At 39.1% G+C, this 144,179-nt stretch overlaps 2 protein-coding genes and 1 pseudogene across 14 annotated transcripts; 1 reads left to right on the top strand and 2 right to left on the bottom strand.

Annotated features, from left to right (window-relative positions):
• The first annotated feature begins 29,658 nt into the window (after nt 1-29,658).
• On the top strand, nt 29,659-86,488 carry CREB1 (cAMP responsive element binding protein 1). 10 transcript variants are annotated; one of them, XR_004350747.1, is made up of 10 exons: nt 29,848-30,061; nt 48,336-48,457; nt 54,349-54,495; nt 55,204-55,245; nt 61,665-61,765; nt 65,898-66,040; nt 70,034-70,216; nt 72,119-72,269; nt 80,253-80,822; nt 82,134-86,488. XR_004350747.1 is itself a non-coding variant. In XM_032637620.1 (9 exons), exons 2-9 carry the CDS (start codon nt 48,344-48,346, stop codon nt 80,395-80,397), a joined length of 1,026 nt encoding a protein of 341 aa, XP_032493511.1. In that variant the 5' UTR covers nt 29,829-29,945; nt 48,336-48,343; the 3' UTR covers nt 80,398-86,488. The 10 variants fall into 10 exon arrangements, 8 of the variants coding, with proteins under 8 accessions (XP_032493512.1, XP_032493511.1, XP_032493513.1 ...); XM_032637620.1 differs by having other exon boundaries at nt 29,829-29,945; nt 80,253-86,488; XR_004350748.1 differs by lacking the exon at nt 55,204-55,245.
• METTL21A (methyltransferase like 21A) lies at nt 61,774-104,623 on the bottom strand. Of its 4 annotated transcripts, XM_032637631.1 has the most exons (5): nt 104,381-104,517; nt 103,534-103,713; nt 101,856-101,967; nt 93,608-93,684; nt 93,371-93,511 (listed from the first exon to the last, which is right to left on the bottom strand). In XM_032637631.1, exons 2-5 carry the CDS (start codon nt 103,678-103,680, stop codon nt 93,500-93,502), a joined length of 348 nt encoding a protein of 115 aa, XP_032493522.1. In that variant the 5' UTR covers nt 103,681-103,713; nt 104,381-104,517; the 3' UTR covers nt 93,371-93,499. The 4 variants fall into 4 exon arrangements, with proteins under 4 accessions (XP_032493521.1, XP_032493520.1, XP_032493519.1 ...); XM_032637630.1 differs by lacking the exons at nt 93,371-93,511; nt 93,608-93,684 and adding an exon at nt 61,774-62,031; XM_032637629.1 differs by lacking the exon at nt 93,608-93,684 and having other exon boundaries at nt 92,821-93,511; nt 104,510-104,623.
• A 22,275-nt stretch (nt 104,624-126,898) lies between these two features.
• LOC116757087 lies at nt 126,899-127,674 on the bottom strand (annotated as a pseudogene).
• Nucleotides 127,675-144,179: the final 16,505 nt, after the last annotated feature.

The raw sequence follows: 144,179 nt of genomic DNA, 5'->3' as shown, positions 1-144,179 counted from the left end.
CTTCTCCCTATGTACAGTGTTGAGCATATAATAAACGATTCATAAATACATCTTAAATGTAATGTATGAGCATGTGTATTAGTTTCATATTGCCACTGGAGCAAATTACCACAGACTTACTGACCTAAAACAACACAAATTTATTATCTTAAGAGTTCTAGAAGTCAGAAGTTCAAAATGGGTCTCACTGGGCTAACCAAGGTTTTGGAAGGGCTGCATTCCTTTCTGGAGGCTCTAGGAGAGAATCTATTTTCTTGCCTTTTCCAGCTTCTAGAGGCTGCCACCTTCCTTAGCTTGTGACTCCCTTCCATTTTCAAAGCCATCAACAGCAGGTCTCTCTCACAATGCCATTTCTCTTTTTCTAAATTTTTGGCCTCTGCCTTGCCCATTTAAGGATTCTTGTGATTACTTTTGGCCTACCAGATAATCCAGGATAATCTCCTTAAAGTCAGCTGATTAGCAACTTTAATTCCACCTACAACCTTAATTCCCCTTGCCATGTAACATAACATATTCATAGGTTCTGTGAATTCAGACATGCACTTCTTTTGGTGCGGGGGCAGGGGGGGCATTATTCTCTCTAACAAAGCATGTAAGACCCAAAAAACAGAAAAAGGAAGAATAGAGAAAGAAATGACAAGGAATAAACAAAATGGAGTGGTAACATTAAGAACAGTAATAAGATTACAAATATATAAGAATTAGTGCATTAAACTATAAGAATCTGGAACAAAGCAAAAAAACAATCTCTATTCAATACTATTAGTTAATTCCAAGCATGCACGCGCGCGCGCGCGCACACACACACACACACACACACACACACACACACACACACAGAGTAATGGCTTGGTTGGCTGATGCCACAGCTAGGATATTACTGTTTACTAATTACACAAACTGAACAAGAAATAAATGACATGTTTGCTAGTTATTTAACTTTTGTAGAAAAAGTTCCCAAATGCCTTTTTTCCTGGTAAAGGATTCTTTTCTTGCCCCCTCCATTCCAGCTCACCTCTAACATTTCTGGAAAAGTTCTAGGAGGATGGATAAAACTCTTTTAATATTTGCCTACCCAGCTTAATCCGTCACAGTGCCAGGATGGATGGTGACCGTGCAAGTGCACTCGAGACAAGAGCACCGCTGGCCTGAATTAGAGGCAAAGGCTGGTGCACATCGCCCCCTTGTGCAGAGAGGTGGAGATATCATTTCCTCTGGCTGCCCAATTGGTTTGCTGGAAGAAATTTCTTGGCTAAAACTCCATGGAAAATGGTTGTTTGGAGAGTAAAATTCCCCCAGAGGTTTTATTTTAGTTTTTTTTAACATCTTTATTGGAGTATAATTGCTTTACAATGGTGTGTTAGTTTCTGCTGTATAACAAAGTGAATCAGTTATGCATATACATATATCCCCATATCTCTTCCCTCTTGCATCTCCCTCCCTCCCACCCTCCCTATCCCACCCCTCTAGGTAGTCACAAAGCACCGAGCTGATCTCCCTGTGCTATGCGGCTGCTTCCCACTAGCTATCTATTTTACATTTGGTAATGTATATATGTCCATGCCACTCTCTCACTTTGTCACAGCTTACCCTCCCCACTCCCCATGCCCTCAAGTCCATTCTCTACGTCTGCATCTTTATTCCTGTCCTGCCTCTAGGTACTTCATGACCATTTTGTTTGTTTTTTAGATTAAATATATATGCGTTAGCATACGGTATTAATTTTTCTCTTTCTGACTTACTTCACTCTGTATGGCAGACTCTATGTCCATCCACCTCACTACAAATAACTCAATTTAGTTTCTTTTTATGGCTGAGTAATATTCCATGGTATATATGTGCCACATCTTCATTATCCATTCATCTGTTGATGGACACTTAAGTTGCTTCCATGTCCTGGCTATTGTAAATAGAGCTGCAATGAACATTTTGGTACATGACTCTTTCTGAATTATGGTTTTCTCAGGGTTTATGCCCAGTACTGGGATAGCTGGGTCATATGGTAGTTCTATTTTTAGTTTTTTGAGGAAGCTCCATACTGTTCTCCATAGTGGCTGTATCGATTTACATTCCCACCAACAGTGCAAGAGGGTTCCCTTTTCTCCATACCCTCTCCCCAGAGGTTTTAGAATCAACTTTTTTTCATCACTTTAAACCTTATTGGGAAATCTCTCTAAAATATATTACACATAAAGAATAATCATACTGAGTCAATACTGTGTGAAAGAATATAACAGCATAAAATAAATTATTCATTCCCTTGCCTTGTAAAGAGCACTCTGAATGCAATTTTAACAATTCTTTTTGGCCGTGAACCTCAGTCCATTTACTGTCCCATAGAGTAGATAGAACACAATATTCTTTTGCATGTTTATGACATTTTTTAAAGGTTTTTTTTCCTTATTGTTATTTGTGGGTTTTTTGCCTCCTCTGTTGCTTGTCAGTGGTCACTTTTTGATTTTGTCAGTGTGGCTTCCTTAGCAGCTTCCTTCCCTTTCTCGTTTGCTGTGGAAATAGTAACTAGGATACCACACTGGTTAGAATTGTAAGTAAAACGTTAAATAGGCTCCCAGTAAAGCCCTCTCTTACAAGTGAAATGTGTGAGATTTAAGACAAAACCAGAGTGACACTACACACAGCACTGCTCCCTCCACTGGATTTTGTGACTGTTTGACATCTATTTGGCTACTTAGAAGCTATTTTTACCTCTTTTCTATTTTTATTCTGAATAGGTTAGTCTGAAATAGTTGTGTTTTGGCAAGATGAAATATTGCTATATTTTTCAAGGTGCCAAAACCTTGAAATGGGATAAAATTTCCTCAGTCCTGGGATTGGAAAAAAGAAAAAAAAAAAAAGAGGAAAAGCCATGCCCCTTTCAGTGCTTATGTCAACTTGATAAAAAAGCAGGGCTGCAACTTAAATGTGCATTAATAGGAGAAAATGCAAAGGGTGACTCATCTGTATAGCAAAATACTATGAGCTATGAACTGTGTATACCACATATACATACACTGATTGGAAAATATGCTCGTTGACGTACTGTTTCGTTTCCACACCAATAGGAAAATGCTTCTCTTTGGTCCCCCAGTCCTGAGATATATTTTGTAAGGCCAGCAGGATCTAGCACTAGCTCACTCGCAGCACTGCCCCACTCAGTAGGGCGCCCTTACATTAGCTGCCCCTCCGTCCCTGCTTCACCCCCCGTCCTTTCTCCTGCTCCCCGCAAGCAACGCCCAAGTTCCTGCACACAGCCTTCGTCTCTCAGGCTTTGCTTCTGAGAGAAGTCAGGTTAAAAAAAAGACATTGTCAAGGGAAACAATGATGCATTGAGCTGCTGCACCCATTTTGCAACCATGAGGGGAAGACCAAGAGAATGCGAGAAACTGACCCAGAACCATGGCACCATTGGGCTACAGAACCATCTACCTCCAGACATCTTGTTCCATGAAAAGAATAAGCCCCTATTAAGTTGCTGATAGTTTGGTTTTCTGTTATTTACAGCCAAAGTACTTCTTGGGAGTATTTTACTTAGAGGCGAAGGCAGAGGGATGAGCTCTCTGTGTGGAGCTCTCTGTGTGGAGCTCTCTGTGGGGAGGTTGGTAATGAGAGCTCCAGCTAGTAGAGAATTCCGGTCTGAGAGAAGCAGAGACAAAGACAGAAGGAGTGAGTGTGTCCTGTGGTTTAGAGTCTTCTGCCAGTGAATTCCTCTTTTTGCCTAAAATATTTGATGTAGAGTTTCCATCACTTGCAAACAAAAGTCCTGCCTAATTTAAGTGTGAGCTTACTCTTGTTTTACAAAAAATGTGCGTATGTGTGTATGAGTGTACGTTCATCTAAGCATGGAAAAATATGAATGCATGTACTGAATGGCTACCAGCAATTATTTCTGGGGAGAAGTGGAATAGAGGGGAGTCAGAAGGACATATGTATCATTTTTACTTTATAAACTTCTTAATGTTTAAACTTGTTATAACCAGCTTGTATCATTTTTGTACTTTTAAAAAACTAAAAACTGCAGAAACTCTGAGAGAATGTGTTGTCTGATGCTGTTGAGTTTGAGGTGTGTGGCAGCTGAAAACTAATACACGAGTCATCGCAAACCTGAGAACCACTGCTTACAAACCACCCAACAAACCTCAGTCAGACAACCACAAATCCCAAGGCCCGAATAAAAGCAGTAATAAGTGCTGAGTGAAGAACTAATGCTGGGAAGTTGTATCCAGTCGGCCTGTGACCATGGCCCCTACCCTCCTAAACATATAGCTTCCATTCTTTTTCCTAAAATCCAACCCAATAAGCCCACAATCTAAGTTACAAACAAACAAACATAAAGGTGTGCTTGCTATGCAAACGCAGCTTCAAAGCAAGCTCATCCATTTACCCTGCCCAATGCATTTCTAGACAGAAAAATCTAGAGCAGCCACAGCTTCAAGAGTCAATGTAAATAGCCTGGAGCGCTAAGGAAGATGGGAAGTGTGCTGGGCCAACCTAAGCACACAGGCTGACGGGATGGAGCCAGGACCAGAGGGGATGCGGTCGTGGGAAACGGATACAGCTGGCTCAGCCATACGAGCCACTTGGTAGATGGACCAAAGCAGAAAAGCACAGGGACACGACATTCTCAGAGTGGAGATGGTGTCAGCAAGTGGAGCACTGACAGCAAAGAGAAACGCAGGTGAATGATGCCAGCAGGACCCCAAGTGGTGGCTGAAGGATGCCAGCAGCAGAACACAGGGAGAGGACCAGCAAGACCCCGTGTAGGCTAGGGGGGTGGGAGGCAGCAGCTGATGACAGATGAGACCTGGAATTCCAGGGAGGGATACTGAGGCAGTAATTCAGGGGTATGAACAGTAAGAGCTACATACGCATACTTACTGCATGCTAAGTGCTTTAAACTCTTATTTCACTTAATTCTTCCAAATACCTTGTGAAGGAGAACTTTTACCATCTCCATTTTTGAGATGAAGAAATTAAGGTTGACAGAAGATTTGTGATTTGCTCAAAGTTGCACAGCTAGTGTATTAGTCAGCTCGGGCTGTTGTAACAGAATACCACAGATTGGGTGATGTTAAGAACAGAAATTTATTTTCTCAGCCTTCTGGAGTCTCACAGTCCAAGATCAAGGTGCTGGCAAGGTTGATTTCTGGTGAAGCCTCTTTTCCTGGCTTGCAGATTGCTGCCTTCCAGCTGTGTCCTCACATGGCCTTTAATTCGGTACACACGCAGAGAGAGAGATCTCTGGTTTATCTTCCTCATCTTATGAAGACACAGTCCTATCAGGTGAGGGCCCCACCCTATGACTTCATTTAACCTTAATTACCTTCTTAGAGGCCCCATATCCAAATGCAGTCACACTGACAGTTAGGGCCTCAACAAGGAATTTGGGGGTGGGGGGAGAGTGGGGGGAGGACACAATTCAGTCCATAAGAGCTAGTTAGTAGCAAATACAGACAGCATGGCTCCAGAGCCTAATAGTCTTTCTGTATTTTTATATTTTATTGAGGTATAACTTAAAGATTATAGTTCAATGAGTTTTGAAAAAATGCATACATTCATATGCCCCACATTCCTAGCAAGAACTCTACTGTACATCTTAACCATTACACTCTACCAGACTATTTTACGACAGGAGGTGCTGCTACTGGTAGATTTCATGGCAGCCAGGAGTCATCCCTGGCACTGAAGACACAAGGTCCACACGCAGCAAGACTTGATTCTGAACTCCCTTCCACACACATCCACATGGGACTCCCTGCCCGGGCTAGCCCTCACCCTCTGCTGCTCTGCTCTGGATTCCAGGAGATTGACCCTTGGCGAGCCATGTTTCTCAGGGTATTTCTCCCCCTCCCTCTCTGCATAGGGCAGTGTCTCTGGCATCTCCTCTGTGGCTCCAACTCCCACCAGACAGTCCCACAGTGGTTTTCTACCAGGTGACCCTCGTGCCTCCTGCACTTTGGTAAAAGAGCACTTCTTCCCTGTTGAGTTCCAGTTCGGAAGTATCAGTGGTTTCCTGCTGTTGCTATTCTTTGAGTTATCTCGCCATCCATTGTTCGGCTTCTCAGCTCTGCCATCTCCTGTGTAAACAGTTACCTGCATTACATTCCCCCAATTCAAATACTCAGCATGGTTTCTATTTTCCTGGTAACACTTTTATAGTACACTGCTATAGTTCCTACTTGTCAGGACTGGCTCAGAAACTGGGGCAGTTCTAGGCATTGGATGGAGCCCATGCACAGAGGCTGGAAGGTGGAGGACGCATCAGCAGGGATTTCTCCAAGAGGATACCAGATTGTATTTTTGTTCTCTACTTGTTGACATCTTGTTGGTCTATCTTCTTAGCAAATTAGCACTTCCCTCCAATACATTTCTTGCCCATGGCTCACCTGTTTTTCAGGTGGACCTCTGCAAGCTGTCAAGACTAGAGATGCTTTTATCACATGGTTCTTCAGCTACTGTCATGACACTAAGCTACTAATTGGATGTGTCAAACTGTCACATATTTTCCAAAAAAAAAAGTGCTTGTCTCTATGAAGTGGTTGGGGAAACAGTGACTTCGGAGTGCAAAATGGGATACTCCAACATCGGGAAGCCTTCAACAGCCTGTGGGTATCCCCTGGGATCCTGCCAACCAGCTGGGGTGTGGGGAAGGAAGCCTTTACAGAGGCTTAAGAGAGGAAAAATGCCTGGTCAGCTCTGGTTCCAGTTTACAACAGGCTCTGGCTAACTGTAAAATCCATGTTGAGTAGATCCCCAGGACTACCACAGAAGGACACCCATCTCTAGTTTGGCTGACAAACTAAGTCTTGGCTTTCAAGAGCCTTTGGCTTTAGGAGGGAAAACCAGGAGGCAGACTGCACCCACTGGCTCACTGCCCTGCATCCAGGGACTTCTCCAGAGCTGCAATAGCTCTGAGTCACGTCTCCTTTCCTCAGCTCACACCACCTCCCTGGCAGGCTGATGGCCTGCCCTGATGGCAGGAGTAGAAGCCCCGCTGTCAGGGGGTGAAAGGCAACCAGACAGTTCCCACTTCTCCTTCACTCTCTCTACGTGATAAATCACTTCAGCCAGCACTGTCGCAAAAGGACCTGGCAGCTAATGGGAGAAATGTAACCCAAAAAAAGAAGAAAAGGAAGAAAGAATCCTGTTAGTCACAGAGCTTTTCATCTGAACCACAGAACAGGCTCTTGCTTTCTGTGGGAATAATCAAATCACAGTCCCGCACTATATTAGCTCCTCAAACAAAAGCAGCTCCCTAGAATGTAACTCATCAGGGCTTCTGAGCTGGATTTAGTTTTCACTGGGTAAAGGCAAAGGTTAAAATGAAAGACCCTTAAGAAAATCAGAGGTAAATAAGCTTGCTATCCAAACAAGGAAAACACAGGCTGCAGGGCAGCTCCGCCCTGCGGTCAGTTCAACACCTGGCAAACAAACAGCATGGTCTCCGCCCAAGCTGGACTTTTCCCACAGTGGACTGGCAGCTTCAGAGGTCCAACAGAATGCCAGGCTGTCTCTCCGACCTGGGAAAATAGGGTGAGAAGGAAGGGCTGGAACAGATACCTCGTTCCGAAGAAAAAGCACAACAGCTAAAAGTTATTATTAGAGAAGGACCTCAGAGCAGGCGGCTGGAGTTATTTTCAGGGCAAAGAAATATTCTTTGTGGAGAAATGTTTAGGGAAAAAACACAAATAGTGCGTGAATATCACATTATAGGAACAAAATACTCTCTCTAAAATAAAGAGCTGGTATGGAATCAGTTGTTTTAACATCACATAAGCCCAGTGCATGCCACCGCAGCAGCAGGCTCAGTACCCCATCTTACCATTCTTCATCCTTCCCTTCCCCATGCCACCTAGCTCCTGCTTCAGCAACCCCTTCCTCCAAAGGCATCCAGGACTCGCAGAATTCTCTGAGAAGAGTGTTCCTCTCCATTACTCATAGTACAGCGCTACTGACTTCCTATCCTCCCCTTCCCAGAAGTATCTGCTATGTAAGAATCCAGTGAAAATGAGCAATGCTTGGAACAAATAATGAATCACTCCTTGGAAAATTTCAGGAACTTGTAGAGATTTCACAGGGGGATGAATGTCTCTTACCCATGTCCTAAATGATACTACGTATATACTATAAACTTGACCTCTTTTAGAGTATGAATTCCTGTTATACGGGTATGAGAACATTATTTTTAAGATACTGACTTTCAAAAGTTGAGATCACTACTTTCAATCAAAATAGCCATGGACCCAGCAATCCCACTACTGGGCATATACCCAGAGAAAACCATAATTCAAAAAGACACAGGCACCCCAATGTTCATTGCAGCACTATTTACAATAGCCAGGTCACGGAAGCAACCTAAACGCCCATCGACAGACGAATGGATAAAGAAGATGTGGTACATGTATACAATGGAATAGTACTCAGCCATTAAAAGGAACGAAACTGGGTCATTTGTAGAGACGTGGATGGACATAGAGACTGTCATACAGAGTGAAGTAAGTCAGAAAGAGAAAAACAAATATCGTATTAACGCATATATGTGGAACCTAGAAAAATGGTACAGATGAACCGGTTTGCAGGGCAGAAATAGAGACACAGATGTAGAGAACAAATGTATGGATACTGAGGGGGGAAAGTGTGGGGGGGGTGATGATTGGGATTGACATATATACACTAATATGTATAAAATAGATAACTAATAAGAACCTGCTGTATAAATTCAAAACTTAAGAAAAAATTTTTTAAAAAAGAGCCATGGGTCTAAAGGCCAGCAGAAAAATATTTGTGAATTTATTTACAACTTGTGTTCTCTTCCTCGGGTGTGAACTTTTAGACCAATAAAGGTATGGTAAAGTGTTTTCAATAACCAAAAAATCCTTTCTAAACTCCTGTTTAATCTTGTCATACTTCTTTTCTACCAGTGCACAAAAATATTTTGGAAATGTTTTATCCACATTATGCTCTGGTCCTGGTAGGGGTAAAACACAATGGTTGACAGGTCTATGTCCATATTTACAATTGTGAGGGGTTCCTGCTGTAATATCGACATTCTCAGCCCTGACTACAGTAGACTATTGCTAGAGACAGACACAATAATTCCCCTCAACTGCATGCTCTTTTTCAATGTGACTCCGCTACTCCTTCCATCAATAAGTGGAGTCTATTTCCTCTCCCTTTGAATCTGGGCTGGCTTTGTGACTTGCTTGACTCACAGAATTTGGCAGAAGGGACTCAGTGTGATTTCTAGGCATCCTCGTGGAGCCCCAAGCCTCCATGTAAGGAAGTCCAAGCTGTACTGCTAGACAGAGTCTCTTAGAGGAGCCCCATGGTGCCCAGCTGACAGCCATCCCCCGACACGTGAGTGAGGCCATGTTGCATCCTCCAGCCCGAGTCATGACCAGCCAACATGTGTAGAGCAGAGGCAAGCCTTTTCCACTGAGTCCTGCTCAAATTGCAGGTCTATAGAATCATAAGCAAATTTCTGCTTTAACCTACTGTGTTTTGGGGTAATTTGTTACCTACCAGTAGATTACCAAAATACTGACCTTATACAAAAATGACTGAATTGTGTACAGCTACCCAGATTTGGTACACCAGAGATGAAATACTTGGCCTCAGAAAGCATAATCTGTCTCAATACAAAAATGTAAATGATCAAAGTCCAAATTATGCTCCTAATCAGAGACCACTCTCCCAATACCCGTGCTCCGCTTCTTCTACAGCAGTGGCCCTCAAAGTGTGGTCCTGGACCAGCAGTATCAACAACACATGAGAACTTGTTAGAAATGCAGATTCTTGGCCTCCTTCTGAAAGAGAAACTCTGGGGGTGGGGCCCAGCAAGCTGTATTTCAACAAGTCTTACAGGTTGAGCCTGACGCACGCTGAAGTTTGAGAACCACTGTTCTATGGCAATAACACTTCTGATGCTTAACTGGTATACCTGGCCACCTGGATAAAGACTAGGTAAGGAGGCTAGGTAAGGCCACGACTAAGTTCTGACCAGCAAAAAGTAAGCAGAAATGGGAAAGTGGGTGTTCCCTTCTCTGCCTCTTTCACCTTCATGCTAGTTGGAATTCAGATATGATGGCTGCAGCCCTGGAAAATGTCTTAGATCATGAGGTGATCCTGGGAAATGAATCCATGCACAGCAGAGAAACAATATGGAAGGAGCCCAGGACCCTGATACTATGCAGCTGCCACATTAGTTCTAGACTGATTTCCTGACTTCCTGAACATGAGAGAGAAATTCCTATCTTAAGCTTCTGTTTTTAAAGTTTTCTGCCCCTCACAGTTAAATCTGCTCCTAATATATAATTCGAATAAAGTAGTCCCCCTTCCCCTCACCAGCTGAGATGTTCTTTAATATAAGAATAATTTTTCTTCCCTTGTCACAAGTTATTCTTTAGATTGTTCAATTTTTTTAGTTGCCTATTAGCTGTCTCCTTATTTGACTAGAAGCTCCGTGAGGGCAGTTTTGCTTTGTTCATCATTGAATCCCCAGCATCCAACACACTTCAACCCTCACAACAGGGACTTGGTGAATATTTACTGAATCAAATGGACAGATGAAAGGATGGATGTAGGAAAACCACATTTTTTCCAGAGAGTCTTTAAGCACTGATAAAATGACCAAGCCTCAAATAATCTTTCTTTTACGTCCAGCAAAACTATCTCCCCATCACATCCTACCTCTGTCCCACAACATACTCTAAATATGAAGCAATGATAATAATAACTAACACTTTTACATACCTTAAAATGCACCAAGGACAAATTCCAATACAGGAGCATCCTACAATATAATACCTGAAGTACCTGAATATACTAAAGTACCTCTAGTACTCCTAAAACCTGTCAAACTCATCAAAAATAGGAAAGTCTGAGAAACTGTCACAGGGAACGTAAGAAGACCCAACCAGTAAATGTGACCTAGTATCCTGGATGGGATCCTGGAACAGAAAAGGACATTAGGTAAATGAGACTAAGGAAATCTGAATAAACTACAGACTTTAATTAATAATAAGATGTCAGTATTGGCTCGATAATTGTAACAAATATACCACACTGATGTAAGATGTTAATAATAGGGAAACCAGGCTTGGGATGGGGTGAGGGGAGGAGATGTAGGTATATATTCTCTGTACTATCTGCTCACTTCTGTAAATCTAAACTGTTGTAAAAAATAAAGTCTATTAATAAAAGAAATATGCCAAAGACTTACATATATTAACTCTTATTACGTATATTGGTTCTCATGAAGACTCAGACGGGAAGTATGATGAGCCCTATTTTACAGATACAAAAGAGTACATTAAGTTCAGTTTCCCCAAGTCCCTAAGGCTTAGAGTATATGTTTCTTCTGGATCAAAATATATTTGATTCAGTCATTCAAATAATGCATATTGATTACTGTGTGCCACCCAGAGACTGAGCTTAGGTGATTCTATGAAAAGAGTCAAAATTAGGAAGGGAGAAAGAACTTTGTATCTGTCTACTGAAACTTAAAGGGCACAAGCAAACATTTTAAAGCATGCACAACTCTAAAATGTGTTATATTTACATGTTGACAGCACATATACTCCTCCAACAGCTAGAAACAACTGAGCTTGACATCTAATTATCAAGAATAATTATTTAAATATGAAGCCACTAGCTGGCATAAATTTTTAAGAACACATAAGTCATACATCAGAAATTACAGGGCTTCCCTGGTGGTGCAGTGGTTGAGAGCCTGCCTGCTGATGCAGGGGACACGGGATCGTGCCCCGGTCTGGGAAGATCCCACATGCCGCGGAGCGGCTGAGCTTGCGCGTCCGGAGCCTGTGCTCCGCAACAGTGAGAGGCCCGCGTACCGCAAAAAAAAAAAAAAAAAAAAAAAAAGAAATTACAAAGCTGATTGAGAGTGAATTTGTATCTTACCCCATGTACCAAAATAGATAAGGCTCTATCTCTGAGGACAATCCCTGGTCTATGCTGAAAGAACACCTCAAAGGAGAAAAATCTCTATGTCACTGCATTCCTTTCTAAAGACTGTAAACTTCCTTAACTACTATTTTGGTTAGCAGAACCCTAACATTTTCATTACTGATTACTCTGTTGATCAAAACAAAGATTTGGCACCTTGATTGATCTAATTCCTGACCCATGCAGTCTGACCATGAAATGTTACCCATGCTCACTATGATAACGTGGTACACCGAGATGAAAATAAGCTTTGTTGAAATTTTTTTGCAAAATGTATTACCTATGGGGATTGACTTTCATGCCCGGAACTGTAATCAACAGGTAGAGTCCAATCTAAATATCCACCTGAAACAATACCTAAAGGAGTATTTTGCATCTGTAACTTCATTGTTTCTCATGATTCCTTTAGCTGCCTCACTGTATTTATCCTTAAAAGTTCAGCTGAGGCATTAGGTCCTTCACAAAGTTTCAGCCTGCTCACTGTGGGCCATGGCACCTTGCATGGACCTCAGTAATGGGATTTAACACCATTCAGTAAAATTCAACAAGCACTGAATGAATGCAGATGAGGTACCATTCTGAGCACCTGGGAAACATCAGTGAACAAATCAAAGTTGCCTACCCTTGTGAGGAAAAATAGATGATACATAAACTATAATATGTAAGTAAATTTTATAGTATGTTATAATGATAAGTGCTATGGAAAAAGAAAACATGGAGTGGGTTAAGGGGTCTGGGGTGGACTACGGTACAGAGGAAGGTTCAGGTTATAGTATTAATTAGGGTGGCAAGGTAGGCTTCTGTGAGAACAGGAGATTTGAGCGAAGACTCAAAGGAAGTGAGGGAATTATCTCTGTAGATCCCAAAAGAGGAGGCTTCCAGGTAGGGGAAAGAATTAGAGCAAAAACCCTCAGGCAGCTATATGCTTGGTGAGTTTGAGAAAAAGCCTGGAGGCCAGTGAGTCTGGAGCAAAATGCCCCAGAAAGGAGTAGAGGGGGAAGAGAGAAGTGAAGCAGGGAGCATCAATCATGGGGGTTTTGGGGGCCATTACAAACACTGGCTTTTACTCTATGTGAAATGGTGAGCTATTGCTGGGTTTTGAGTAGTGGAGAGACATGATCTGACTTATTTTGCAAGATTCATTCAGGCCATTATGTGGAGAATAAAATTGTAATGGAGCCAAGACAGAAGCAGAAAAACCTATTAGGAGGTAATTATAAGTGAGAGAGGATGATGCCCCAGGCCAGAGAAGTAATGTAGAGAGGGGTAGATGAGACCCAGAGTTTGGATTTAGCGTCATGGTAAAACAGATGTGGAGCATAACAAACAGAGGAGAGCCAAAGATGACTCCAGGGATTTTGTCCTGAGCAACTACTACAATGGAGGTGTGTCATGAACTAACGTGGGAAGACCATGCTTCCATGGAATTCACGAAAGAATAGGAATTTGGTTGTTATCTGAAAATGTGCTGTTGATACTTTCTGGTAAGATGGAATAAGCACAAGAAGAGTGGGTGTCAGTGGTTTGAAAGAAAATCTGGGATTCAGCAGAGGGGCACATTTTAGAAGTGCTCCATTTCAAATTCCCAATACTTGCTATCACAGACAACATTGTGAGGAAAAACACAGAAATTAATGTCTCTGAGTCTTAAAGTGATTCTGAAGAATTAGACTCTGAACATGAAAAAGTTCTAGAAATACCTCAAATAATTTATTTACATTTACCTTTTCATGTATGACCTGAGAATAAAATATTATTTTAAAAATCCATCTAGATAGACCTAAATTTTCAAGAAACAGAAAATAATTTTGGTGATAAGAAATCACCATGTAACAGTTTAACGGGGAGTGTTTTTCTTAGTGACACAAAAAATATATTTTAATTGGATACAATGAAATATTATGATAAAAATAACTAATATTTACTAGCCACAATGAGCCAGCGACAGTGCTAAGTGCTATATATGGAAATTTTTATTTCACTTCTCACAACAACCCTATGAAGTAGCTACCAATTTCACCCCGTTTAAGAGAAAGCTCAAAACAGTGAAGAAAACTTACGTGTCTTCTGTGTGTCCCATATGATCTTCGTGCTTTGCTGTTTTTTTCCCCTTGGAAAAAATATTATCAGCCTCTTATTTAATAATTCCTCACCTTTAAGAATTTTAAGAATGAAATCTTTAGCATGGGTCTTCCACACATGCTCTACATGTTACCCCAAGCATGGCTGCTCTCTCTGCTACACATAGACCTCTAATTCCAGTCTTTTCTGTCCTGGGTTTTGTGTTTTGGGTTGTTTGGTTCCCTCTGATCAGGTCAAAAAACAGGCATAGAAGGAGGCGCAGGGCTAAAGGGATGAGTAAAATTTTGTCCCTGGGCTTGAGGCACTTACAGTCTAAAGGGTGACAATACATGAATGGGTGATTTACTTCCTTTCACATGCCAGGTGCTCTGCCTCTGTGTGTGCAGCAAGCTCTGACAGTGAAGCTACAACTTAGGGCAAGCCCTAACAGAAGGAAAGAGAGGGTGTTTTCTCAACTCCTTCAGCTTCATGCTGTATTACGGGTAATTCCAATAAACATTCCTGGGCTGCAGTGAGCCACTCAGGGAGTGTTTTGATTATAGCTCTCTCATACCTTGTATCACGTAGGCCACAAGAGCATACGCTGTTTGTTTAACCTTGGACTAAAGATGACACACTAGGTTATACAAAAGTCCTGAAAATGATTCAGTTCCGGCTTCCCAGAAAAAATACGAGAAACTCTGACACACAACTACAAAAGCATTCTACCGGTTGGGCTCAAAATCCACAGTTACAAAAACCATTTAGCAATGTACCATAGAACAGATGTTAGTGACATTTACAGAGTATTAGACAATAATATATTAAACAGTAACATTTGCAGATTCATTATATGAATCTACGCAGGGTAACTGTACTGGAGGGTAGGGAGTGGGGGGAAAAGGGATGTAGTCCATCCTGGAAAAGGATCAGTCTAGTTAGGGAGACTCTGTGAACCTAGAATAAGAACCAGGGCTGTAAGCACACCAAATTCTAGTAAATTCAATTCCATTTCACTGATGTTTATAACCCTCATTCATAGTTTGAGAATACATGTACTAAGGGATCTCTTAAGAGGATCTCAGAACTGTGACAGTATCTGCTCAAACCAATGGATTACGATGAAACAAAGTTTTTCTTCCTGATCTACAAATACAAGACCCTAATGATATAAAATCTGCTTGTGCAAGGAGGCACGAGCAAGTGCATCCTCTAAATTCTGTTGGCAAGAAGGTATTTCCTGGGAAGAAGTAACACTGTCGTTAATGCAGTTTACAGAAACAGAGACCAAATCACTGTCATTTTTGACAGGTCCCTTGAAAAAAAGTGTGTCAAATACTAAAATATAAGAATTTAGCTGACAGGACTAGATTCTTTGCTAAGAACTGTCTACACAAAGAAGGGACACTGGCAATCGTGACACTGAGATTTTTAAGGGTTCTTATTCTCATCTGCAGCCTTGGGATGTATACAGATGAAAAGATTTATTCTCTCCTTCCCTACCATCCTTACATATTCAAACAAGTAACTTCTTTCTAAATTCCTTGTAGAAGGAGGGGGGTAAAAGTCTAGCTGGGAGGAACTTTTGAAAATAGACAGTGTCCCTTCCCCCACTCCATCTTTGGATGCTGATGGAAATGTACTGCGTGTGAAAAAGATAGAAAACTTGAGAACCACTCATTAAGTATCTGAACAGACAAATCAGATACCTTGATGCAGTCTTAGGAGATACAGTAACTCCTACCTCACAAGCTAACCTCCAATAGCCTTTCACTATGCAGAGATGGGATGCTTCTTAGAGTGCGGTTTGAACCCCTGTATCCTGTACCTGAGTTAGGAGTAGCAATTCCTGTTAGGGTATGAATCAGCTGTGTTGTTTTCCAGTGTCACCAAGGCAACATACATGACTGAACCACAACTAATACAGAGATCAGAAAAGTTTTATCAAGGTGAACATCAGCATTAAGATTGACAGAATTAATGACCACTTCATTCTTTTTATCCATGTATTGAAAGAAATGTTACTCTTCTGGAGAAGAAATGGGCTCTGGTACTTCTGAAGTACATCCTATGATAAATTATATTTTACTTCAGCACAGTAAGCATCAGTTTTTAAGCCACAAAAGACATTTAGTGTGGATGTTTTCCTTGCTTTCTTCGAATAAGCATCAGGCAGCAAAGGCATAAAGCCTGAAGGGAAAGGACCTAAGAACCTAGTAAGACAGTTAAAAAGGCAAGAGAAACCCTATCTTGTTATGTTATTATTACTAATGCCTTAGATATTTGACTATTAACACTAGTATGAGAGTACTGCAGTCAAAACTGCAGAATTTGGATAGGACTGCAAAAAAGAAAGCAGTTATCCTTAGAAAGTCAAATGTCTCCACCTTCTCGGGGTTACTAATGCTGTTTCCCATGGCTTCTTGGAAAATACCACTGTTTTATCTGGTCTCTTTCCAGGTGCTTTATTGAGAGAGTAAGATGAAGGAAGAGGAAATATCATAAACAACTTTATTGTGGAAGGACAGCAAATGCTGACCTCAATATGCTTCTGTTCTTTCTATATAACATTCTCACATTTATAATTGTGGAGGAAGAAGGATGGTCAGAAAATGTGGCATTGGTCATTTGCGGATTGTTCTAGCACAATAATTCTCAAATATATTCATCCTCAATCCTTCCCTTTATACTCTAAATCAGTGCTTCTAAAACTATCTGTGGTGAAGGACCAAATTTAAAAAATTCCAATCTACTGCAAACTTTTGTAAATTACAATAGAAATGAGTTACTAGAAAAGTAAATTAAAAAAACCCAAAATATACAAAACATAAACCCCCAAATTTTGTATGATTGATTTCAACAGACACAAAATACTCTGCCGAACTGCTATTAAAGTTTATAAATGCTTATTCTCAACTTCTATACTCACCTTGTGGCAGATGGGTAACAAACTATTCCCAACTACAGTCTGAAAAGGACCATCCTAATCACACACATATCCACAAACACAGGACACATATACATCCCAGAAGCACACACAAACACATCAAAGTAAAGCTAAATTTCTATCCATTTAAAAAATAATTCAAATTTATATTAAATTATTATATTACATATTTCTTTAGATCTCACTTCATACAAAAAAAGCCGACAAGAAAACAGTAGTTTCCTACCCCAACTCTGTCTTCCAGTGCCTTCTCAGAGTGGCAGCTATCTAACAATCAAACCTGTCAGAAAAGCTGTTAATGCCAATCTCCCCTCCCCCCAGTCTGACCTTCCCCCTGGGGCTCTCTTCTCCTCACAGCTGCTGACCTGGGTATTCCCTCTGCCTCCTTCTATGCAGGGGTTCCCTTTGAGAAAGACTGTACTACTGTTTGAAATATTTGCAGCTCCTGCCTTGGGGTCGATTATATCAATATATGCCCCATGGATGTCAGGCTTGGTTATGACTTGTGAGGTTCCATCCTATGGAAGGATTTTACATTTTTGCCTTGTTAAACTCAGAAGTGACCATGTGACTTGTTTGGCCAATGACATGTGGCATTCCAAGGTGGAAGCTTAAGAGATCTATCATCTCTTTTCCCTCTACCACAAGACTAGCATTTTCCCAGATAAAGGATGCTCCATCAGGCTGGGTCCCATTATGAAGGTGACAAGGAGCAGAACTACATGATGGACACATTAGGTGAAAAGAAATAAACCTGTATTGTAAGCCATGGAGAGTTCGGTATTGTTTGTTACTGCATCATAGCCTAAGCTGACAGATAACACTCTTGATTCCTAGATCTTCTTTTTTTGGTTTTACCACCTCATTTTGGTAATGCATATCTTCTAGTAGTTTCCTGAGAAAGTGTTCATGACAAGAAAGATCTAATATGTCTGAAAATAATAGAATACTGAATTTGAAATAATTTTCCCACAGAATCACAAAGCATTAAGACACTGTCTTCTAGTTTCCAATGATGCTGTTGAGAAGACCACTGTTGTTTTTATTTCTAGTCCTTTGTATGTACCTTCATCCCCTGCCAGAGGCTTTTAATAGGTTGTGGTCGTGTGCTCTGATATGGGCCTTTTTCAAGAGATTTGAATATCTTTTTCAATCTTAATTCTCATGTTTTTCAAATCTAGGAAAGAATCTTCAATATTTATTCCCCTTAAGATCATCTTTTAAATAAGAATTTAGTTGTATCAAAGTTATACATGCTCAAAGTTTGCAGAGTCAAAGCTCTCTCAATGAATATTTACCCTTCCCCAGAGATAACCACTGTGAATTTTTTTAGCTAATTCTTTGGAATTGACCTCCACGTCTCTACACACATGTTTTAATTGTGGTAACTTGATATTTCTGTTGTAGGCATTACTTAACTGATTTTCACTATGGAAATGAGGATTTACTCTCCTCCTTCTTTGCATGCCCACCACATACGTGCTCCTTTCCCTATATATCATAAATTTAATTAGATTAATAATGAGTATTTACATTATTGGGACCTTGTATTCTAGTTAGATTTGAGCCATATGATAACTGTGAATACTTTTCCTCTCCTGCCTAACCTTTTGTTTTCCCTGGAGTTAATAATTGTATTGTTCTCTTCGTTTACTTAGTTTCCTAAGCGCATATCACCAATTCAAAATTCTCTACTACTTGTTTAAATCTCATCTCAATACACTCATACATATCAGACTTTCTGTTTGGTGGTTAGTTGGTTTCTCTCTTTCATGCAGAACAATTTCCTTAAATTCACAGGAGTACCCCCAAACGGAGGTCCTTTCTCCGCATTTCTCAAGATAGAAGGATTGAATATATTTTAGTTAGCGGTTTGTTCGCTGGATTTATAACTTTTAAATATTTGGACAAATGTTCTGTAGGCCTCTCTTGGTACTCTTTTCCCAGGCTCTGCAAATGGGATAAAGCAGGCATGGCCTCTAATTCCTGAACCCTTCTGGATTTCTGTCAGGCAAATTGGCTTCCTTCTCACCGGTCTCTCCTCTGCAGACACTTAGGTACCAGCTTCTCCCACTCTGCCAAGTCAGCTACCCTTCCTCCATCTATCCTGTCTTCTAAGCGTGTGCTGAATTCTCTCAACTGCTATTGTCTGCTTTTCTGTTCTTTTTGTCCTTGAGGGCTTGTACAAGTACCTTATTGCTACTGTAACAAATTGCCACAAACCTACTGTCTTAAAAAGACACAAATTTATTATCTTATAGCTCTGGAGATCTGAAGCCCAAAATCAGTCTCAGTGGGCTAAAATCAAGGTGTTGGCCAGGCTGCATTCCTCGAGGAAACTCTAAGAGAGAATCTGTTTCTTTGTCTTTTCTAGTTCCTACAAGATGTCTGCATTTCTTGGCTAGTGATCCCATCCTCTATCATCAAAGCCAGCAGCTGAGCATCTTCCAATTTCTCTCTCTCTGACTCTAACTCTCCTGTCTCCCTCTTTCCTTTATAAGCAGCTTTGTGATTACATTGGGCCCACTCACATAATCCAGGATAATCTTCGCAGCTCAAAATCCTTAACTTAATTACGCCTGCAAAGTCCTTTTTTTCAAGTAAGATAACACATTCATAGGTTCCAGGAACTAATACATGAGTATTTATGAGAGGACCATTTTTCTATCTATCATGAAGGGTTTATACTTTCCTTCCTCCTTTACTGCGGGGTGCCAGGAATTAGCAAAGCAAAAAGTATGTGTTCAATCACCTTGTTTGATCAGGAGCCCAAGTAGTATGTGTCCTGTTTCCAATTCCTGGGATTCTTCTCATATCTTTTTCTCAAATAGATAATAATAATAGTATAGGAATATAATAGAAATAACCAAATATCACTAAAGCCCTTAATCCTATACATGAGATTAGGACAGGCCCCAGAAATGTTTTCATAAACCCTGAGTGCCACTGTTTGGAGAGAATTTGGCAGAGTGGAAATGGGAAGAAAATAAATAAAATTGGAAACAGAACAAAGGAGTGGGGAAAAATTTTTTGAAGGAGGTGCTTTATAAGATTATCAAATATGCTTGTCGCTCAGTAATATGGGTGCTAACCAAAGACTAGTAGACAAGAATCAGAGATAGGAACAGAAAGGCAACATCACATATGAAAAAAGAAAGCTAAATTTAGAATTGGAAAGTTCTACATTCAAACCCCAATTCTCAAACTTACAGTCTGATCTTGCACAAGTCAATCAGGTATCTTGGCTGTGTAGCTGAAGAAGCTGAAACCCAAAGCAATTGTCTTAATTTAAATTAGCAGACATATATGAAAGACCTCAGAGAGACATCTGCTACATTACAGTTGAACGTTAGTTGAATCTGAAGCAGAAACAGTCACTAATTGAAAACTAGCATTATGGCATAAGAAATGCTAACATAAAAACCCAACAGCTGGAAGGCAGACTGAAAGAAAATTATCTTTCGCATTTCTAAAAAGATGGACTAGTCTGGCCATAAGAAAATTCACCTTAATGCATGGGTATGATTGCACATATTCTATAGAAATATCACTTTTATTCATTAAAAAAACATTTTATTGAACTCCTCCAACGTGCCAAACGCCATGCTAGGTATTAAGGATATAGCAGTGAATAAGGCAGATGCAACCTCTGCCCTCACCGAAGTTACAGTCTAGCACAGAACTAGACATTTAAACAAATAATGACAAGTAGTGTGATAGGTACGTTTTAAAAATTTTTTTCCTCCACATTTGTTACTTCTTTTTTTTTTTTTTTTTTGGCCATGTCATGTGGCATGCAGGATCTTAGTTCCCTGACCAGGTATTGAACCCTTGCCCCCTACATTGGGAGCATGGAGTCCTAACCACTGGACTAGCCAGGGAAGTGCCAACATTTTTATTTTTTAATTTATTTTTTTGGCTGCGCTGCACAGCATGTGGGATCTTAGCTCCCCGACCAGCGATCGAACCCTTGCCCCGTGCAGTGGAAGCATGGAGTCTTAACCACTGGACTGCCAGGGAAGTCCCAAGTGTGATGGGTGCTTTGACAGAAACAAAAATATGGAATTCAGGCACCTAAATCAGACTAGAGTGTTGGTTTGGGGTAGGGAGTTAGGTAGGGTACTCAGAGTTCATGACACATCCTTCAGAGCTCAGCTAAAGACTAGGAATTTGTGAAGCAAAAATGAAAGGGGGTGGCTAGGCAGAGTGTTTCAAGGAGCCTACTCATTCGCCTAGGAAGAGTGACAAGGTATCGTGGAAGCTTTTTAGCCTAATTCTTGTGTCATGCATGAAAATGGCGATAGAACTGACATGAGAAGAAAGTGCTTGCGTTACAATGATGCTTTCAGAATGACAGACTCACATCGATGGAATTATAATTTGCTTTCTTCTCAAAGCAAATTCCCTCTGCCACTTTTCATTCTACAACCAGGCAGTTGAGCACAGTGGCTAAGAGCACAGGCTCTGGAGCCAGGCTGCCTGTCTGGGTTCACATTCTGACTCTGCCACTTGCTAGCTCTAAGACCTTGGAGACGTTTATCTCATCACCCCTCCACGTTTCAGCTTACTCATCTATAAAATGTTCCTAATGTTAATATTTTCCTCATTGAGTTATTACGGGGATTAAGTTAGTTAATAAATCAAAAGTGTTTAAAACAGTGCCTGGCACAAAGTAAGAGCTCAAAAAATCTTCACCTGTTGCTGCTACCAGTTTTTATGTGCCAACCACTGGCCTTTTGTAAATTTCCAGGGAGGATAAGAGGCCATCTGACTTTGTTTACATGGCACTGCTTTCAGTCACAAGGAAGACAAGAATGCAGCAGTACTAGTAGCTAACCACCTGGTCCTCAGAATAGAAATAAGAAGCAACCAGAATCTTCCTGACCAGTTCTGACTCTGAGACAGGGGAAGATCAGAAAGCTTCAAAGAGGTCTTCATCTCTTTCAAGTTCTATGGAACTGAGACAGAGATGGCAGAGAGCATGGCCATGATGAAATCAGGCCCCACAAGAAGGCAAAACTTTGGTGGACCCACCATGATTCAGGCTGCAATACAGAAACAATATTTATAGATGCATACAGAGATGATCAAACTGAGAGAGACCTGTTTACACAAACCAAAGCCGGGAGATTAAGTCCAGAATTTCAACTTCGTTCACGCAACAAACATTTGAGTGCCAGCTATGTACAAGACACTGTTCTAGATGTTAAGAATATAGCAGTGAAAAACGAGACAAAAGTACCTGCAAACACAATAAATGAGCTAAGTAGATAACATACCAGAAAGTGACAGGTGCTGTGGAGAAAAACTAAGTAGCAAAAGGAGATACGCAGAGCAAAAGATCAGAGAGAGGTGGGGTGTAGGGTGAACAGTTTTCATCAGGGTAGTAAGGGAAGGCCTCACAGAAATGAGGACGTTTGAGCAAAGACCTGAGGAGATGAAGAGGACATGGAAACGTCTGGAAAGAGCATCCCGAGCAGAGAGAAGAGCAGATGCAAAGTCCCTCAAGGGAGTGGGTCCAAAGTGTTTGAGGAACAGCAAGATGGTCAACAGGCCTCTGAGCAGAGAACGGTAGGGTAGGAAGAGCAGAAAGTAAAATCAGAGAGGAAACGGGGTCTTGTAGGCCTAACTGTAAGAATCACAGCTTTTTCTGAGTGAGATGGGGAGCTACTGGATAGCTTTGAACAGAATCATGGTGTGGTCAGCTTTAAAGTTTAAAAGGATCACTCTGGCTGCTGGGCTAAGAAAGGAATGAAGGTTAAGGGTGGCTGATGTAGAATCCTAATCAAAGGTAACAGCGGCTTGGACCAAGGTGGTATCAGTGGAGACTGGAAGAGCGGTCACATATTTTGAAGAGATAACAACAAGATTTGATGACAGATTGGATGTGGGGTGTAAAAGAGCTGCTGAGTCGCCCTCAGCAATGGGAATGATGGAGGTGCCATTAACTGAGATAGAGAAGGTTGTAGGCAGAGAAGGTTTCTGAGGGGAGGCGAGATCTGGAGTTTGGTTTTGGGTTTAATAAAATGGAGAGGTCTATTAAATACCCAAGTAGAGATGCGGAGTTTCTTGGATACACAAGGCTGAATCTGAGACTAGGGAGCTGTGAGCATATTTATCATATCCAATGCCGTAAGAACGAATGAGACACTGAGGGAGAGAGTATAGTAACAGAAGAGGTCCAAGGACAGAGACCTGGGACACTCCAATATAGAGAGGTCAGTGAGCAAAGGAGATTGAGAACAATGACCAGGAGTGCACGATGAAAATCAGGAGAGTGAAGTGCCCTGTAACACTGAAGAAACAAGTGTAACAAGTGAAGAAAGTGTTACAGGGAGGAAGTTGCGATCAACTGTGTCAAGTGCTGCTAAGTGAGACCGCTGAGAACAGGCCATTGGATTAAGAAATGTGGAGAGCAGTTTCGGTGGAATGCTGAGGCAAGAGCTAGCTGGAGTGGACTTAACAGAAAATGAGAGAAAAGGAATTGGGACAGTAAATATATAACTCTTTCAGAGATACTTACTGTAAAAAGAGCAAAAAAATGGGACAGTAGCTAGAGGAGAAAGTAGAAATGGAGAGTTTTGTTGTTGCTGTTGTTGAAGATTAATTTTAAGAAGCAACATATTAATTTACATAGGGAACTATAACTGGTAAACAGAACAGAAATAGATGTAACAGATCAGTGCTTTCTCCTCTCTGTTGGAAAACTATTGGGAAAGTACAATTAAAGTCACAGGATTACTTCATGCGTGCTGACAACAGCTCCACCTTGTGCTCTTTCCAATTATGAAGACTCTCAAGCATCCATCTACACTGCAGGGGAAGAACTGCTAAGTAGATCAATGTTTGAATCACTTGGGCAGGGTACCGCTCCCTTGACCAGTGCTGGAAAAACTCTAACCATTCATTCTTTCTTTCATTCAAGAAACATTACTGAGCACCTATTATATGTCAGTTACTAGGGATGCAAGTTCAACAAAACACAACTTTGCCTTTAGGGGAGCTCATGGTTCAATAAAGGATGCAGACAAACAAATGAATAGTTCCCATGTAATGTTAAAAGAGGTATGAGTACATATAAGGGACAAAAGTTGAATTAAATAGTTAACTGTTTAGTATGGGGACATTTGGGTCATTCCTTTTTTTTTTTTTTTTTTGCTGTTATAGATAGGGGGGTATTTGGGATTTCAATTGTTTCCAGGAATTCTTATTGATAACTGTTACATCAAGATTATAGGAAATCTTACCAAATAAGAAGGAAAACTATTATATTCCTGCTCATTACAAAAGCAACCAAGAAAATAAATCTGAACAGTATGAACCACCTGAACACAGGCAAGTTGGGAATTCATTCAACAAACATATATTGAGCACCTATTATATGTCAGGGCATGGTTCCAAGTGTTTGAGATACAGCAGTGAACAAAAGAAAGATAATGCTTTTTAGAACGTGTATTTTAGCAAGGGAGCCAGTCAACAATAAACATAAATAGTAGTAAAACAGGGCTTCCCTGGTGGCTCAGTGGTTAAGAATCCGCCTGCCAATGCAGGGGACACAGGTTCGAGGCCTGGTCCAGGAAGATCCCACATGCCACGGAGCAACTAAGCCTGTGCGCCACAACTACTGAGCCTGCGCTCTAGAGCCCATGAGCCACAACTACTGAGCCCGTGAGCCACAACTACTGAGCCCACGTGCCACAACTACTGAGCCCACGTGCCACAACTACTGAAGCCTGCACACTTAGAGCCCATGCTCCACAACAAAAGAAGCCACTGCAATGAGAAGCCTGCGCACCACAACGAAGAGTAGCCCCTGCTCACCGCAACTAGAGAAAGCCTGCGTGCAGCAACGAAGACCCATCGTAGCCAAAAAAATAAATAAATTTATAAAAAAAAAAAGTAGTAAAACAGTATATTTGAAGGTAATAAGTGCCATAAGAAAAAATAGGGGTGATTGAGGTGGGTGTCAAATTGTAATTTTAAGTACTATTGTCAAGGCCTCAGTGAGAAAGTGACATTTCAGCAAAGACCTGAAGGAGGTGAGGGAGTTAGCTCTCTTGCTATTTGGAAAAAGAGCATTTTAAGCACTGAAACAGCCCCCAGGTGCTAAGGCAGAAGAGTGGCTGGTGTACGGCAACGGAAGCAGGGGGAAGTTCTTAAGAAGCAATTGCAGTAATCTAGGTAAGAGATGAAAGTATTATACATCCAGCTCACTTGCAGTGGAGGTGATAAGTAGTCAGTTTTTGGATATATTTTGAAGGTACAGCCAATAAAATTTCCTACGGGAATAGATGTGGGATGTGAGAGAAAGGAAGGTATTAAGAGTCATTCCAAGATTTCTAACCTCAGCAATTAAGATGGGAAAGACTGCAGGTGCAGATGTGAGGGGGAAAATCAGTTCAGTTTTGGACATACTGAGTTTGAGTTGTCTATTAGACACCTCTGTATCACCTAGGATCCTCTTGGCCTCCTTGCCTGTAGGGTCTTCTACCATTTATTTTGTCTTCATTGCCATGGCCAACCAACCTCAGGCAGTAACCACCCAATAGTGCTTTGCCTCATGCTCAGGCCACACATCTCACACAGGGGTCTGTTTGGTGCCCACATGAAACAGAAGTATGTGTATGTTGCAGAGGAGGGTAGTGTTAGCATCCCCTGACTGAATCTTAACCTCCTGTCCTGACTCACTACTCTTCCCTACCCTCACTTCCCCAAGATTGTACTCCCTAATAAAATAAGAGCACAGAAGACTGCCTCAGATCCTGCTTTCTGGGAGAACCAAGGCTAAGACAACATCCAAGTGGAGGTGTGAGTAGGCAGTTGTTTAAATGAGTCTAAAGTTTGGGAGAGTGATTTGGGAAGATATAATTTTGAGGGTTGTCAGCATGGGCATTGTATTTACAACCATGACGCTAGATGAGGGCACAAAGGAGTGAACAAAAAAGAGAAATGTCAGAAAGAGGAGAAGTTGAAGATTTTATGCTAGTACCTTTGAGAGCAGAAACAATGTTTTATTTACTGCGATAGCACCAATTTTGTAGTACATAGCACAAAATAGGTGCTCAACAGGTATTTTTAGAATAAACAAAATAGGTCACCATGGCCTTGGGGTTAGGTAGAAAAACAAATTAAGTCCTGAGAGGTGATGAACTAGAATAGGCAAGTGTTCATGGAACTTGAGTTCACAGTGAGGGTGAAAATTAGGTTCAACAGCGGAAGAGAGAAAAATAACAGGAAAAGGAAGCCGTGGTTAGAAAAAAGCTCTCAGATACCACTTTCTCCTTGAAGCCTTTTCTAATCATCTCTTGAGACCTTCCCCCTTTGCCATCTTATCTATCTTATACTATGTCAACTTACATCCATGTGTTCTTCCCTACTTTCATCTCCCCAATATTGACCCTGTTTTCCAATTGAAAAATTGAGTCAAAAGTGGGAGTAGTTTTCAAGTCCCAGAGATAAAAACGGATGCTAAAGTCTGACATTTCTAGTTCATTTCTATGGTTTATGGAGATGCCAGAGCACATATATGAAACTGGGAGACTACATTTCAAATCTCAAGTATATCCAAAGCATTTAGTAAAATAACTTGCACTTGAATGACTGGATGATTGAATGAGTGAATGAACAAAATTAGGTGAAAACAGAGGCCAGGAGAGCATAAGTCAAGGAGAAAGTATGACTTAATAACTGTTTGAGGCTCACTGGTCTGAGAGTAGGGCACAAGTGAATAGGAGAAGTGGGCCTGCAGTCCCACTAGCACCTAGGAAGCACCCAGGAAGTCAGCAAAGTAACTAAGGCATGAAGAGGTAGGCCCTAAATGAAGATCGGTGTGAACAGAAAGGAAGAATATACGGAAATTTTTAATAAAAAATTACCATATTTGGTGAGTGAGAAGCATTGGTTATGAGCAAATAATTCTAATATTTTGATATCATGTATAGGGCCAGGGTAAGAGGAGCAGGAAGATGATAAGCTCAATTTTGCAAATGTATTTGACACAAGGGTGAGATATACAAATAAAGCTAGTAATAGGCAACATTTAAATCGACACTTATTACATGTCACTGTGCCAAGTACACTTTCCATGAATGATCTCATTTAATTACCACAGTAACATTATGATATAGGTGCTATTATCATCTTCTCATTTCACAGATGGGAAAACTGAGGCGCAAGAATGAAAAATATGCCCAAGTCACACAGCTAGTAAGTGGCTGAACCAGGATTTGAACCCCAAAATATTAAGGATTTTTTCCCAGGACCATAGAGATATTCATCATTTGTTCAATATTTACTGAGCACCACTACATTCTAGACATTGTGCTGGGGATGGGAGGAGAGAAATTCTGGTGGTGAACAAGACAGACATGGTCCCTACCTGCACAGACCACACATGGACATTAAACAAATAATTACAAGTATGATGAATCAGAAAAGAATCTCAGGGGAAGGGAATAGCATGTATAAATTCCTTGAGGTGAGAGGTTACAGTAGGGAATAAGAGAAAAGAGCCTGGAAAAAATAAGAAGACTAACATGGCTGGAGTGCAGAGAGCTAGAGGGACTGCTGGGGAGGCTGGGAAGAAGACGAGCCCAGATAATGGAGGGCCTGGCCTTAATGACAAGGACTTAAGATTGTGTTCAGTAAGCAAAGGGAAGGACTGAAGGAATTCAAGCAGGGTAGTGACTTGATCAGATTCGTATTTGTAAAAATTTGCTCTGGCTGCAGTATGGCAAATGGATTGGAATGAGCCAAGAGCAGTTTTGTAGGACCTCGATGGTAGTTAGTGCAGAACTTCAAGCAAGAGATGAAGGTAGCTTAGACTAGAGTGGGATGAGAAGCCACAAATCCTATTTTTTTAAGGCAGGTCTAGGTGATTCTGATGTGTGTCGGAGGTGTCTTAGGTTTCTGAACTGAGTAGATGGACAGGCTGTACTTTACTGATCCGAGGTCTACGGGAAGAGGCTTTTGGAGGGAAGAGGTTGAGTTTGACATCAAGTCATCCAGATGAAAGTGTAGCACAGGGAGTTAGAAATATGAATCTAGAGTTCAAGAGCAAGATCTAGGCTTGAGTTTTGAGCTGGACAGTCTTTGGCAAAGGGTATTTGAAGCTACCGGAAAGAGGATGAGACCACCTAGGAAAATGTACATGGTGGGACTCGAGAAGAGGATGAAGCTCGACAGTATTCCAATATTTAACAGTTGGCTAAAAGAGAAGCTGGTTGTTAAAGAACAACCAGAAAGGTAAAAGAAAACAAGAGCAGAGGGCAGAGAATATTTGGATGAGGCTGTGGGCAATGGTGTAAAATGCCAGAATGAGGTCTTGTAAATGAGGCCTGAAGCTTGTCTGTGACAATTCAGAGCTGATTCAGGTGTGTGGTAAGAACAGAAGCTAGACTGGAGAGGGCTGAGGAGACTGGGACATGAACGTCCACGGGGTAAGAGACAATCGCGGTTGGAGAGGGATTTAAAGAGAAAAATGTTTTCCAAAAAATGAGAGACTTAAGGATGTTCAAATACCGGACAGAAACGCCGGTTGAGAAGGAAAGGTTGAAAATAACAGAAGGATAGGGGGATATTCTTCAGCCCAAAGAGAAAGGACGAGGGGATCTACAGGACCAGGCTAGGGAACTCTTTCTTTTTCAACAGTAAGTCAATAAGGGACGGAGCTCTGTTTTGGACCCTCTCGGCTTCCTAAAACATGTTTGCTTTAAGGGACTGAAAGTGAATTACAATAGACATGAAAGCCCGGGAGAGGACTGTAGAGTTCAATAAAAAGGATAATGGTAAAGTCGGTATCGTGTCTCGGGTGACCTCTGAAAGGGCAGTTACAGCAGCTTCGAGGCAACGGAAGTCACACTGCAGGTTCACAGGGGGAGTGGGTGGTGAAGAAAAGGGTGCAGCCGCTGCAACCCTGTGCTGCAGAAAACGGGCTGTGAAAAGAAACCGACACAGGATGGTGCAAAAAAAAAAAAAAAAAAAAAAAGGCGGGCAGGTGGAAGAGGAAGGTAAGACATTTCGAAACTGTAGAAGAGCAACCTCGGATAGGGCAGGTCACAGCTCGGAGGCCCAAGATGTGCCCCCCAGGCCTGGCCGTCCTCGCTGTTGTACTGAACCCCGCCAAGGTGACCGGAGTCCCAGAGCCTCCGTCCCCCGAAACAGAACGGGCGCCAGGTTTCTCAGCGGATTCTCGAAGCAGAGCCCCCCGGCCCGCCCAGAGGGGCGGAAGACCCTCCCCACAGGGGCCAACGACGCCCCCGGGCCGCGCCGGCGCAGCGCCGCGGCCTACCGTCCCAGAGTCCAGCCCAGGCCCCAGACCTCGGGAGCGACCGCAGAGCCGCTCCGCTGCAGGCCTTCCTCCCCAGCTCGCAGTACTCTCGCACTCAGGCGCGGCCCCGACCCAGTGGCGCGTCTCCCCCGTCCCGGCAGCGTTTGAAACTTCCCGGGGCTGGCGGCGCTCGGGGACCCAGACCCGGCACGCCGCAGCCGCCCTAGAGCCCGCCGCTTACCGCCGCAAGGGCAGCCCGCGCGGGGGTTTCCATCGAGCAGTCGACACCCCTCGGGAATTCCCCACCCCGCCACACACAAACCCTAACTCTTCCTGCAAATTTCCGCCGCCGGTTTTATCCGTCGATAAGCGGCAGGGCGGGGGAGGGAGGAGGGGAGGGGGAGGGGAGGGGGAGGGGGGGCTTAGATCATTCCTCCCCACCCCTGGCCCCAGACCACCTCCACCTTCCCTCTCCCCGCGGAAGCCCTCCGCCGTGCCCGAAGGAACTCGAAGGTCTTCGGCAAGTTCCGCCTCCAGCGCTGAGGGCGGGGCCGCTCGAGCTCCTCCGGGCCGAGCTCGGCTGTTTCCGTGCGCGGCCGCTGCGCACTCGGCACTGGGCGGCGCTGGCTGGCTCCCTGGCTGCGAGTCCTCAGTCGGCGGCGGCTGCTGCTGCCTGTGGCCCGGGCGGCTGGGAGAAGCGGAGTGTTGGTGAGTGACGCGGCGGAGGTGTAGTTTGACGCGGTGTGTTACGTGGGGGAGAGAATAAAACTCCAGCGAGATCCGGGCCGCGAACGAAAGCAGTGACGGAGGAGCTTGTACCACCGGTAAGAGGAGCAGGAGGAGGAGGCAGGAGCCGGAGAGAGCCGGGGGGACGGAGGGGGGACGGGGAGGCGCCGGACACCAGCGCTCGGGGCCTTCCCCTCGCAGGAGGGGCCGTGGTAAAGATGGAGCCTCCGCCCGAGCCCCACACCATCGCCGCCGCTCGCAGCGAACAAAGAATAATGGCGGCGGACTGGAGCCAGCGGCGGCCGGGGCGGCAGCGACTCTGCCTGCAGCCAGCGGCGGCGCTCATGGCGGGGGGCGGCGGGCGGGGTGGGAGCCGGCGGCCGGGGGTGTGTGCGGGCGGCCGGCCGCGGCGAGCTGGCGCCCGCGTTCCCGCCGCCGCCGGGCCGAACGGGGCCCGGCGCGGAGCCGGGAGCCCAGAGCCCGAAGCCACCCCGGGAGAGGCCGCCCGCCGGCCTGGCCCTGCCGGGCGCTGCCCCCCGCTCCGCCCGCCCGGCCCCCGCCGCCCGCCTCGCCCCCGACCCGGCCCGCCGTCCGCCCGGGCAGCGCCGCCGGGGTGCCCGCGGGGGGTGGAGGAGGAAGAAGGCGACAGCTGAGGGCAGAGGAGGTGAAGGTGCCTGCCTTCCCGGTAGCCTCCTTGTCTGCATGCCCGCTTCGCGAGGGGAAGCGCTGCTCCGGCTGACCTACTCTCCTCTCCACTCTCTCTTTGTGCAATAAAGTTCGAAACCCAAGGTTTCCTTTCGTACTGTATTTTATTCACGCCCTTTTCCCCTGCTCCCACCCCATTGGAAAGATGTTTTCTGTGTTTTTCTGCTTACATGAAGGAATGAGAACTCAAGCTTTTTAAAATAATTTTTGACTCTTATCCTCACCCTCTTTTTTTTAAATCAGTAGTCATGGAAATGCATTCTTTCGGGAAGGAAGGGGGTGCTAAGAAAAACATATTGGTAGTAACTTTTTAAAAACTGTTGGGATCTTGTAAAAGGGAAGCTGATGTTTGAAAACAGTTTCGGTTTTAACCCTTTTCAATAAGGGAATAATCACTTGAGAGATTCTGAAACACTTCGTTGAAACAAATATTAGCCGACGTACTTTTGTTTTACATCACCTTTTTTGCGGGGGGGGGGGCGGGCAGCCGTGGTGTTGGGTCTTCTGGATCTCCCCATGTACCCCCTGCCATGTTTCGCACATCTTTCTGTCTAAATGTAAACAAGAGATTGGTTAATACTAATTCTAAAAATAGGCATTTAAAAGTATCCATTATTAGTCTAGCATGCGGTAGGTAACCCCAGCCCCAGAGCGACAATAATTTAAGCCGCAAGGTTTATTTTTTCTTTCCCTGTTGGGGAGGAGGGACAGCAGAAAAGTCATTGACACATCAAAGATTAAAAGACAATTTTTAAAGGACCTGGGATATGACCTATTTAAGTTTGTCTTGCCTTCTTCAGAAGTTAGAATTTCATGCTAGCCTTAGCTTGCAACAGTTTTGCCTTCTAAAGGTTTAGTCAGTATAAAAGATACTTTTGGTTGCCAGCTATTGAAATCTTTTACACTCATTTCCTGATTTAAAAAATAAAGCCAAAATGGTTATTTTAAGTGATGCAAAAGATGAACAGGTTATTTGTTTTTAAAATACTTACCTGTCTCAGGGTGTGATAGAATTGTGATTGATACAGGGTTTCTTGTTAGGAATAAATATTGTTAGTAGAAGCACTGTCTTCTGATTTTCTGTTTGCAAGTCACTTTTCCAAAACCTACTTTGCTGTATTGCAAGTCTTTAAAAAACCACCTTAGCAATTTGTCATTACCAAGAAACAATTAAGAAGATGTAATAAAGAGTTTTTCCATAAGAATTGGGAAGATGATTTTATTTCCAAACACTGAGGAAATTATGGTCTTGATGATACTATAGATTACTGGTTTTCCTTAAGGATTTTCTGCAAACCAGCGTAAGTTGAGTAGAATTTTTTTGCCTTACAGACTATATGACAATGACTCTTCCTTTGTTGAATTAGAAAAGAAAAGTTTTCTGATAAGTTTTTTCTTCAGTCTTATCCAAAATATTTTTTAAAAATTTTATTTATAAATTCATAATCTAATTCTTTTAGTAATCTCAGGTGAAACTTCTTGAACTTTTATATTCATTAATATTTGAATATTCATTTAGAGCTTGTTACTAAATTATACTTCTGCTCCCTCCCAGGGATCAGCAGAAATTACAGTTAAATCTGCTTGAACCTTTTTTTTAATGGACATGTATTCAGAAAGCCAATGAGTTTTTGACACAAATTGACTGAAGAATATTAAAAGGACACTTTTTATGGAATTTAAGACTTTAGTGTTACACTTTTCGAATGATTTTTTTTTTTCCCACATAAGAGCCTAAGGAAACTTAGAAACCTGATTCGTAAAATGGCACCTTCCTTTTTCTGCTTTCTGAAATTCATTTTCATGATTCGATCTGATTAATAGACTTTTTGTTTCTTCATAGAGAAGTAGCTTTATTTTGTTTTTCATTTTAAGACATTGGGTTTTGTTTTGGGGGGTATAATATGGTTGCAGTAAAACCAAGTATATATTTCCCACTTCACCTCATTTTAAAAATCTTTTTCCTTTTTTTACACAGTAGAAAAAAATTATGCTTACAATGTATCACTGAAATTTATAATTTCAGTATCTTATCAGGAATGGTTATGTAGACTTGTTTATAGCCAGCCTGTGACATAATCTTGTAAGCATATCTTTCTTCATGTTACAGTGTCACCTCCAGTGATGGCTTCTTTATTGAATAGTTAGAGCTCAAATCTGAATTTAAGGATATAGGGAATGGAAAAAATGAAAAGATTGGTTTTTTTCTTACTCATGTATGAACTCATCTCTACATTATCACTTGAGACACAATTTGTGGTACTTCAAATATTTAGCATTTACTGTGACAGAGAATGTAGTTAATGGAAAGAGCACGGGGTTTGGGAATCACATGCCAGTTTGAATCCTTCTTTTGCCACTACTATCATGTGCCTACCCTCAAGGAATTTTGTGACCTACAAGAAGTTTCTTGATCTTTCTCAGCCTTAGTTTCCTTATCTGATAAAGCTACTTTATAGCATTGTGAGATAATTATAAAGTACTTCCTTAAGGATTCAATTAATGACAGCTATTTATTTTTAAGGTTTATTTTAACTTCCTAGCTTGGAACCTTGGGCAAGTTTCTTCTCCATACCTCAATTTCCTTGGTCATAAGTGTACAATATCTAGCTCATACAAATGTGGGAATTAAATAAGTTAATGCATATTAAACGTGAGGCATGTCACAAGTGTTCAACAAGTGTTTCCTATTATGTTTTAAATTATTCATCATAATTGTTACTGTGTTTTAATACACTGGGCCAAAAGCTGCAGTGAATCCAAAGATGAATTACATTGTCATATCTCTGTCCTCAAGGAACTTTTGGGGACATGATGACTAATAATGCAGAGTATATGTCATCAGAAAGCAGTCAAAGGAAAGAGAGATCACACCTGAAGATGGAAGAAAGGATTATATTTTGTATTTCCAGTTTTATCTTTTTAATAAATAATTCATTCAGATAGTCCGTAATTCAAAACACATAGGATGTAATACAGCAGGGAGTCATGTGTTTTGCCCTCCAGTCACCCAAGTGTCACCAATTTCTTGTTTGTCCTTTCAGAGGTGTTCTGTCCATACACAAGCAAATATGTATGTACTCTCCTCCCCGCACATCCCTTTTGTACAAATGATAGTATACTATGTACACTCATATATCTTGCTATTTTCACTTAACATGGTTTAGCAGTTGGTTTGTGTCAGGACATAAAGAGCTTCATTCTTTTAATTATGAGGCACCTCCTCATCTGGATATACCTGTGTTTGTTAACCGTTTGGTGAGCTGATTTTATTTTCAGCTCTTTTGTGACCTTTTAAAGTAAGGAATGCTGTCAGTATGCCTTTATTTCTTTAAATGAAAGATTTCGTTTGAATGAGAGATGCCAATTTGGAAATTATTTGAACTGCCTTAATTACCTTTTTAGTTTCAGGGTTTTTTTTTTAAGTTTTATTAAAATGATCGCGATGTACATGAAGAGGAAAGCAAGCTGTAGAAGATTTAAGTCTCAAAGTGAATTTAATCTGAATTTAACTCTTTTGTTGTGGTTCTTATAGCCCTGAACAAACTACTTCCTTCTGTTATTTCAACCAAAAATAGTCTATAGTTTTCTCTCTGAATGAGAAAGAACATCTCATGTAGTCCAGACCTTTGATTAAACAGACTATTCTCATGGACTATTACTACCCAGTAATCCTGATTAGTGTGCTAGCTTTCTCCCTGAGTTAATTTTTTATATACTCATTAACTTATTTTTTGATGATTTTCTAATGTTTCTTAGTGTCATTATCAGTGAGTTTTATATTTGATATCTAAATAAATGGTGAGTTTCTTCTATATGATTGTCTACTGAGACTTTACTGCTGAGATAATTTTTTTTTTCTTTTTTTTTTACTGTGAAAGTCCTTGGTCAACCAGTTGACCCAAGTAATACTCATTTCAACTAGAAAACAAAACAAGTTTCAGTACCTCTCTTTTTTGGACCTTCTAAGCAGCATTTAACTATAGTTCATTTTAAATATACATGCTGTTAGTGTATTTATCTTTAAAATACACATGCTGTAAGTTTTTTAAGTTGATTAAGCTTAGAAAATGATAACTAATACTCTAGCAGCAGGGACACAAAAAAGTCCCTTATCTTTCAAAAAAATCATTAAATGAAGCTGTTACGGTGTATCTCATTCTTTGTATGCTTACGTTGACAGTTACATATGTTAAAGCTTTTAATGAAAGAATATTGTCTTACTATTATTTTGAGGATTTACTAGTATTTTTATATAAAATACTAATACATGCTATTTTTGCCCACTCAGTGACTAAAATGTTTACAAAGCACTTATCTTTCTAGATTTGGTTGGGGGCGGAGGGGGGGGAGTGGATAATTGAAATCTGTAAAGGCAGAAAAGTTTTCTTCTGGAACATATCTGGAGGCTACCAGGGAATTAAATGATTTCTCACAGTGTCATTGTATCAGTGAATTGCCTTTTGGGGTAGAGGTAAAGATCATGAACTAGAACAATGGCTACTTGTTTTCCTCTGCCAATTTAATACATATGCTAACTCAGTCATTATATGTGGTTAGTCTGGTTAAACTTTTTGGAGTTGTAAGAAGAAAGTATGGTTTTAAATTTATTTTGTACTATCAATCTGTAAATGTAGGTTTTTGAGACATATTTGAAACACAGATAAGAGTAGCCATTTGTTTCTCTTCTCACCCAGCATGCCCCTCTTTCCTTAGTATATACAAAGTCTTGTCTTGTGTCCTGTTATTTTACTTTGTTTTGCATTCTTCTCTTAGCTCTGCCAGTCCTGGCCCTGGAAAGATATGTTTTGTTATTTTACCTAGTTTTGTTCACCTGTCTCCTAGGTTACCAGTAAGAAGGGGGGGGAGGGGAAGATTTATCATTCATACTTTGGTGTTAATTCCAGCAGATAAGTAGAAGACAGTATTTTACATATCCAGTGATGAAAAATTTACCTTTATGTATTTAATCAGTTGTTGAGGCTAGTTACATGAATCTCAACTTAACAATAGTACCCCTTGTTAAACTTTTAAATGCCTGAGTTGCTTTTTCTCAGGGTTGAGGTAAAGTAATAAAAGTTTACCATAAATGAGATGGACTGTCTGAACAAATTCTTCCTGGCTGGATTAATCTAGACTCTGAATAGTCTATCAACAGTCAAGGTTTGGAGAGTAAGAGGTCTGAGGGATCGATGGTAAGTTTTTTCCTAAAGGAGAGAAGTAATGACTGACATTTGGTTGGAGAAGAGAGAATTAAGTGAGAAGTTAAAATAACTAATGACCTTGGTGTCAGAGTAGAGGGTATGTCTGAGAATTTATTTATACCAATGGTAATAGAAAATGTCTTTCCCAAAGATTAGTGAATCTTCTTGGAAACTAAGATTTCTTTCTTCAATTTTTTTTTTTTTTTTGGTGGTACGCGGGCCTCTCACTGTTGTGGCCTCTCCCGTTGTGGAGCCCAGGCTCTGGACGCGCAGGCTCAGCGGCTGTGGCTCACGGGCCCAGCCGCTCCGCGGCATGTGGGATCTTCACGGACCGGGGCACGAACCCGTGTCCCCTGCATCGGAAGGCGGACTCTTAACCACTGCGCCACCGGTGAAGCCCTCTTTCTTCAATTTTAACTCTTTTCCTAATGAGCTGGTTATCTGCATGTGAGTTTCTGGTTATAATTATATGACAGCATAGATGTAACTAAAAGTGTTTGTTATCTAAACAAAGCTGAATAACAATTTTTAGAGTTATCCCTATTTGTGTAAGCGATTAGCAGGAGGAGACTCAGAAATCTCTTGTTTTTCATCACTGAAGTGAAAATTATTGCTTGTTCTGAATTCTGTACTCTTAAAGGGGTATCATTTCCTTAAAAGTGTCAGTAGCAGCTTTATTGTTTGCTGTTACGGTTTTACTTCCTGCCATTTATCAGTCTAGTCATTTATTCAGTGAATGTTTATTGACCATTAGCTTTTTTGTAGTTGGTGGAATAATCACAAGAAAATTTATTCATTTAGGTACTTTTATAGATATTAAATGAAGTTCTAGTTGCTATAAACAGTAAAGCCTGAGTATGTGGCTTTACTGCCCTCATGGAACTCACAGTATAGTGGAGGTGACAAAAGTATAAGAAAGAATGATTTATATGTGGCAGAGTATCAGTTTTCCCTATCTTGAAGGACCGTTGAGTTTAGAAGAGAAGGCGTTCAGTGAGGAAATGTTTTGTGAGAAAGATAGTATTCAAATTGCATATGGAAGAACTTGGAAGGTAGAAGTAAAGGGGATTATATTGTGAGCAGTGGCATGGACAACAAAAATGAAGACATGGAAGTAGAGTGAACTTGATATGTTCACAAGTTGATGAGGTGAAGAAAGTGTCACATTAACTATAAATCCACACTACGAGAAACCCTGAGTGTGAGGCAGGAAGCTTTAAGTTATTCATGTAAGAGGAGGAATGACATAAACAGGAATGGTGTGATATTTTGGGCTAAAATATAGATATCCTGATTCTTAATCCTTTCTCCTTCATGATAGATTATATTGCAGTTTAAAAATTGGACATCATTGATTCATTTGTAGCAGCACTGTTGAACTACAATTGACGTACCATACAGTCTACCTATTTCCAGTGTACAGTTCTATAGTTATTTAGCATGTTCACAAGGTTGTGCACCTATCACCACAGTCAGTTTTAGGACATTTTTGTTAATCAAAAAAGAAACTCCACATCCCTGAACCATCATGCCTCAATCTCTCCGTACCCCGAGCCCTAGGCAACTACTAATGCACTTTCTGTCTCTAGATTTGCCTATTCTGAACATTGCATATCAAAGGACTCTATTGTGATGAGCTTCTTTTACTTAGCATAATAATACTTTCAGGGTTCATCCGTGTTGAATCTGTCAGGACTTCATTCCTTTTTATTGCTAAATAATACTCCATTTTATGGATATGCAGTATTTTATTCATGAATTCATGTATATTTGGACTTTGGGGCTGTTGTGAATAATGCTGCCATGAACATTCATTTACTGCACATGTTTTCGTTTCTCTTAGGTTTATACCTAGGAGTGGAATTGCCGGATTATATAGTGACTACTTTTAACTATTTGAGGAACTGCCAGACTGTTTGCCAGACCCATGGTGGTATCTTTTTACATTCTCACCAGCAATATATAAGGGTTCTGATTTCTCTCTATCCTCACCAACACTTGTTTTTATTTTTCATTGTAGCCATTTAGTGGGTGTGAAGTGGTATCTCATTGTGATTTAGATTTGCATTTGCCTGATGACTAATGCTGTCTGGCATCTTATTGTGTACTTACTGGCCATTTATATATCTTGGAAGAAATGTCTGTTCAGATCCTTTGCTCATTTTTAAATTGGGTTTTTTGTCTTATTGAGTTGTAATAGTTCTTTATTATTCTAGATACAAACTTCTTAGCAGATATATATGATTTATAAAAATTTCTTTCATTCTGTGGATTGTCTTCACTTTCTTGGCACGAAAGTTTTTAATTTTGACAATTTCCAGTTCTGTTTTTTTCTTTCGTTGCTTGTGCTTTTTGGTGTCATATCTTGGACATCATAAATTCTTATTTAATTATAACAGACATTTTCTAAATATCTCTGAAAGCCCAGGCAAACAGGACACCACTATTTAACTAAAAACTAAAATCTAGTTTTAGTTTTTAGGTAGAAAAATAACTAAATCTACTAATGCATATTTGGAGTTACCCCCCACCTGCTCTGGTCTTCTCTTTTATCCTGTGTCCAGATCCCTTAGTTGAGTGACCAAAAGAAGCAAAGATAAAAATCAAGAAATAACAACTTTGAGTGAAACATTTTAATTCAATATACTATATTTTACAAATTATTTGTTATGAGAGAATTTATTATGTTTGTGTGGGTGTAGTATATTACTCATAAATTCTGATATTTGAAAGGGAATTCACACTTAGCAAGCTTTTACCCTGAAGGCAGTAGTAACTCCTTCATTTTTTGCAGATGACGAAACTGAGCTCTGGAGAATTTAAATTTACATACTGGTAGACCCTTTTCCCTGGGCAAGAAATAACAGTGAAGCATAGTCTTCATCACTCTGAATATTAACAGCATTATCTCTTTGTGGAGAAAGTTTCCAAGGTTCTAGCTTTATTGATGATTACTAGAAATTTTTGTTCCTCAACAATAGTTAAGTTTTGGTTTATAAAAGTTCACTTGAAGGAAGTAGCCACGGTCTTGAAAAAATATATTGATTTCATTATCTTATTAATTAGGTCAGCATCAACAGAAAGATTACCATAAATAGCCAGCTCTTGCTTTCCTTTTTTCCATAATTCATTGTTTTCCTATCATTTCAAAGTAGAAGTTTATGGTTTGAAGTCATTGTTAACTAAATACTTGTTTGGAGGGACTTTATAGGTAAACTGATGGTAGTTTATACTTGCCTAGCTCTTTTATATGTATATAATACATTTTTCATCTCTTACTATTAGTTTGTGAGCTCTTTGAGAGAAAGGTTCTTGCCTGCTTTAAACTATAATCCTCATAGTTTTTGGCAGAACACTTATGTAATGTGCACAGAAAACTTACTTGCAATGAATGAGTCCCTCTTGGAGGGTCACAGATTTAAAAGGCAAGATTAAAACCAATCCCCCTTTAGATTTGCACAGGTTAAAGGAAGCAGACATAAATGCTTATTAGACAATTAAAACACTGAAATTACAGATTTGTTTTTTAAAAGCCAAGGAAATTAGGTTCGTTTTTCATAGCTTAGAAAGTTTTCTCCTTTGAGTTTTAGTTAATTCTGATGCTTTACTTCCCACCTCTGAAACATGAAAAATAGCATGAGATTGTATTAATCAGTGATTACCAGAAATCACTGCCTGATTGGTAAAGAAGTACATTTACCTGGAATGTTGGACTTGATTCAGCATTGATTCTTTCAGGATTAGAGATTAAGATACCTAAACCTGAAGTGAGTCTTTATCAAAACTGTACGTAAAGTCTTTGCTCATCTGCATGTCATTTTTCAACTTTGTAGATTAACCATGGCTAATTTTTAAGATATAGTTCAATATACCCTTGGTGCTTTGAGTGCTTGGGATTTTTCTGGTAAGCAAGACATAATTAAAATGATTAGCATGTTGCTTAACAGTTCATGCAGTTCTGCTGGTCAAATATTTCTTCACTTTTTATATAATATTTGAGGCTAGGTGGTATAGCCCTGAACAGTCTTGTGAAGTTCTTACAAATCTCTTAACATCTTTAATTCTCCATCTGTGAAGTCACAGCTAAAACCAGAATTCCTGTCTTATGACTCCCACCATATAACATGTGCTGTCTCACTTCAGGAAAACTGATTTTCACTCTTTGATGTCTAATTTGTAAATAATTCACCAAGAATAGCATTTTAAAATTTAGCTCAAAACAGAACTGTTAAAATGATAAACGATAACTTTATAAACTTATTTTTGAAAACACTTGGACATTCATTTTCCATTTCAATGTAAGTTATTTTCACATAGTCCCTGGGGTTTTATTGAGTAAATGGAATAGTAGGCTATAAATTTTAACTTCGAGGCATAACTTTTGTAGGTCCTTACAGTATTAACCTTGAGCTAGTTTATGAAGCAGAACTTAAAATTTGAAGACAGTTTCACTCTTTAGACAACACGGAAATTGCTCTTCTAAAAGTAACTGTATGTAGGAGGTGCATAATGCCTTTTTCCTTAAAAAAAAAAATCAGCTTCAAAAATCTATTTAGTAGAACTTCATATATAGAAATTTATATAGGGTCACTTCTTTGAAAGGCTCAAGGTGTGAAAATGGTATCAGATGTGTGTTTGCAAAGAAAGGAGAATAGGAAGGGTTGGGATAAAATGTTATTATCTAAAATAATGCATAGTCATAGTTGCTGCTTTGCTAAGCAACACTGTTTGTCTCTTGGTGACCAGATACGTGAAGGCTCGTTTCAGAGCCATGAGTAGTCTTACCTGAAGGAAAACAAGGCAAATACATTTTGCCAGTACTTGAAAAAATAATAGTAACTTTGATTTGAGAAATCACTAAAGCTTTCTTACTGAAAGATACTATAGAATTAGTCGCACTAGGATATGAGGATGGCTGTATCATAAATCATGCAATACATTTCTATAAATCCTAATTCACTTCTGTTAAGTACTTCCTTTGAGGACAGTATCTTTCTTATAGAGCATGCTACACATTTTTAAATAACTTTACTTATTAAAAATAGCATTTAAATGCTCTGGTAATCACAAAACTGCAATAAATCATAACATACAAATCTTGAACTTAATTAAAGCAGTTTCTCTGAGTTCAGTCCAATAAACAAATCAGGGAAATAGTCTTATTAAATAACATTGAAAAGATTCCCCATTGTTGTATGCCTTCTTTTTAGGTAGTGGTAGTTGAGTACTGGCATTTACTATTAATACAAAGAATTTATTAAAACATACAAATTTTCAAGCTTTTATTTTTGTCTCATAAATGATTAAATCTCACCAAATTCAGATCACACAGAATTATTCATATACAACTTATCTTGCCTTCCTCTAATATCTAGACTGTAGGCTAAAGTATGGATTTGTATTCTAGTTAAGGGAGAAAGACCTTAGTAGGAGCATAGAGGAAACTTTCTGAAAATTATGTCAGAATTTACTTAGCTTGATAAAGATACCAGTTTATTTTAGTTTATCACATTGGCTGTTCTCTTTCCCTAAAAATGTATGTATATAACCTTATTTTGCTAGGGTGTGATCAGTCTAATAAGGTTCTTACAGTTGAAGTTGATATGTGTGTTGAGAGGGGAGTGTGAATGTGTACATATATACGTACCTACACACATGTATATGTACACATGCAGCATTTGAATGTGCTATTTTCCTAGCTGGTTTCAGTGAAAGTATGGTGTATTTAATAGCAAAAGACTATTATTAGCATCAGAAACCTGGACCATTAAATTTCCAGTATTGATTGCATACATCTCAGTTCTGCTAGATAGGACATACGAGATAAAGATAAATGAAGTATTTCAAGGTTAACAACCAAAAAACATACAGGGGAAAAAAAAGTAGAGGAAAAGAGGCAGTGCAACATAGTCATTGAGTCCTGGAAAGCTAGAATCCTTTATGTAGCAGCTGAACATTTTGCCACTCTCTTTAGTAAAGTAATCATAACACTTATAGAATATTAATCAAGACATGTTGAAGGTGCGAGAATGTGCTAGCAAGGCTTTCAAGCAGTTGTAAAATACTAAAAACAGGTAGAAAATAACTGTAGAAAGTATTGTACATCACCCCTAGATGTTTTTAGGTATACTTCTGCAAAATGTTTTTAGTAGTATATCTGCGTATGACAACATACTAGTCATTTAGTTTTAAAATCATGTGCCCAAATGTGACTTTTGCTGTGATCACCCTGGAGACCTTAGACTTCTGCTTATGTGATTTCCTTAAATCCCTGGACTTCCAGATTGACGAGAGAGTTCAGGAGGAGTCGCCCACTTGCTAGGTGCAGGGGAAGTTTTTCTTCTCACTTATAATTAAGGTCATTTGCATTTTAAAAACCACAGCATATGTTCTATTAATTATGAATATATTATTTCTTCTTCACAGTGCATTTCTCTGAATACTTACCTCTCATCCTAGACCGGATTAAATTTGTCATAGATTTAAGGGATTAAAAAGTAAACTAAGTTGTAAGGGAGATGGATTTATTTTTCATAAACTTGAACTAGAATGTTTAGGACCATAAGAACTTGGGCACTTCTTAAAGGTCAAAATATTTTAGGAAAAAGAACAAAGTGAAGATTTACAGCATTCTCTCCTTTTGCTTAATGGTTGTTAGCAAAAGTGATGATATGGGCTTGCTTTCTTTTTTGATGACCTTTAGTTGACTTGACTTGGTAGAGGCAGAAAATACAGAATTAGTGCTGCCAGCAATTTATCCCCGATTTGGTATAGTTCTATACAGGTGCTGGGTAAGTGAATTTAAATGCTACCTTATCAATGAGGGCTTTACTGGTCTCCTTTTATAATACTGAAAATCCCTCCAATATCCTTCCCAGCTTTATTTTTTACCCAACACATCTTAACCTTCTGATTTGTTACACATTTTACTGGTTTACTTTCTCTCTGCTATTTCCACACATTAGAATATAAATTCCACAATGACAAAGTTCTTTAAAAATTTATTTCTTGGGCTTCCCTGGTGGCGCAGTGGTTGAGAGTCCGCCTGCCGATGCAGGGGGCATGGGTTCGTGCCCCGGTCCAGGAAGATCCCACATGCCGCGGAGCAGCTGGGCCCGTGAGCCATGGCCGCTGAGCCTGCGCCTCCGGAGCCTGTGCTCCACAACGGGAGAGGCCCCAACAGTGAGAAGCCCGCGTACCGCAAAAAAAAAAAAAAAAAAAAAAAAAAAAATTTATTTCTTCATCCCCAGTAACTTGAACAGTTCCTGACATATAAATGCTCAGATATGATACTGTAATACAAGTATAATGTATATAATATAAATTGTTAAAATTGAAGATAGTGTTGGTTTTGGAAAAGTGAGTTATTCACTTGTGGTGAATTACCTCAGGATATATTGCTATGCAAAGTAGAAGTAAAATACATTGCAACATAAAAATTCTAAACCCAATGACTTACTTTAAGAGACATCATTCTCATATTCTCATTTTGCCCTAGTAGTTGCTGATTGGCTTGGAATGACCATTTTTTCTTTATCTTTTATCCTTGCTTCTATGCAAGGCCAGGCACCAGGCACTGACTCACACATTTCTCTAAAGGCCTACTATAATTTAAGCCTTTGCTTATACCATTTTTCTTATCAGAAAATAAATCCCCAAATTTGTCAATACTGTATTTGTCTCTAGTGTTTCTTTGGCGTTCCAGCACTCTTGACTGTTGCAGCATACTCTCCTCTTAAATATCATGGAAGCAGTCATTTGACACTTTATTGGGATGTTTATCTAAACTATATTTTAAACTTTTAAATATCTACTGTCTTTATGAAGGTACAAAAGTGATACAGTCTTAGATAAATTTCTTGAAGCTTTCTAGGATGGAAATAAAAAGCTGCTTTATCCTCTTTGAAAATTAAGAAAAGGGACTATTAAACTGTTTGATAAATTTTATATATTGTACTATATGTGAATGGTAATATTTTTATATTTGCCCAAGATTGAGAGGCTAGGTGACCTATTCTTAGTCTGTTTTCTTTACTATGAACTGTGTACTAAAAGGAAATAATATATAATTTTATTAAGTGGTCTGCATAATTATGTGTGTGTGTGCATACATCTTGTGTTGTCAGTTCCTAAGATCAGAGCACTTAAAAATTGAGAGAGATCCTTTAATTCATCTCTCTTGTTTTCAGATGAGGAAACGAACACAAAAAGCTTAATTTCTCCAACGACCACTTGGTGACAGATCCAGCTTTCCACCTAATGTTAGGGTCTTTCCCAACTACTTAGAACAGCATTCTTTGTTTTGCTCAAGATTGGGTGCATAATACTGCAGGATCACTCCCTTTTTATTTTTCATGTTAGGAGTTAGAACTCTGAAGACCATTGTAGCAAAATGGCATGTATCTTTTGTTTTGGCTGCGTTGGGTCTTCGTTGCTGCGCAGGCTTTCTCTAGTTTCAGCGAGCAGGGGCTCCTCTTCGTTGCGTTGCAGAGCATGGGCTCTAGGTGCACAGGCTTCAGTAGTTGTGACACATGGGCTCAGTAGTTATGGCTCGCGCGCTCTAGAGCGCAGGCTCAGTAGTTGTGACGCATGGGCTTAGCTGCTCCACAGCATGATCTTCCCGGACCAGGGCTCAAACCCATGTCACCTGCATTGGCAGGCGGATTCTTAACCACTGTACCACCAGGGAAGTCCCAAAATGGCATGTATCTTTGTGAATTTATTTTTTAAAATTTGTTTTTTTTAGGAGTGACACTTTTGAAATTTGCTTCAAGTTCATAGTTTTCAAAGAATTATGTAAATTTTTAGGGATAAATTCATAAAAATACCTAAATCTTAAATATCAATCCCAAATAAATTTTGGAATTCACAATTATTGGAAGAACTCTTAAGAATTCTTCACAAAACTGTCAAGACTAGATCTTTCATGATTTCTAAGATTCATTGTTTCTAATATTCCAGGTCCAATATTTGTGCAACATTCCCTCTGAGTTCATATGTACCTGATTTCTTTTAATTTTACAGTAGTATTCAGTTTTTGTTTTCGCACTCTCAGAAAGCATTCATTTGTGTAATGAATTAGGAATCTCTTTTCTTGAGTAATTTTGGAAACCTACATATTGGGTCTAGTAACTGATCCTGTGTCTGAAGTACTGCTCTGCTGGCTAAGACTGCTCCTGGGTTAATAGAAAAATTGAAGACTGTACACATTATACCATAGCATCTCTTCTCTCACCACCTGAAGATACAAACAAAAAAAGAGTAAAAGCTTTCAAAGTCATAATTAAGGTGCTCGTGTTAAATGCTAGTTTAGTTGGAGACTGCTATTTCAGTACCCTCAAGGTGAAAACCAAAAGAATAGTTTCTGTTTTAGTTGAGTCCTTTGAATTTCTTATCTAAAACAAATTGTTTTTCTGTAAGTAATTCTCACCTGTACTTTGAGGAAGGCCTGAATTATCTGATGAGAGACAGTAATTCTACTGTTGCCCAAGTGGTTGATATCTACTCAAACTAATTAAGAAGGCCGTCCCCCACCTTGAAAAAGGATTGGTAGTCTGCCTGAATGAAATGATAATAAAACACTGGCAGTTTATTCACATGGGGGATGCTAACCATTGGAAATACCACACTTTGTTTTTAGAAGAAAGTAAAAAAATAAGTAAAAAGAATATTATCTAGTTGGGGAGGGAAGAAGGATGCAAATCACATTCCTATTTCGAATGTGTCCTTGTAGCTGTAATTACTTATGTTAGCTAATGGTTTTATTCTTTTATTATTATAGAGTCATAAATATTTTATTTTTTGAAACAAAAAGTTGTAATGATACCCTATACCTTAAATGTCAAAAAAAACCAATTAAGTAGCCCTGACATACTGAAAAGTAAACAAAAACAAAAGAAATATGATCTGTGCTTTGGATTACTTTAATCAAATGGTGGAGTGAAACTATATGGATGACAGCATAGGTTAAAAAAAAATGTGGCTTCGACTAAAGTCTTTCAAAAATGGTTGCATATTCTCTCTACAAATGAAGTATTATGATGATAAATTTATATTTATCTTCTCATTCTCATTAAATTGATGACTTAGGGGAGAAGATAGAGAAGAGTTTGCGGGTTTCTGCTCTTATTTAGCTTGACTCAGTACTGTCCTCAAATGGATTCATTTACTTATTTTATTGTTACTAGGATTAGATTTTTTGCTTTCATGTGCCATTTTCTTCCAGAGCAAAAGTATGGACAGTATTTAGTATACATAAACTATTTTGCTATTGATGTTGCTTTCTGTTATTTTTGATGTCTTTCTTAAATTTTTTAGTTTAAAAGAGCACAGGTTTTAAGTGTACAATTCAGTGAATTATCACAGAGGGTAATAAAGTTATTTGATAATTTTTTTTAAGTAGTTATTTTTACTCTTTGGAAATGTAGGGTAAACAGTTTAGGTGAATCTTAAACAAAAATACTAATTTCATATAAAAAGTATCAGATTTAAAAAATTTTAGCAGATATCTCAAAATCATGACTGAAGTAAAGCTTTTGGTTCAGAGTTTCAAAATGTTATCCGTCATTTCTGGTATTAAAATTTCTTTAATCGTGCAAGTAATCCTGAATCCATGCTTATGGAAAGAAAGATAAATAAAAGTAAAGTACTAAAATATGTAAAAAGTAAAGGGTGAAAATCATCCTATACAGTTCTATCAAATCTTTCTCTCTTCAGAGCCACCACTTATTACGATTCAGTTATAACTTCCCATACCTCTTTTCATGCATACACCTTAACAACAATTTGTTTTACTTGTTTTTAACATAAATGGGCTTCTACTTTATAGTATATTCATAACTTGCCATTTCACTCAGTCTGTCTTGGAAAGCTTTATGTGTCTTTACATTATAGATAGACTTCATTATTTTTTATTGCTTTAATTTTTTAATGGTCCTCCTTAATGATGGATACTTGTTTCCAGTTTTCTGCTATTATAAAAAAAATTCCATCCTTGAAACATATATCTTTGTGAACTAGCCAATAAGAGTTTCTTACTGAATTAGTAGTTTCTCTGTATTCTAGATGTTATTGTGTTGATTTTATGTAGCAGATATTTTCTCCTTGTGTACTTGTCTTGGTGGCTTTTGTCATATTAATGTTTTAAATAATTATGTAGTCAAGTCTGTTGATCTTTTCCTTTGTCATCTGTTTGGTGGCTTCTGTATTTCTACATTATTTATATTCATTTCTACAGAGATATTTTCATTTTTAACTGTCACTTGTAAAAACACTTTCTTTTTATAGAATCCTGTGAATGATGGCAAAATGTTAGCATGTGATACATTCTGATGGCATGTAATAATCACATAAGGATCAGTGACTATTTTGATGTCGGAGTTATGAAATAAATGTAATAAATTCTGGAAAAGCATTGGAGTTCTTGTGTTGTTTATGGAATCACCATAGGTAGTCCTCACTATTAAATTTATTTTTGACAGGTAATATGCTAGGTACTGAATGGTAACAGTAGTACACAAATAAGAAGTAATCCCTTTTATTGTGACTCCTTTAGACACAGTTGCTTTCCCAGTTATATCTGCTATATATAATCAATTTCCCTAACCTCAAGGTAGCAGCTACTGCTGCTAGGAATTTCTCTTCACTTTTGCTGTCATCCAGTGCCAGATCTAAGAAATATAGTAAACTCTTAGCAAAGCAGGTTCCAAAAAGTAAGAAAGATCAGCCTTGATTAACTTATCCAGAATTTTGCAGTTAAAATTTTAAAAGGTGTTTTATTGTGTGTGTGTGTGTGTGTGCACACATATGTGTAATGTTGCACACTATATATAGGGTAAGGAGTCAGAACACAAAGTAACCTTTTCAGTTGTTTGAGGTCTGACTCTGTGTCTATTAATCCCACCTTTCTACCTTGATACCCAATAACTTGGGCTGTTGAAACCTGGGCTATTTTGTCCTACCACCAATAACTTCCCAAGGAAGTAGCTTATAATTCTTCTGTTTCTTCCCTGTAATAGAAGGGAATACCCATATAGGCGGTACCTTGAAGCCAGTATCTCATAGACCCTGTCATCAACTCACTTCTACTCTCTACCCTCCCTCCTTACCTGATTGATACATTTTTGAAAAAATTATAATTATGCTGCTGCCCTTCCTCCCCTTGTTAGTTGGGAAGATTCATGGAAGAGAGGAATCCCGTCTTCTATAATAGATGGAGTAATATCCCATTGGGAAGAAATGGCAAAGGAAAAAGTTCTTTCTTTTTTGAAAAGACTAGAACTTTTTAGCTCAGCATAATTGGACAAGTCTGACAATAATTCAACTACATTATAGTTTAACTAGATTTCTGAGTGCATCTGCTAACCTAACCACCACATACTTATTTACAACTTGAAAATTGCCTTTAAAACCACAAAAGCACAAAGCACTGTAGTGCTTGTAACACTCTTCCATATTATTGTAGGTAACTAAATGACCATGGAATCTGGAGCAGAGAACCAGCAGAGTGGAGATGCAGCTGTAACAGAAGCTGAAAGCCAGCAAATGACAGTTCAAGCCCAGCCACAGATTGCCACATTAGCCCAGGTATAAAATACATGGAGAGATTCCAAGTTGTCTCTTCTAAGAGGAATATGTTTTAAACAAGAGAACTTAGTTTTTATTACAGAGATATACATAAAACGAGCAGAAACATTCTTAGAATATCAAAATTCCTATTAGTATTAGCCTAATTTTAGAAATGATAGTATTAATTCAGTAACATAATAGAAAAATGTATTGTTAAACACTAACACACTATTTGTAGTGACATGATTCAGAAATAACATTTAAACTGATGGGTAGATTGTCTCTTAAAGGAAGAAAACCTAGTATGATAACTGCTTTTTTCATGTCATACAGATTTATTTGGGAGCATGGGAATGCAGATAATCTGAAAGGCTAAATTTACATATGCTTAAACTAAAAAATAGGATAAGCAAATAAATTGACACACAAGTAAATTTCAAGGATGATAGTTTTTGTCCCTGTATATTTTAAATATGATTCATGATTCTTTCATTTTGTCTTTGTCTTAAGCATTCTAAGGTTATATTCTCATTTTTGTTCTTGTGTATTTTTTCTCAGATGTTTTATTTTATTAATAATTGTTGGCATATATATGAGTGAGAAAGGTGGTTAATATAAAAACCAAGTAGCAAACAATAACCTGCTAGGTAAGAAAATGTGACATTGCCTCTTTCAGATGAAAGCTCCCAAAAGAAAATAATCCTAGCCAAGGCTCTGGTATGTTGAGCTTCAGCTTCACAAAGAGTTTAAAAGCTCTCAGAGGAGTCATGAGCAACAGTGGGTCTTGGGATATAGAGGGCTAGCCACAGGTGGTTACCACACTGAGCTAAAATATGGGCCAAATACTAGACCTCCAGCAGGAATGTAGTCAGAAGCGGTGGGCTGCTTTGTGTTTTCTCCTAAGATCACCTGGACCCACCTCCAGCCCTCAGGTGTAAGGCAAACAGAATACATTTAGGGATGAAGTAAAAGTACTCAAGATGAAGCAGGTGTGGGAACGAAGGTAAGAGCATCAGGACTTCATTAGCACATGGTCAAGGCAAATGTGCACAGATAAGAATATGGGCTCATCCAAACATTCAGCCCTGTGGTAAAAAGAAGATATAATACCAGCAGGGATCTTGGTGGTGACAACCTTCAACATATCTATCTCTTGGGACATCATTTTCTGTCTGGTTGTCCTCCACGTCCACTAAATAATGTCATCCTGGAAATTCCTTTCTTCCTACTCTCTTTCTCTTGTGGAGTTTTTGTTTCCAGTGGTCCCTTGAGCAAGTTTGACTGGGTAAAGAAATCATTTTTCTTTCAAATTTTGAAGGCATTGATCCACAGTCAACTTCTAGTGTTGCTGTTTGAAAAGACTAAATCCATTTCTTACTTTGTATCTCTGTTATCTCGTAAAAATCTCTCTGTTAGCAGTGCTTCACTATTTCATCATCAAGGCCTTGGTTTGTATCAGTTTTCATCCATTGTGCAGTTGTATTCAGTGGGCTTTTTTTTTTTTAGTGGAATCTCGGGTCTTCAATTCTGGGCAGTTTCTTTATTTGGTTGATGATTTTTTTTTCTTTCTCCTTTCTCTCTGGGATTCTTGTGATCCAGATATTTTACCTATAGGACTGTTTCTCTGATTTTCTCATCTTTTCTCTCCTGTTTTCTGTCTCTGTCTTTCTGGGAGATTTTCTCAACTTCACATTTCAACCCATCTGTCAGATTTTTTAAATTTCTGCTGTCATGTTTCCAAGAGTTCCCTTTGTTTCTGAATAGTCCTTTTGTGTTTTAATAGCATACTCTTTATGTTTCACAAAGGCAGTATTTTCTCTTACCTCTGATAATATTAAGTTTTAAGTTTTCTTTCCACATAGATTTTCTTCTATGTACCTTTTCTCCCTTCTATCTGTTTTGGTCACCATCTTTCCTATCAGAAGATTTCCTTGAGTATTTCATAACTCGAGGTTTTCTGCCTACATTTAAAAGTAGGGAACCAAAAACCTGTATTGGCTCTTTTTGGGGCCTAACATCTGAGTTGTGAGCTTCACGGTAGGATGATTGTGGCATCCCACTGTCATTATCTCTCTTTTTTTTTTTTTTTTTTACATCTTTATTGTGTCATTATGTCTTAAGTCTTTCTTCTCCCTTTAGTGTTGGTCACGTTTGCAGAGAAAAGCTTTACTAATCTTCTGCTTATAGGTAAAGACCTTTGAGCCAGACGAGGGAAGAGGACTGGGACTTAGTACCAACCTCAGCAGTGCCTGGTGTTAGGCAGTCAAGAAACCTTCTATCCAGAAAATAAACCTCCATTTTTCTGTCAGCATAGGGTATAGATTAGTTATTCTTCCACAGAGAGTTGAAGAGGGGATCCAATTGCTTTTCAAACGATCACCCTTCCTTATTTTCAGCCTTTCCTTTCACTCTGCCTTCTGGGGTGCCTTAGATCCTGAGCCTCTTAAGGACTTTGTGGCAGAAATCAGTCTGTCCCTGCCTCCGCCTCATGAGTTGGCCTTCTGAGGTTTTCCAAGTTCATTACCAGTCATCCATTTCCAGCCTCCAAAACTCTTACTGTTATCTCCTTCCCATTCTTCTCTGCTGGTGTGATTATGCCTATAAAAACAAAATCAGTGTCATGAAGCTTAATTGGAAATTGAAGAAAGAACAAAATTATATGCACATGTTCAATTTGCATATAATCACTGATAAGTGGAATGACATGATATTTGAGTTTTAGGAAAGCTAGTGTCTGTTCCCATTTATATTTTTTGTTGTTGTTCTTTTTAATACCTAATTACAGAGGTTTTTTTACTTGCTCATCCAAGTTCTTAACACATATATTATACATTTTTGACATTATTTCTCTCAATTCTGATGCCAGTTATTTTTTGGTTGTCAGTCTTTAATACTAGAAATATATAATAAAATTGTCAAGTCCAAGACCATTCGTGATTTGATCAATGAACAGTAAAAACACAAATTCAGCCTAACTAGTAAAGGGAGAAAGTCGATCTAAAACAATAATGAAATACCTTATTTTACTTTTAGAATTTACAGAGATTTTTTTTTTAAGTGGAAAAAAAAAAACAATATTGGTTTTGAGTATGGGAATGTTAATTTTTATGGATGGTTTTAAGTAAAGAGTTGGGTAAAAGGATGATCGTTGCAATTTTGTTGTAAAATAACTTTCTTGTAATAGGCAAATTTGAAAACCTAAATATTCAATAATAATTTTTTGTATATTCAGTAATTTAATATTTAATAATATTAAGTTAATGATTTCATTATTGTTTAATTAATTATTACTAATAATTTAATTCCAATAATTTGTTGGGATTTATTAAACAGATTATGTAATTTTTACCATTATACCATTCTTTACCATTAAAGAATACTATTAATGGTATGAAGAGATATTTAGAATGGATTTGAAAGATAAAGTAGATTCTGTGATAGTGTTATGAAAATTGAGTGTATATATGCATCTTTAAAAACATCTATATCTACAGCAGAAATATTAAGTGATTAGCTCCGAGTGGTAGGGATATAAGCAATTTTTTCTTTTTTGGTGTATCTGTATTTTATAAACTTACAATGAGAGTAGCCATTATGTAGAATAATTAGGGTAGAAAAGGGATTATTTGTTGAGTGAGTTTGTTATGTTTACCCTAGAGAATACTCAGAGAAGAGGACGTACTAATTGCTTCAAATATTAGAAGAGCTTTCCATTGAGATGGGATACTCTAAATAAATTATGGTTTTGGTTCTCAAACTATGGCGTAGGCGAAAGTGTCCTTGGGTTCATCAGAGATTCTGACTTTATAAACAGGCACCCTATATAACTCTAATGGCGGTCGTCCATGGACCACATTTTGAAAACAAGGTAAAACTAAGATGTATAGTAGCCAGAAAAACGATTGATAAGGAAGGCCTTCCTAACTGTCCAAAGGAGAAGCTCATGGTTTTAGCCTCTACCTTCAGTAGGTATCTCCCCCAAGCTTCATAGTCAAATATTTAACTGCCTGCTAAACATCTCTACAAATTCAGATATCATATCAGTTCCATCATCTTCCACCACTGCCCCAACCACCCATAAGCTTCTTCTTGTGTTCTCTCTCTTTATGGCATAGTCTACTAATTCTCACCCAAACATGAAATATGTGGGTCGTCTTTGATTTCTGTCTCACCTCCTTCAATCAGTCATTCATAAAGCCCTTTCTGGTTTGCCTCCTGAATTTTCATTAAATCACTTCTCTCATTCCCATCCCTACCACAACTCATGCCTAATTTCTGGCCTTTATCATCTCACCCTTACTACTATATATAGACTTTCTCAGTTGGTCTCACCTCCACTGTTTTCTTCCTCTGAGATAAGTGTCTTTCACACTGCCACTAAATTAAAGTGATCTATCTGAAATGCAAGCCTCACCATGATATTCAGGAGTTCAAAAGCCCTTCAGTGCTTTTCCCAGTCTCACGGTAAAATGCAAGTTCTTTAATGTAACATATGTAAGATTTTTCATGACTAGCCCATCTGGCCTCTGCCTACCTCTTATTCCATCTTTCCACACTTCCTACATCATATAGTAACACACTTATGTGCTCCAGTAGTACTGGCTGCTGGTCATCCCTCTTTGCCATTTACAGACACTGCTGTTTCTCTTTGCTTTTGCCATTGCTACCCTCTGCCTGGAATTCTGTGCCTCCCCCCTGCAAATCATAATAACGTGCCTTACTTGTATTCTTTATTTCAAATTCACATGCTTCCCTGGTAGCCTCCCCTCCTCTTGGGTGGGGCGGGGTAGCTTTCCTAAGCGTGTCCATTCTTCCCTTTACAAACCTCATTACTTCACTGAATTATATTTATTTGTGTTCTTTTCCCATTCCTTCACACCCATGCCTTAATAATTTCGTTTAGGGCAGGGACCTATGTCTTTCTTATTTCTGTAGTTTCAGTTCTAACATTGTTTCTGACACACATATCCACAATAACTGTTTACCAAATGAACAAATAAAATTGCTACCCCCAAACGCATTCGAGCACAGGAACAGTAAATACCATCTGATAGACATGTATGACTTAAGAACCCTTCTAACATGGGTATTGAGTCATTAAATTTGCCGCCTCTGTGCCTCAGGAGAAAACTGGTTTCTCATATTCTTTCAGTTCTGCTCCCTTATTTCTTCAAGAGGAAAATAAATCCTTGAAATATCAATTATTATCAGTTCAGTGGGTGGGGTGGGGATAGAAATTTTCAGTTTATAATATCTATTAACACTTTCTCATTAATGAAAGGCATACTTGTAATTAGTTTACAAGAGATAAATATGCTGTATACTGTAAGATACGTATTTGTTCTAGATTTAGTAGCTAAGTTTTGCCCAAGTTTGGGAACAGTTATGTTTTAGAACATGGGTTATTTAACACATGATATTCTGAAGACTTACGTTTCTTCAAAGCTAGCATATCTCTTGACCTTGGGTAAGTGACTTAATCTCTTTGAGCACTTCATATTTCTGTCTCTAAAATGGAGATAACCCTTATTCTAACCAGTCTGATTTCTTCGAAGGGCAAAATGAGAAACTGAATATGAAAGCAGGTGGGAAAATGTAAGGCACTATACAAATAAAGTGGTATTTAGTGTTCAGAGGAAGTCTGTGTTATATATTTTGATGTTACATTAAAATAGTTTTTTGGTTTTTGTCATTTGGGAGGAGTTTAAAAGTAGGGGGCATGGGAAGCATTTGTAGTCTTTCTTCAAAAAGAATATTAAGTTTAATGATTAGTTTCTTTCACACCAATGGAATACTTAACCTAGCAGGAGGGTCATCCTTTTGCTGCCAAAGAGTTGTTTCTTACTAAACATGAGTACTCCCCAGGAGGTATCTGTGATGGTAATTTTTTTCCATGTTCAACACCATAGGTATCTATGCCAGCAGCTCATGCAACATCATCTGCTCCCACCGTAACTTTAGTACAGCTACCCAATGGGCAGACAGTTCAAGTCCATGGAGTTATTCAGGCGGCCCAGCCATCAGTTATTCAGTCTCCACAAGTCCAGACAGTTCAGGTATGTGCATAAAAAGTTCTGCATCTACTTTCATAACTGTTGTTTATAGCCATATCTCTCTCCTTTCATTATGAAAATAGGAACATATCTAGTTCAGAGTTTATTTTACTTTACAGTAATTATGGAATATGCTGCATCTGTATAGTCACCTTAAGTATAGGAACATATACACACAAGAACAGACATATAAGAAAAAACTTAAACTAAAAAAGGAAAAGAATTGAATGGGAAAAATCATAAAGTATATGGGATAAAGTGGAAATGTTGGGAGAGACTATAAGGCTGATGTACCTCAGTTAGGGAAAATTAAGATACAAAAATAATAACTTTGTAATTATTTTCTAAACATGCAATTGGAAAAAATCCTTGTCAAAAAGTAATAACCTTACCTAAGATATTATTTGAATGTAGAGAAAACCAGCTATGTTTAGGATTCTAAGTTAGAGTATATAACTTTGAAATGATACATTCAGAAAGTGCACTTGAAGAATCAGGGATTTTTTCCATGCATGTTATCTTATTCTTTGGAAAGATTGTTCCTTTGGTTTGGATCCAAAGGGAATAAAGGTGTGTAAACCTCTACTTAACTGTAGGGAACCTAGGGCAGTATACATCTTTTCGATGAGCTTATTGGGGAAAAAAAGACTTGAACGTTCATTCAAGTAGGCCATAACCCCAGCCTCCCATTTCATATTTTTTGCTTCACAGTCTTCCTGTAAGGACTTAAAAAGACTTTTCTCCGGAACTCAGGTGAGTCCTAGGTCCTAGATTTGGAGAGAACTATTTTTAGAAAGGAAGGTGAGAAATTGTTCTTTATATCTTTGTCCCTCTCTATAAACATAGAACTCAAGGTTTGAATAAAAATCTTAAGAGATCTTCTAGGTCTAGGCCAAACTTGTTACCTACCCAGCCCTTAAGTCTGTTGCTTAATTTCCCTATATAATATCCTCCTCTCCTCCTGCAAATGGCAGTCCAGCTTTACTTGAACACTTTCAGAGAAAGGATGCTCTATCTCCAGAGGTAACTGATTTATAATTGGGGGTAATTGCTAAAATATTCTTCCCTGTGGTGAACCAGAATATCTTTCTAAAACTTTTACCTAGTGGTCCCAATTCTATTCTCAGAAACTAGTTAAGCAAATTTAACTCCTTTTTCTATTGGGCTGCTTCCTTTTCCCCATCTTCCACATCCTTCCCATTTAAAAAAAATGTCCAGACTAAGTAAATGCCTGTTTTTCTTCAGCCATTTATATATGACATAGCTTTGATTCCTCTTCACCATCCTTGTTGTCTTCTTGTGGGTGAGAACTGTTGCGTTTTCCTTGAGTTTAGTAGCCAGATTGATTGATACTTGGAGAGGGGAGAAGTCCCTCCTTTGTCCTAGAAGCATTCTGTCAGTGTCATCAAAGGATATACCAGATTTTGTCAGCCATATCATACTATTGAGTCATTGAGCCACTGTTAACCCACCTCTGCTTCATTCTGTCCCTGTGCCTTTGGTTTGCTTGGACATTTAAGGCAGGGCGGTGTGGGGGGTGGAGAAAAAAGAAAGAATATTTTGATATAAAATCATCAAGTTCTGTGCGTTTCCATACTGAAAGATATTGGGAATGGAATTTGTTGTTACTGAGTAGGAGACAGTATAGTCCAGGTAAAGACTGAAGAATTTGATTTTTCTATGGAACCACACTGACTGAACAATAGTCTCCTATCCTGTGCCTCAGTTTTTATTTCATTGAATGCTTCCTAACTGTTCTTCATACTATGTATGCCATTACTAATTCCCTACTCTTATCTTCCTCTTGATAATAGTGGAAAGAACCTGACCTGCTAGTCAGGAGACCTAGATTCCAGACCCCACATTAACCTTTACTTTTTCTTTTTCACTTACAGTGGGAGATCTTTCTATAAAGAACACACAAAAATTATCACAAAATTTGCTAAGATTACAAGCATTGGTTTTAATATATGATGCCTAATTGTTGCTTATATTCTTAATTTTAATCTTTACTTTGTGGTAAGAGTAATAATAATAATTTGGACCTAGGATTATATGACTATTAACTTTATAGAAATGTGTATTCATCTTTTCAAAAATAGATTTTTCCATCAAAGTGAGCTGTGCTTATAATTAAAAGCCTGAATTCTACGAACAGAAACATAAACAGTATTTTTTTCTTTAAAGGCCCTAAACCGTGGAGAAGCTATTAAACTTTAATGGTAATGTCAGCTGGTTAACAGTGATTAGCATTAATAAGTAGGAAGTGGTTTATAGCAGAAGAAGTGATCAAACAAGGAGAGAGGTGATTCCTCAAACTTCTCGATGGGAGAATATTAGTATTCTAGAACAGCATTTCCAAAATATACAAGGTACATTTCTCTTGATGTGAGAATAAGACTTCTGTTTATCTTTTTTCATCTCAGAGTTAGAAACTAAACTGTACTAATATTTCATGTATGGCTTGACATTGGTGCCCTAACATTATCCTTATGTATATATGTACATCAAATCTCACAGATTATGTAAAAATTCCCACAAAAATAATGGGAGTTACACAAATGTATAGAAGTTAACAGTGGCATCCTCACTTGTTAGTTTTGGATGCATTTTTAATACATTCATTTCCTCAGTAAATTTTTATTGGTCACATGCTATGTGCCAGTCACTGTTCTAGGTGATATGAAAGACAGCAGTGAACAAATAATACTTCTGTATTCTCATGAAGATCACATTTGAGTGAAGAGAGACAATGAAAAAATAAAATGTGTCAGGTGAGGATTAAGTGCTGGGAAGATGATTAAAGCAGGAGAAAGGGATAGAGAATGATGTGGAGGGAAGGGTGCTTTTTTTAGGTAGGGTGGTCAGGGAACACGATGAGCAGTGAAACTATAAACTAGTGAAGGAGGCTAAGCCATACAAATAATGAAAGCAAGTCCAAAGGCTCAGAAATGAGAGTATGCTTTATGTACCAAAGAATAGCAAGAAGTGGCCTGAATAGAGTGAGCAAGAGGGATAGCGGTTGGAGATGAACTTTCTGATACAGTCTTTACAGTACTTCATGATGTGATGGGAACAACAATAAAAATCTTTTGTGCAAGATAGAGATTCAGTGATTATCATATAGCAAAGTACTTGAGTTGCTTAACATAAGGATGAGTTTACTTGTTTGCTTTTTACATAAGAGAAGTATTCCAAAGTTTCCGATCTTTTTAACAATGGCAAGCAAGGGATGACTTGCAAGGGATATGTTACCTAACAGATATTTTTGAAAGAAATTCCTTTCAACTGTCCTTTCTGAGAGAAAGTGGCATTTTAACAATGCATGAGAGAATAACTGCATTTTGAAAGAAACTTGTGCTGTGGACAGAGTATTTTGAATATAGAAGTTTGGAGATGTTCCCATACTTTTTTTTTTTTTTTACCTGCAAACTGTAAATTTGTCACCTAAAAACTCAAATCTATATACTTTCAAAACTGGAAATAGAGTTTCTAAACTATTCAGAAGTCTTCTAGAGTTTCAGTAGGTGTTGAACTTACTTGTTAAAATACAAAACCTTTTATTAGCATATAATAACTGACCAAGAGCCAGGGAGATGAAAATACACTAGTAAATCTCATCAGAAGTTTGTGTAATTGACAGATGAAAATGAAAAATGATTGTTTTAAACAATAGCAGATGTTAAATCACATTTCAGAAAGTCCAAGCTTAGAATCAGATTTTTGAGTCACTGTTATAAAATACTAAATGATTTTTAATTAATCATATTAAAGCACATCATTCTCACTGTTATGAAATATTAAATGATTTATCTTTAAGAAATTAACAGATGTATTTTAATATTTATACTTATCCTAACTCTTTAAAAATTAATGTTTTATGATATAGATAAAACTTGTAAGTAAATATATATGCTTATATAAAATTTTCTTATAATTAGTTTATAATCTTATAATTAATTTATAAGGGAGATCTGCAGATCAGAAGAGTTTGGAGATTATTGCTCTAGACTTTTATTAAACTTCTTGATCCAGTGAGTAAAAAACTGTACCTAAACCTGAGTCTGAACTCTACCCAAGAAAAGTGCTTAACTTTCCAGGGTACCATGTATAGTTTGAGAAAACATCTAATACAACCATTTTTAAAATTTTGTTCTAGTCACTGTATATTTTATTTTGAAATTTCAAATAGCATCAGAATAGGACTTTTTCCCCCCCTTATAAACAGAATATATGGGTTTTTAACAAACTAAGAGAAAATAGAGAAATATAGATGTAAAACATTACATGTACAGGTGGTGGTTTGGCTTTTTGAAAATTTCTTAACATATAAGTGGCCATGGTTAAAGACCTATTTAAGGAGCTCAGGAAGGGGTTAATAAGAGGTGACAGGAGGTGAGGACCAGAGGAAGGGTATCTATCGTTGAAATGTGATGGTAGACTGTGATACTTAAAATTGGGATATAATTTTTCATGTGGGTATTTTTAATAACCTATTACATATATATTAAACTATTATTTATTATCAAAGGATTTTTGGCATGATTTTTAATGGTCTTAGAAATGTGGGTTCAGTGGTTTTGGGATTTTCTTGTTTTTTCATTTGTTTTTGGGGGTGTGGGGTTGGGTTTTTTTTGCTTTTTGGTAGATAGACCATAAGAGTTGACTTCCTAATTCTAAGTTCTCTCTGGATAGTATTCCCCCAAAGAGGAAATGTTACATTCATTATGTAGTACTGAATAGTTCTGAATTCCCTTTACATTTAACAAGTTGCAGTATATATCACTTATATGTGGAATCTTAAAAATACAAGAAACTAGTGAATATAACAAAAAAGAAAAAGACAGATACAGAGAACAAACTAGTGGTTACCTGCGGGGAGGGGCAATGTAGGAGTAGGGGACTAAGAGGTACAAACTATTATGTATAAAATAAGCTACAAGAATACATTGTACAACACAGGGAATATAGCCAATATTTTTTTTGCCAATATTTTATAATAACTGTTAAGTGGAATATAGCCTTTAAAAATTGCGACTCACTGTACTGTACACCTGTAACTTATATAATATTGTACAACAATCATACTTCAATTTTTTTTTAAGTTGCAGTCACGACAGAGTGATAAGTTAATTCCTTTTGTATGAATTGACAAATTCTTTCAGATGAGAGGAGTGGGGGCTTTTTGTTTTACTGGGAGCAATAGATCCATTGAGTTTGGGGGAAAAATTAAGGGCCATATATTTAATAAGCAATGATAATTTATTTCATTTCAAAATTGTCCTATGGGTGGTTTATGTAGCGTGCTTTAAAATTGTTGTTTTAATGACTTTCAACTTGGGAAAGTGTGCCTAAGTCATTATGTATCCTTAAAAGAAGGTTGTAAGAATGAGGGTTAAACAAAAAAAAGGCAGAAAGAACAATAGAGAAACTAAGGTTCTGAGAAGCATTAATGAGGGTAAACACTTGTCAGGATACTATCCACTTTGAGTTCAGTCTTCTTGTTATTCCTTGAAATTCTGACTCTCTGCTAAGGCTGTTTCACAACTCATCACTCTACATCTATGAGAAAGTTTGTGCAGAGACTATGCTGAGCGGGCTAGTTAACAGCAGCTACAGATGAGTAGGAAATTGTTCTGGGTGCTCCTTTGGCAGTAACTATAGCATTATTACTCTATAGAGAATCACAGACTAAATTCAGCCTTGTCCATCTTTTTATCAGTCATTTCTGGATTCATTCAGTGTTACCTGTTAATTTTTAGGTCTATAAGACTGTACCGTTTATACTTTAAAGTGTTTGGAGGGGCACATACATTACTTTATTATAGACATATTTTGTAAAGCATTACTAGATTTAGCAAATTTCATTTTAAAGTGAGCGTCTATCACAAAGCTCTGTGAAAATGAGTACCTGCTGTCCAGAACCCTTAGGCTCAGACCACATACTTGATTTCTCAAGTTCCTCTAAATATGTTCATTCTTATTGCCATTGCCATAAATTTTGTTCAGGGAGCTAACCTACACAGACCCTTTTGCCTTGGCTAAATCTAATTCTCACTCTTCCAGCATGATGCTCACCTAGTTCAGGAAAGAGCAGGAGGCTCCTGCTGATTAGACTAGAGAAACTTGGCAGTATAAATTTGACAGACAAGCTTGCCTAGATGAGTGAACTTCTAGTCTAAAAATGGTCTAAAGACGTTCCTGGGTTGCTGCTTCTGACAAAACTGGTTTGAGATTGGAACCAACAGGATTTTGATGCTGGTAAGGATGTCTAGAATTGAGATGTCAAGTGTGACAGTGACTCCACTACTTCGTAGCTTTGTGACTTGGGTGAGTTACTTAAACTCTTTGTGCCTCAGTTCTTCCATCTGTAAAGTGGACATAATAATTGTACTTACCTAGCACGTAAAGTTCCTGTAAGTATTAGTGAGTACTAAGTAATGTAATATATGTATATGCTTTAGCATAGCACCTGGCACATAGTAAGTTCTCAATAAATGCTAGTTGCTGTTATTATCCCATGTAAAATCTGTATTCAACTTACCTTTATTACTTCTCAATCCAAGGATACTTTCCAGAAATGCACAGTCCTTTACCTTGAAGTTTTGCTTAATGAAAATTGTAGAATGCCAACTTTGAAACGTGTCTATATGTAGCAGAGGGCTTCTTCCAAAATTGTTAGGAACAACCATCTGGAACACGGTTGAAGGATCACCGATCTTACTTGTACAATTGTAAATATATTCAAAACTATTTACCCAGTAGTTAAAGGAAAATATTTGTATAGTCACTAGACTTAATGGCCAAATATTTAGTCGTTTATTCTTTCTTTCATGTCAGAAACTTTATTTTACTTGGTAGTTTTGTTCTAACAACTGTAAGAAAACAACTGACAAGTAATATTGATACATTCAGGGTTGATTACAAGAAGTCCTGAAAGAGATTGGGCTGGTTTTGACGAAAAAATTTTAGGTCCTCTGACTTCTGTAGGATGAGTAAAGGGGAGAGGAAAGGGATGGTATGGTTGTCTCCCATAAAAACTGATTTTTTTCCTACCGAATCACATATAAGGTTTATATATGTCCTTTTGTATTTCACTTTTTCTTAAAATTCATAAAAGTTTTATGAGAACTAAATTTGATTATCAAGATAAAGTTCTTCTTTATTTTCAGATTTCAACTATTGCAGAAAGTGAAGATTCACAGGAGTCAGTGGATAGTGTAACCGATTCCCAAAAACGAAGAGAAATCCTTTCAAGGAGGCCTTCCTACAGGTATGGAAAATTAATAGTTAAATGAACTTAGAATCAGAAGTATAAAGGTACCCTTATGTAGTTGCAGATGAAGAGATGTCGGAAGGCCAATGAGCTGCTGGATTCAGGACCACACAGCATACTTCTCTTCATCTTGAGTTGCTTCTCTCAAATAAGTAGAACCTTACTGTACAGAATAAGAGCACTTCTTACTCTGAACAGTCCTGGATAAACACTGATTTTTTTTTTTTCTTCTGTTTTTGTAGACTTTGCTGGCTGCTGCTTTTCTGTTAAAAAGATTGGAATACATTTGATAAGGTTATAGCATTTTCTAGCTATATGTCAATTCTGAGGCTACACTACCTACTTCACAACACACTTCTTATGCCATGGTACTTAGCATGATAGCTGCTTATTAATTTAATAGTTGTTCAGGATGATGTTTTGCTGATGTTCCCTAATTTTGGGGGCACCTTACTGTAGTTTTGTGTTCAGCTACAAAAGTTGTGTAAATCCATGCCTTGCCTCCAAGATGGACCAAAGCTGTTTCTAATACTACGTAGAAATTGGCTCCATATTAAATATCTCCAGGAAGAGCAATTCTACAAATCTTCATAAGCTTACTTCAGAGTTTAATGAACTTCAAACTTATTCTTCCCTGCTTTAGCCTGAATTATTTCTATTAATATATATTTCTGTTTTTCAAAGGGATGTTGAAATTTTTTTTCCCACTTTCTTGGCTGCTAAGCTAGCCCTTTTCTCTATCCTTACAAATAAATTAAGGACCCTAAATAAATACCTATAAATTGACTTTGAGGTCTTAAGAAATTCTTTGTTACCAAGTATGTGTTACCTTTATTTATACTCATAATTTTTTCAAAATATAGCTAGTTTTATCTTTTAACTTCGAAATGTATTTCATGTTAGTATGTAAGATATTTGATCCTGAAGCAGATTCAACCTGGTACTAAGAAACAAGCTACATGGCTTCTCTATATATAAATTCTAGGCAAATCTTAGCTGTAGACCTTATATGAGTTTTATGTTGAAAAAAAATCTTTTATTTGCCTTTAATTGGCTTATAGTGTATATCCCAGCAAAAATCATTATATAGCACTTCAGTTACGAATCAAATAAAAGATGCCTGAGACCACACATGTGTAGAGAAAGCATTACTTTTATGAAAGATGATAATACCTTCCCTTATAATCAAACCTCCATAGTGGAGTATACCATTATTTTGCTTTTGGTTTATGAACTCTTGAAACCTAGCCTCTATGTCTTGATTATAACAAGATCTTTAACAAAATTCTTAGGATGTTTTTGTGAAGTTGGAGAAATGGGAATTAAATAATACACACTGGTTTTTATTGGAACAGCCCAGCTTTATAGTGATCAGTTTTTACCCAGAGGAAATCCTTGAAGGGTTCTCACTTGCTCTCATCTGGCTTGCTATTTTTACCAGCAGTTTAGCTGAAAACATAGAGGCCATGCTTATCAGATTTGCAAATGACAGAAACTAAAGGGCTAAGTACCCTAATAGGTGGTAGAATAAGAACCTTGAAAGATCATAGCAGCCAAGGGAAATAGATTGAAACAAATAGGATGAAATGTTGGCAATAACTGTAAAATTTCTGAGCTTGAGTTTAAAATAAAATCGATTATTCAAGTATAGGATTCTGGATTAAGAATTCATCTAAAAAATATAATTATGCTCTTTTAATTATCATTGATTAGATGTGGTTGCCAAAAAAAGCCAATACACTGTAAGGCTACATTGGTTTAAAAAAAAAAAAAAACCTAGTGTCTAGATTAAGGGAGGGAATTAATCCCACTGCTCAGACCACATTTGGAATACACTTTAAGAGAAAGTGAACTTTCTTGAGCGGAGAATGTCCAAGATGGTCTGGAGCAACAATTTGAAAAACTGGAAAAAAAGACTGAGAATGATTGCTGGCTTCGTGAAGAAGAGAAGTAGATTTATTTGTAGGTCTAGAAAAGTAGCTTTTTAACTTTTTTTAAACCACAATAAGGAATATATCTTTACAGTTCTCTCTTTCTTCATTATATATAGGTGTGTGTTTACACACACACGTATATACCTATATATAGGGATCTGAAGCAAAAATTAATACAAAGCAATACTCATCCTTATCATGTGTGATGCTTAGCTGTTTTTTATTTATTGTTTATGTTGGTTGCAACATGCTTAATTGTTTTCATGGCCCACATAGGGGTTATGACTTGAGTTTGAAAAACATTGCTCTAAAGACCAATACTACTCAAAATATGGTCCACAGCCCAGACTGGTAAATCAGCATCTGGTTAGAAATGCAAATTCTCAGGCCATTACCCCATATCTAATGAATTAGAATCTCTAGGGAGGGGACCCAGGAATCTGTCTGTGTTTTAACATGCTCTTCAAGAGCTGCTTTTGTATACTGAAGTTTGAAAAACAAGTGGTCTAGAACAGTGATACCCAAATCATGATGTATTGACCAGCTGTCAGTTTCCAAGCTGTTTAAAATAGTGTGTCTTGTTTGAGAAAACCATCCTTACAGTAAAAATAGAAGTTTATTAAATAGGAACAGGCAGATGTGGAAAAGAATGAGTAAGAAATCTTACAAATGAGAAATACAATCAGGGGAATTATTTTTTTTAAAAAACAACTGTAAGAATATTTACTACAGTACCAATAAAGGTAATTACATACATAAATATATAAAAGCCAGTATTATTGTAGTTTTACTTTGTAACTCCTCTTTTTCTCCCATGATTTGAAAGGCAAATGCATAAAACAATAATTATAAATCTGTTAATGAACACACAAGACATGAAGATGTAATTTGTTACAATAACTACATAAGGGGGAAATTTTTGGTAGATGGTTAAGGCTAAGTTTCAGACTGGTTTGTTAGAAATTTAAGATTTCAAAAATTACTTGGGTTAGTATTTTTTTCCCCTCTTCTGTGATTATGTTATTCATTTGAAATGTGGTAAGATTCATTTTTTTTGTTTGTTTTCCATTTTAGAATTCTTCCGCCATCCTTGTTGATAATTAATTTCTTTCTTTGAATATGTAAAACATTAACATGGTTCCAAAAGTCAGAATTGTACATACACACACACACACACACACACACACACACACACACTCAGAAGTGTCCCTCCACCCATCCTTTTTTACTTCTTTCCCACCCACCCCCAGTAGATAACTAATCAAATTGAACTCCATCTAGTTTATCCTTTCTGACTTTTTTTCTTGAGCAGATGAACAGATACACAAATATTTTCTTATTTCACCTTCATTCGTATATAAAAGGTACCATGCTATATCCATTATTTGGATGAGCCATAGTTTATTCAACCATTCTCCTATATGTGAGCATGGAGATTGTTTCTAGTCTTTTGCAGTTGCAGTCGATGCTGCCATGATTAATCCTATGTATATTTATTTTGTACTGTTGGAAGTATATTTTAAGGGTAAATTCCTGGAAGTAAGATTGCTGTGTAAACACATTTGGTTTCCCAAATTCCCTCCATAAGGGTTGTGCCAATTTTATACTTCTAACAGCAATATACAAGAGCATGTATTTTCTCACAGCTTTGCTAACAGACTGTATTGTTATACTTTTTTTTATTTTTACCAATCTGAGAGTTGCGAAGTTAAAAATCAGGTTTTTGGTCTTTTTTTCCCCTCAGTTTTCAAGAGTTATTTGTATGTTAGGGATATTGAACCTTTATCTGTAATATATGTGAACATTTTCTCCTAGTATGTTTGATCATCTTTGACTTTATTTTTGGTGTTCTTTGCCATAAAAAAGGATTTTTTTCCTGTAGTCAATTTTATTAATCTCTTCTTTAATTGTACCTGGATTTTGAATCATAGTCTTTCTTTATGTTCATTTTAAAGAGAAATGCATCTGTTTTTCCTAGTCCTCGTATGGTTTTGACATGTGCATCCCTGATCCATTTTTAGTTTATTGTTGCAAAGTTTATTGTTTATTATTGTAAATTTTTTAACTGTAAAATTTAAAAATTCTCTCTTAAGCACTATCAGCTTTCTGCCAGTTTCCTGATCTTTTCCTCTTCTTTGTATTTAGCCAGTAAATGTTACTTTTGTTTTAATTGATATAGTTCTCTGTTTTTCTAGGAAAATTTTGAATGACTTATCTTCTGATGCACCAGGAGTGCCAAGGATTGAAGAAGAGAAGTCTGAAGAGGAGACTTCAGCACCTGCCATCACCACTGTAACGGTGCCAACTCCGATTTACCAAACTAGCAGTGGACAGTATAGTGAGTAATAGATATTTCTGTTTTGGAAAGTGCGATGAAGAACTAATGGCTGCATTTTCCTTAAAGTAATCTTATAAGCACCAGCTCTTTTCTAAATCTTGGTTGTCATTATATTTCCTTTATTTATATGCAAAGTTTTGTAACAGAAGTATTTTCTTTCCTTCAGGGTTTAGTTAGGATTGCTCAGGTATGTAGGACCTTTAAATGGCCCTTTGTTTTATGCAGATGCATGGAGAGTCTTACAAGTTTTTCAAACCACTGCTTGAAACTCTGTATCTCAGTCCTCATATAGCATATGATGTTAATAGAAAACATGAGTTTTTCAGATAATCATTCTTTGATTATGTTGAAGGCCAAAAATGGTCTCATTTTTCATCTATTTTAATAATTCATCTTTCTTTCTAAAAGTAGCTTTTTTAAATCATATTGATGTTTCACGGTGGGGTGGAGAGGCTTGTTTGCAGTCTACCAGCACATTTAATTATTATTCCTTTTAAGATAAAAGGTAGTGTAGTGAATTATAATAATGTGAGCATAAGGGCTGCTGAAATTAAGAGGGCACTTTGTCACACAGAAAGCAAAGATTCCTTTTGCAGAATTATCAAAGTTTCCATTTCTCTGATGTCTCTGACACTTAGGTCTCTCTTCTTATCTTTCACCTAAATCTGTTATAAAGAACTTTTGAGTTCTGCTTTTGTTTGATCAAAGGCATTTGTGTGAATGGTACCTTTTTCCTCTCTTCTCCCAATATCTTTCTGCCTCCCAAAGTGCCTCACACATTGATGTCTTCATTTTGATTTGTTCATTAAATCCAGTGCTACCCATTATATAGTTTTCCTCCCTGTCTTCCTTAATTACAAATTAAATGTACACATTGAAACTCTTGCTGCATTGGTTTTCTAATGCCCTGGGGTAGTCTGTGTCAGAAATATGTGTAGAAGTTTGACTCCCAAGTTCATAGTTTTCCATTTACAGCTCAGCCTTGGTTTGTATAACTAATTGCATTGTATAATTAATTGCATGAATTAAAAACAAGTAGCAGACTTTTTAGCTCAACCAAAGCTGAAACTTTTAATAGTAAGTAGAAGGCAGGCATTTCTGACTAAGCTTCTTGTCCATTCTGTAAGCTCATTAGGGTTCACTCATTCTTTTCCTTCTTAAGTTCTTTGTTGGCAGAAATAGATACTATCTATATATGTGTATGTGTGTATTTTTTAGCCTTATATCCAAATAATTTGAGTTATTCAAGGTGTGTGTTCTAAGACCTTTATACGTGAACTTCTTTTTTCTTCAACTTCAGCACGCTTGAGGGATACAGCATACTCCTGTTAGTAACAGATTCACTCACCACAGCAATTCTCACTTGAACTAGAAATAGAAAGCATGCTCTTTAGGAAAGAGGCATATCAAAATCTCAAATAGGGAAGTGAAGTTGAGGGAGGTGAAGCTGAGAAAAATAGATGTTTAATTTGGCAACTGACAGTTGCTAGTTTTAAAGGTTAATACTTTGAGATTTTAAAAGCTTTATACATATCTTTATCCCTTATTCTCTCTGTATGTGCACATATGACCTTGATGGAACTGATTTAACATTATGTTCTTGATTGTCGTTAAGAATCAGTATAACGACCACTTACATATACAATATTTATATGTTTCTTAACTTACAAAAGAAATATATGGTTGTAAAAATTCAAATGGTAGAGGTTTTTAGTGTTAATAAAAAGTAAAAACCCTTTCCATCCCTCCCCATTAGAGTTTGGTATATATCCTTCCATTCTTTTTCATTCTGTTTATACATACATGTGTCATGTATTTTTATACAAGTGAGACCTACATTATTTATATACCATAGACAAATATATGCATATATAGTTATGTATGTAGTTTCTTCTAATAGCTACATTGTGTTTCACTGTAAAATATAACATTTATTTTAAAATCACACACTGATGAATATTTAGGACATTTCTACTGTTTCAAACAATGCTACCTGAACATTCTTTTATATATATAGTATCCTGTCCTGTCAGTGGGGATAGCATCTAAAGAGTGGAATTGTTGAAGCCAAGCCAGCCTACCCAATTACCCTTCCCAGTGGGTACACCAATTTGTACTCCTTCAATAAATTGTTGTTGTTTTTTTTAACTAATACTATTATTAGTTTTGTCCATTACTTGGTTCACAGTCCCTGATAATAAAGTCTTGTTCGAGAGATTTTATTCTTAGTTAGAAAAACATATTTTATTTCACTAACTGAAACTGTTTTCATTGTGGCTCCTCAGAATCTCAGCTGGGTTTGTTTAATTATACTCTTTTCCTTCTTCTAGATTTTGTGGTAGAATCATTATACACACCTAAAGATATGTCAGTTGCTTGATTTCTGTCTTTTTCTTCTTGTTTTAATGAATTTAGTTTTATTGAAAGCTATCTTAAGTCCTTTTGGAATATGAAGTATATAACTAAATATTAAGAGAAAAACAATGTTTGATAGGCTCAGACTTGAGTTATTCAGAGTACTTTCATATATACATGATCTCATTTGATTTTTATAACAATTGTACTTAGTGGCTAGAACCAGATATTTTTATTTTTACAGAAGAGATAACAGATTCAAATAACAGTTTAGTGATGGAACTTGGACTAGAGCCCAGATCTCCTGATTTCTAGTTTCCTTCTTTCCTCCCACCTTGAGTTCATTGGTATGTAGTCAAGAAGAAAGTTGTGTGCATTGAATACAGTGGAATTTGCTTATTAACTCTATTTGAGAAATTGTGGTTTGATTCTGTTAACCTGATTCTTTCAAGTTATCCAGAAGTATTAATCTCAGAATAGTTTTTACATATTCCTTTTTTTCTCCTTGTCTAAGATAAGTAAAATTTATGGGATTAGCTAAAGCGGGTAGATCGTATATGCCAGTATCTTAATTTCCACAAGTATTATTTACTAAACCAAATCACAGCCATTAACTGTTATTATTTCTTGATTGAACAGTAAATAATCCAGTTTTTCATACATAGATGACTCAGGATATTAGTTACCCAGAGCTAGCTGACAGTTGATCAAACTAATTTCCTTCTAACAGACAAAAAGTAACATGCTCAAATCAGACATGTTGACTTAGTTAAAATCCATTATGCAATTTTATATGTAATATTGTGATTTTTAGTCCTTCTCTTTTTGGAAAACTTTTAACAGGGAAAGTATCTTATTAACTTTTTACATGTACTGTAGCATAAAGGTTGAGGTTTTTTATAAAGTGAAATGTCCACTAGTATGAGCCAAAGTTGATTCCTTTGTAACAGATAAATGACAAGTATGATTAATTTGTGAATAATCAACGGATCCTACATGAGAATGCTTGAATAGGTAACTTAGAAATAGCAGTAAAATATTTTTTTCTAAATGATGACCTTGGGCTCTAATTTTAAACTCCACAAGAGGTCTGTGATAATTATGTTCCATAGGACATTTCCGTTGTTCCATTGAGTGGACTTCTGTTACACTTCATGCATTGCTAACCGAGTTAGAGAACAGAATGCACTACTGAACTGCTTTATTAATTATGAATTAAATAATCATTTATTGGGTGCCTACTACATGCCCATATCTGTGCTAATAAGTACATGAACGGAGAGAAGGAAAATATTATGTAGTTAATGCCAGAATAAAGGAAGTTTGGGTCACAGAGTGGTACTTCTTGTGAACCAAGTAACTTCAAGTGGAATTTAACATTTCCTCATTTTTTATTTGTTAACTGACATTACTATAAATTATAATGTTCATAGAGTACGTTTGTATTCTTGAAATTGGATATAGGTTTCCTGAGCAGAAAGTTACTTGAGTATACAAAATCCTTCTTGGTGATGTTATTTGCTGTAATAATTTCTCCTAGATTATGCCTTGCAAATTATTCTGCTTTGAATTTAGTGTGTGTATAAGACTTACGTGGTATTAATTAAACTTGTAATAATAAAATCCATTGGGTTTTAGTTGCCATTACCCAGGGAGGAGCAATACAGCTGGCTAACAATGGTACCGATGGGGTACAGGGCCTGCAGACATTAACCATGACCAATGCAGCTGCCACTCAGCCGGGTACTACCATCCTACAGTATGCACAGACCACTGATGGACAGCAGATCTTAGTGCCCAGCAACCAAGTTGTTGTTCAAGGTAAGAGAATTCAGAATTCACAGGTGTGGTAAATTCTTTGAAAAGTTAAAATTTTATAGACTCAGAAAAAAGTAAGTATGATACTGTAAAGCACTATTAAAATATAGTTTATTTTTCTTCATTATAGATACTGTTTTCCATGAACTCTTCTTCCATTATTCCAATTGGACCAAAATGTCATGGCATAAAAACAACTATTTTCAGTTTTAAAAATATAACATCTATCTTTATTGGATATAGGAGAAATGAGGTAGGTTAGAGGGAAAGACAATAAAATTAGGAGTTAAAAAAAGATAGATTCTAAATCTAAATATATATAGATTCACTTTGTGACCTTTGTGAGTAAGAGCCAGCCTCCCTGGGCCTCATTTTTTTTCATGTGTCAAATGAAAAGTTGTACTAAATCACTGATAAGAGTCTATGGATGTTCAAAATTCTGTTCCTCTGCTTTTAAGTCAAAAGAAATTTACATCTTCATTTCTAAGATCATCATTTTTTATTTCAAAGGATAGCATTATATTCTGAAAAATCTTATACCAGTGTGTAAGTCTCCTGGTCTATGAGCAAAAGTAGTTAAATCCATGGTGAATTATAGAAATAGCTTTTTTCTGTTTTGTGTTAATTTTTTTGTTTTCTTCCTATTTGTTTCAGAAATCTTTATGGATGGGAGTTGACCATTTTTCTTTGAATTCACTTGAATATTTTAAGAATATGATTTATGCCACATTTAAAATTTGCATATTAAGGAAATAATAATAAATCTGTTTCTAAAATATTTTTATTAAAAATATGTTTTGCCTCTGTTAGGTAATGACAGATGTGCCCCTTCACCATGGATGATAAATTTTGAATAATTCTAAAACACCAACTAGAGAGTCATAATTTATTTAAAGGGCCCTAATGTATTTACAGAATATTTTCTGTTACTAAACAAATAATATTTGAAGAAGATAATATTTTGCTTATTAATGGGAGTAAAACAACTTTTCACTTTACATGCAGGTACTCAAAAATTGTAAAGCAGGATGTCAGTGAATTTGAATTCTGAACGTCAGTTTGAAGATGGTAACATGTTTAGTATATAAATCTTTTCCACTCAAACTACACATTTTAATTGATATTAATAACAAATATGGATGATTTTATAAAGAGCTTCAAATTCTCTCAGATAATGTTAGGTTTCTTATTCCTAGGAGGGCATATTATTAAGCTGTTTTTAGAAGCGATTTGACAAATAGAGACTTTTTCTTTTCACAAATAATGGATCATTTAGTTAGAAAAGTAAAACTTCAATTGGTTCAGCCGTTATCATTTACATTAAAACAATGCTTACAAGTAATATAATTGGCATCAAATGGTACACTTTTTCATACTTTGTTTTGTTACAATTAGGAATTTATAATAGTTGACCATTATGCTTTATTTTCTCTTCCATTTTGCTATTTTATGAAAAATCATGGTCGTTTTTATGTCGTGGCAAGAGTCTACTTGAAATTTTTTAATATGAATTTACCAATATCAAAGGAAGACATTGAGGACTATACTCTATCTAGGAAGATCATCCAGGCTGTGCCCCACTTACCTTTTAGACTTAAGGTTGGTAAGCATGTTAACAACAGAATAGAACTACATTCCAATGAAAGATAAATATAAGACCCAGCAGACATAAGTTAAGACCTCTTTCATCCAAGTGACTATACTAATAAATACATTAAATTGGGAATTAATTTCTGAGTAATGTCCCAAAGAGTGCTGATTCTTTCAACATTTTAGTCAGAATCATCTGTTCCGTTTTTTCCTTTTAATCCAAAATATATGTTTAGATTGACGATTGACACGTAGTTTTACCAAGTCACAGAGTGCTTCAGTGTTTTACACCATGCTCACTATTTTTCTTTTCAGCTGCCTCTGGAGATGTACAAACATACCAGATTCGCACAGCACCCACTAGCACCATTGCCCCTGGAGTTGTTATGGCGTCCTCCCCAGCACTTCCTACACAACCTGCTGAAGAAGCAGCACGAAAGAGAGAGGTTCGCCTCATGAAGAACAGGTACATACATTGCATTTACTTATATTGTTGTAGGTCAGGCATATTTTCAGATTCTGCCAGATGTGTGTCTTTAACATCTGCTGACAATAGGATCTTTGCATTGAGATATTTTTCTGGTAAAATTGATGGATCTTGCTAAAACTTCTTTATTTAGCTTCTCATAAGCTGCACTTATGAGATGGCTAATGGGATTATGGGTCCATCTTTGATGATAGAGTAGTTTTCTTTCATGCAGTTTCCCCATGGGAGATTTAACGGACAACTTTGCTATGTTTTCACTATTGCTTCAACCAACTAACTAGGTTATTTAAAAATTGTTTCTTGGGCTTCCCTGGTGGCGCAGTGGTTCAGAGTCCGCCTGCCGATGCAGGGGACACGGGTTCGTGCCCCGGTCCGGGAGGACCCCACGTGCCGCGGAGCGGCTGGGCCCGTGAGCCACGGCCGCTGAGCCTGCGCGTCCGGAGCCTGTGCTCCGCAACGGGAGAGGCCGCACCGGTGAGAGGCCCTCGTACCGCAAAAAAAAAAAAAAAAAAAAAAAAAAAAATTGTTTCTTTTCATGAGTAGTATTGTTAAGATTAAGAGTTTCATGTATATATATATTAAAATTAAGTGTTAAGTTTTATTTATATTAAATGTATTTGTAATAGGTAAGTGTATGATGGCCAGTCTAAGTTTTAATGCATATTATCTTTACTCAAAATAATAACAATTTAACACCTAAAGAAAGATTCTTCAAAAATAGATTAATGCCAAGAATATCTTATTATTGACAAAAATCTTAAAATAGAACTAGTCTTCAGCAATGAAAATGCTACATATCAAAAATTTATTAAATGTGGGAAAGTTATTCCCATAAAGTAAATTCATAGCTGTAAATGGCTTTGTCATCAAAAAAACGTAATAAAAAATTTTATTTACTTATATTTACCTTAGTATTTTTATTTATTTAGTTTAGGATTTAAATATTTAGCTTAAGATATAGAAATGACCTAAGACAAACCAAAGAAAATGAAAATAAAGATATTAAAAGTTTGAAACAGTGAAAATATTCCACTGCTTTTCACCTCAAGATTCTTCAACTGCTGTGATAAAGTGAAAGAAACATAGAGGTTGAACTTAGAGGATGTGGATTCAAGTCCTAGATCTACCCCTTTTGCTGTGACTTTAGAAGAACATAACCTTCTAAACCTCAGTTTTCTCCTTTGTAAAACAGGATCCCACTACACACCCAGAGGGTTGCTCTGGGGGTCAAATATGTGGGTCAAGTAAGATAATTCCTTTGAAAGCACTTTGTAACTGCAGTGCTCTGTTGAAGTGTCTGTTTTTGTGCAATTTCATGTTTCAGCTTAGATCAACCTCTTTCATTCCTAAAATATTCCTAGCTGTTATAGAACGTTGGTGAATTACACCTAGGCAGAAATGGCACAGTTTTTTCCAGATTATTAGGAAAAGAGTTGGAAACAAGCTGAGTAACTTATTTCATTTGTGCTCCATCAGTCTGTGATTTTAAGTATTTAAGCTACAATAATAAACAGAAGCATAAAAGCTGTGTTCATATTTAAATGTATTTTAAAATATAAATTAAACTGTGTTTTAAACTTTTTTAATGTTTGTAAGGAAATGTGTAAGTAACCCTTTTGAAAATTAGAAGCAAGTCTGATTAGAAATCTCAAGTAAAGGCTAGGTTATAAAGTTTAAGACGACAACATTTACTAAAGAAACCAGTTCTCAGCAGACACAACAGAGCAGTCAGGTAAAAAATACATCTGTTGATTATGAAAGCAACAAAGGACTTCAGATTTTGTCTGTGTAGTTTGGCTCTATGGAACAGAAACCTTTCCCCTTACACAGAAATCACTTAAGAAGCAGCTTAATTGTAGTGAGTGAGGAGGCAGCACTACAGCTTCTTGTCTGCTCTGGTGTATAGAGGGCTGCCCATTTATGAAAGCACATTAATTTGACAGGCATACCAAATTCTCCTTTTCCTCTTTGTGCGATTTATGAGTCCCGCCACCACCCCCCCCCCCCCCCCCCCCACACCAGTCACATACACGCCAAGCTGGGGACAGGGAACACATAGCTACAATTCCTAACAACCTCTGCTTGCTTGAGATATTCAGGGAAGCCACCTGACTTACTGTGAACTCTTTAATAAAATACTTTGGCTTGGATTTAATTTCACTATAAGGAAACTTCCCATTGACTCTGGTATAGTTCCTTTTCCCTTTATTCCCAGATATCTGCTGCTTCTACTTTTTCAACTTCCATTCACTAGAATCTGGCTTCTGTGCCCACCATACCACTCCAGTGTCTATAAAAAGGTACAGATACCTTCCCATTTGGCAAATCTAGTATTCTCTTTTCATTTTATTTTACCTTTACTGGGAGTATTTGACACTTTTGACTGCTCATTTCTCTAAACTCTTCTTCGGCTTACTCACCTGGTTTTCTGACTACTTTTCAAATTTTCCCTTGAAACTTTCATCCATACCTATGTATTTCAGGCATCACCTATATGTTGATACCACCTAATTATATATATTCCAACTTTGACTTTTCCCTTGAGATATTATTTATTTAGGTCCTGGTATGTGCTGGACACGATACCTCATTTCTTTACATATTTTATTAGTTCTGCCCACAGTGAGAGAGAAGCTTATGTCCACTTTACGAGGAGATATGGTTCAGAAAGAAGGTAAATATTTTGCCAAAGGTCACACCTTTTAAAAAATGGGTAGCACTGAGATATGAGCCTTGCTCTGGCACCAAAGCCTGTGCACCTGCTACCTGTCAGATTCAACCATCATCTCCTGCTCTGCCTCTCAGACAAGAACACATGGCAGTGTGCTGGAGGTACGTAGCATCAAGAGGCAAACATGGAATGCTTTCCTTGAATATTTATTTGGCTCAAAAATTTGAGAGAAAAAACATTTTTAAGGTAAACTTAAAGATATAATTCACACCAGCAGCAGTTGCTTTGGACTGTGCTCCCATATTTAGTTTCCTCTGCCATTATGGTTACTTAGGTGGAAAAGTTAGAGAAGCACTCTCCTCCTGAACATATTCACTAGGATAGACGTCCCTGTGTGCCTCAAACACAGCCTGTCTGCTAAACTTGATAAGAAAAAGTTGTGATTCCCCAAATTATAACATTCAAATTGCCATCTACTCAAAAATGAAGATAGGGCTTCCTTGGTGGCGCAGTGGTTGAGAGTCCGCCTGCCGATGCAGGGCACACGGGTTCGTGCCCCAGTCCGGGAAGATCCCACATGCCGCGGAGCGGCTGGGCCCGTGAGCCATGGCCGCTGAGCCTGCGCGTCCGGAGCCTGTGCTCCGCAACGGGAGAGGCCACAACAGTGAGAGGCCCGCATACCGCAAAAAACCTCAGTGTCTTAGAACAACAGGGACCTCCCTGGTGGCGCAGTGGTTAAGAATCCACCTGCCAGGCTTCTCTGGTGGCGCGGTGGTTGAGAGTCTGCCTGCTAATGCAGGGGACACGGGTTCGAGCCCTGGTCTGGGAGGATCCCACATGCCACGGAGCAACTGGGCCCGTGAGCCACAGCTACTGAGCCTGCGCATCTGGAGCCTGTGCTCTGCAACGAGAGGCCGCAATAGTGAGAGGCCCACGCACCGAGATGAAGAGTGGCCCCCACTTGCACAGCTGGAGAAAGCCCTCGCAGAGAAACGAAGATGCAACGCAGCAAAAATTAATTAATTAACTCCTACCCCCAACATCTTCTTTTAAAAAAAAAAAAAATCCACCTGCCAATGCAAGGGACACGGGTTTGATCCCTGGTCCAGGAAGATCCCACGTGCCGCAGAGCAACTAAGCCCATGCGCCACAGCTACTGAAGCCCGCACGCCTGGAGCCCGTGCTGTGCAACAAGAGAAGCCACCGCAATGAGAAGCCCGTGCACCTCAACAAAGTAGCCCCCGCTCGCCACAACTAGAGAAAGCCCACGTGCAGCAACAAAGACCCAACGCAGCCATAAATAAATAAATTTATTTATTTATTTAAAAAAAACCAACAACAACAAAAATTTCTTCCTCACTTATGTTACATTTTGGCAGCTGCAAGTCATGGTATGGCTCTTCTCCACATGCTCCCAGCCAAAGGAGGAGCACCTCTTTGAGTCCTGTCATTATTGTAGCAAAGGGAAAGAGGAAATGCTTTTTGAAGCACCTGCTTGATTGTGGTGAACATCTTGTCCACTCGGGTACCATAGGCCAAAGCACAGGCTAGGACAAGCCCAACATCAGTGAAATGGGAATGGTGTGCTCTTCCCACAGGGAGGGAGGAGTAAAATATTATGGAAGCAATACAACCCAGCACCTCTGTCTTACAATTTTAGAGTGCAGGAAGAATTTAATAGGTTTCCTAAGAGCAGAAGTAATGAAGGAAAAGGTTAATAAGTAGGCTTGACCATCTAAAAATATGAAACCTCTGATTAGCCACGGAAAAGGTAAAGTAGCAAAGCAAACAATAAACTAGAAACATTTTAACAAAGTCAGGAGACTGATAAGGATATAAATAAGTAGATTCAAAGAAAATGTATTAGAAATGGGGTAAAAAAAACTGAAAATTCAAACCAGTTAAAGTGTATGCTATATAAATTAAGGTACATCCTTTCAACTGTATAAAACCAACTGTTAATAATGCAGATGTGTTTTTATTGAGATGGGAAGATGTTCATAGTGGAAAAGAGCAGGTTACCAAAGAATATGTATTATCCCATTTTTATTTATTTTTATTACAGAAGTAAAACATGCTCCATTATAAGCACATTAGAAAACATAAGCTAAAATATTTACTCAACACTAATTGTGCCACCCAAAATGTTAACATTCTGGAGTATAATTTTTTTCCCCTAATATATATGTGCAAAGATAAATAATATGTTTTTAGTATACAGTTTTTAATTTTTTATTTTGAAATAATTTTAGCTTATGGAAACAGTTATAAAAATAGAACAGAGTTCCAGATACTCTCTATCCACCTTTCTATATAAGTTTAGCATATTACATAACCAGGCTGTGTTTGTCAAAACTTATGAAATTAACATTCTGTCATATACTATGTATAGTAATTAACATAGTATTTTTTATAGTGGTATAATAATATTAACTGCACTGTCCATTTTATTTGAATTTCCTCAGTTATTCCACTTCTATTCCTTTTCTCTTCCAGAATCCAGTCCAGGGTACCACATTGCATTTAGTCATCGTGGCTCCTCATCTCCTCCAATCTGTGACAGTTCTTTCCTTGTCTTTCATGGGCTTGACACTTTTGAAGAGTAGTAGTTAAGTTTCTTTCAGAATATCCCTCACTTTGGGCCTGTGTGATGTTTTTATTATGATTAGATGAAGGTAATGGATTTGGGGGAAGAATACCACAGAGATGTAGTCTGCCCTTCTTGTCACTTCATATCAGGGAGCACATACCAGCATGACTCATTACTGGCAATGTTAACTTTGATCACTTGGTTAAAGTGCTGTCCATGTGTTCCCACTGCAGTTACCATTTTTCTCTTTTTACACACTATTCCTTAGAAGCAAGTCACAGATTTAGAAAGAGAGGAGAATTAAACCCTGGAAAGGAGAGTATCAAAGAACTTGTCATAGGTGAAAACCAACATGGTAATTGGTGTTACTTTCGCAGAGTTGCTTGGAGACTATGCAAATATTTTATTTCTCTCTTTCAAGTTTTCCCCACTAATTTTAGTATTCACAGGGGAATCTTTCCTGCAGTAATTATTACTGTGATATTCTAATGAGGATTTTCTATTTCCCCAACCCTTCTACATTTACTAACTGGAATTCTTCTATAAGGAAAATTTTTCCCTTCCCCACATATTTATTTATATCAGTACGGTCTTATAGATACTTATATTCTTTGGGCTATAATTCAATATTATTATGATAAGATTATTCCAGTTTTGGCCATCGGGAGCTCTTACAAGTTGGTTCCTGTGTCCTTTAGATGGCATCTTATTTTTCTTCAAGCACATCTTTACTTTCTGGCCCTACAAGATCATCTGGGTTCAACTTCTCATCTTGTGTTTTCCCTGCTTTAGCCTTGAAATCAGCCATTTATTCAGTGAGTCCTAGTTTCTTTCATTGGAAAATGGTATTTAGAAATCAGGCAGTAGTTGTGCTCTTTGCTACTGAGGTTTCACAGGCCCTCTCAAAGGACAGAGCTAGGAAATATACACGTGTGTGTGTGTGTGTGCGTGTACACTGGCCCATGTATGCACATAACTATATTTCTGTACGTGTACATTACTATAATAAATATGTTTGTACTGATCCCTCTGACTCTATTCTGTAACCACAGGGCTTATTTTAGCCTTCCCTTCCCCCCTTTGCTTATTTGAACTTCATTCTCTGACAGAAACTTGGCTTCCCACTAAAGATGGTTTATTTATGTATTTGTTAAACTCTAGTATATAAAATAGTTTCATAATTGCCAACTTGTGCCCCTATGAGAAACAAATTTATAATATAGCATTTATGTACAGTTCTTTCTGTTTTTAGCCTCAAAGTACCAGTGAAAGCACTGTTTTCAAAGTTACTTAGCTCTGCTGCTTTTTTCTCCACCCTCTTATGTCATATACGTAAACATTTATAGTACAGTTAGATTTCTCAACATCTACATTCAATTCTGGGATTCCCCGATATCCTGTTTTTTACTTCAAATTTTCATTACTTTACTTTTTGTGCTGTATATTTCTGTGGGGTTTAACAGACATAAAATGTTATGTGTCTACCACCACAGTGCCATACAGACATTTACACCACTCTAAAAAGAATCCCTTGTGATACCTCTTGGTAGTCAGCCTCTACCCCCTCCCCCAGGCCCTGGAAACCACTGAACTCTTTTCCATCTTCTTGTTTTGTATTTTCCAGAATCTCATATAAAAACAGTATGTAACCTTTTGGATCTGGCTTCTTTCACTTAGCACAGTGCATTTAAGATTCATTGATAGTGTTGCATGAATCAGGAATTAGTTTTATCCCTGGTATTGTATGGATGTGGTTTATTTATCCATTCACCTTGAAGTTCATCTTAGTTTCCAGTTTTGGAGGATTATGAATAAATTTACTATAAATACTTACATACAGGTTTTTATATGAACTTTCAATTCACTTGAGTAAATATCTAGGAGTGGCCTGGATGGATGGAATGGTAAGTGTATATTTAACTTTATAAGGAACTGCCAAACTGTTTTCCAGAGTGGCTGCACCATTTTGCATTTCTACCAGCAATGTATGAAAGTTCCAGTTGCTCTGTATCAAATGTTATAGTTTTATGTTTTACATTTAGGTCTGTGATCCCTTTTGAATTAACTTTTTTATAAGGTGTGAAATGTGTAAAAGGTTCACTTTTCTGTATGAACACCTGTTTGTTCCAGCACCATTTGTTAAAAAGACTATCCTTTCTCTGTGGAATTGCCCTGGTACTTTTGTCAAAATCTAATTGACTGTATTTGTATAGGTTTGTTTCTGGGGTGTCTAGCATACTTCATTGTTCTGTGTATCTGTCATTTCGCCCATACAATCCACTAGGAGAATCTTTTCATTCTATCTAAAAATATTTAGATCGAAATTTTTGAGAAACTTTAAGAGGCACTCTCCAAGCTAAAGAGTTCTTTTTATTTTTTATTTAAAGCTCATTTCAATTTTGTATTCTACTCCAAAATATAGTAATTCTTAATTTAGTATGAAAATGCTTGCCACCCTTCTGCCCCATCAATTAAAACTGTTGCTTTGAATTTTTTTTAATCAACTTTCTATCGTATGTTAAAATTTTACATTAGACAATTTCCAAGTCATTCTGTTTATTTTTCTCAAACGCCTAATGTATAATATATTAAAACATTTGTTGCTTTGAGCTAAATCTTTTATTTTTAATGTAGTCTATCTAACGCAAAATAAATGATACAGAAATGTTGCATAATTTTTCCTGTCCTTTTTTGCTTGTAGGGAAGCAGCACGAGAGTGTCGTAGAAAGAAGAAAGAATATGTGAAATGTCTAGAAAACAGAGTGGCAGTGCTTGAAAACCAAAACAAGACACTGATTGAGGAGCTAAAAGCACTTAAGGACCTTTACTGCCACAAATCAGATTAATTTGGGATTTAAATTTTCACCTATTATGGTGGAAAAAGGACTGGCTTGGCCACAACCAGAAAGACGAAATAAACATTTATTTTCTAAACATTTCTTTTTTTCTATGCGCAAAACTGCCTGAAAGCAACTACAGAATTTTCATTCGTTTGTGCTTTTGCATTAAACTGTGAATGCTCCAACACCTGCCTCCACTTCTCCCCTCAAGAAATTTTCAGCACCACGAATCATGAAGAGACTTCTGCTTTTTATCCCCCGCCCTCTTCAAGAAGTAATAATTTGTTTACTTGTAAATTGATGGGGGAAATGAGGAAAAGAAAATCTTTTTTTAAATGATTTCAAGGTTTGTGCTGAGCTCCTTGATTGCCTTAGGGACAGAATTACCCCAGCCTCTTGAGCTGAAGTAATGTGTGGGCCGCATGCATAAAGTAAGTAGGTGCAATGAAGACGTGTTGATTGCCAAATTGACGTGTTTTCACATTTTCATTGTGAATTATGTAAGATTGTTAAGAGACATACCCTCTAAAAAAAGGATTTTAGGATGGTGTTGAAGAAATTAAGAATGAATTTGGAGTGCTTTCTATGTACATTCTCTTCAATACTGAAAACTTGTCCTTGGTTCTTAAAAATATTCTGTATTAACTACAGCTCTTCCATAGGGCAGTTTGTTGCTTCTTAATTCAATTCTGTATGTGTTCAACATTTTGAATACATTAAAAGAAGTAACCAACTGAATGAAAAAGCATGGTATTTGATTTAAAATTAAATCAAAGTAAGTAAAAGTACAAAGCTTGTTTTAGTTTAGTACTAAATTCTTAGTAAAAAGATGCTCATTAGTAAACCAATCCCTTGAGTTATATAACAAGGTTTTTAAATAAATGTTTTCGTCATCGCCTTCAAAAATATTTATATTGTCACTCATTTACTTTAAAAGGTTTTTCTAATTAAACTGTTCCCCTTTGCACTTATATTATACCACCAACAGGAAAGCCTTCAAGATGTTAAAGCAAAGTGCTGTATTTGTTTATAAAATGTTATGTGTTGTAGAAAAATACTGATTTTAAATCTTTTCCGTATTAACATACTTTAACAGAGTAGTGAATTTTTTAATGAAAGAAGTTATAAGGATACAGTTCTTTTAAAGTACAGTATTAGATATGCACAAGGAAAATAATTTTCTTCAGACATATTTGAATGACTGCTGTACTACAATATTTGGATTGTCATTCTTGCAAAACATATCTTTGTTGTTTTCTTCTATTGATAGAAAGGATAGCTATGCTTTAGCTTTCCAATATGCTATATACCCTTTGTTATTCTGTAAAGGAGCTACCTGTTTTAATTCCTTACCTATAACAGTCTGTATTTGTATGTATCACACATTGTTTCCAGTACTACTTTTAATTACCAATACTCATTTTATTCACTAAGCTTGATAAATTTAAAAGTTACCCTTTAAAAAAAAATAAGACTGAGGTGGATTTGAAAAATTGGAGATTGACATAATATTAGATTATAATTTCTCATTTGAGAAGGTATTCCTTTTTTAAAAGAGAGTCTAGAATTTAATGTTTTATATTTAGTCATGGGTTGTTTTTAAAAGTTAAGTTTGTTAATGTGTTAACAAAATATGCAGATATGGGTGTTAATTATTGAGTCCATTTTGAAAAGTAAGATTTTTAATTAATATTTGTAAATGGTATATTTTTATTTGTAACAAACCGTTGTCTTTTTTCAAGGATGAACAGAGTTTATGAAGGAGCACCATTCTAAGAATTGAGTGATGTAGTCTTATATCTGGACAGTTCGCCAGATTCTCAAGAAGGCTTTCAAACGACTGTAAATTTTGTTGTTTATCCTGCTGAGCTAATGGGGAAAGTTATAGTGTAAAAATTATTTGTATACCTGCATAGATGTGTCATTTTCCAAAACTGGTTTAATAGAAACCAAGCAAAATCACAAATCTGTTCACAAACTAGAAGTCTTTCTTTGAGGCAGAATGTCAGACCTGAACATTTTAAAAGTCATAAGCTTTATAAATGAAAATTGCCTAGTATTTAGCAAGTTAAATGTTTTCAAAAGTTGAGGCTTTCTATTTAATTAGAAAGTTGGTGGTCCTCTTAGTCCCTGATAAATCAAGGCAAGTCACATCCATATTAGCTGGCTGAATTTATAAGTTATAAAAGACTGATTGCACTGGTTTGAAGTCAGTTACTTAATGGTGAGGTAAGAAATGTATTCTGTTGCTAAATCTGTTTAGACCCTTGGAGAGATTTGAAGATTTCAGTTTATACAGATAGAAATTAAGCATATTTTGAGCAAACTTTTTTTTAAGAGAATTGGGAAAAAGGTGTTTGTTTTTAAGCATGCAACTTTGAGAATCTTTGTTAAGAAAACAGCATAATTTTTAAAAATCTTATAGCCAATAACATGTGGCCACATTATGTTTTTTCTCTTCATTGGCCAAAAGGGAATAAAAATGTCATCATAGGAATCTGTACATATGCTACTGATTTGCCTAGAAAATAGCAAGTTTGGTATTGCTCACTTTGCGAATATAGGGCCATGTGGCACTTTTATCTATAGGACAGATTAACTCTAATAAAAATGAAGTGGGAGGGGTTTATTTTTTATATATTGCTCTTATGAGTTTTCAAGCTTTGATAGTGTTTAACTGAAAAGTGGTTTAGAAAGGGCTAGATCCAATGTGTTCACATTATTAAAAATTGATATCAGATGTAATTTTTAAGTTCATTTTTCAAACTCAAGTACCATATTGGCAACCATAATATTGTCATAGGTGCTCTGTTGATTTAGATATTCCTGGCGGGGGGGGGAATGGCATTTGTATAATATATGTGTACATATATATATATATATATACATACATACAGTATATAATCTGAAGCTCTGAGAGCTCTTAAGTCAGGAATGCTGAGTATTATAGTATACTGAGGTCAGATGAAATTTTACATTTTTGTGTATTTTATTGCATCACTTTTGGTAGTTTCTTGGACTGAATTACCCCAGCACTCATGATTGATGTTTTTTAATCTCCTGGTTTTTTTTAATTGTCAGTTTTCTTTGGCTTGATACTTTTAAATATTAAGTTACTAGTCACTTGAACCACCACCACCACCACCCCCCCTACAAAAAAGTATTTGGTTTTTGTGCTTTGTCTCTGGCAGCTATAACAGTGGTAAGAACATTTTGAAGATAGCTTCTAAAAGGTACCACTGATTTTTCAAAAATCATCCTGGGGGAGAATTTTTGGTGTTTTCATTTGAGCAGGGATTTTTGTCAGAAAATGTATCTTGATGGCAAGTCAGCAGCAGTGCTAGTATCTGAAAGCACAATGCCAGTCAGACAGGCTGTCCGATCAGAAGTCATCTGGCTGAAGTTTATCTCTGTCTCTCAGGCCTAATCCCTGATCCTTTTGACCATTTGGGGTGACATGTGGAATCATACAAAGGCTTAGGAAGAAACAAGTTTGTTTAAACCAGGATGCTTTTACTTACTTTAAGTGACTTCAATCTAGATTTCATTTTTAATGTTTTTAGTTCTGTGATCAGCTGTAGTCAGCTATCAGCATATATTGTTCTCTTTATTTTGAAGATCAGAAGCCTGCTTAATTTTGCAGGATTAAAATAAGGCTAATATCTTAAAGTTAAGATTTTGAATTAAAGTGGGTTTTAGAGACAACTGTTAACACACCTTTTCAGTTTTTCCAAGAGGCTTTATTTGTTGCCATTGTAACCCTGAAAGCTGTTGGTATATTGTTTCCCATTGACTTAATACAAAAGTTGTATATTTATTTGGATTATTTTTACATTATATTCTTTGTAAATGTTTGGTGTAACTTGCACTTTTAAAAATGACCCTGTTTGGGTATTAGCAAACTTGAGAAATTCCCTCATCAATTAATTGTCATCTGACTTTTTATGTCTTTCTCCTCTCTTCAAATCATGTGGCTTTTTTTATGGCAGCTTTTTTCATTGATTAAAATATTTTAACACCTAAAGGCTAGCCTTATAAATGCTGTAAAAGAAGAGTATCAGGAAATTAGAATAGACTAGCCCAGTTAATTAAAAGATGGGTTCAAACCCTATTTTATTGTCTTTCATCATGGATAAAGATAGAAGGAAAAGCAACTCGTGAATATTTATTTCCAATTTTAAGTAAGACTGTCCTCACCCCAACATTAATACTGTTTATAGAATCCCAAGATATCCTTGAATTTGTCTAGAACAGTAAGAGACTTCTCAAGGCAATTAATCATTATTATCATGGAGAACACATGTATTAATTTGATTAAATTTTTTCACTTTAAATTGTCTTTGTTAACATATTTGACTGATTTCAGATGAGGAGGGGAAAAGTGAGGTATGCTTAAGTAAGCCTGTAGGTGAAGAATTGTGGTATAAATTTGTTCACTCAGTTGTACAAAGCACAACTAGAACTTTTTGTTGGGTGGCTTACATACATTTTGAATACTTTTAATGTTGATACGTTGACTTTTTTAAGTTGACTGCACAGTCACTGTATGTACTAGGAACTGGTTTCCTTGACTTTCTAAAATCAACGGCTAAGAGAGGCACTAATCCCTGAGGGGTCGAACATATCATGAAGCTGAGTCAGTATGGAAGAATTTCAAATAAATCAAACAGGGTGCTGAAGTTCCATCTGTCTCATCTGCTTATGATAAGTTCTTATTGATTAGTGAATGTAGCTTAAGCCTTTGTATGTGTCCTCAGGGGGCAAACTTTAAGAGGGACCAGATAACGTTTGAATGGAGGAATTATATTTCAGGTGTTTTAGCTTGAAATTTATTTTTTAAAAAAATTAAAATAGGAAAAAAATAGAACAAAGCCTGTGAAGCAATTTGATATTATAAACAGGCTGAGTTGTTTAGCACAGAGAGAAAATATTGACCTGTCTGCATTCTGGTACTGTGCATACAGGTCCTAGCTGGGTAAAACACGATACATTTTGAGTTATTCTCACCAGCAAGTAAAAGGAAAATGAACAGTCTTCAGGAAATGTCTTTTTGAAAGGGTCATACAGTAGGAAATTCAAATTTTACCTACTTTATAGAGGCATTATTTAATACTTGCCTACAGAAGTATGGCATTTCTAAGCTTGTGTCTGAGGAGCATCTCAGAGATGTGAGAGTAAATCTAAAGTAGTTTAAAAATTGGTAGGGAAGGAAGACAATCCCTGCAGATAATGATCTTAACGTTAGTTGGCTGAGTGAAATGATCTATCGTTGTGTTTGGGAGGTTTTATTTTCTTATTTTTTTAAAACTGAATTGGTATATGCTTTATAGACATTGTACTTTTATCCAGGTGCCACTCCAATTTGTGTATGTAATAAAATTATTTATATTAAAAGTGGGAAATAATTCGTCAACATTTTTCTGTGAGTATAGGTTAGGATGGCAAAGAAGAGTGCTAGTTTGCCGTTTTCCATGTAAAATCCCCGACTGATTTGTCACGTCAGTTGTCATCCCCCCCAAGAAGAGGAATTATTTCTAACCTAGCTGTATCACTTGAAACTTTAGAAACAAAATAATCAGGGAAGTTTCTAGAGAGAAAGGTGTTTGTTTGGGTTTTGGGTTTTGGTTTTGTTTTTATTTTATTTTTTTGGTTTTTGCTTGAGGATTGGGGTAAAGAATACCTCCCCCCAAAACTATCAGCACAAAACAGGGTATTGATTTTTAACTCTGATGTTGCTATTGGAGTTGAATACTAAATAAGTAACTATAGTGAGGGAAATACATTTCTAATAAAATTCCCTACAATCTAGAAACATCCCTGTTTTAATTTTTTTTTACCTAAATCTTTTTGTGCTTTATCTGTGTAAAAAGAAAAATGTACTGAGCTATAATGGATTTTATTAACACTATGTACATATTAGCTGCTTTGTGTTCAGAATGGTAGCAATTGCTTTGTATATTAAAGTGATCCTTGTGAATTTGTGAAATATTGTCATAAAGTGCTTTTTCTTACTGTAATCTTTGTGGTATCAACTGTCATAATATTCTTTTTACACAAACATTTATGTGCAGTCACATAAACATGCTTTTAAAAACTCCGGAAGTCTCTTTTTTGGGATGGGATCTCTACATTGTGGTTTTCGCTAGTTGTGTCAAGCTGTATTTTGTGGACTTGGTTTATTACTTTTGTTAAAGGGCAAAAGTTATGCTAGAATATATCACAAGCTTGTGGTGCACAGCAACAGAAAACTAACTCAAGCAACAAGAACATATCTTTAGTTACTTAATTTCACTGTATTCCTAGTTTTTAGCACAAGATTTCTTTTTTCAGTAAGATTAAACAGTGCCTATTTGAAGATCTGGAGATGTTACTCCCCTGTTGAGACGACCAATGGGAGGAGACATATGGCCAGCTGTCTCTAATGTCATAAAACGCATCTTTGCATTGGAAGAACTGATAAGGACAGATGACTTCCTGGCTCCCCCTGTAATTCTCAAGTTCTGTGACCATAAAATGGAAGGAAAGGAGAGGAGATATGGTTAATCTGCTCTTTGCTTAAAGCACAAGAATAAAAGATTCTCTCCTGTACTATTGATTCAATTTCTGAAAATAAGCAGTTGCGTTCTAAAGGAATTTTTTTAATTGCGATGTTTATTAAGCCTGTTATCTCTGCCATTGTATTGAAGGAATTACATGAATTGTATTCCTTTTTTTTCTTCTACAAAGAGTAACACGTAATTTATTGTACAAATAGACATTTTTGAGAGTGAAAGGGTGAGGTGTAAACCAGGATTGTGCTGAGTAAACTGGGACCTGTGTTGACCCTCCTTGCAAACCGTGTTCAGGTGCTTGGACTGCCAGTAAAACAAAGAGTGCCTATTTTCTCTCCATCCATATCTTTGCTGTCACTTGCTCGTTTCACAAATACGTACCTGTTGAGAACATATTTCTGGGCACAGAAGTTCCTGTCCTCAAGACGCTCTAAGACACACAGCCAAGGAAACAATTCTAACACGTTTATACAATTTTCGCCTTGAATTCCAGACTCATATTTGTCATCTCTACTCTGATTGCAAAACAATAGGTCCAAACTGAACTTTTAATTACTCCTGTAAATCTGTTCTTCCTTTGGCTGGTTCTTCTCCGTCTTGCAGATGCTGCCATTATCCACTAAATGCAAAAACCCAGAAAAGCCCTGCCTTAATCAGTATTATCCTTCCCCTCACTGCATTTTAATTTCTTGACAACTTTCTTAAGTATATTGACCAAACTGGGGCTTAGGATTCTAATGAGGGCCTAACAAGTGAAGAGGAAAGGTAATTTCCAGGCATTTGAATGTAATTTTTATGATTGAGGTGCAATTCACGTAACAAAATTTATCATTTTAAAGTGAACAATTAGTGGCGTTTAGTGCATTCGTAATGTTGTATTACTACCACCTATATCTAGTTCCAAAACATTTTCATCACTCCGAAATGAAACGCTGTACTCGGTAAAGAGTCACTCTCAATTTTCTTCTCCAGCCCTTGGCAACCACCAGTCTTTCTGTAGACTCACCAATTCTGGATATTACACATAATCATGCATTTATCAGTACTTCATTCCTTTTTATGTCTGAGTAGTATTCCAGTGTAGGTATATGCCACAATTTATCTGTTCATCTGTTATACGTTGCAGTTATTTCCATGAACATTCATGTGCAAGTTTTTTGTTCTGGGTCTCTCTTCAATTCTTTGGGGTATACATCTAGGAGTGGAATTGCTGGGTCATATGATAATTCTGTTTAACTTTTTGAGGAACTGCCAAACTGCCTCATTGGCTGTACCATTTTACATTCCCACCAGTGATGTATGAGTGTTCCAATTTCTCTACATCCTGGCCAACACTTGTTATTTTGCTTTTTTAAAGAAAAATAGTAAAGCCATCCTCATGGATGTGAAGTGGTATCTCATTGGGGTTTTGATTTGTAATTCCTTAATGACTAATGATATTGAGCATCTTTTCATGTGTTTGTTGGCGATTTGTATACTTTGGAGAAGTGTCCAAGTTCAGTTTTTAATGGTTTTTTTGTTGTTGAGTCTTATGAGTTCCGCATATACTCTGCTTATTAGACCCTTAACAGATAATATGATTTGCAAATATTTTCTCCCATCCTGTAAGTTTTCTTTTCACTTTCTTTATAATGTCCTCATATTTTTCAACTTAGTTTTTTTAAGTAATATGTATATTTGGAAAAAAAAACTAAACAGTACAAATGGGTGAGTTTGTGTATCCTTTTAGTGACAATCTGTGCATATACACACAAATGTAAATGTCTTTTCTCTCCTCCCTCTCCCTTTTTTATATAAATGGTGCTTTTTTTCCACTGAATGTGTCTTGGCAATAGTTGTATTTCACTATATGTATATCTACCTCAGTTTAACAGGTGTGAAGTATTCCATTGTATAGATACAGCATAGTTTATTTAACCAATACCCTCTTTTGTGGACATTCAGGTTGCTTGAAACTGCTGACTGTTAATATATATACAAGTTAGTATAGATATATACAAGTTAGTGTATCTCCAGGATAGATGCTGAAAAGTGGAAACTTATTAAGTATGGTTTTCTTCATATTTGGAGGTGGTTTCCTAAGCAGTATTAATCTGCTAAATTAATAAAAATGTCATGTTGGTTAGTATTTTTTATGTTAAACTTCATAGTCTCTCTCTTCATATATATATTATATGAAAAAAAAATAGAAGTAGCAGAACCAGCCTTACACAAACTTACAAAAAAGAAAGCTGGCCCTTCCTTTTCTCAACTCTGTTATACTGTTTTCCCTTCTAATCTCCCTGAGAAACAGTTGTTCTCAGCTAGGAAACAATTTTTCAGTATGCCATACTTTCTAGTGTTAAATTTTAACCCTTCTCTGGTTGTAGAAAGAAAAGCATAGCGTGATTTTTAGAGCAGAAACTTCTGAGCTAACAAATCCTCAATTTTTAAAGTGCAAAAAAAAGACCCTGAGGACTGCCCTGCTTTTTCTGCAGTTCACGTCAGTGCTAAGAGAGCCCAAGTCTCCAGTTTCCCACAACAGGGAAATAATACTCGCTGTAGTGTCTCACCTCATTCTTGTGAAAGAACTTGAAAATGCTACTTCTGTCTTGGTAGAGGTTCTGGGGAGCAGAAAAATTACGACTTTCTCTGACACTAAAATAAATCACACGTCTGTTTCACCAACTATATCTAGGACCTCTAACCAATACTGGTACATGAAAAAGTGATTTTTAAAAGTATCTTAAATTGTTGGAATTCCCCGGCGGTCCAGTGGTTTAAGACTGCACTTTCATTGACGAGGGCGGGGGTTCGATTCCTGGTCAGGGAACTAAGATCCCCCAAGCCGGTGGTGCAGCCAAAACAAAAAAATAGAGTGCTTGAATTTTTTTAAAGGTATCTTAAACTGTTATTTTTGTTTCTTGATTTCAAAAATGACTGAAAATGCTTCTATCAACCACTATAAAAGCATAGAGATTAAACAAATGATGTTGGAAGTGAATCTTTTATATAAGTTCATAACAATTTTGTTACTGAGAATATGCTTTACATTTTGATATCCCTGAGAATAGGCAATTTAATAAGGTAACTGATCTGTAAAGGAATCTGTATTTTTCATGAGTATATGTTTATTGAACTCCCTTTATGAAGAGGTCACTGTTAACACTTGAAATATAAATATGAAGTACGGTCCTTGTCTTATTGGAGCATAAACTGTTTGGTAAGATGAAACATTTCAGACAATGTTACTCCCCCCTCAGTTTTCAATCTAGTGTTCAGTTCACTTAAAGTATTTTGATTGATTATAATTCTGATCCTTTAGTATAAAAGAATAAATGTACCGCTAGAAACTATCTGAAGATGGTGCCATGGATTCAGATGGTTCTATCATGAACTAAAGCAAGATACCCTTAAGAGGTAACTACTTAGAAGACAACGGCGTACTTTGTAGTTTTAGTTCTAAGAATCTGATGTATATTTTAACTTAGCATCTTGGCCATGGTATTTGATTTTAACTGGGAAGAAAGTTACTGATACCCACTGGCTAAGTTAACTGCATAACAGTTTGAAGAAACTGAGCAATGTGAGGATCAAGGCTTAGTACAGTAGGTACAGAGACTAGATTTCTATCCTTAACTTGAAGGCAAAACAAGCACGCTTAAAATGCACATTTATGGGATAAATTAATCCTTTTCTCCTAAGTAAAAAGTGTCACAACTTCGTTGACATCTGTAGTGGACAATGCGCTACAATATCCAGATATAGTCTCACGTCCCCATCCCCACACACACACACACCCCTGAAGCACTCATTTCCCAGCTTCTGGGAATGTTCGTGGCTGATGGCTCTCAGCTGAGTCTCTCAGGTGGTGTCTGCACCCCAAGGTTCAGCTCCTTGCATCCAATGACTGACGACACAAGGATGTAAGTCCCACCCGCTGCCTCAATACCCAGCTTCCGGCCACCTCAGCTCTGAATTCCGCTGAGGACTTTCCTGACCGCATCCCAACCCAATTTCTTCCTCTTTCCCAGTCCTGCTACTTTTACTCCGTCAGAGGTGTCGCTCTCGAAAGCATTCTCATTTAAACGTTCTGCACCTTAACCTTCACCTCTGAGTCTATTTCCCTAGGGAACTGGACCTGTGGCCACATTTTGAACTCAAAGCCAGGAAAAAATCATTTGATTTTCACTTAAGACAACCAAGCTATTCCTGCTGAATTTTTCTCACCTCTTCTGTTTGTAGGCCAAGGGGAAAGAATTACCTTCAACCTTTTCTGAGTCTTACTGTTTTATGAAAATGTAAAAGAAGCCGATCACTGCTTCCTTCACTTGGTAAAGCATCCAGGCTCCCCGCCCACTCCATGGACACCCCAAGACATTCTAATACCCCTCTCCAAAGTCAGGGATGTTAAAGGAAAGCAGCTGAATTCCAATTAGTATCTTCATTTCTAATATCATACCTAGATGGGATTAGTCTTTCATTATGGTGTTGTTGATATTGCAGGGCCTTCATTTTACTTTTGTTAAAAGACCTTCCATGCCTATGGTGCAGTACTGGCATTTTATGGATTCAGTAAGCTGTGGATATTTCAATTTCGTGTGCATTTATCAGAATTGGGTTGAACTGGTACATCACAATCTCAGAACTTTAAATTCACCTTTATTAAAGCCAAACCTCTATTTAAAATATGTGTAGAAAACAAAGTATTTAGTGTTTCCACATCCAAAATATTCACTAAAAGGTTAAGAGGGAGGAGGTCTTGTTTCTAAGGGTTTACGAAGGAAATCTATCTCTAGTACCAAATACCATACTGAGGTTATAATACTCTTTGGATCTCAATCTGTTTAAGCTGTTGTTTAAGCTTTTACATTGTGAAAAAAGGGCAGGGTATGTGTGTGACTTCACAAAGTCTATCAAAGATAATCATAAAACAATGTAGCAATCAATTAACCCAGAGATCAATACCCTCTAAATGTATCTTTTTCAATCAACAAATATTTGGTTATGATATACTAGATACTGGGGAGGCTATAATGAAAGGGGCAGAAGCATTCTGGCCCTCAAGAAGCTCACAGTCTTCTGGGGAGCACAGACATTGAATAAGCAATTACCAGTACAATACAAATGGAGCTTATACTTGGGGAGCTAACCTCCCATGGCGGGATGAGGTTTAAAACTTTTTTTTATTGTCATCCTATGCAGTATAAGGAGGCAGGGAAAGGCTAGGAAAGAAATACAAAAACAACATTTGACAAAGGGTAAAGCTGAAGGGAGAAACTATAGCTTTTGATTTGAAGATAACCTATTCCCAGCACATAGAGGTCCAAGATTTTAGGTGCTATCAAAAAGTAACTAAAATTTTATTTTGACTTACACCTTTGTTTATATACCTAAATCCGAAATTACGCCAGAAAGCATGTGAGACTTTAGAAAACTCACATCCTAATCTCAAACAAGCAAAAGTATTTAAGACCTAAATGCAGTAGACAAAAGATTTCAAGAGTATTAACAGCTCAGGGAATGTCCATTAAACCTCTTGTTTTTTTGTGTTTTTTTTCTTGCGGTACGCGGGCCTCTCACTGTTGTGGGCTCTCCTGTTGCGGAGCACAGGCTCCAGACGCGCAGGCCCAGCCTCCATGGCTCACGGGCCCAGCCGCTCCACAGCGTGTGGGATCTTCCCGGACCGGGGCACGAACCTGTGTCCCCTGCATCGGCAGGCGGACTCTCAACCACTGTGCCACCAGGGAAGCCCAAACCTCGTTTTATACTCAGAAAATTAGAAAAGTGGGCTAAACGTATGTCTTACAATGTGTTTTAAATGATTTGCAGGATCTAGCCTCACCAAAACAAGCTCACTGCTTTGAAGATGCCTTTATACCAACCCTTCATCACAGCATCAGTGAAAATTGTTTATTGAGAGGGAGCAGTATGGGATACAGAAACAACATAAACCAAAATCGCACACTTTCCTTTAATGTTAATTGAATTTCAGAGTGAGTAAAATGTAACTAAAAAGTCACAGCAATGGGACAAAGTGCTTTGTTTTAAAACTGCACATTTGCTTTGCCTTTTGAGAACCTTTGGTTAGACTCTTTGTACAGTAAGCCATTTCATTACATATGGTTATATTCCCAGTCTAAGACCTTAATTGACACACTCAGTGACAACACTCTTATAAATTATAGCCAACTATAAGTCCTCCCTCAGGCTTCTCCTCTGTGCTTTGTAAATATGTACATCTTTTTCAGGATCATAGTGAACCTTCCTCACAGTAAACTGCCTCTCAAGCATCGCTAAGAAGTTGTGATCCCGTTCATAGCGAATTCGGCAAGCTAAAAGAATCACAGAGTGGTTGCTACAGAGATGTTCCAATGTTTGAAGAAGATCTGTGAATGTTTCTTCTAAATATATGATATCAGCTCCAAGTATCAGGTCAAATTCTCCAGGTGAAAAACTCCCCAAATTCTGTCCCCAAGTCAGCTCCTTAACAACAGCTCTGGGCTGGATATGGGGAGGTAAGTTGGCTTGAACGTTTGATTTAAGAAACTCTAATGCTACTTTTCGATCCGTGATAGTCACATGAGCACCTAGAACATGGGACAGAAAGTAATGCACACATCAGTACAACTAATAGGTAGAGGGATCAAGTTAAACAGCAGGGTGAGTGTCTCTAAATATTCCACCTCATAGACACAGTATGATGCCTTCGTGGAGAGCTGTGACATGTCAGAACCATGGCCAGATGCTCCTTCTCTACTGCCTGTAGGTAAAAGTGAAATTTGGTTTGTCTCTATGACACACTTGCTGTTTGCTGAAGTTATGCCTATTAAATACAGGTGATAAGCTAGCTGATGCTTCTGAATTGTGCAGACAGAAGTGGCCCACCCTTCACAGGTATCTACCATTATACTTCATTCATTAGGTCACCATCTTCAAGTCAGAAGGCCTCAGGGTAAAATGGAGTCCAAAGATGAAAAATCTGGGAGCCAACGATTATGAGGATGACAAGATACCATAAACCGGGAAAGGTTCCTTTCTGGGGCTAAAGCTTTAAAAAGAATCAAGGAAAAGATTAACCGGCTACTAAGAAATCTCAGTCTTCCTCTCCTTATGCTGTCATGAAGCAGACCATCTATATGTATTCATGCAATTCATATATAATTATTGAAAAATAGTAGTTAGAAATTACTAGATTGTATTAAAGTACTGTAGGTTAAAATGTGAGGTAATGTTCTCTATGTGCTAAGTTTCTACATGCAATGTGTAAAATGAATGAGGCAATATTTTATTAATCTGTTTCTTGAGGGTTGTTTACCATGAACCAAGAGATCCAACTCTTTGAACCAATATGACTGAGAGAAGTCTGAACTGGTAGGTATCCTTCAGGAGAAGCAACCACATAAGGTCAGCCCTGAAATACCTCATCTACATTGTAGTAACACTATAGTACATGTAATCCTGCTTGGTTTTGACCCCATAAATTCTGAAACTTAAAAATTATGTTTCACTCTTTCCTAAAATTATTTCTCATCTGCATCCTTCAGTCTGTAATCTTCATGGGTGATCCCCCAAGAGGATCCCAGGCCATTTCAGTGGCAGCTTATACTGAATGTTTCTTATCTTGGCATGTAACATTAGGACAGTATGTAATTCAGTTTGACATCTGACTCGGTCCTGAGTGTGATACTATGAAAATGTGCAAGTTGTTAAATGCACGCACCAACCACTTTGACCGTTTGTTGCTAGACACAGTGCTGCCCAATGAGAAAAATTCAGTGATACTTTTCATCTCTCCTGATAACAGAAATCACAGACAGCCTTTTCCTGGTTTAACTTAGAACTTTACCTCTGGATTTCCTGACAGTCTACAGAGCACTCTGCTGGGAATACTGGAGTGATCTGGTCTTGTGCATGTCACCTCAGTGTTCCTGTTAATAGCTCTTAGATGGAGACCTCCTCTAACTCCTGTCTCAGGGATTTCTGAGGCTACTTCTAACCTGCCAGGTGTTCCAGGAGTTTCAGTAGGATCTTAATGTCGGTTGACCATTCCCCATAATGTCCATCAATTCTACAAACATCCAAGTGCCTACCAACAGCATGGGAGAAAAACCCCTACCCTCATAGAACTTACATTCAAGCAAGGAGATAGGCAGCAAAAGGTGTTTTTAAAAGTAGTATATCTAGTATGTTAGTTGGAGATACACACTAAGGAAAAAAAAAAAGCAGGAAAGAGAGACATAAAACATCAGGAAGTAAGAGAGTTGGGTAGAAAGGGAAGGCCTCACTGAGAAGGTGACTTAGGTGAGGGAATAACCGAATACATATCAGGGGGAAGAACATTCCTAGCAAGTAGAAGAGCAAGTGCAAAGGCCTATAGGGGCAGGCAAGGAGGAGGCCAGAGGGGCTGGAAGGAGGGATAAAGCAGGAGGAGACAAATGAGAGAAGTAACAGGTTAAAGAAGTAACCAGAGGGAGGCAGGGCAGCTGGGGTTCACAGGTTAAGTTCCAAAAAGGCTCTGGCTTTTTCTGAGTGAGATGGGAAGCCACTGGAGAGTGCTGAGCAGAAGTACTAGTGATCTGACTTAGGGTTTTTTTTTGTTTTTTTTTTTACACGGGCCTCTCACTGTGGAGGCCTCTCCCGTTGCGGAGCACAGGGTCCAGACGCGCAGGCTCAGCAGCCATGGCTCACGGGCCCAGCCGCTCCACAGCATGTGGGATCTTCCCAGACCGGGGCACAAACCCATGTGCCCTGCATCGGCAGGCGGACTCTCAACCACTGCGCCACAAGGGAAGCCCTAGTTACTCGATTTTTATCACCCAAATATTCAGCTCACAGAATATTATCATCTTGCCTGTGGTTTTGTTTTGGGAGTTTTTGTTTGTTTATTTGGGTGAAGGGTATGCAGGATGTGTTAAGTTTCTTTTAATCTATCAGTTTCCTGTATTTATTTATTTATTTGTTTGTTTATTTTTCTCCTGCAATTTAGGGAAGAAACAAATCATCTGTCCTGTAGTTTCCCACAATCTAGATTTGGCTGATTATGCCATTTGTATAGTTTGACATGTTCCTCTGTGCTCTGTATCTCCTGTAAATTTGTTTGACTTGAGTCTGATTTTTTGAACAAGAGTATTTCAGAGGTGGTGGTGGTATTTTTCATCAAGAGGATGTAATATCTGGTAGGCTCTATTTTTGTGATGTGAGCAACCACAAATACTCAATGCCCAGATCCTTAATTTATTAGATTCGTTTTGCATTTATTTGTTGAGTAAGCTTCTTTCAATTACTACTTGGTTATTCATTTTGTAGAGGAATTGTGTGAATAGGAAAGGCGGGATAAATTTTGCTCTTTCCCCTTTTATAACCCAGATTTCAAAGGGTTGGTTTCTAAGTATCCTCCAAAGATGACAGATTGGGTTTACTTTAGTGTTGTTGTATCATGAACTACGCATTAAATATATCTGATGTATTTAAACCCATGCCATCTTCATTATCGATGTTCAAATTGTCTATCTTTTGCCAAAGGACTTTTGACACAAACCCAGTCATCCTTGATAGCTTCCTTGCTATCTGGTATGACAAGATATTCCAGGGTCAACTTATACATTTCCTGCTACAGAACTATAATCAGCCACTTATTAAGTTTTATTTTTTACTTTTTGGATGGGAGGAATAACAGCAAGTTTGTATGCTGATTAGAATGATCAGGTAGAAAGAGGGAAAAGTGATAATGCAGGAAAGAGAACCACCAGAACAACACCCTTGAACAGGCAAGAGAGGGCTGGCCCCGGGGAGGAGACACAGTCCACCTGCATACAGCATCAGGAACAAAGGCAGACCGTGGATGCAGACGCAGGGGGTGGTCAGAGACAGTGCCGGGACGTTACAGAAGTTCTCTTGATTGCTTCAATCTTCTCAGTAAAATAAGAAGAAATGTCATCAGCTCAGAGTGAAAGTGGAGAAAGGAGGACTGGAGGTCAGCAGAGAGGGAGCAGAGCTGGACTCCTCAGCAGCACGAAGAGCCCCCCAGAGGGTCCTGACCAGGAATTTAAAATGAGACCCAGAAGTAGTCTGTTTCCTTCAGCCACATTCAGCTACCTGGGTGCAGGCCTGGAACAAGTGGAGAGCTGCACGTAACCTTGTTTTGAGCCCAGTGAAGAGGATGAAGCAAGGAAGTGCAGGGTATTGATGGTACGTGAAGATGGTAATAAAATGACTGCCCGTGAGATTTATGCTGGGTAAGGAGGGAGATGAGACAATATTTAGTTCATGAAAAACTAGTGGAAACTGACCCAATAAGACAACATAGCCTGCTGTCACTCACTTGGTAATGGGAAAAGAACATGTAAACACTTATCATTACTTTTAGTTTTTAGTTTTGTAAGCAACGCCTTAATTTATTCAAATGTTGGAGCACAGAGTGTGCGCTAAAGATACAGAGATGGGTAAGAAAGTCCTTGCCCTCTAGGAACTGAGAGTCTCATGAGAGAGATACACGTAAGTGTAATTATGAAGCAGTGTAGGGAGTAAAATATAGGAACATGGGTGTGCTAGGAAATTATGTGGTCACAAAGGAAACATTCTTCGAGAGGAGCAGAGGTCGAAGAAAGATTTCGGAAGGAAAGGAAATCTGAGCTTACACTTGAAAGATGTGGCATTAACCAGAGGAAAGAGGTGAAGAGGGGAATTCAAGGCAGAAGGGACAGGCCAGAGGCAGGGTGTGTGTCACTGGAACTTCACTCAGTGCAATTGTGCTGAGAAAGTCAGCAAAGTGAGATTACAGAGCCTCACTAAGAAGCCTGGGATTTGGCCTGCAGGCAATGGGAAGGCACAGGGTCACCCCATCACTTCTGCGTTTTACATGGGCCACACTGACAGCTATTGGGAAAAGTGGGTTTGATAAGACAGAGGTAGAAAGGTCAGGTGGGAATGTGGATAGAATCTTGCAGGAGACAGCTGATGAGCACTCCAGCCAGACAGTGGGAATGGAAAGGGAGAAATGGAATCAAGAAATAGTTAAAAGACCCAGAAGGGCTCAAGGGCCGGGTGGGCAGCGGGCAGGGCAGGTCAAGGAGCTGGCCTGAGTGACTACTTGGATAGTGATGCTAACTCAGAACAAAAGAGAAAGGACAAGTTTGGAAAGGGAATTAGAGTTCAAGTTTAAACACGTGCTGACAAATAGCCACGTAGAGACATCAACAGCTTTCATTTAAACGTACAAGTTGAAAGTTCAGTGGAGACTTGCACTAGAATTACCAGGGCACGAACCCGTGTCCCCAGGTGGACTCTCAACCACTGCGCCACCAGGGAAGCCCCTAAAAGACAATTTCTTGCTGAGCAGTATGTTTAAGACAGCGGTCCTTAGACTTGGCTGGGCATCAAATCGCCTGGGAAGCTTTTAAAATCCAGATTCCTGACCCCAACCCAACTTACAGAACCCTGTCTTAAAGATGTGATTTCTTTTTCCCTAAGAATAGTTTTCAAGTAGTATAAAGGCTGAAGAGGTTTTTAAACGAAGAACCAGGATTTGAGAGTCAGAGTTGGATTCAGATTCTAACTCCACAATCCATTAGCTTGTGACCTTGGGCAAGTTACTTGACATCTATTAAGCCTCCATTTCGCCACTTTGAAAAGAGCTCCAAGTAGACCTACTATGCCGGGTTGTGGTGAGGATGAAGGCCATAAAGACACAACACCCAGAACACAGGAACCGCCCAGGAATTAGCAGCTGTTTTTTCTTTTAACAAGAAAATCTCATCACCCTAGATTAACAGTCTGCATATCACTGACCATTTGAGGGGGAGGCTTTTTAATGTAATTTGTCTTTTCCCCCCCTCTCGCTCCAGTTAGAGTTAGAATGGATGCTTCCTGAGAGCAGTGACCTGCTGCCCTAAAACCATGACAGGCACGCCGTGGGTGTTCCCCAGAGTCGGGAATCAATGAGTAAGGTTACAAAAAATGAAAATAGCTTAAAAAGGGGAACAATCACCCTCTTTCTGACATTTCCAAAGCACTACCTATTCTAGTTCTGTTTCCATTTTAAAGAGATTAACTTTTTCTTACTCTTAGGTTTCAGCATCAAAATTTCTCCAGCCTAATACTTTTTTTTTTTTTTTTTTTTTTGTGGTACGCGGGCCTCTCACTTTTGTGGCCTCTCCCGTTGCGGAGCACAGGCTCCGGATGCGCAGGCTCAGCGGCCATGGCTCACGGGCCCAGCCGCTCCGCGGCATGTGGGATCTTCCCGGACCGGGGCACGAACCCACGTCCCCTGCATCGGCAGGCGGACTCCCAACCACTGCGCCACCAGAGAAGCCCCAGCCTAATACTTTGTAGCCACAAATAATGAGCATGAAAAGCATGCCATAGCACAGAGAAATGTGCATGACATGTTAAATGAAACATCATATATGTGTGAAAATATATACGCACACAGATAGGCACACGTATGGAATCACGATTATAACTATGATTAAAATACGGATGGAGAAAAGCAATAGGAGGAAATATACCAAAATGCTAATGGTAATTATGTTGCAAAGTCATGAATAAGCAGAATCTTTGGTGGGTTTTTCCTTTTTTTTAGACTGCTTCTAGGGCTATTTTTGTAATAGAGTTTTATCATTTTTATAACAGAAACAGTAATTTTCATGATTTTCTAGTTCATCTCTTATTCCAGAACGATTTGGGTATCTACTGTGTGCCAGCTGCTGTACTAGGGCCAAGGACACACAGAATGAGACATGGCCCCATTCCTCAGGAGCCTCAGCCTGCCAGGTGAGACAGACACATGAAACAACTGCCTAAAGTGAAATGTGACAGAGCTGGGGCGGAGAACACCAAGCACTGTGGGGAAGGGAAATAAGGGAGCAATTAATTCTGCTTTGGGGCAACCACAAGAACACCATCTGCCATTCTGCTGTTCTCGCCCCTCCCAAAGTCCCCATCTTTTGTGGCAACAATTAACTAGTCCTTCGCTCTGTGATGGTCTTTGAAGAACCTTATGCTGGCTTTCCCAAGCCCACAGATCCAGATTTATAGATCAGAAATGAAAAGGCAGAGAACACTTGTTGAGCATTTACTTGGTGCCAGTCGGCGAGCTAACAGATTTCTATGCATGCTCTCATTTGATCCTTGTTGGTCAGTCACTATGGTTATTATCCCCAGTTTATTGGGAAACTGAAGTTGAGAGATTCGGCAACTTGCCCAAGGTGACATAGCTAGTAAGAATTAAAGGTGGTCAGAGCCTGTGGAGAGTGGACTTGTGGTTGGGGGATTTGAGGGCGTGGTGGTGGGGAAGAAAGTACTGGGAGTTTGGGATTGGCAGATGCCAGACTATTGTATGTGGAATGGATGGACAGCAGAGCCCTGCTGTGTAGCACAGGGAACTAACTGTCTTCAGCATCCTGTGATGGACCGGAACGGAAAATGCGTGTATGCACAGCGGGGCCGCCTTGCTATGCAGCAGAAGTGGGCACGGTACTGTGAATCAACTATGCTTTGATAAAATTAAATTGAAACAAAAAAAGGTCAGAGCCAAGTGGGCCTCTAACCCTTTGCAGGTCACCACGCTCTGCTGTCTCGACAGCAGTGAGGAGGCCCTGTTCTCAGGGGGAGACAGAAGAAACCTCATTTCCCCTTCCAGCTAAGTCCTCTCAAACGTCACAGAGACGGGACTTAGTGCCATGGAAAGAAAAGAACCTGGGCCTCTGTGTCTGACAAGCCTGGTTTGAGTCTCGGGTCACCACTGACCAGGACTTCAGAAAGTGGCTTAATCTCCCGGAATCCCAGCTTCACTGGAAAAATGAAAATTAAAAATATACCTAACATACACGGGGACAATATAAGGTCAACCTGAGGAGATCAAAAGGTGGTGTATCGGCTAGGGCCTCCTCAGTGGCTGAAAGTGCTGTGGTGTCAGACAGATGGACCTGCATCAGTTTCTATGTTCACACGTCCACCCATCGCTCCTGCCCATGCTCCCCATCAAATCCCGGGAGGCACAATCTAAACAGAGAAAGGAATACTGAAAAAGATATGTTACCAGAAAAAGGACAGGACAAAAGCGGGCCTTTAGTGGATGCTCAAGTACCTGTACACACTTGATGGAACTCTAGATCCTGACCACCCAAGTGTGGTCTGAGGACCAGCAGTTACGGCATCATCATCATCACCTGGGAGCTTGTTAGAAATGCAGGCTCTCAGGCCCCACCCCAGACCTACAGAAGCAGAAACTGCATTTTAACAAGAGCTCCAGGTGACAACACTGAAGTGGGGAATATTATACATTGTATCTCAGAGGCTGGTCTATCCAATCAAGGCACAGCTTGAAATGTATGAGCAGGAAGTTGTAGAAAAGAGTCATCAATGAATTATAAAATAGAAATGAAGCTTAAAAATACTCTAGGCCTAAACTAATGTCTGTATGCCAAGCAAAACACGACAAACCTTGGTATCATTTCAGAACTGCACACTGTTTAATAGATGTCAGTACAAACTGCAGGGGGGGCCAGCCCTCCCTAAAAGAAAAAAACCAGCAAAGCTTCCTCAGCAATGAAGTAAGAGACTATCTGCTCTCCCGACCTCCTAGGGTTAAATCCAAGAGTACAGAGACAGCACCTAAACAGTAAAAAGCTATGTACACAAATAAGATAATTCTCTTTGAACTCAGTTGCCTTAAGATCATATTATGGGCATCACAGAAGTGAAGTGGGCAAAGCAATCTCCTGTAAGAAGGATAAATAATAGGATGAGAGAGGGAGAAGGAATTAGCCTTCCTGGAGTTGAGAGCACTGCAGTTGGCCTGTGACTCATAATAAGTACAGGGGGGAAAAAAGTAATACGGTAAGAGGGAAACTAACAATGAGCTTTGAGTCAGGAAAAGGTGCCCCTCCATAAGTTCCACTCACACAGGAGTAAGCCATGAGTCACACTCACCCAGCAGGGCAGCCACCATGCCCACCAGCCCCGTGCCAGCACCCAGCTCCACGGCAGAGCAGCCCCTGAGCTCCACAGCTCCCATCTCCAGATATGTGGCCAGAATGATAGCCTGAGTCAAAACACAGCATGACAATTTAGGTCAACAAGCACTTTAGGGCCTGAAGGGTTTCAAGCAGGCTACATACTCCAAGAAGACATCACATACCCACCTCCCACCGCAAGGTTCAATTCCCAGTGTAACAGCTCACACAGGAACTCAGCTGCTGCTGGGAGGTCACCTGGAGCAGGCACAGACACTGAGCTCCCCAGCACAGCTGCCCCAGGCCCCACCAGAGGCCCTTACGGGGGACAGCAGTGGTCAGTGACACTGACCACCCAGGATAGGATCCTGCTGAATCTGGGAAGGCTAATTTCTTACTGTGTCACAGCATTTTTACACTCAAGGTTTATAAAATCACTCTGGTAGAGCTGACATGAACAGTCTCTGTGATTCTGCTTAAAGGAATGTCTAGTTCCTAAACCAAGTTCAAGTCAGCAAGGCCACAACCAAAGGGAAAAAGCAGAGCAGCACCAAGGCTCCTGGAGTTTCCTCCCTCTCTCCTACTCTCCTGCGTCCCTAACGCTCGTCACCCCAGAGGAGCTGGGCATCAAAAGGGAAGTTTTAGCCAAAGGTTTGGACTTGATGTGTGAGTTAGCATTTGCATATAACTCTATAAATCACTGTATACTGTTAACGTGATTTTAAAATATAATTTGTTCTTCATGGCCACATACTATTAGCATATAACGTAATTTTAAAATATAATTTGTTCTTCGTGGCCACATACTATTAGCATACTTAGCAATTCCTCTTCTTGGTGAGAATGTAGGAGATTCGCCCATTCCTGTTCTGTATCTTTATTACTCTTTCTGAGAAAACTTTTCTTGTAGTTACCCTGGACTAGATTCCTAGAAGTGGTATTACTGGGTTACGATATATCAAGACTTCTATTCTTAAGTGTTTCTCTAACACCCCTGATACAATATTAAGATTGTAAAATTGTATCTACACCAATCATTTAGCCAACATTCACTGAGCTCCCACCGAATCCCAGGTGTGGCTAGATGCTTAGGGCAAGTCTCTGGCACAAGCAGCTGAAAAAACAGTGCTGGGAGAGAAAAAAGTAAAGCAGCAATTATAGTATAATTTTTGATCATTACAACTATGGAAAACTTAAAGAAAACACATGATCTTCATTCTTGGCTTTGTCAGTTTACAATATTCTTTGTGCAATGTTAAACTTAAAAACTAACTGAATAATTGTCCAAAGCAGCTAGGAGCCCCAGTCCTCCCTCTTCCGTTATAGGTAAATTACTGGTAAGTCATTTAATTTCTTTCAGTTTTCTTCATTCACCCTTAAAATGCAATCTATTTGGTGGGGAGGGAGCAGGGAAGTGATTCTAATGGGTAGGACTTTTTTTTTGGAAGGGGTGGAGTGATGCAATGTTTTAAAATTGAGTAGTGATAGATAGTTGCACCACTCTGAACTTACTTAAAAAACACACACACACACACTTTAAATAGGTGAAATGTACGGTATATGAATTACAACCCAATAAAGCTGTTACTTTTTAAAAATAGAGACCAGTCTTATAATCAATGGCTGATGCTAAGAGGCCCCCGGGGCTTACTTACCGCGTCCCAAACCACCGCTGCGACTCCCAGTTGCTTCCAGTCCTGCCGGATCTGTATCGTGTGGTTTGCCAAGGAGAAGGTGGCAAGAGGCTTGTGAAATCTCTGCAGCCCCTTTTCCGCGGTCTCTTCATAGGGCACCAGGGCCATCTCGCCCGCGCCCAGCTCTCTGCTCGCTCAAAGCTGTGAGGCAAAAGAATCCTGAGTGAGGTTCTAGCCAGAAAATGCATTATCTCTCTAGTAGCTCCAAACGCTTCTTAAGGCCGTTTTACAAGTTCAAAACAAACGGGGTTGCGGGAAGCCTTTGTCTAATTCCTTTTGCCTGGCTCTCCTGGGAAGTGAGATTTCGCTGGGAATTCATGCCAAAGGTGCGGGATGGCTATGCACTCAGCTGTAACCACTCAGGGAATTTGCAGCGTGGTAAGAGTGAGCGAGGCGGAGGTGACAGCCCGGTGCCGCAGAGAAAGTACCGCTTCCTAAACTGCCCGGGCCCGCGTGGACTGCGGCTGCAACCCGCTGCGGTCTGCAGGGCATTTTTTCGTGTTTTGTTCTTCCCTCACTCCCTCTAAATCGGTGCGTTGAATTGCGACCACCACGGACTCGAACCTAAACTTAAACTGGGGGTTAACGGTATGATTATCCTGCTTTACGACACCGGCTGGAAATACACGGTCGACGCAGTTCCATTTCCTGGAGACTGAAAGTGAAAGACACTCGTGGATTCCGAGTCGCTCGCGGGTAGCGAGACCCCGGGTCCGCGTGGACTCGGGCATCCGCGGCTCGGAGGCCTCCCCAGAGTCGCCCAACCTGACCCCCCGCCTGCCCCACTGAAGGGCCGACAGGTACGCACGTCCTTCCCGCGGGCCCCGCAGCTGCGGGAACAGGCGAGGTAGGGGCGGGAGCTTGGAGAAGAGCCCCCCTCCAGCGGCGCTGGCCCGCCACAACCTAGGGTCCGCGGCAACGCGTAGCCTCCACTCACGGCTCGGGAGGCGGCCCCCGCCTGGTGCGCGCGACGCTTTCCCCGCCCCCAGGTCGACGGCGGAAAAATCCGCCTTAAAGGGCCAGAGAGCCGGTAGAGCGGCGTGCGTGTGGGCGTGCGTGCGGCCCGCGCCGGGGTCACGCGTTTCCGGTCCCCAGCCTTCCCACGCCAAGCGTTCCCCGAGCGCCGGCGGCACGGAGTGGTGGGTGTGGGGCAGGGGCCCGGAGCGGGGATGCCGCGGCGGGGCGGAGGCGGTGCTCCCTCCGCGTGTGTCCCCAAGGTATTTGGGCCCCCAAGTCAGTTTCTCTGGCTGCCGAGGGCAGAGCTGGCCGGGAGAGCTAGGTGCGGAGGCGCGGGGGGTGGGTGGTGCGCGGAGGCCGTGGGTGCCATGGCGACCGGGAACCCGGAAGCCACCTGCCTGGCGTTGGACAGGCGCTGGGTCCACTTGTATGTGTGCTCGTTATCGCGCGCGCGCCTTTTTTGTGTGTGTTTTTTACTGTGTGTGCTTACTTGTTTTTAGTTTTAACGGTGGTCAGTTAGGAGGTATAGGAGAAAACTCCCGCCGAAGAATACGTGGTCACACCCATCCGTATTCGTGTCACCAAAGTGAAGTACGAATTGGTGTAATCGCGCGCTCCGCGCCAATAGACTGGGAAACGTGACCAAGCCCTTCGCGGAGCCCGCACGTGGCTCCCGGGACTGGATTGTTACACGGGGCGGGGCGCGCTGTGGGCCCCAGTCACGGACTGGGTCTCCCTCCTACCGGGGCAGAAGGTGAGCGCACCTGCCCTGAGGACACCTGTTCTTGAGGTGAGAGCTGCTGAGAGTGTGGCATCTGGCCGCAGGCCCCTAGGAAGCGCGCGGCTGGAGTGAACATCCAAGAATGTGACCGCGCTGGGGGACGGGGCGGGGGGCGCATCCTTCTCCCAGGAAGGTTTCTTTTCCCTCTCGGACCTTGACCCGCGACCCCACCGGCCGCCGCTCTCTCATGGCGATTCTCAGCTCCGCCTGCACGTTAGGATGAACTGGAGCGCTTTTCAACTCCGCAGAGCTGGACGCTGCCACCGGAAAGGCTCAGCTGGTGCGCTGTGGGGCCCGAGCATTCCTGTTTTTCAGAGCTTCGCGGGTGATTCCCGCCGCCAGCCACCGGTAAGAGGCTCAGGCCAGGCCTAGACCACCCCCTCTCCTCGCCTCTCGCATCCCGCTGGGGGCGTGCTCCGCTCTCTGTCCAGGTCTTAGAAGGCTGGGACCTGGGGCTGCAAAGATGGTTTGAAGTGAACTTTGAAGGTCACCAGTGAAGGTCTTTTACTTTTTTTTTCTTTCTTTGCTTTACTCAATTATTCGTTTTTAACTTTTTTTTAATGTATTTTTGAGAGCAGTTTTAAGTTCACAGCAAAATTGGCAGAGATTTGTACAGAGATTTCCCAAACACTCCCTGCCACATACATAGCCTCCCCCCTTCTCAACATCTCCCACCAGAATGGTACATTTATTACAATTGATGAACCTACACTGACACATTATTAGAACCCAAAGGCCACAGTTTACACATGGGGGTTCACTGTTGGTGATGTACACCTTATGAGCTTGGACAAATGCAGAAGATATGTATCCACCATTATAGTATCATACAGAGTAGTTGCACTTCCTAAAAATCCTCGGTCCTCTACACATCCGTCCATCCTCCGTAACCTTTGGCAACCACTGACTTTTTTTTTTAACTCTCCATAGTTTTGCCTTTTACAGAATGTGACGTAGTTAGAGTGATACAGTATGTAGCCTTTTCAGATTGGCTTCCTTTGCTTAGTGTGCATTTAAGGTTCTTCCACATCTTTTCATTGTTTGGTAGTCATTTCTTTTTAGTGCTGAATGACAAACATTCCATTGTATAGATGTAGTACAGTTTATCCATTTACCCAGTAAAGGACATCTTGGTTGCTTCCAGGTTTTGGCAATTATCAATAAAGCTGCTATAAACATTCCTGTACGGGCTTCTTTGTGGACATAAGTTTTCAGCTCCTTTGGGTAGATACCAAGGAGCATCATTGCTGAGTCATATGGTAAGAGTGTGTTTAGTTTTATAAGAAACTGCCAAACTGTCTTCCAAAGTGACTGTACGATTTTGCAGTCCCACCAGAAATGAGAGTTCCTGTTGCTTCACACCCTTACCAGCATTTGGTGTCGTCAGTGTTTTGGATTTTGGCTATTCTAGTGGGCTTGTAGTGGTACCTTGCTGTTGTTTTAATCTGCAATTCCCTAATGACATATGATGTAGAGCATCTTTTTTTTCCAGTTTTGTTGAGATGTAATTGATATATCACATTGTATTAGTTTATGGTATACAACATAATGACTTGATATATGTAAATATTGCAAAATGATTACCACAATAAGCTTAGTTAATATCCCTCATCTCACATAGTTACAATTTATTTCCTTGTGATGAGAACTTTTAAGATCTACTCTCTTAGCAAATTTCAAATGTACAAAACAGTATTGTTAACTACAGTTACCATTCTGTACATTACCTCCCCAGAACTTATAACTGGAAGTTTGTGCCTTTTGATCACCTACACCCATTTCCCCCACCTCCCATCCTCTGCTTCTGGCCACCACCAATCTGTTCTCTATCTCTATGAGTCCTTTTTTTTTTTTTTTTAGATTCCACATTTAAGTGAGTATTTGTATCATATAGGATTTGTCTGTCTGACTTATTTCACTTACCATAATACCCCCAAGGTCATCCATGTTGTTGAAAATGGCAGGATTTCCTTCTTTTTTATGGCCGAATAATATTCCCTGTGGGGAGGTGTGTGTATACACACACACCACATTTTCTTCATTCATTCATCTGATGGTGAAACTTAGGTTGCTCCCACGTCTTGGCTATTGTGAATCATGCTGCATTGAAAACGAGAATGCTGATATCTCTTGAAGACAGTGATTTCATTTCCTTCAGAGATATGTGTACCCAGAAGTGAGATTGCTGGATTATATGGTAATTCTGTTCTACTTTTTAAATTTTAGAGGAATCTCCATACTGTTTTTCATAGTGGTTGTACCAATTTACATTCCTGCCAACAGTGCACAAGGGTTTCCTTTTCTCCACGTTCTCACCAACACTTATTGTCTCTTACCTTTTTGATAATAGCCATTCAGCAGGTATGAGGTGATATCTCATTGTGGCATTGATTTGCATTCCTGTGATGATTAGTGATGTTGAGCACATTTTCATGTACCTGTTATTTGGACATTTTAAAATATGATGGTTTTCTTATTGTTAAGTTGTAAGAGTTCTTTGTATATTTTAGATAATAGTCCTTTATTAGATGTGTCTTTTGCAAATATTTTCTCCCAGTCTGTGGCTTGTCTTCTTATTCTCTTGACAGTTTCTTTCACAGGGCAGAGGTGTTTAATTTTGTTTCACTTCTTCTCATTTTTGTGTCTCATTAGGCTTCCAGCCCTGATTTATTTTATTTATTTTTTTGGCCACACCACATGGCATGTGGGATCTTAGTTCCCCCACCAGGGATCAAAACCCCGCCCCCTGCAGTGGAAGCACAGTCTTAACCACTGGACTGCCAGGGAAGTCCCCAGAAATGTTTAATTTTAATGGAAGTTCAGCTTATCAATTATTTCTTTCATGGATCACGCCTTTGGTGTTATACCTAAAACAGCATCACTTTACTCAAGGTCATCTAGGTTTTCTCCTATGTTATCTTCTAGGAGTTTGATAGTTTTACATTTTAATTTAAGTCTGTGATCCATATCCAGTTAACTTTTGTGAAGGGTATAGGTCTGTGTCTAGGTTTATTTTTTGCATGTGAATGTCCAGTTGTTCCAGCACCGTTTGTTGAAAAGACTATCTTTTTCTCCCTTGCATTGGCTTTGCCACTTTGTCAAAAATCTCTTGACTGTATTTATATGAGTCAATTCCTGGGCTCTCTATTCTCCTCCATCTATTTGGCTGTTCTTTCACCCCAATACCACACTGTCTTCATGACTACATTTTTACAGTAAGTCTGAAGTCAGATGGTATAAGTCCTCCAACTTTATTCTTCTCCTTCAATATTATTATTCATTTCTTCCTTTTTTGGTCTTCTCTCCCTCTCCTTTCTTCTCTCCTAGTATCTCCTTTCTTACCTCCTCTACCTCTCTGTGTTGCTTCTCCCTCTCAACTTTCCTTTTTTTAAACCTCCCGTCTCCTTATTTTCTCTTTTCCTCTTTGTTCCTTTCCTTTGGGGAGCCATCACTGGGCACAAGAAAAAGGATGTGCTTTGGAGCCAGAGAACTATGAAAATTTAAATTCTGCCTCTGACAGTTTAATTGGTATGACCTTGAGTAATTACAATTGACCCTTGAACAGCATGGGTTTGTACCATGCCGGTCCACTTACAGTCAGATATTTTTCAATAGTAAATACTTCAGTACTACGGGACCTGCAATTTGTTGAACCTGAGAATACAGGGGAACTGTGGATAGGAAGCGCTGACTATAAGTTATATGCAGATTTTTGATTGCACAGAGGGTCAGCACCCCTAACCCTCTTGTTGCTTAAGGGTTACCTGTACTGTAAACATCCCAAGATCCCAGGTTCCTCATCCATAAAGCCTGTCACAGATTGTGCCCCTCCCCCATTCCTTCTCCCCGCTCTCCATGGTTTCTGCTGAAATCATACATAGGACTTTACGAAACAAAACCAAACCTCCTAACCTCTCCAGCACTCCACTAAACTGACATAGGACATCTGCCTCATTATATTTACTTACAGTTTATGTAGAAAGTTGTCATTTGCTTTTCCTTGTTAGTATTAGACAAGAGTGTCCTTTAGCCCAGCCAGTGTTCTGATTGGTAGCATTTGGCTCAGGGAGCACCAGAAAGAATGTTTAGGAACATATGCAACTCATGTAGACACTTAGTGCCTACTTGTTCCGTAAACATTAAGTGCAGCTCTATTTTTTTTTTAATTTATTTGTTTTATTTATTTATTTTTGGCTGCATTGGGTCTTTGTTGCTGGGTGCGGGCTTTCTCTAGTTGTGGCGAGCGGGGGCTACTCTTCGTTGCGGTGTGCGGGCTTCTCATTGCGGTGGCTTCTCTTGTTGCAGAGCACGGGCTCTAGGCATGTGGTTCAGTAGTTGTGGCTCACGGGCTCAGTAGTTGTGGCTCACAGGCTCAGTAGTTGTGGCGCATGGGCCCCGTTGCTCCGCGGCATGTGGTATCTTCCTGGACCAGGGCTCGAACCCGTGTCCCCTGCATTGGCAGGCGGGTTCTTAACCACTGCGCCACCAGGGAAGCCCTCTATTTTTTTTTTAATGCAGGTCTGTTTTTATCAGAATAAACCAAAACAGCCAGTGGTTCCCCGTGAATACTTGCAAATAAATTTTTAATCCTTGAAAACAAATTGGGCATGTGGTAGACTGCATTATTTTTAATACCCAGTCTGCCTTCTACAGACCTGTCCTGGTTGACCCTTCCCAAAGGAGGGATGTCTCCCCACCCTGTTGAAGTCAGGCTTGGCCACATGACTTGCTTTGGCCAATAGAAAGTGGGTGGAAATGACATTTGCCACCTATGAGCTACAGCAGGATTGTACCTTTTCCCTTTGCTAAAGACCTGCAGGCCCCAGATGGGGGTGCTCCCTAACCCCATCCCCAGGTGGAAAAGACCCACAAAGGACCCATAAAATATGTGAGCCACGAATGAGAAATAAACCTTTGTTGAGCTAACCATTGAGACTGGGGTTTGTTACGTAGTATAACTCAGCAGAAGCTGTCAGAACACAGGTGTGAAAGGGACGGAAATTTCAAAACAGGTAGGAGCATTTAATGCGGGTGGCTTAGTTTCAGTAAAGTCATCCTTTTTTGCAGCTCCCCCTAGCTCATAATGACACCTTAATTGCCCCACACCTGTCCCCCTCCCCCTTGTCAGCATCACCTGAAACTACTGACCGCCTTTATCCAACTGTGATTCTAAGGCTTGAAGAATGTTTTCCTACTTAGGACAGTCTTGTGGGAGATGTGCAAAAGGTAGACTCACTTTGGATTATCTGTAAATCCACAACGTGGCTCAGTCATAATATAACAATCTGTAAATCTATGTGCTTTTTCTTTTTTTTTTTTTTTTTTTTGGCGGTACACGGGCCTCTCACTGTTGTGGCCTCTCCTGTTGCAGAGCACAGGCTCTGGACACGGAGGCTCAGCGGCCATGGCTCACGGGCCCAGCCGCTCCGCGGCATGTGGGATCTTCCCGGACTGGGGCACGAACCCATGTTCCCTGCATCGGAGGTGGACTCTCAACCACTGCACCACCAGGGAACCCTATGTGCTTTTTCTTTATAGCAATCGGGACTGGGCTTCATTCCCTGGTCCTCTCCTGCACCCAGACAACTGAAACGGACCGTGCTTGGGCATCCCCTGCAGCTCCACAGTTCCCCCAGGTACCTGCAGGCTCTTGGACCCTTCTTACCCACTCACCCATTGCGGGGAGCAGAATTTAGGGGTAGAATAACTATGCCCAGGGTCTTTTAGTTGATAGCTTTTTATTTTTATCCCTGTGACTACAATTGCCTTTCCCCAATCATATGACACCTTACTAGAGAATGGTAGTGGTAGAAGGGAGCTTATTCTTTTATCCCTCCTGTTTTCTGGAACTAGTCCATGTACAAGGTCACAGTAAATGCAGCCACCTTGGTACAGTGTGATCCTGCCCTGGGCCAAGGTGGATACCCAACTCGGGCTGGACAAATAATTCCCTCTGCAGAGCGAGAGTTCAGGGTGGCTATTGGACATCTCTTGTTATTATCTCTGTTAGCTCAATATCCATTCCCTATTTTTGTTGGTAGCAGTCCCCTTTTGCTAATGGTCAAGAGCCCAGCTTCTGGGGCCCAAGAGTCTGGGTCAAATCCCAGCTCTGCGTCTTAGCTGCAACTAGCTGTGAGACCTTGGCTAAGACACGTTCACCTGCACCTCAGTTTCCCCAGCTATAAAAAGGGGATAATGTGCTGATTAAATTAGTAAACAAAGACGGTAAGCTGAGGTTAAAATGAGTTATCTAAAGCACTTAAAACCGTGCCCAGCAAAACAGTGAATTTCCTGTAGCGTTTGCTCTTACTGTTCTGTGTCTGGGGTGGGACTGACCTCAGCTGTGGCTCTAGGACCAGGCACATGCCCCAGGTCTGGCCAATGAACATTTCCTTCCATCTGGACATGAGTGGGTCAGCAGTGGGCATGTGACCAACGCTGGGCTTACCCGCAGCCCATCCTGAGACTTGCTGGGACTCTCGGAGAACCAGAGTTCCTGTTAGTCATCTGGTCCCAAAAGGGCTGAGCCAGCAGAGACCGGAGCCAGCACAGGTACCAGTGGAGGGAGAGGTGCCTCCTGTGGTGCCGTGTGACCACCTGGATGCAGTGGGCCGGGAATTGTTTGTTATTTGAGCCGCTAAATTCCCTAATTACCTGAAGCCAGTTTGAACTGCTTTTTTCTTTTTTGTTCCCTGAAGAAGAAAAACAGTACTGATACTTTCAGTCTGGGCTGGTTCCTTGAACAAAAGAGAGTAAAGTCGTGCCCGTGCAGGGTCCTTCCCAGTGTGCTGTGTGTGGAGAAGGTTCTCCTGTCATGTCATGCCCAGGACAGGAGAACCATCGTGTCTGGTTCCTGGCTGCACTTGGGCTCCCAGGGCCTATAGATGCCGGTGTAACCTGAAAATAAATTTCCCTTTTTCACTTTAGCTGGTATATTTTCTGTTTTGTGTTTTTAGGAAGTAATGTAAACAGAATATAAACGTTCTATAAGGTCCTCATATATAATAACTTGCTGTTGTATTTGCCAAACAACAACTGTGATCCTAATCTTTAAATGAACTTGTGTTTGAAAGACAAAAATGTCCTCTCTACACTCACAGTCAGCAGGTGACTTGAGTCCACACACACCTTGATAAATGTTCGTGAAAGAGAAGCGTGATCTCTGGCTGCACCTTTCTTGTCCATCCTACGATGAAAAGGTGTCTGCTCCCCACCCGGCCCTAAGAATTCTGTCACCTCTCCAGTTCTAGGGAGGCTTGCTCCCCAACTTGTTCCACCAACGGCCTATCCTTTTTGCCTTCAAACAAGTCCAAGAGTCCCCTGTTATCTAAAAATTCAAGATTATAAGAGTGATGCAGGCTTGCCCTTGCCCTTGGCTGCTCTCTGTGCCCAACCGACATGTTCTGTTCTCTCTGAGCGACTCTGGCCAGCGCCAGATTCTTGCCTTTCTCCTGGACACCAGACTTCTCTGGGCATTGGGCTTAAATAGGCCTTTCTGTCTGGGCCACCAGGGCACCAGTCTCTGGTCTCACCCCTTTCCCACCACCTCCACTCAGCCACCAGGCTCCCCCAGGCTGTTGCAGCTTCTCAGAAAGCTGGCCTTTCTTTCTTCCTATGCTCTTGCCTACTTAGCTTTACTGCAACTTTGGGTTCAGTTTATTTGAAAGTACCACTTCTGCACAAGCCCAGTGTTCTGCTCTGCAGCACGGCGGGGCAGGGGAAGAGTGGGGTGTTGGGGTTGCAGGATGTGGACTCGAGTCCCAGTTGCACTAGTCCCCAGTCACGGGGCCTTGGGCAAGTCACTGCCATGCCTTGAGCTTCGGTTTCCTCACCTGTAAATGGGGTTGATGACAATACCCACCGCACAGGGTTGCCGTGGGCACCAAAGGAGGAGATGTATGGAAGAGCTCACTGAACACTGAAATGGATATTACTGAGTATCCTTAGAGCGAAGAATTAAGAAAACAGGCTTGGAGTCAAAGGTCTGGATTTAACTCCTGACTGTGTCCTTTCTAGCTGCATGACCTTGACCAATGAACTAGCATTTTTGTGCCTTATTTTCCTCATCTGCAAAATGGGCATCTTACCATGACCCTACCCACTTGATATGAGGAGGAAGGTGGTTACCCCATACTCAGGGCTTAGACCAGTACTTTGCACACAGGAAGCATTTACTAACTTTGCTATTACCTATTTCCTCACTGTTGTCCCCTCCCAGAGAGGGGAAGGAACACTGCTCACTGGCCTGGCCCTCGGGGGCACTGAGGCTGAGGAAGGCTGGAGGAAGGAGGTTTCCAGAACATGCCAGGCCAGGAACACCTGTCTCCTCCAGTGGTTGTGGTGATTTCTTCAAGGGGCTTTTAGCTCTAGGTAAATAAATATGGTAACGTTCAGCAAAGATGGAAACAAAGTATCTAGAAAGGAAGAAGCAGAACCCACTGTCTACTGGTGTCAATTGGAATGAATCAACTGGGTCAGACTGGAATCAAAGCAACTGGCATGAGGGACTTCCCTGGTGGTCCAGTGGTAAAGAATCCACCTTCCAGTGCAGGCGATGCAGGTTCAATCCGATCCCTGGTCCCTGGTCGGGGAACTAAGATCCCACATGCCGCGGGGCAACTAAGCCTGCGCGCAGCAACTACTGAGATCACGTGCTACGAAACCCGCGTGCCACAACTAGAGAGAAGCCTGCGTGCTGCAACGAAAGATCCCATGTGCCACAACTAAGACCAGACGTAGCCAAATAAATAAAATAAATTAATAAATTAATCACAGGGACTTCCCTGGTGGCGCAGTGGTTAAGACTCTATGCTCCCAATGCGGGGGGCCCGGGTTCGCTCCCTGGTCAGGGAACTAGATCCCAAATGCATGCTGCAACTAAGAGTTCGAATGAGACAACTAAGGACCCTGCCTGCCGCAACCAAGACCTGGTGCAACCAAATAAGTAAATAAATATTTTAAAAATTAATTAATCATAAATTTTAAAAAGCAACTGGAATGAAAAGAACAAAATGAAGGCAAAAGAATAAAGACAAAGGACTGAAAGGGAATCCAAGATGTGCTGATGAGATAGGTGTCGAGCAAGTTTATAGGCACCGTTTTTCCAACAGCATTTGCTCACTGTCTCTCTGTTTCATGCTTTGGTAATTCTTGCAATATTTCATACTTTTTCATTATTATTATACTTGTTATAGTGATCTGTGATATTTGATGTTATTATTATAATAGTTTTGGGGCACCACGAACCTCAACCATATAAGACAGCAAACTTAATCCATAAATATTGTGTGTGTTCTGACTGCTCCACTGACCAGCCATTCCCCCATCTCTCTCCCTCTCCTGGGGCCTCCCTATTCCCTGAGAAATAACTATATCGAAATTAGGCCAATTAATAACCCCACAGTGGCCTCTAAGTTTTCAAGTTAAAGGAAGAGTTGCCGTCTCTCACTTTAAATCAAAAGCTAGAAACAAACTTAGTGAGGAAGGCATGTCAAAAGCTGAGAGAGGCCAAGAAGCTAGGCCTCTTGCACCAGTTAGCCCGGTTATGCAGGCAAAGGAAAAGTTCTTGAAGGAAGTGAAAAGTGCTACTCCAGTGAGCACCTGGGTGGTAAGAAAACGAAACAGCCTTATTGCTGGTGTAGAGAAAGTTTGAATGGTCTGGATAGAGGATCAAAGCAGCCACAACATTCCTTAAACCAAAGCCTAATCCAGAGCATGGCCCTAACTCTCTTCAATTCTATGAAGGCTGAGAGAGGTGAGGGAGCTGCAGAGGTTGTTCGTGAGGTTTAAGGAAAGAAGCTGTCTCCATAACGTAAAAGTGCAAGGTGAAGCAGCAAGTTATCCAGGAGATCTAGCTAAGATAATTAATGAAGGTGGCTACACTAAACCACAGATTTTTTCTGTGTGTATGGAGCAGCCTTATATTGGAAGAAGATGCCGTCTAGAAGTTTCATATCTAGAGAGAAGTCAATATCTAGCTTCAAAAGACAGACTGACACTCTTGTTAGGGGCTACTGCAGCTGATGACTTGAAGTTGAAGCCAATGCTCATTTACCATTTCGAAAATCCTAGGGTCCGTAAGAATGATGCTAAATCTACTCTGCCTGTCTCTGTAAATGGAACAGAAAAGCCTGGATGACAGCACATCTGTTTACAACGTGGGTTACTAAATATTTTAAGCCCACTGTCGAGGCCTACTGCTCAGAAAAAAAAGATTCCTTTCAAATTATTATTGCTCATTGACAAAGTACCTGGTCACCCAAGAGCTCTGATGGGGATGTACAATGAGATTAATGATGTTTTCATGCCTGTTAACATAGCAGCCATTCTGCAGCCCATGGATCAAGGAGCAATTTCAACTTTCAGGTCTTATTTAAGAAATTTCATAAGGCTATAGCTGCCAGAGATAGTGACTCCTCTGATGGATCTTGGCAAAGTCAATTGAAAACCTTTTGGAAAGGCTTCACCATTCTAGAGGCCATGAAGGACATTAGTGATTCATAGGAAGGGGCCAAGATATCAACATTAGCAGGAGTTTGGAAGAAGTTGATTCCAGCCCTCCTGGATGACTTTGAGGGGTTCAAGACTTCAGTGGAGGGAGTAGCCGCAGATGTGGTGGAAATAGCGAGAGAACTAGAATCGGAAGTGCAGCCTGAGGAGGATACTGCATTGCTGCAATCTCCTGATAAAACTTTAACGGCTGAGGAGTTGCTTCTGATGGATGAGCAGAGAAAGTGGTTTCTTGAAGTGGAGTCAACTCCTGGTGAAGATGCTGTGAAGATTGTTGAAATGCCAACAAAAGATTTAGAATATTCCATGAACTCAGTCAATAAAGCAGTGGTAGGGTTTGTGAGGATTGACTCAAATGTTGAAGTTCTACTGTGGGTAAAATGCCATCAAACAGCACCACGTGCTACAGAGAAATCGTTCATGAGAGGAAGAGTCAATCGATGTGTCAAACATCCCTGTTGTCTTATTCTAAGAAACGTCCACAGCCAGCCCAGCCTTCAGCAACCATCACCCTGATCAGTCAGCAGCCATCAGCACGAGGCAAGACCCTCCACAGGCAAAAAGATTACAACTTGCTGGAGGCTCAGATGATGGGTATCCTTTTTTTAGCAATAAAGGTTTGTGGGGTTTTTTTGGCCTCACTGTGCACAGCATGCGGGATTTTAGTTCCTGGACCAGGGAGATCAACCGTACCCCCTGCAGTGGAAGCACGAAGCCCTAACCACTGAAGCACCGGGGAAGTCCAGCAATAAAGTTTTTTTAAATTAAGGTATGTACGTTGTTTTTTCAGACATAATGCTATTGCACATCAATAGACTCCAGTGTCATGTAAACATAACTTTTACATGCACTGGGAAACCGAAAAATTCACGCGAGTTGCTTTATTGCAGTACACGCGTACCTTGGAGATATTAGGGGTTCAGTGCCAGACCACCGCAGTAAAGCACATATGAGTCATGCACTGTGTGCTCTTTAGAGATGAGGAAACCAAGGCCCAGAGTGATTCCAAAGGCCCAGTGGAAGGACTCCAAGGCTAGTCTCACCGGCTTCAAAACCCTTCCCCTCGCTCCTCCTGTCCTTTAGGCCAAGCGTAAATAGTTGCCCTGAGAACAGGCAGCCAGGGTCATCTCCCTTAGAGGACCTCAGTCTGGAGTCAGGGCCCAGACTGGGAAGCCCCTGCCCACCCTGAACCTGGGCAGGTAGGCATGCTGGCCTCTCCCTGCCAGTAGGTTGGCTACCTCTTGTCTGTGGTGCTGGGACTCCACCTTTCCCATCCTCTGGCTGTCCACTCACCCTCCCCTCAGAGTGGAGAACATGGGCAAAGGGAAGTGACACTGACCCCACACACACCGTGTTTGACCCTCTCTGGTCATCAGCAGTATGTTTTCTGGAAAAACGGGAGAGCTGTGGGCCAGAACTTTCCCTGAGGGGCTTCCTTGACTCATGGTTTGGTCGGGATGCCACCTGCGAACAAACCTCACTCACACCTACCCCGGGTCATGTTCATTCAGTAGTTCTCCAAGAGATCAGCCATTGAAAAGTCCTTAATAGGAAATGTTTTTAGAAGGAACATATGGAGTATCAAAAGGGGGCTAAATATAAACCTGTATTTGCAGAACTGAAGAAGGAACACAGAAAAGCTGAACAGAAAGAGCTGGGTGGAGAAGCTCTCTCCTAAAACAGGGGTTTTTCAGTGGGTGTGGGTGTGCGTTTTGCTGGATATGTGAATTTCTAGAACACTAGAGTTACCTATAATTAAAAAAAAAAAAATCAGCTGATGAGGCTACAAGTAATTCTGACGCCAATTGCGTTATGGAAGTAGCTGAGTGCAGATGCGCTAACTTTCATCAGAATAAACCCATGTGTTTGCATTTTACAGACTTAGAAATGGTCAAATAGAACAGAGACGTTTAAAATAGAAGTTTCAAATTTAAGACATTTTTAAAGTAGTTAAAGCAGCTCTAGGAAAAATGTTCTACATCATTAATGCTGAAATAAAAAAGAGGCAAACTTTGAAGTTAGGGCATAAACAGGCATGAAAGAAATTCCCATGGTCTAAAAACGGTGAGGAGGGGCTTCCCTGGTGGCGCAGTGGTTGAGAGTACGCCTGCCGATGCAGGGGACACGGGTTCGTGCCCCGGTCCGCGGAGCGGCTGGGCCCGTGAGTCATGGCCGCTGAGCCTGCATGTCCGGAGCCTGTGCTCCGCAACGGGAGAGGCCACAACAGTGAGAGGCCCGCGTACAGCAAAAAAAAAAACAGTAAAAAAGGTGAGGAAAGAATAAACAAGCAGGGACTTGCCTGGTGGTCCAGCGGTTAAGACTCCGTGCTTTCTGTGCTTCCACTGCGGGGGGTGTGGGTTTGATCCCTGGTCAGGGAACTATCCCACATTCTGCATGGTCTGGCAAAAAAAAACCCACCAAAATTTATCGAGCAATACCATAAGCAAAATGGTTGGTGAACATTCTCTCATTTAATTTTCATAATATTGCGAGCTAAGGGGATTATTATCTCCTCTTATTAAAAGAAAAATCTCAATGTCAAAGGTTACACTGTAACCCATGGCAAGCTTGGGGTCTAGACCTAGTTCAAATCCAGTTGTCTGTCTCCAGAGCTCCTTGGTCTTTCAAATACATCAGCCTTCTCGCTGCACTGCTCCACGCCCCACACCAAAGTTTTCAACTAAAGTCTATTAGAGGATTTTTCTTCTTTCTTTGGGGAAAGCTATTTCCATGAAACATTTGGTGGTAAATTTTACTACAAAGAAATTGTCTCATAATATTTATTTGCATAGTTTCCTTTATTCAGTTGAATTTTTACATTATTTTACATGTGTATTTCTCTGTACAGAGACCTTACATGTTTACACCGTATGATGTGATATAAATATTTTGCTCAGTTCCATCATTGTAATGCAAAATCTAACAGCAAAGCGTAGGTCCTGACTAGGCTCCCGCTGCTGCCTTCCTTTACTCAAATGTCATGGCCCTCTTTGAATAAGCAGATTAGCTGCTGATTGCAAGGCAGCCAGATAATGAGGAGAGTGGGAAAGACAGCCAGTACTGTCACTTGGCCCTCATAAAATGTTTTCATCAGAGGGCACTGGGCAGTTGACGGAACAGTAATTAAAGTGCCCTTCTACAGCACCCCATAAAAAGTGCTGGTCTGTATAGCCAACTGGACAGTGGTGAAGGAAGTTAAGCTCCCTAAGAATTGTGTAAACAACTCACCTACTCAGACAGGAGACGACCCACTTTCCCACAAATACCCTAGAGCACTGGACTCCAAAGTGGGGGAGCCCAAAGGGAAATATCACTGAGCAAGAAGGAACATTGGAACTGCTGGTTCTATAGATCTTTTTAATCTCACCCTTTAAAATGCTAAGTTTCAAGTGATAGCTTTATATGTATTTAATACATTAACATTACTGGACATATATAGACTTTATTAGTTGACAGACATATATTGGAAAGCCATGCTTAAAAATTGTTTGCCAACATAGGTGCCAAACCCAAAAAGCTTGGAGACTGTCTGCCTAGAGGAAGGTGAACGTCAGTGGAGGTGGTGGCAGTGAGAGCTCTCCCCCTAAGTTCCTAAGATCCAGAAGGTAAACCAGAATTGCCCAGGTCGTGGTGCCAGAAGCAAGGTACAATTACACCTCTCCCTGCTTTTCTTCCTATCAATGAGGATGACACCCTGTGAGATTGCCTGAGAAGCAAGTGGGTTGGGACGGTCACAGAACAGCCTTCTCATTCCCTGAGCAGCCCCAGGTTGTGGCCCCCATGACTCAAAGAGACCAGCCTTCCTCCCAGAGTGATGAGCTCTGCTGGTTAAAGGAGCAAATGGCGAAAGACATTAAAAAGTTCAACATCACTTGTTCTAAAAGAAATGCACATTAAAACTGTTAAGAATAGCTTATTCTTCAACCATTAGTTGCATAGATTTAAACAAACGAGTAGTTGGCCAGAGTAGAGAAACAGGTGTTCTCTTATATACCAATGGGTGTGTAAATTGGCAAAATCTTTCTGTAGGCAATTTGAAAACATTGGCCAAGGGCTTAAAAACTATAGATCTACCCACCCATCAATTTCTCCTCTGGGTTATTTTTTTGAAGGAAATAATCACATTTGTATTGTTACATATAATACATACATAAAAGCTTGTTATTCAACCACTTACTCATTCTACACACTTATTGGTGTCTTTTATAAGGCAGACTCTGTGCTAGATGCTGCAATACAGCAAAGAATAAAATAGACAGGACTCCAGCTCGCCTGGAGGTTACTGATAATCATTGCAGTGTTATTTATTACAGGGAAGAATCAGAAACTAACAAAACGAGCAATATTAGTGTTTCTTTTTGCAGTTATGAATGACTGTAGCCATTATAAATTGTAGAATTCACTGGAAAATATTCACGTGAGGTGGTTGAGTGGAAAAAAAGCAGTTAACAAAACTGTGTTTATAATATAAGCCTCCTCGTGGCCTTGAGGGCTCAGAGAAAGGCCACAGCTCTGCCTAGCATTTGAGACAGATGTAATTTAGAACAAATAGACTTCTCTTTAGTGAGAAATAAAACTAGACAGAACAAAAAAGCATTGGGAAATATGCCCATCATTTCTTCTTCATGAATGTTTTCTGAGGATGATTCTAGAAGGAACTAGAAATAATAGCACCATTGATAAAAAGATTTTGAGAGGCAGTAAGATACAGCTAAGGAACTACAGCCCAACTGAAAATAAGCACCTCATCCAATAATTTTAAAAAACCTCCAATCAATAAAATGTCCCTAAGAGAAATGGGCTTGCTCATACGTTGCTGATGTACAGTGCCTTGTTATAAACTTTTGAGAAGGCAAATAGTGATAGCTATCAAAGTTCTTAATGTCACTACCATAACATAGCAGTTTCACCTACAGGAGTATACCTATAGGAGTACTTATGCCTGCATTTAAAAATCTGAATAAGGAAATGAAAATTAACCAGAACATGCGTAATGGGAGTCCCATAAAGAGAAAAGAGAGAAAAGAGGCAGAAAGAATATTTGGAGAAATAATGGCCAAAAATTTCCCAAACTTGATGGAAAAGATCAATCTGCACATCCTAGAAACTCAGCAAATTCCAGTGGAATCAACTCAAAGAGATCCACGCTGAAATACACATAGTCAAGCTGTCTAAAGCCAAAGATGAAGAGAGAATCTTGAAAGTAGCAAGAGAACAATGACACATCATGTGCAAGAGATCCTTGGTGGAATTAATGGCTGACTTCTCATCTGAAATTATGGAGTCCAGCAGTCAGTGGGATGACATATTTCAAGTGCTGAAACAAAAAAACAGAATTGCACATCCAGCAAAATATCCTTTCAAAATGGAGAAGACATTCAAATAAATATAAGCAAAACCTGAGAGAATCTGTCACTAGTAGATCTGCCCCACAAGAAATAGTAAAGCGAGTCCTTCAGACTACATGAAAAGACACTAGACAGTAACTGAATCCACATAAAAAGATAAAGATCTCACCCTTGACCATACTGAGTACCAAGAATATGGAGGAAAAGGCCAGACATACCACATATTTAGGGAAGCTCTACCAAGGACTTTCTACTTCTGCCTTCTAGATCAATAGCACGGTATAGGGAGGAACATTTGGGTTTTCTTATTGGTTCTCATTTCTGGGCTTCCCCTATTTTCTCAGGAATGCATCTACTCACAAAAAAAAAAAAAAAAAAAAAAAGGGATGAAGAACACAAGTAAATACAGCATAGGTGAATATAAATAACAGTATAAATGGGAGTTGTGTGTGTGTGTGTAACTTTTCCTATATTATTTAAATGACAGCTGCATAAAGCAACAATTATAAAACTATGTTCATGAGCTTATAAAATACAAAGATGTCATTTATATGACCATAATAATACAAAAGAAGATGGAGTGAACAAAGCTATATTGGAACAAGGTTTCTGTATACTATTGAAATTAAGCTAGTATTAATCCAAACTAGATTGTTTCCAGTTAAGATGTTAATTATAATCCCAAGGACAATCACTGAGAAAATAACTGAAAAATATATAGTAAAAGAAATGACAGGGGAATAAAACTGGTACACTAGAAAATAACACAAAAGCAGGCAATAATTGAAGAATAGAGAAAGATATGAACTATATGAAAAACAAATAGTAAACATAGAATAAATGAAACAGAGAATAGAAAAACAGAAAATCAATGAAGCCAAAAATTGCTCTTCAGAAAGATCAAATTGATCAAAAGATCAATTGACAAACTTTTAGTTAGACTGACCAAGAAAAAAAAAAGAGAAGATGCAAATGAAGAAGGGGATATCACCACCAACCTTATAGAAATAAAAAGGATTATAAGGGAATACTATGAACAGCCAACAAACTAGATAACTTAGATGAATTCCTGAGAAGACACAAACTACCTAAACTGACTTAAGAAATAGAAAACCTGAATAAACCTATAACAAGTAAAGGCTTTGAATTAGTAATTTAAAAACTTCCCACAAAGAAAATCCCAGGCCCAGATTACTTCACTGGTAATTTAAAGGAGAATTAATACCAACCATTCACAAACTCTTTAAAAATGTAGAATAGGAGGGAATACTTCCTCTTCATTCTTTGAGGCCAGAATTACCTTGATACCAAAACCAGACATCTTAAGAAGAGAAAACCACAGATTAATACCCCTCATAAATATAGATGCAAAAATTCTCAGTGAAATAAAAGATAAACAATTCCAGAAATGCATAAGAAGAATTACACACTATGACCAAGTGGGATTTATACCAAGAATGCAAAGTTGGTTTAACATCCAAAAATAAATCAACTTAATACACCATATTAATAGAATAAAGGGAAAAAATATGATCCTCTCAATACAAAAAAAGCATTTGACAAAATTCAACACATTTCTGTGATATCAAAAAAAAAAAAAAAGAACCAACAAACTAGAATAGAAGGGCAACTCTTCACCTAATACAGGGCATTTAAGAAAAACCCACAGGTAACACCATACTTAATGGTCAGAGACAATGCTTTCTCCGTTAGAGCAAAACAAGGATGTCTGCTCTCACCACTTCTGTTCTATATTGTACTGGAGGTCCAGTCAAGAAATAGAAAAGGCATTCAGATTGAAAAGGAAAACAAAACTATCTCTATTTGCAGATGACATGATCTTGTATATAGAAAATTCTAAAGAATCACGCACTATTAGAACTAATAAATTCAGCAAGATCGCAGGATACAAAGACATTATACAAAAGACAAATGTATTTCTATACACTATCAATGAACAATCCAAAATGAAATTAAGAAAACTATTGTATTTACAATAGCATCAAAAAGAATAAAATACTTCTGGATAAATTTAACAAAAGAAGTGTAAAATTTGTACACTGAAAACTACAAAATAGTATTTTGTACAAAACTACAAAATAGTATTTTGTACAAAGCTACAAAATAGTATTAGAAAGAAATTTAAAACTTAGGGAATTCTCTGGTGGTTCAGTGGTTAGGACTCCACTCGGTGCTCTCACTGCCGAGGGCCTGGGGAACTAAAATTCCATGAGCCTCAAAGAGCAGCCCAAAAAAGAGAAATTTAAAACTTAAATAAATGGAAAGACATCCAATGTTTGTGGCTCACAAGACAGTATTATTAAAATGGCAATACTTCTCAAACTGATCTACAGATTCAATGCAATACCTATCAAAAATCCAAGCAGGGCTTTTTGGAGAAATTGCCAAGTTGATTCTAAAATTCAAAAGGAAATGGAAGACACCTGTAATAGCTGAAACAATCTTGAAAAAGAACAAAGTTGGAGGACTCACAATCCTCGATATCAAAACTTACTACAAAGCTAGAGTAATCAAGACTTGGTGGTAGTGACACAAAGAGAGAGATATATACCAATGGAATAGAATTGAAATTCCAGAAATGAACACTTATATTTATGGTAAACAGACTGTTGGCAAGGGTGCCAAGTAAATGGATGGGCGAATTAATAGTCTTTTCAACAAATGGTGCCAGAACAACTGGATATCCACAGGCAAAAGAATGAAGTTGGATCTTTATCTTACAGCATAGGCAAAGATTAGCTCAAAATAGATCATAGACCAAAATGTAAGAGCTAAAACTATAAAAATTTTAGAAGAAAACATAGGAATAAATCTTTGTAAACTTGGGTTAGGCAATGCCTTTTTAGATACAGCATCAAAAGCACAAGTAACAAAAAAAAAAAAAAAAGCACAAGTAACAAAAGAAAAAATAGAAAATTGGAATTTTTCAAAATTAAAAAGGTTTGTGCTTCAAATGACACCACCAAGAAGTAAAAAGACAACCCATAGGAGAAAATATTTGCAAATCATTTGTGATAAGAAAATTGTATTCAAAATATATCACGAGCACTTACAATATAACAATGAAAAAGATAACCCAATTAAAAAATGTGCCAAGGATTTAAATAGATATTTGTCCAAAGATATACAAATGGCCAATAAGCACAAGAAACTATGCTCAGTATAATTGATCATTAGGGAATTGCAAATCAAAACCATAATATGATGCCATTTCATATCCACTAGGATAGCTATAATAAAAATACAGACAATGACAAGAGTTGGAGAGGATGTGGAGAAACTGGGATCCTCATAAGTTGCTGAGGAATGTAAAATGGTGCAGCCACTTTGGAAGACAGTTTGGTCGTTCCTCAAAATATTAAATACAGAGTTTCTATATGACTCATTCCACTCCTAGGTATATACCCAAGAGAAATGAAAACATATATCTACACAAAACTTGTACACAAATATTTATAATAGCATTATCGACAACAGCCAAAAGGTGGAAACAACTCAGATGTCCATCAACTGATGAATAGATAAAGAAAATGTCTGTACAATGGAATATTATTCAACCATAAAAAAGAATGAAATACTGATACATGTTACAACATGGATGAGCCTTGAAAACATGCTTGGTGAAAGAAGCCAGCCCCCAAAGACAGTAAGAATGTCTTACTGTGTCTTACTGTGACTGCATGTATTGTATGATACTATTTACACTTGACCCTTGAACAACAGGGGTTTAAACTGTGTGGGTCCACTTATACGTGGATTTTTTTCAATAACTTCATACTACAGTAATACACAATTTGCAATTGATTGAATCCAAGGTTGTGGCAACTTGGATATAGGGGGGGTTGGCTGGAAAGTTATAGATGGATTTTCTACTGCAAGGAACGTGGGTGTCCCCAACCCCTACGTTGTTCAAGAGTCAACTGTATATGAAATGACCAAAACAGGCAAATGTATAGAGACAGAAAATAGAATAGTGGCTTCTTAGAGCTGGGGAGGGTGGGGAATTGGGAGTTATTGCTAATGGGTTTGGGCTTTCTTTGGGTGATGATGAAAATATTCTAAAGTTAGGTTGTAGTAATGACTGCACAATTCTTTGAACATACTAAAAACTACTGAGTTGTACACTTTAATGGGTAAATTTTATAGTATGTGAATTATATCTCAAGAAAGCTGTTTTTAAAAAGTGAGTTCACCTTTAAAGTTAATAATTAAGCAAATTAATGTATTAGTGTAATTTTAGGACAATGTGATCATTATGAATTTTATGGATGTTGTAGGAACTAGGCTTCAAAGTTTTTCATTGTAAAAAGAATTACTGAAGTTTTTATTCTATTTCTTCATTGAGGAATTATCTCTACTTCTTCATTTTACCTTAAGGAACAATACTAATTATTAAAATCTTGATCTTTCCGGTTTTCCCTCCTCCCTAAGAAACCACAATAATAGGTAGCTAAATTATTAAGACAACAATAACCAGAAAAATGTCTGCTAAAGCAATAGGTTTCAGACATTTTTTACTATAGCTCATATTGAGAAATATTTTATTTCGCCTCCTGGTACATGCCAGTATATAAGTAACTTAAATAGAATTATCATGAATCAGTATTTACCCACTACCATGTATAAAACCCTCTAATAGTTTTTCCTATTCTATTTTATTTCATTTTTGGAAATGCTGGTTGTGACTCAGTAAATCGATTTTTATGAACCACTAATGGGCCCCCAAAAGTGGGTCTGAATCAAAATTAGTCCACTTGCTATCAGAAAGTGTGGATTCAGCTTTTTGTTTTAGGCAAAAAAAAATTATCAAAAATGAGTGTCTATATGTTCATTAATATTTTTATGGAAAACAATCTGATGGTACGGTAGGCTGGCCAGGCAAATTAAATGGTCTAGGAATACAGATAGATCATAAGAAAATGTATCTGAACAGAGGCAGGAATAGGGCTCCATGTGGATGCTTGTTTATTGAGATAGATGAGAAATAAAATGGGTGAAGAAGTTTAAAAAAAAAAAAAGAAGAAGAAGAAGAAGCACACTGTGGGGACTTACCTGGCAGTTCAGTGGTTAAGGCTCCACGCTTCCACTGCAGGGGTCGCAGTTTCCATGCCTGGTCGGGGAACTAAGATCCTGCAAGCCACAGCCAAAAACGAAAAAGAAGCACACTGAGAAGAGATTAGAGTAACTCCAAGAAAAGCTATATAGCTGTATGCCAAATTTCTGATTACCTTATCACCTTCCTCTTACTCAGTCAAGCTTTACACGCTGATTTTCTAATGCAATAATTCAGTCACACTGGATTAGCCTGAAGTTTGATTTGGAGGGCTGACAACCCAATCTTGGTTTTTTTGTTTTATTTTTGTTTTGTTTTTGTTTCAACTGTCACTTTATTTGCAAGATGGTTGAGTTAATTCAAATTTAAACTATAACTTGATAATTTTTAGTCAGGTACCAAATTTTATTCAAAGCAAACTGCTTATTCAAAAGTGATCATGGAACAACTCAAAATGCAGAGCAAGAAGGATGAGAGAAACATCTTAGTGGCCCATAGATTGTTTTAATTCTCTCATTATATGAAACTCAAACTTTTCATTTTTAGGAAAGGGAAACTAACTTCAGTAGAGAGCAATACAGAAAGACTTTGTCACATAGACTAATTTCCATTTAGTCAGTCAACTGTTTCTAGCTGTCTCAATTGGGACAGATGCATTTACAGAACTGGCTGTGCTTGAGCCTTCTTTGCAAGCAGCTTTAGGTCTGCAATGCACTTGGCAATTGTCTCCTTCTCCTGCTACACAGAGATGCTCTGTACCACATTCTTCTCCACCCAGTTTATCGTATGCCCTTGTTCCTTTAGACGCATCATATCCTGCACAGAGATGTGGTAGTCCAGTCGATTCTTTACCTCCTTGTATGCACTATGCAGCCGTTCCCAGTAAGTAACCTCCAAGGCCATGGCAATGTTATTCCTCTGGACATCAAAAAGGTAATGGCACTTTTGAACCAGTGCCTGCTGTGACTTCTCCAGATCAATTGCATCCTGGATTTGTTTGATGGAAGCCTGTTTCACTTCTTCGAGTTGGGCAGTTTTTTGCTCATTGAGTTTATCAGCAAATTCCCCAATAGAGGCAGCATATATTTTAATTACATAGACAAGAACCCCTATTGTTGATATGGCAGAGAAGGTCTCTGCAGTTATCACATATATTTCTTTGGAGAGTAAATATAAGATAAGCCCAGTTCCGAGCACGTAGGGTCCTGTTACACCAGTTTAAGGATAAAGGAACTGGAAAAATTCCTCAGGGATCAGCCCCAAACAAACTTTTCCTCCATATTCAGGAAGAGGTGGAACAGGGGCAAGACTTGGCTGCCCTTTGTGAAAGATCCTTGTTGCCTGCAATACCCCTGGTCCAAGGAGGGCTGCATTCTTCAGAGAGGGGGCAGCTGCGGTGGCAGCAGAAAGCACCACCCGGGACAGCATTGTCAGGTAGCGTCCACACAACAGTCCACACTGGGTCTTCACGCCCCAGTGACCGGGACAGGAGATTCTGTCAGGGGCAGAAACAAGGTGGTCCCAATCTCGTTTTGATGATATTTTGAACTTGAAGCTAGTAGAGATCTCTCTTTTGTATAACTTAGCTCAGCCTTGAAAAATTATACCAGCAATAATAGCATCATCATTTTACAATGAAAGTCGAATTGGAATGTGAATAAAAGTGCCACTGGCCAAGGGCCCCTATGCACTAATTATGTCTTATTTGAAAATCTGACCCAAGTATCTGACAATCAAAGAGGATATCTTTCATCTTGCCATTATTTTTCACAGTTATGCCATCTGGCTCATATAACCAGAAGAAAACTTGGCACCTATATCCAATGAGAATGACTGTCAGTTCTCAAAACATCTTATTTTCTCTGCCTGAGAATAAGTGACAACTGATCTCAATGTATAAGTACTTATGTAAAACAAGGGACTTGGGGTGAGGGGATTTGTTTTTAAGAAAATAGGGTTGTTGGGGCTTCCCTTGTGGCGCAGTGGTTGAGAGTCCGCCTGCCGATGCAGGGGACATGGGTTCGTGCCCCGGTCCGGGAAGATCCCACATGCCGTGGAGCGGCTGGGCCCTTGAGCCACGGCCGCTGAGCCTGCGCGTCTGGAGCCTGTGCTCCGCAACGGGAGAGGCCACAACAGTGAGAGGTCCGCGTACTGCAAAAAAAAAAAAAAAAATAGAAAATAGGGTTGGAAGAGCATTTTGGTGTCAACAGATATCTCTAACTATGTTCTAGCAGTATAACCTAATTTATATTTCTCTGTGTTTGTCTCTGAATTTTCAGTTCGGTTTAACAAACATTTTTTGAGCACCTGCTATATGAAATGGAATGAGCCAAGCACTAAATGAATATACCAAGTTGTATTAGTCAGCGAAATGGCTCTAGCTCTGTAAGAAAGAAAACATTGGATTTCAGTGGCTTAATCCCATGGAAGTTAATTTTACCCTCGCTTAATAACTCATTGATGCTGCTTTAGGTCAGCAGGCAACTTTCTTCCACCTGATGATCCAGGGATTTGGGTTTCACCTATCTTGAGTTCCTGCTATGCTCTAGGGTACCAAAATCTTTGGCTTCAAGCTGCCTAAGAGGAGGAAGAGTGAAGAAGGCAGGCACACTTCTTTTTTTTTTAATTCTTTTCTAAAAGTTCTTTTCCATTATGGTTTATCGTAGGATACTGAATACAGTTCTCTGTGCTATACAGTAGGACCTTGTTGTTATCCATTGTATATATGTAAAAGCTTACACCTCTTAACCCCAACCTCCCACTCCATCCCTCCCCCAACCCCTCCCCCTTGGCAACCAGCAGTCTGTTCTCTGTGTCCGTGATTCTGTTTCTGTTTCATAGATAGGTTCATTTGTGTCATATTTTAGATTCCACATATAAGTGATATCATATAGTATTTGTCTTTCTCTTTCTGACTTACTTCACTTAGTATGATAATCTCTAGTTGCATGCATGTTGCTGCAAATGGCATTATTTTGTTCTTTTTTATGGCTATTCCATTGTGTGTGTATATATATATATATATGTACCACATCTTCTTTATCCATTCATCTGTCGATGGATGTTTAGGTTGTTTCTTTGTCTTGACTATTGTGAATAGTGCTGCTGTGAACATAAGGGTGCATGCATCTTTTTGAATTATACCTCTATTTTTAGTTTTCTGAGGAACCTCCATACTGTTTTCCATAGTGGCTGCACCAACTTACATTCCCACCAACAGTGTAGGGAGATTCACTTTTCCCCACGCCCTCTCCAGCATTTGTCATCTGTAGACTTTTTTGATGATGGCCATTCTGACCAGTGTGAGGTGGTACCTCACCGTAGCTTTGATTTGCATTTCTCTGATAGTTAGTGACGTTAAGCATCTTTTCACGCAGGCACACTTAAAACTCCCAGCCCAGAAGTGACACCTGTCACTTCCACTTACATTCAACCAGTAAGAACAAGTCATTCAGGCACCCCTGGCTGTACAATACTGACCACTGTAGTCCCTGGTTGGGTAGCCACTTTCCTGCAACAAGTTTACACTCAAGAAGGAAGGGAACAAGTTAAAGGTCTCCGTCATTCAGATTGTGTAAGATGTAGCTTCTTCTACCTTCAAAGAACCTTCCTCGGAGTAGAGAAAAAGGTCGACAAGGGAAATATCGTGGAGGTGACGTTTGAGAAGATGATTCTTGATTGACAGACAGAACTGCCAGATAGCGTTGGTAGGAGGGGCATTCTAGATGGAGCGACTGACACTAACAAAGCATGGAGGTGGGGAGAGAATGTTGAGTAACTAGTTTTCCTGGAACAAAGCTTAGCAAAGGAGAGAGATAAGCTTAAAATGTTGGTTATGTCAGGCCTTGAATGTTGGGAGAAAGAGTTTGAATTCTGTGCTTCCATTATCATGATTATCATGCATTTTTAACACAAGGGCCCCAGAACAATGGTAGCATTAATCCCTGATGAATAACAGTCACAGTCCAGACAGTACATTCAGTATGAAGGGATTTCGTTTTTTCAGATGGTAACGCTAATGACAGCATTGTATTGCATTCACAGGCTGTAATAGATTCCAACATTTTGCATTTGTTTCCACGTGTCTTGGTGTTTACGAAATACAATCCAAACATTTCCACTTCACTCTTACTCCTTCTCCCAGGCTTATCTTACATAGTTATCTAGAGTTGCCAGGGGTAGCCTTACACACTGATAGCACACACTGGCCGTGCCTCCCCTCAGGTATGGCAGAGGACCTTCCCAGGGCTGTGAACTCCAAACACCAAACACTGCACGTTCCAAAGATGTGACTGCCCCTCCCCTCCCACCAATGGCTCAGTTACAGTATTAAGGTCAACAGTGGTGTGTAATTTATACTGAACATTTAATGGGCATAAATGTCTGGTTTTAAAAATTCAGGTGCAAAGAGACGGGAGGGGCACATACAACAGCATAGGGGAGCCTTAGGAAAGTAGTAACTGGACTAGAAATTAAACGTTTTCTGAAAGTGTTTAGGTTTCTGACTCTAGCGTTCCGTGAATTGTGACTCTGATGTACAGCCCTCCAAATCAACAGTGGCTTCAAAATATACCCAAGTTGAACATTTAAAAAATTCTGATTGCAGGTAGGATCTGACTGTCTGCATTGTGCTGCATATATCAGTGTATTTGTTGTCTTCCCTCTTTGAAATAGGGTAGGAAGGAAAGAGACGGATTAACAAATAGGTTACAGAGAGATGCTGCCTTCGTCTCTCCCACGGAAGTCTTATTTGAGGCTGTTTGACCTGCCTTCCCAGGTACTTTCTAGTTCTTTCAATTCCATTTAATATAATGCAGTTTTGCAAACAGGTTTTAAGCCACCGTTATCTTGGTTTAAAATAGTCTAAATAAGTAAGATATGAACTAGAGTTTAGTTGTATAGAGCTCTTAATATTATGTACCTAATCTTTTTTGCTTCATAAAATGAGACAGTTATAAGCAATTGTTTTCACAGCCATCAATATTTTTAAAATTCACATTCATAACCATTTTCCCCCACTATAAAATTAGCCACAAAATTTAAAAGATAATATTAGAAGTTGGTGAGGATACTGTGAGACGAACATTGTCATTCACTGATGCTGTTAATTTAAATAAGAACAAACTTTCTGGAAAGTAATTTGGCACAAATGTATCAAGGGCTGAAAATGTCTGTTCCATTTGTCTCTATTATATACACATTCATAAACAGCAAAAAGACACTCTCCCCTCAAATAAAACAAAACCCAGAAAACCCAAAGTGTTAATGGTGGTTATCTCTTGGTGATAGGATAATAGGTAGTTTTACTTTGGAATTATATATATATTTTAAATGTCTCCCCAGTGAAAAAAAATATTTTTTTTTATGCTTTTTTTATTTATTTTTTTTTTTGCGGTACGCGGGCCTCTCACTGTCGTGGCCTCTCCCGTTGCAGAGCACAGGCTCCGGACGCGCAGGCCCAGCGGCCGGCCATGGCCCGTGGGCCCAGCCGCTCCGCAGCATGTGGGATCCTCCCGGACAGGGGCCCGAACCCGTGTCCCCTGCATCGGCAGGCAGACTCTCAACCACTGCGCCACCAGGGAAGCCCCAAAAATATTATTTTTATGATTATGGTAAAAATCCTTTCCATCATTTAAGAATATTTATAAAGAATTTTAATAAAATCAGAAGCTATTCATAATATTCAGTGAGAATACCATATTTTATAAAGAATATAATATCAACTAATCCTATATGTACGTGTGCATATATATACAAATATATAACCATTCGCCAAATAAATACATCTGTTTTCTAAGGCCTAAAATGAGATACAAGTGAACTAAGTCTAAAACCATGTTTATTAATCTGTTAGGATTGTTGGAATATGAATCATGGATTATTTTTAATTAATTTTATTAGTTTTCTGAGCTTGTATTGCTTTCATATTCAGAAAAAAATACTTAAAAATCAAACAGAAAAAAACCTTTACAGAGAATGATTATATCACTCTATTCACTGTATGGTTTATGAATCACGTCAAGTTGTCAGCTTCCTCATTTGTAAATTAAGGAGATTAGACTCGGTGTTTTCTAAGATATCTGCAGGGCCTAAAAGACTCAGTCTATGAAGTATACTGCCCCAATACCTAACATGAAAGCAATGGACCGCGTCTATTGTAAATCTGAAAGGACTCCGACCTTGGGTGTCATGATATAATAATCAGAGCACAGCCTTAGCATTAAAGAAACTTGATTACAATCCTGGTTGGGTCTCATTTTCCTCACTTGAAAAGTGGGGATAATAACAAAGTCCCCAAAGGATTGAAAAGGGGTTGAAATGTGTGAAATGTGGTAACAAATCTGAAGGCCTTCGCATGTTGGCTAGCATGGAGTAGGTGCTTCCTAAATGATAGTTTTCTCAATAATCCGAGACCTGATCAGTATATTTGCCAGATGGCACGGGACTGCCGTCTGCAGTCCCTGGATCTAAACTCCCATTTTGAGCCCTGCAGCTGGAAGTGGAGGGTGACCTTTGTGAGGACTAAGCCATTTCAGCTTGGGGAAGTTGAGACGGGGGTGCGGGTGGGACCTGAGTGCACAGCCCGGGGGACCAGGTCTTCGGGGTTCTCTAGTCCTGGGCAAGGAAAACTGGGCAGCACAGGGCACAGAGGCAAAGCCTGGCCCTGTGTTTCCATTTGCTCCTGCTTGCTCACCTGCCCACCAGTCTTTCTTCCTCCTCCCCTCCCTTCCTTCAGAAAAAATGTAACATTATAGATTCCGTGGCAGTCTCCATGCTTGGCACCAGAGCTTGAATATTAAGTAAGATTGGTGCTGACCTTAAGGAGCTTATCATCTCATATGGGAGCAGAAAATAATAAAAAAATCGCCAGCCCACATGATCAGCCCTGAACACAGGGTAGACTGATGGTGACAACAGAAGCGGGCTGGTTTCTAGCAGGCTTTGCCTGAGGCCTCTGAGCTCCACTTCAGCCTGAGCAGCACCTAGGGTTTCAACATGGCACCAAAATCCAAGCAGCCTTCTAATTGGTCTTATACATTCCATGATAGACCACGATAACAAAATCTATCTTTGTGGCAGGAAAGAATTTCAAAAATTCTTTGACAGAATTTACATTGCAGAGACATTCTTTGGAAATGCTATGTGGACTATTATTCTGTCACAATGGTCCGTATCAATGACATTTTAAAAAGTATGCTCATGGGCTTCCCTGGTGGCACAGTGGTTGAGAGTCCACCTGCCGATGCAGGGGACGCGGGTTTGTGTCCCGGTCTGGGAAGATCCCACATGCCGCGGAGCGGCTGGGCCCGTGAGCCATGGCCGCTGAGCCTGCGCGTCCGGAGCCTGTGCTCCGCAACGGGAGAGGCCACAGCAGTCAGAGGCCCGCGTACCGCAAAAAAAAAAAAAAAAAGTATACTCACCTGTTAACTAGATTGGTTTCCATTTCTGGATATATTCCAGAATGCCTCAGATAAAATTCTTGTGTATAATTACTGCTGACCTTATCAAGTATGATAGGTTTAGTCACTCCATGGGAAGTGCAAAGAGAAAATACAACAGACATCAACAAAAAGCCTTTGCTATGAAGAGTATTCACTGCTTTTAGTATCTGTTTAGTAGTGGAAATGTTTTATTAGATCCACCAATAAAAATTTGGAAGGGATAGTGGGTGGGCTACAGGACATGGTGAGAGAAGACTTCTCAAAGGTAGTTCCCCCTAGGTAATTTTTCTTTCTGACAGAAGTAGATTTTGCTCCAGCGGTCAAAATGTGTTTGGGGTAGAGAGGGGGGCACCCCATCAGGAACTACACGTGGAGATATCAATAGCCCGGCTCCTCCAGTAAAGAACTTCTGGGAACCAAGTTTGCCAATGAGAAGTGTGTGAGGTAAGGAGAGGACGGAAATGAGGCTTATGACCAGATCAGGAAGGGTGTAGACCATGCTTAAGAATTAGGAACAGCAACTTGACAACAGAAAAACAAAACAAACAAAAAAAACAGGTTAAAAACAAAGGACTTGACATTTCTCCAAAAAAGATGTACAAATGGCCAACAAACATGAAAAGATGCTCAATTTCACTAATCACCAGGGGATGGCCACTGTAAAATAATAATAATAATACAATAGTCTCTGCCAGCATCACTACTCTTGCACTTTGGGGCCATTATTAAGTAAAATAAAGGTTACTTGAGCACAGACACTGAGATATCATGACAGATGAGCTGATAACCAAGACGGCTGCTAAGTGACGAAGGGGTGGATTCGCTGGACAAAGGGAGGATACACATCCTGTGTGGGTTGGAGTGTGATGGCTCGAGATTTCATCACGCTACTCAGAATGGCCCGCAATCTAAAACTTATTTATTTCTAGAATTTTTCCATGTAATATTTTTGGACCACAGCTAACTGAAACCACAGAAAGTGAAACCACAGATAAGGGGTGGGGGGACTAATGCAATAAGTATCAGCGAAGATGTGGAAAAATTAGAACCCTTGTGCACTGTTGGGAATGTGAAATAGTATAGCCACTATGGAAGACAGTATGGAAGTTTCTCAAGAATAGAATCATCCTGTGATCCAGTAATCCCACTTCTTGGTGTTTATCCAAAAGAATAGAAAGCAGGATCTCGAAGAGGTATTTGTACACTTTTGCTCAAAGCAGCATTATTCACAATAGCCAAGAGATGGCAGCAACCCAAATGCCCATCAATGGATGAATGGATGAACAAAATGTGGTGATATATACATGCAGTGGAATATTATTCAGTCTTAAAAAGGAAGTCCTGTCACCTGCTACAGCATGGATGAACCGTGAGGACATTATGCTAAGTGAAATAAGCCCGTCACAAGAGGACAGATGCTGCATGATTCCACTTGCATGAGGTATCTAAAGTTGCTAACTCATAGACACAAAGTAGAATAGTGATTATCAAGGACTGGGGGCAGGGGAGATGGGGAGCTGTTCAATGGGTATAGGGTTTCAGTTCTGCAAGATGAAAAACTTCAAGAGATCCATTGCACAACAATGTGCTTATAGTTAATTAACACTCCAGTGGTAAATTTTATGTTATTTTTATTTAATTAATAAAACTTTATTATAAAGGAATATCACACGAAGTGGGGTGTAATAAAAAAAAAAACCTGGAAATTTTCCCAAAAGACTGGTAATTGTGAGTTCAGACATGTGATTAAAAGCTGCATTTGAAAATTCATAAAACTCTTCCTGACTAATTTCAAATAACTTATTGACACATCCAAGGCAAACAATAACTATGATTTGCCACTTTTAAGCCACAATAAAAAAAAAAAAAAAAAAAGGAAAGAAAGAAAGAATTGGGAAGTCTCTTGAAGGCAATGGGCCATTCCCTGAAGCATTTTAAAGCTGGGAGGGACAAGCCACACTTGCATTTGTCATAGCAACCTCTTGGGAATATGTTTGATGGATTGGTCATGGAACGGGCTGGAGCCTGGAGAGACCAGCTGAGGGCCTGCCATGTTCCAGATATGGGTTAATGATAGTGTGACCAGCTCAGAGAGAAACAGGAAGGAGATGTGACAGCACGCAGGAATGCAGGTGTGGCTGGGAACCGCTGTTGTCGTTCCTGAGGTGTGTAACCTTCAACACTGTTCACCTGGGCAATTCTGGGTATTGTCCAGCTGGGTGTGTTGTTAATATTGCCTGGAGAGATCATCTGATTCAAGAGGGCTCCCCGTCAGAAATCACATTAACTCCTTGTGATTGTCATTCTGTATGACTGGGACAAGGGTCCTTAGTGTGTGTGTCTTTTTTTTTTCTTCTTTTTCCTTTCTTTTTTTTTAACAGTAACATTAATTGATTCACTTGAATACTGTCATTCATATTCAAAGTTGCAATTTTCCTAAAGCCAATTAGAGAGAGTCGTGATTCAGGCAGTAATCTCTAGAAATTCAGCAACTTTCCATTGATCTTTCTGTTATCTCCATTCTATGGAATTTCCCAGCAATGATATCATTCTCCAGAAATGTATCCTAGGTGAAACCTGTTTGAATCTCCACATTTGAGGAAAACCGTTTCAGTGAATGCAATGGTTCCTTTGTGCAAATACATGTGACTTCTGGAGAGAAGTGTGTCACACACAACAAGCGGGTGAGAAGGACAAGGTCACCTTGCAATTCAGGTGCTGGGGGTCAGATAGGGTACTTTCAAGTAAGGGACTGTGTCAGGCATACCACGCTCTTGGCATAATTCAAATTTTGACTCAAAATAACATAGTTCTCCATACCACTGGCTTTTGGGATTACTTATGGACATCACTGAATGCCAAAGGCCAAGAATAATTTCTTCTAAATTAATCATGAATGACCTTTGGTAAAATAATGCTGCTTGTTAAAATCATCTTTAATATTACAAGTTACAAATCATCAAATCTCTTGTGTTTGTCCTTTGATATTTCATTTACCATTTCCAAGCTTGGATAAGTTATAATTCCTCTAAAGATATCATAACTGTTCGTTTCTGTTTTCTGCTACTTTGGTATGACTTGATTTATATGTTTAATTGTTAAATCTATCTAAAAACTTTTCTGTATAAGGTAAATTAAATTATTTTTCAATATTGCTAGCATCAAGAAATAAATCCAGAAGGGGTTTTACTTTTCCATAAAGCAGACAATTTACATGTTTTGTAAAGTACTTAGCACAGTGTAAATGTGAGGTAATCTAAGCCAGAGGAAACAATTTTTTTTCACTCCACCTCTCCCCTGGAAAATATTTGAAGTGCAGTAGTCACATATCTAATTTTCTTTGAAGGTACTTTTGGAGAGAATCCAGGAAAAACACCCTTTGTGTAACAGCTGAATGTTTCATCTGAAAACTTGGTCCACTTAAAAACAAATTAACTACCAAGCATGTTTTAAGTGTCTATGTTAGTTACTGTGGTACAAATTATATTCAAGAGAAGTTTCCTGCTGAGAAAAACCATGAAGTACATAAGATGAATGACTTCACTGGGATTATTCTCTTCAGGAGCTAGAAAATAACTACTTAGAAAGATTATACATGAGGGTAATTGCCGTTGAATGGAGAAAAACTGAGGAAAATAATTATAAGAGTGAGAAGATATTTCCTAACCATCTGCCATTTAAAAATAAGAAACAAAAAAGAAGACATAGTATGTTTTTCAGAAAGACTTGGAATTGATGCCAAAAGGGGATACACTAGTGGGATACACACAAAAGAACTTTCCACGAAGAAATCTGAGATTACTATGTGTAAAAGGTCTTTGCAGAGCCATCACTATAACATTCAATCACCTTTATTTGACATCTTTCCATAACTGAGGTGGAAGAACACACCCAACTGAGATGTCAGTCATTGGAAGCAGGAGGTCCCAGTAGAAAGATATTTCCTCCCACCAGGGGGAAAAAAAACAGGTGGCCATAGAGAAAAGCAATCTTTTAATCTCCTGTTCAGTGCATTGAAGAAATATTAGTAAGCTAATAAAGGCCTAAGTTTCTGAGCATGTCTGTAGACTTTATTCAGATAGCATCTCATTGATGTTCTCTTCTGTTGGAGTCACCATATTAGCCCCCGCAACATGCCTGTCAGAGTTCTCCAGCCCTGCCTCGGAGGAGCTCATGATCTGGATGCAGAGGAAGGAGCAGCCCCGTGAATTATTCAGTGTGACTGGTTTGCTGTTGTTCAACAATGTAGGAGTTAATAACCAGACAAGACGACAGTACAAGAGATGTGAGGCAGTATGTGATTAAGGGCACAGCTGGAAGTTATCTCCCTCTCCTCTAAACTTGCAGAGCACTTTATCTGTGCCTCTTATGGCACCTCCTCTTTTATCTCTGATGTTACTGTTGTTCCTCAATTATCCCCCTACTCCAGAGAGAACAACTGGTGGGCAAGCTCCGGGGCTGATTCTTCTTTGATCCCCAGCACAGAGCCTAGCCTAGGCCTGCCTAGCATTGCTGCAGGCAAACATTTGTTATCTGAATAAAAGGAGAGACACAGACAATAAGTTTGGGTGTGAAAGGGAGGGAGGGGCATGGGTTTGTGTGAAGATTCTCATGCTGGACAAAAATAGGTTTAAAACAAACAATAAATGTCTGAAGCGGACATAGTTTTCACCTGTGTAGCGCCCAGTCATCTTTTTTTGTAGTAAGGACTACATGATTTTCTTTTGGGGAACTACGACTCCCCTCTTGCATGTCCCCTTGGCCTAGACAGTCACACTCTCATGGAGACAGAACTCAGGCAGAACAAGGACAAAATTGCCAGTGATTCATCCCAGTGGATTCATCCCAGTGGTAGCCCGACTGGGGTAATGGAGATTATCCATTTGGTTGGCCATCCTTTGGCAGATTAAAGATGGCTACCCATTCTTGGTCACGCCTCCCTTCCAATTAGGAATTTGGGAATAACACATACACACTACTATAGACAAAATAGATAAACAACAAGAACCTACTGTACAGCACAGGGAACTATACTCAATATTTTGTAATAACCTAAATGGGGAAAGAACCTGAAAAAGAATATATGTGTGAACTTGAAAAAGAATGTACCGAATCACTTTGCTGTACATCTGAAACGAACACAATGTTGTAAATCAACTATACTTCAATTTTAAATTAATTAATTTAAAAAAGAAGTGGAGTCTATGACCCTTCCTTTCAGTCTGGGTAGGTTCTGCAACTGCCTTGATCAACAGAGTAAAGGAGGGTGACTGTGCCAGTTTCAGTGCACAGCTCTTCATAGACTGGCCTCTTCCACTTCTTGTCTCTTGGAGCCCTGAGACACAATTTAAGTCAACTACCCTGAGGCCACCATGCTGTAAGGAAGCCAAAGCTAGCCACGTGGAAAGGTCCTGTGGAGAAACACATACCCAACTAACACCCAGCATTTCCAGCCATCCTGACCCTATGAATGTGTTTGTAAAATGAGGATAGGCCAAAATGTTTTTAAATATTGTCTTTTAAAAAAATTCTTTCTACAGCAAGTTCTGATTTAAATTACTTAGCTCTCCTTTGCAATCTTACTTTCCTGTGTGGTCTCCATCAGCTTTTTTTGTTGTTGGGTTTTTTACCCCTGCAGAACTAGGATTGCTGTCTTTTTAGACAGGGAGTCTGTTTGAAGGGATTCTGTACTCTTCCCATAACTAAAATCCTTTTAGGGTCCTTTGACTTGCTGCTTTGTCCTAAATTATTGGAGCTATTCAACTTTCACATTTCATCCCAAGGGGGGCTGTAGTTACCCTTATCTACAATGGCACAATATGAGTTCAAAGATGCTCTGTCTTCCATGTGAGTGTGTTCTGTCTCCCCTCTCCCCTCTCCCTTCCCAGTTCAGAAGTGAGCCTGGCTGTCACCTTGGAGCTGACTTTCCCTCCAAGCCAAGACCTCAACCTAGTCTACTGACATGAGAACACCGTGGGACAAAAGAAGGAACCTGTGTTTTCTTTGGGGTTCTACTGGGTGCCTCCCTGGTCCAAAAGGGAAAGAGACCAGTTTATAACAAACATATTTAACAATCTGCCAATCCGTCATCACCTAGGGAAGATGCAGGAACATTAAAGCAGTTTGTGTAAAGGTTATTATTAAAGTAATAGAAACACAAAGAAAAATTAGAGAATAAGAATAATAGAAAGAAAAATCACCTATGGTCTCACCATCGAAAAAATAATCAGGTTTAACATTTTGATGTAGTTCCTGCAAAGCTTTTTTCTTACAAATTCTAGCAATCATAGTGAATAATTTTGAATTTTGGTCTTTTCACTTGACATGCTCTGGCAAGCATTTTCCCCTGTTACCTATCCTTTGTAATGACTACAAGATTTTTCAAGAGAATATATCATAATTTGGGGAACTATTTTCTTAATAACTGTACATTTAATTTGTTTTCAATCATTTTTTATAAATAACATGCTATGAACATCATTGTACATAAAGTTTTTCATATACTTAGGATCATATCCATATGCTAGATCCTTAGAAATGGAATTACTGAGTCAAAAAACATGGAAAATTTTATGATTTTTGATGGATATTATTAAATTGATTTCCAAAATGTTTTAAACAATTTAGACTGCCACCCCAAATGTAGGGGAAGGAATGTGTTGTTATCTCCTTACCAACCATGGGTACAATCAGGTTTTTAAATCTTAAATTGGTAAGCATGGTATTTCACAATTTTGACTCTACTCAGAATGAATGTTCTTCCATTTGTAAAGTACTTGTTTTTTCTTTATGTTGGATGTCATTCAATGTCTTTTGTGTACTTACATATTAACATTTTAGTGTTTTTCTTATCTTTCATTCTGGGCTTTTTATATAAAGTGACATTAATTGGCTGTTATCTTTGTTGGAAATATATTTTTTCAGGTGGTTCAAATTCTAAAAAATATTATTAGTATATTGCAAACATAAAGAAACATTTAGAGAATAATATAGCAAACACTCATGAACCTACATCCAGCTTTATCAAATAATGTTTTGCCATAATTTCAAAATTTTTTCAAGAAGAAAATGTTACAAATTACAAGAAATATATATAATCTGAATGATACTGATTGCTTGAAATTTGGTGAGACTTACTTTGTGACCTCATATGGTATCAGTTTTTATCATTGTTTTATGTGTTTGTGAAAAGAAAAAACATTGTTACAACTTGCAGGATTCTCTGTATCTCTATTAGATCAAACTAGTTAGTTTTTGGGGTTTTGTTTGTTTGTTTTTTAATATTTATTTATATATTTATTTAGCTGTATCCGGTGTTAGTTGCAGCATGCGGGATCTTTCCTTGCGGTGCACAGGCTTCTCTCTACTTGCGGCACACAAGCTCTGTAGTTGTGGTGAGCAGGCTCTGGAGCGCTCAGACTTAGTTGGTCCGCGGCTTGTGGGATCTTAGTTCCCCGACCAGGGATCAAACCCGCGTCTCCTGCATTGGAAGGCAGATTCTTAACCACTGGACCACCAGGGAAGCCCCCAAACTACTTAATCTTACTTTCTAAATATTCTATATCTTTCTTAAAGTTTTTCTGTCTTCTTGATCTAATAGTTTCTAATAAAGGTGTTAAAAATTTCTCACCATGATTTTGAATTTGTAAGTATCTCCTTGTCATTCTGTCAGTTTTTGCCTCATATACTTTGTAACTGTGTTGTTGGGTACATACGAATTCATGATTGTATATGATTCTTCCCTTGATTATTATGTAGCATCTCGTGTTATCTAAGTTTTTTGCTTTACATTATATTTTGTCTAATACAATAACAACTACACTGGCTTTTGGGGAGGGTATTACCTCTGTTTCTGTATTTGCCTCATACCTCTCTTTCCAAACACTCTTTCCCATCCTCTTTTCTTTTTTTTTCTTTCAAATTTCATATGGTTTTCTTTTAGGCATAAGTCAGTGGTTTTCACCTTGGCTGCACATTAGAAATTATCTGGGAAAAAAATTAAAAGAAAATAAAAATAAAAATCAACTGGGAAGTTTAAGAAAATACCTTCTGCCTATGCTCCATGCATTTTGCCTGCCCCTACAGAGAAATTAATGTGGCATTGCTTGGAGCCTGAGCATATTTTTTTTCCGTTGTGGTAAGAAACATATAACATAAAATTTACCATTCTAATCGTTTTAAAGTACACAGTGAAGTAGTGTTAAGTATGTTCACATTGTTGTGTAATGGATCTCCACTTTGCTTACACCAGTGTCATAGTGGGTAAGTATCAGCCACAGTCTGTACGTGGCTAAACTCTTGGTCTTATGCCTTGCTATTTGAAAATGGATTCATTTTGCGTCTACATTGCAAAAGTTTAGCAGTGTAGATATCTATTTTTCCCTCAGCATTTTGAAGACATTACTTCACTGGCTTCTTTGTAGCATCTAATATTTCTGATGGGAAGACCGTTGCTTAGCTGCACATAATCTGTCTTTTATCTATGATAGCTCTTAAGATTTTCTTTTGATTCTTGATGTTTTGCGCTCACCCTGTAATGATTTAACTTTGTATCCTTTTGGTTTGTAGAACACGTTTGATATAAGGATTCAACTCTTTCTCTTCATTTTCTTCTTTTGGGATCCTCACCATCTAACCTCAGTAGCCTTTAGTTATTTACCCATATTTTTCTTTCCTTTGACCATGAACTGGGTGAATTTCTCCCTCCAGTTCAGTACGCCTCTCTTCAAATACTTCCAGCCTAAAGTTCATGCTATTGATTTTTACATTTTAATGTCTATTTTTTAATTTATATTTGTTTCTTTTTCAGATCCACCTGTTTTTTGTTTCACTGTTGATTTTTTTGGCTTCATTTTTTTTGTTCTTTTTTAATGGAAGGGTTATCTTCATTGATTTCTTTGAGCATCATCAGAACATTTACTTTCCAGTTCCTTATCAAACAGTTCCAGAAAATTGATTTTATCTGAAGTGAATTCATGTTCCAACTGGAGAGGTGGGGTTCAAACTCTTTTTTGTTGTTGTTGTTAGATATTTTAATGTGGTTTTGGAATTCTATTTTGCAGAAGGCTCATTTTTAGTAGAAAGTTTTTTAGTCTTTTAATTATTTCTTCTCTTTGCCTTTCCCTCCATGTTCACCCCTTCCCAACAACGTATTTTTTTAGCACATAGCACCCACTGGAGTCCCCAGTTTAGAACTGGGTACGTAGTAGTATTTTGGTATTCCTGACTTACTTTGATATTGTGGGTATCAGTCTATGGCCATACCACCCTGAACACGCCTGATCTCGTCTGATCTGGGACGCTAAGCAGGGTCGGGTCTGGTTAGCACTTGGATGGGAGGCGTTGTAGACATCACAGATTTCTTCACTGCCTCAGGTTGTGTCTTTGAATTCCTGCTTCCCAACATCTGCACTTTTCTGTGAACCCATACCTCTCAGCAATGGGTGAGCCAACTTTTTCTATCAGTTTCATATGACTAGAGAGAGCCCTGCCAGCCCTAATCCTTGTCCTCAGTGTTCCCTGTATGAAGCTGTACCTAAGGGAGCTGAAGCCTTGGACATAGGAATGGAAGACCGGTAGGTATACAGCTACAATTCTGCTCTCTTCACTGTGGCATTTTTTGTTTGTTTCAGTTTCATGGTGGTATTTATATTTATGTTTTTTTAATTTGTTTATTGAGGTATAGTTACATTATATTAGTTTCAGGTGTACAACATAGTGATTCAAAACTTTTATAGATTATACTCCATTTAAAGTTTTTATATAATACTGGCTATATTCCTTGTGCTGTACACTATATCTTTGTACCTTATTTATTTTATACATAATAATTATACTCCTTAATCCCCTACGTCTGTCTTGCTACAAACCCTTCCCCTCTCCCCACTAGTAACCACTAGTTTGTTCTTTATAACTAGGAGTCTTTTTCTGTTTTGCTCTATATGTTTGTTTTATTTTTAGATTCCACATATCAGAGATAGCATAAAATATTTGTCTTTCTTTGTGTGACTTATTTCACTAAGCATAATACCCTCCAGGCCCATCCATGTTATTGCAAAAGGCAAAATTTCATTCTTCTTTATGGCTGAGTAGCATTCCATTGTTTATATATACCACATCTTCATTATTCATTCATCTGTTGGTGGACCTTAGGTTGCTTCCATGTCTTAGCTATTATAAATAATGCTGCTATGAACACTGGGGTGCATGTATCTTTTCAAATTAGTGTTTTTGTTTTTTTCAGATGTATACCCAGGAGTGGAATTGCTGGGTCAAATGGTAGTTCTATTTTTAGTTTTTGGAGGAACCTCCATACTCTTTTCCACAGTAGCTGTACTAATTTACATTCCCACCAACAGTGTACAGGAGTTCCCTTTTCTTCAGATCCTCGCCAAAATTTATTTGTGGTCTTTTTGATGATAGACTTTCTGACAGGTGTGAGGTGATAGCTCATTGTGGTTTTGACTCACATTTCTCTGATGATTAGCAATGTTGAG

The sequence above is a fragment of the Phocoena sinus genome, chromosome 7 (assembly GCF_008692025.1).
Source record: "Phocoena sinus isolate mPhoSin1 chromosome 7, mPhoSin1.pri, whole genome shotgun sequence".
In the NCBI taxonomy this organism is placed as follows: Eukaryota; Metazoa; Chordata; class Mammalia; order Artiodactyla; family Phocoenidae; genus Phocoena; species Phocoena sinus.
The sequence above is the reverse complement of the archived record's forward strand: the minus strand, read 5'-3'. Positions and strand labels throughout refer to the sequence as shown.

Excerpts from the sequence above, each read along its gene's own strand:
- METTL21A (XM_032637629.1), bottom strand. The coding sequence starts at position 103,680 with ATGGCCCTGGTGCCCTATGAAGAGACCGCGGAAAAGGGGCTGCAGAGA. Across the intron at positions 101,968-103,533 it reads CAGCGGTGGTTTGGGACGCG|GCTATCATTCTGGCCACATA; the intron begins GTAAGTAAGCCC and ends GTTTTGACTCAG. Across the intron at positions 93,512-101,855 it reads CATGGTGGCTGCCCTGCTGG|GTGCTCATGTGACTATCACG; the intron begins GTGAGTGTGACT and ends CCCATGTTCTAG.
- CREB1 (XM_032637620.1), top strand. The coding sequence starts at position 48,344 with ATGACCATGGAATCTGGAGCAGAGAACCAGCAGAGTGGAGATGCAGCT. Across the intron at positions 48,458-54,348 it reads AGATTGCCACATTAGCCCAG|GTATCTATGCCAGCAGCTCA; the intron begins GTATAAAATACA and ends TCAACACCATAG. Across the intron at positions 66,041-70,033 it reads AACTAGCAGTGGACAGTATA|TTGCCATTACCCAGGGAGGA; the intron begins GTGAGTAATAGA and ends ATTGGGTTTTAG.